Raw genomic sequence first — 127,317 nt, 5'->3', positions numbered from 1 at the left:
TTGTAGCGTCTGTGACAGCATCAAATCAAATCAAATTGTATTAGTCACATGTGCCGAATACAACAGGTGTAGACTTTACCACGAAATGCTTACTTACGAGCCCATTCCCAACAATGCATAGTTAAAAACGAAGAACAATATATCCTACAGTATGTACGTGTAGGTAGGGGTAAAAGTGACTAGACAATCAGGATAGATAATAAACAGAGTAGCAGCAGCGTATGTAACGGGTATGAAAGTCTGTCTATGTGTTAGTGTGTGTGTGTGTGTGTGTGTGTGTGTGTGTGTGTGTGTAGTCAATATGTATGTGTTTTGTGAGAGTGAGCGTGTGTGTGTGTGTGTGTGTGTGTGTGTGTGTGTGTGTGTGTGTGTGTGTGTGTGTGTGTGTGTTGGAGTGTCGCTGTAGTATGTATGAGTGTGTGACTAGAGTCTAGTGAGTGTGCAGAGAGTCAGTGCAAAAATCATAATAAATAATAAAGGGGGTCAATGTAAATAGTCCGGGTAGCCATTTGAAGTGATGTTCATCAGGCGGATCCCTATTTTTGAACACAAGCATGGTACCAATAATTGCTTCTATTTCCCCAGATGTACAGTACTAGCCAAAAGTTTGGACTCACCTACTCATTCAAGGGTTTTTCTTTATTTTGACTATTTTCTGCATTGTAGAAAAATAGTGAAGACATCAGAACAATGAAATAAAACATATGGAATCATGTAGTAACCAAAAAAGTGTTAAACAAATCAAATTTTATATTTGAGATTATTCAAAGTAACCACCCTTTGCCTTGATGACAGCTTTGCACAATCTTGGCATTCTCTCAACCAGCTTCACATGGAATGCTTTTCCAACAGTCTTGAAGGAGTTCCCACATATACTGAGCACTTGTTGGATGCTTTTCCTTCACTCTGCGGTCCAGCCCTTCCCAAACCATCTCAATTGGGTTGAGCTCGTGTGATTGTGGAGGCCAGGTCAACGGATGAAGCACTCCATCACTCTCCTTCTTGGTCAAATAGCCCTTAGACAGCCTGGAGGTGTGTTGGGTCATTGTCCTGTTGAAAAACAAATGATAGTCCCACTAAGCGCAAACCAGATGGGAATTCTAAATAAATTGAAATCTAAATAAATCACTGACAGTATCAGCAGCAAAGCTCCTCCTCCATGCTTCACAGTGGGAACCACACATGCGGAGATCATCCATTCACTTACTCTGCGTCTCACAAAGACACAGCGGTTGGAACCAAAAATCTCAAATTTGGACTCATCAGACCAAAGGACAGATTTCCAACGGTCTAATGTCCATTGCTCATGTTTCTTGGCCCAAGCAAGTCTCTTCTTCTTATTGGTGTCCTTTAGTAGTGGTTTCTTTGCAGCAATTAGACCATGAAGGCCTGATTCACGCAGTCTCCTCTGAACAGTTGATGTTGAGATGTGTCTGTTACTTGAACTCTGTGAAGCATTTATTTGGGCTGCAATCTGAGGTGCAGTTAACTCTAATGAATTTATCCTCTGCAGCAGAGCTAACTCTGAGTCTTCCTTCCTTGTTGCGGTTCTCGTGAGAGCCAGTTTCATCATAGCGCTTGATGGTTTTTGCGACTGCACTTGAAGAAACACAACTGACTGGCTCAAACGCATTAAGAAGAAAATAAATTCCACAAATGAACTTTTAACAAGGCACACTTGTTAATTGAAAGGCATTCCAGGTGACTACCTCAATAAAAAAATATATCTAATGATTTAACCTTTATTTAACTAGGCAAGCCAGTTAAGAACAAATTGTTATTTACAATGACGGCCTATACTGGCCAAACCCAGACCCGATGCTGGGACAATTGTGCACCGTCCTATGGGACTCCCAATCATTGGCTGGTTGTGATACAGCCTGGAATCAAACCAGGATGTCTGTAGTGATGCCTCAAGCACTGAGATGCAGTGCCTTTTTAGATCGCTGCACCACTCGGGAGCCCAAGTGGTGCATGTTGACAGAATGCCAAGAGTGTGCAAAGCTGTCATCAAAGGGTGGCTACTTTGAAGAATCTCAAATATAAATATATTTTGATTTGTTTAACACTTGTTTGGTTACTACAGGATTCCATATGTGTAATTTCATAGTTTTGATGTCTTCACTATTATTGTACAATGTAGAAATTTGGTAAAAATAAAGAAAAACCTTCTAATGAGTAGGTGTGTTCAAACTTTTGACTGGTTACTGTATGTCCTCGAACCAATTACTTTCAAATCACACACAGACGAAGTTATAAGGATAATTTAGTTGCTAACCTACAGTACCTTGGTCGGGCCTTCATCTTGAGATACTCCATGAGAAGGGTATGCACTGAGCCACCCTGCAAAGTCCCTTCCTAGAGTAGCTCAAACTGCGCATGCAATGTTTCCAAAAACTCCTCCATGTAGTAAGATGACAGTTCCTGATCATCAAATGCGCCACTGAGCATTCTCATAGGAAACAATGGGGTGACGTCATCGATGGCTTCCTCCATATTTTTTACAGTCTATGGGTGGAAGCCCTCAATGGCACTGTCCATGCTAATACAGCCTTTTGGCCACAAGAGGCCTCTATCATTCTCTATAGCTATGTCCAAATAGTTTTAACATGGTTCTCTGCATACTAGGTTTGGTTTGCTCCTAGTCGAAGCTGGGCTAGGCGAAGTGAATGTCTGTACCTCACATGCTCTTGACCTTTGATTGAAAATAGTACTGTTTGTCCCTCTTTAGACGCTGTAGCCAGTATACTTCCTCAAAATAGTCTAAATTAATCTAAGATAACTATAGAAATCTGTAATACATTTGTATGTTTTTGCCAAAGGTGGTCTTAATAGCGCAATTTTACATCTAACTGAGATTGGTGCAGTATTTCTCAAGTGAAGAAATGTGCATGAAAACAAGCCGTCTCTCGTTGAATCAGAACAAACACTTCTTCTTCTCTTACTACTTCTTCTTCTTTTTGGTATTATGGCAAACAGATATTATAGGTGCATGCCACCACTTACTGTATTGGCTGTGTATCAGCCTACTATTCTGTATTATGAATTCATTACACTATGTGAAACAATTGCCCTATCATCTAACCCTGCACCCATTAAAACCTCACCACTATTCCACTACTTTGGCCCTATCTAATCCTACTCCAGGCCAGCAGCCTGGGAGGATGGGACACTATCGTTCAAAACATCTTGTAACTCTTCTGCAGTAAAATCTCGTACACCCAAGTACTTCTCTGCAGCTTCCAACACAACATCTATCCTCTGGGATTGACGTTCCATTCCTGCGGTACAATTGACAACCATTGCCATGAACACCAAAAAACAAACCTTATTCCTATCAATCTCTATTGGCCTAGGCCTACTCACAGGGATCCATTTAGGATCCCTCACCCTGGACCCATCTTCCTGTACTACTTTCCTTACTGCCTCAGCATACAACACCTTCTGCACTACTCTGATCCTTGAAACCTCAACCTACCTTTCTCTCACTGGACACCTCTGATCTCCAGCACCGATTGTACACATTCCTTAATCTCATGTCCTCCTACACACTTCTCACATCTAGGAATCTCCCTTCTACACACTGCTGCCACATGACCATTAGCTTGACACCTAAAACACCATAATCGATTTGGGACAAAAGCTCTCACGGGATAACTGACACATCCCAACATGAAATTATCTGGTAAAGACTCCGCCTCAAAACTCAGTAGTCCAGACAGTGTCTTCTCTGTTTCACCACGCTCTCCACCGGGTCTGCGTCGCACCAAATGGTTGGCGTCACAGAGACCTGGAATTCTGAACTTCAGTTGATCCTGCTCAACACTTAACGCCACTCCAGTTATCACTCCTTCTGGACGGCAGAAACGCAAAAAATCAACACGATTCCCCTTCGAGTGACTTTCACCGTCCCAACATACCCCAACCTCTTCTCCACCCAACCTGACACCACATATGGATCCCAGGAGGTTGGTGGCACATTAATTTGGGAGGCCAGGCTCATCGTAATGACTGGAGCAGAATAAATAGAATGAAATCAAATACAGTGAATTCGGAGAGTATTCAGACCCCTTCACCTTTTCCTCATTTTGTTACGTTACAGCCTTATTCTAATATTGATGAAATAGTATTTCCCCCTCCTCAATCTGCACGCAATACACCATAATGACAAAGCAAAAAAAGTTTTGGGGAATTTTTTGCAAAGTTATATAAAAAAATACTGAAATATCACATTTACGTAAGTATTCAGTCCCTTTACTCAGTACTTTGTTGAAGAACCATTGGAAGCGATTACAGCCTTGAGTCTTCTTGGGTATGACGCTACAAACTTGGCACACGTGTATTTGGTGAGTTTCACCCATTCTTCTCTGCAGATCCTCTCAAGCTCTGTCAAGTTGGATGGGGAGCATCGCTGCACAACTATTTTCAGGTCTCTCCAAAGATGTTCGATCGGGTTTTTATTAGCCAATCAGCTGCCTTTTTTTCTGGGACTTAGTGTAATAATTTTTATTTTTATTTTATTGCAACAATAATAACAACATTACAGGGACATTCACATTCCTGTGAATACAATGAAATAATAAAATACCGTAATACTCGACCAGGCAGGGCCTCAGGCACTCTCTAGTTTACATTCCAACTTGTTTTTCTCTCCTGCTAATTCTACCTCCTTAGAAGAAATGTATTCTCTTTCTGATGTTTATTGTGCGTGCAGCTAAATGTAAGTGCCAAAATCCTGATGTCTTGTTGTTTGGAGCTAAGTAGCGTCTGTTTTAAATATTAGCATTAACATTGTCATCTGGAATTCATGACTATTTAGCATGCTTATTAGCGATTAGCATTTTTTAGCATTTGTCTGTGGTGCTAGGCTATTTTCGTTTGTAGATCGTTCATGCTTATTATGTTTTATAATGTGTAGATATTTCTACATTGCTCTATTTTGTGTGAGTCTAGCATGTGTGTTTGGGTCCACATAGACTGTTAAGTTGTTGACATGCAAATAGGCATATTGTTTCTATACTGTGCTATAGCCTAAGTTCTCTTTTCTTTACAGAACCACAATTAGTATCAGAGAGAGTGGTGTTGTGTGTGGATCTTCATTAAACCCTTGAACTGGAACTACTGCTTCCTCGTGTTCTGAACAGACACCCTGTGGTTGTTGCTACCGGCCTAAAATCCAGCACCCAAGTTTTTTATCCCTTTTTATTGATCCTTCGAATTTATAAACTACCCATATTTTTCATGTTCCTTTGAGCTGGATTCAGTAACTGCCAGAGTCCAAGGATGCCAGTCTCCAGAGAAAATCCTCCACACATTGTGGTTCGTCCCCGCCGTCACACTCCCCCCCACTTCGTCTGGTTGACTATGAGGTAAGCTATGAGTCAAGACAGACACCACACGCAACAGAAGGACATTCAGAGACTTGTCCCGAAGCCACTCCTGCATTGTCTTGGCTGTGTGCTTAGGGTCGTTGTCCTGTTGGAATGTAAGATAAACCTTCAAATAAAATCAAACATTAAAGTGACTAGTGTTGCATTATTAAAGTGGCCAGTGATTCCAAGTATATGTATATAGGGCAGCAGCCTCTAAGGTGCAGGGTTGTGTAACTGGGTGGAGCCGGCTAGTGATGGCTATTTAACAGTCTGATGGTCTTGAGATAGAAGCTGTTTTTCAGTCTCTCGGTCCCAGCTTTGATGCACCTGTATTGACCTCGCCTTCTGGATGATAGCAGGGTGAACAGGCCGTTGCTCGAGTGGTTGATGTCCTTGATGACCTTTTTGGTCTTCCTGTTACATCGGGTGTTGTCGGTGTCCTGGAGGGCAGGTAGTTTTCCCCCGGTGATGCGTTGGGCAGACAGCACCACCCTCTGGAGAGCCCTGCGGTTACGTGCGGTGCAGATGCCGTACCAGGCGGTAATATAGCCCAACAGGATGCTCTCAATTAACCATCTGTAAAAGTTTGTGAGGGTTTTACGGGCCAAGCCAAATTTCTTTAGCCTCCTGAGGTTGAAGAGGTGCTGTTGCGCCTTCTTCACCACAAAATCTGTGTGGGTGGACCATTTTAGATTGTCAGTGATGTGTACGCCGAGTCTTGAAGCTTTCCACCTTCTCCACTGCAGTCCCGTCGATGTGGATAGGGGCGTGCTCCCTGTGCTGTTTCCTGAAGTCCACGATCAGCTCCTTTGTTTTGTTGACGTTGAGTGAGGTAATATATTTAGGGCACAACTCTCCCAGGGCCCTCACCTCCTCCCTGTAGGCTGTCTTGTCATTGTTGGTAATCAGGCCTACTACTGTTGTGTCGTCTGCAAACTTGATGATTGAGTTGGAGGCGTGCGTGGCCACGCAGTCATGGGTGAACAGGGAGTACAGGAGGGAGCTGAGCACGCACCCTTGTGGGGCCCGTGTGTTGAGGATCAGTGAAGTGGAGGTGTTGTTTCTTACGTTCACCACCTGGGGGCAGCCCGTCAGGAAGTCCAGGACCCAGTTGCAAAGGGTGGGGTTCAGACCCATGGCCATGAGCTTAATGATGAGCTTGGAAGGTACTATGGTGTTGAATGCTGAGCTATAGTCAATGAACAGCATTCTTACATAGGGATTCCTCTTGTCCAGGTGGGATAGGGCAGTGTGCAGTGTGATGGTGATCTGTGGATCTATTTGGACGGTAAGCAAATTGAAGTGGGTCTAGGATGTCAGGTAAGGTAGAGGTGATGATCCTTAACTAGCCTCTCAAAGCACTTCATGATGACAGAAGTGAGTGCTACGGGGAGATAGTAATTTAGTTCAGTTACCTTTGCTTTCTTGGGTACAGGAACAATGGTGTAAAATTTGAAGCAAGTGGGGACAGCAGACTGAGATAGGGAGAGATTGAATATGTCCGTAAACACTCCAGCCAGCTGGTTTGCACTTGCCATCTGGGCCGGCAGCCTTGTGAGGGTTAACGCGTTTAAATGTCTTACTCATGTCGGCCACGGCGAAGGAGAGCCCACAGTCCTTGGTAGCGGGCCATGTCGGTGGCACTGTGTTGTCCTCAAAGCGGGCAAAGAAGGTGTTTTGCTTGTCCGGAAAGCAAGACGTTGGTGTGCGCGACGTGGCTGGTTTTCTCTTTGTAGTCCGTGATTGTCTGTAGACCCTGCCACGTGTCTGAGCCGTTGAATTGTGACTCCACTTTGTCTCTGTACTGACGTTTTGCCTGTTTGATTTCCTTACGGAGGGAATAACTACACTGTTTGTATTCTGCCATATTCCCAGTCAGCTTGCCATGGTTAAATGCGGTGGTTCTCACTTTCAGTTTTGCACAAATGCTGCCATCTATACATGGTTTCTGGTTTGATTAGGATTTAATAGTCACAGTGGGAACAACATCCCCTATACACTTCCTGATGAACTCCATCACTGTGTCAGTGTGTACGTCGATGTTATTCTCAGAGGCTACCTGGAACAAATCCCAGGCCATGTGATCAAAACAATCTTGAAGCATGTATTCCGATTTGGTCAGACCAGCATTGAATGGACCTTAGCAAGGGAGGAGCAAAATGGAGTCGTGATCAGATTTGCCTAAGGGAGGGCAGGGGAGGGCCTTGTAGGTATTTTGAAAAGTTGAGTAGCAGTGGTCCAATGTTTTACCAACACGAGAACTACAGTCAATGTGTTGGTAGATCTTTGGCAGCACTTTCCTCAAATTTTCTTTGTTAAAATCCCCAGCTACAATATATAGTGGGGGAAAAAAGTATTTGATCCCCTGCTGATTTTGTACATTTGCCGACTGATAAAGAAAGGATCAGTCTATAATTTTAATGGTTGGTTTATTTGAACAGTGAGAGACAGAATAACATCAAAAATATCCAGAAAAACGCATGTCAAAAATGTTATAAATTGATTTGCATTTTAATGAGGGAAATAAGTATTTGACCCCCTCTCAATCTGAAAGATTGTATGCGGCCTCAGGATATGTAGTTTCCAGTTTTCATAAAGTCCGGTGTTGTTCTTTGAGGGCCATCATGGTATCGGCTTGAGGGGGAATATACACGGCTGTGACTAGAACCAAAGATAATTGTCTTGGGAGGTAATACGGTCGGCATTTGATTGTGAGGTTTTCTAGGTCAGGTGAACAAAGGACTTGAGTTTCTGTATGTTATCACAATCACACCAGGAGTAGTTAATCATGAAACATACATCCCCACCTTTCTTCTTCCCGGAGAGTTCTTTATTTGTGTCTGTGTGATGTACTGAGAACCCAGATGGCTTATGGACAGGGACAGTATATCCCAAGAGAGCCATGTTTCTGTGAAAGAGAGTATGTTAAAATCCCAGATGTCTTTCTGGAAGGAGATCCTCGCCCTGAGCTTGTCTACTTTATTTTCAAAGACTGAACATTAGCGAGTAATATGCTTGGAAGCGGTCGATGGTGTGCACACCTCCTGTATCGGACTAGAAGTCCACTCCGAATACCTCTTGTGCGCCGGTGGTGTTTTGGAGCAGACACTGGAATAAGTTAAATTACCTTGGGGGGTACGAACGAAAGTCGTATTCCTGGTCATAATGCTGGGGAGTTACTGCCGCTTTAATATCCAAAAGTTCTTTATGTATGTAATAACACCAAACATTTTATGAGCTAATAATGTAAGAAATAACACACAAAAAAAACTAAATGCTGCAAAGTTGCTTAAGAGATAGAAGCAGAGCTGCCATATCTGTTGGCGCCAAACACACAGACCTTCGCCCCAGTCTGAGGTCCTGAGTGCTCTGGAGTAGGTTTTCATCAAGAATCTCTCTGAACTTTGCTTCGTTCATCTTTCCCTTGAACCTGACTAGACTCTCAGTCCCTGCCACTTAAAAACATCCCCACAGCATGATGCTGCCACCACCATGCTTCATCGTAGGGATGGTATTGGCCAGGTGATGAGCGGTGCTTGGTTTCCTCCAGACATGACGCTTAGCATTCAGGCCAAAGAGTTCAATCTTGGTTTCATCAGAGAATCAGAGAATCTTGTTTCTCATGGTCTGAGAGTCCTTTAGGTGACTTATGGCAAACTCCAAGCGGGCCGTCATGTGCCTTTTACTGAGGAGTGGCTTCTGTCTGTTTGGTGGAGTGCTGCAGAGATGGTCGTCTTTCTGGAAGGTTCTTCCATCTCCACAAAGGAACTCTGGAGCTCTGTCAGAGTGACCATCTGATTGCTCAGTTTGGCCGGGTGGACAGCTCTAGGAATAGTCTTGGTGGCTCCAAACATCTTCGATTTAAGAATGATGCGGTGTTCTTGGGGACCTTCAATGCTACAGCCATTTTTTGGTACCCTTCCCCAGATCTGTGCCTTGACACAATCCTGTCTCAGGGCTAAACGGACAATTCCTATGACCTCATGTCTTGGTTGTTGCTCTGACCGGTGTGTGTCTTTCCAAATCATAGAATTTTCCACAGCTGGACTCCAATCAAGTTGTAGAAACATCTCAAAGATGATCAATGGAAACAGGATGCACCTAAGCTCAATTTCGTGTCTCATAGCAAAGGGTCTGAATACTTATGCAAATAAAGTATTTCTGATTTTTATTTTTCATAAATTTGCAAACATTTCTAAGAACCTGTTTTCGCTTTGTCATTATGGGGTATTGTGTGTAGACTGATTAGGAAAATGTTTAATTTTGTCCATTTTCGAATAAGGCTGTAATGTAACAATGTGGAAAAAGTGAAGGGGTCTGAATACATTCCGAATGCACTGTTCATCAAACACATGGTTTCCAGATGTTTGACGCCGTTCCATGTGCTCCGTTCAGGCCCTTATTACGAGCCGCTCTCCTCTGCAGCCTCCTGTGATATGGATCTGCCAGAAGGTATCTCATTCCCACAGGGCCAGAATCATCTTTGTCATCATCAGGATGAGGCTCAAACTCAGTGGTCTTCACTGCATCTGCCACCACAGTTAATTCATCCACACTCTCGTCACATTCAATTTCCTCCTGTAGATCTTCCAAAAGTTCTGTGTGATCCACCACTCCATATTGACCTTTTTTTCCTGTCCGCCATTTTACCCCCACCTCATGGCCACAGCAGCAAACGAAGAAACACTTAATTGAAGAATTTCTACTGTTGACCAATCACCGACGAAGGGGCATAGACTTCGGCTTGCCTCAGGAAAAAATGATGTGTGCCCAAACAGCCAATAAAACGCTTGCAAAAGACCCAATAAACAACCTCACAAAATGTTGTCATAATATATGAACAAACTGTTTCGGATGGGAAGCATGTGGACACCTTTATTTATTAGAATTTTACAGGATGAAATCTCTTGATATGCACCATGTTGTTTTCAAGTGTCCAAATTAAAAAAACGAACAAAGCAAACAAACAATACTTTTGTTTTGTAACAAGAATATAATGGCAACTTCTGTCTATTAATAATAACAATGTAATAATAGGCACAGGCATAGTCTGGATGCCAGTCTGTTTAGAGACTGTTAACCCCTAAATAAAGACCGGCACCCAGACTAACGCAGGCAAGGCGAAGTAGAGAAGTTGAGAAGGAAGAACACGGCATAAGGAATAATAGCGCTATCTGACGGCAAAAGGGCTATAATGCAAGGTGTGGTAAAGATACACTACATGATGAAAAGTATGTGGACAACTGCTTGTCGAACATCTCATTTCAAAATCATGGGCATTAATATGGAGTTTGTCCCCCCTTTACTGCTATAACAGCCTCCACTCTTCTGGGAAGGCTTTCCACTGGATGCTGGAACATTGCTGCAGTAACTTGCTTCCATTCAGCCACAAAAGCATTTGTGAGGTCGGGCACTGACGTTGGGCGATTAGGCCTGGCTTCCAATTCATCCCAAAGGTGTTCGATGGGGTTGAGGTCAGGGTTCTGTGCAGGCAAGTCAAGTTCTTCCACACCGATCTTGACAAACCATTTCTGTATGGACCTCGCTTTGTGCACGGGGGAATTGTCATGCTGAAACAGGAAAGAGCCTTCCCCAAACTTGTATTTTTCCAAAACAGTTGGAAGCACAGAATCGTCTAGAATGTCATTGTATGCTGTAGGGTTAAGATTTCCCTTCACTGGAACTAAGGTGCCTACCCAAACCATGAAAAACAGCACCAGACCATTATTCCTCCTCCACCAAACTTTACAGTTAGCACTATGCATTTGGGCAGGTAGCGTTCTCTTGGCATCCGCCAAACCCAGATTAGTCCATCGGACTGCCAGATGGTGAAGCGTGATTCACCACTCCAGAGAACGTGTTTCCACTGCTCCAGAGTCCAATGGCGTTGAGCTTTACACCACTCCAGCCGTCGCTTGGTATTGCGCATGGTGATCTTAGACTTGTGTGCAGCTGCTTGGCCATGGAAACCCATTTCATGAAGCTCCCGACGAAAAGCTATTGTGCTGACATTGCTTCCAGAGGCAGTTTGGAACTCTGTAGTGAGTCGAGGACAATTTTTACGCGCTATGTGCTTCAGCGCTTGGAGGTTCCGTTCTGTGAGCTTGTGTGGCCTACCACTTCGCGGCTGAGCCATTGTTGCTCCTAGATGTTTCCACTTCACAATAACAGCACATACAGTTGACGGGGGCAGCTCTAGCAGGGAAGAAATTTGATGAACTGACTTGTTGGAAAGGTGGCATCCTATGACGATGCCATATTGAATGTCACTGAGCTCTTCATTAAGGGCATTCTACTGCAAATATTTGTCTATGGATATTGCATGGCTGTGTGTTCGATTTTATACACCTGTCAGCAACCGGTGTGGCTGAAATAGCCGAATCCACTCATTTGAAGGGGTGTCCACATACTTTTGTATATATAGCGTATGTCAAAATGATACTACAAAATTATAATTTCATAAATAATTATATTCTAATATGATTTGGGTAACTTTCAACTCTCTGTTTGAATGTGTTGAACAAAGAACAGAAAAGACACACCCATGAAAGTGGTTCTCTATGTGCAGCTTGTTTTTATTGAGCAAAATATCCAGCTACCATACAATATCTCATAAAAAGGGGAAGAGCTGTCAGTAGAGCAGTCGTGGCACTTTGTTTTTACATAAAAGATAAAGAAAACACAAAAAATCTCCTGCTGCCTACTTCCCCATCCCCCTAGGCACTACACACAGATTAGCGTTTTCTTTTTGGTAGGCTACACAATAGAATTGTACAGCTCACTAATAAACAATTTGTTTTGTAAAATGATACAGAACTCTGTAACTGACAAGTTAGAGCTTACATGGGATTTTACTCTTATTCTGGTTATACAACTACAATGATTTATTTTGTATATTATTTACAGCATGTGTCCAATACTAAAGAAAAAGTCATTATACATAAAGCAATGACTTATGGTGTGTACGCACACGCGCACGCACGCACGCACGCACACACACACACACACACACACACACACACACACACACACACACACACACACACAACATTACACTGTATTGTTCAAACAAGACAAGGATACAAATCTGTAAATTCCAAAATGTCTTGCCTTAGCCGATTGACAGACTACGAATCCCCTTCTGTAGAGTCGCCCTCTAAAATCGATAGGTTCAAGTGGAGTTGTATGCGAAATTTGCTAATATAAAAGTATATATTCAAATTTGCTGATATCATTGTCCTACACTCTTCGAAAAAAAGGATTCCGAAAGGATTCTTTGGCTTTCCCCATAAGATAAATGTTTTTGGTTCCAAGTATAACCCTTTTTGGTTGCAGGTAGAACCCTTTTGGGAGTACAGAACCCTCTGTGGAAATGGTTTTACATGGAACCAAAAAGGGTTATACCTGGAACCAAAAAGATTTATCTTCAAAGGGTTCTCCTATGGGGACAGCTGAAGAACAGTTTAAGGTTCTAGATAGCACCTTTTTTTCCTAAGTGTACTTAGTAACTGTGAAGCTTAGTCTTCGGTGTATATGATAGATAATACCGTAATAACAAGACGTTTTAATGCCCAATAATTCATTTGAAAAGGATACCCTGTGAACACCCCCTTGTATAATATGTCAGAGCCGGCAAGCCAACTTCATCCCCATCAACTGGCATCAACTGCGTCACCATCATCTGGCATCACCATCATCAAACCATCATCTCATTTTAGGAGCCTGAGATCGCTGATCTGTTGAGGGAGTCCTGCTCTATGGCTATGACAATGTCTCCTATCCTTTGATTTGTTATGTGTTAGCTATATGTGTAAGCCAACTATGCCTGTTATGTCATGTGTTATATGTGTAAGCCAAGTATGCCTAGTATGTTTATGTTTCTACATTTTTGAACCATTTATTTAAGAGGACCATAATGGAAATACATCTTAAAACATGTTTTGTGTCATGCTTGATGATTTTAAATGCATTATCCACATTTGTGGTTGTATATTGTTTTACATGGTCAAATAAAATCTATCTATCTATGTATGTATGTACAGTTGAAGTCGGAAGTTTACATACACCTTAGCCAAATACATTAAACTCCGTTTTTTCACAATTCCTGACATCTAATCCTAGTAAAAATTCCCTGTCTTAGGTCAGTTACGATCAACACTTTATTTAAAGAATTTGAAATGTCAGAATAATAATAGAGAGAATGATTTATTTTATATTTTATTTCTTTCATCACATTCCCAGTGGGTCAGAAGTTTACATACACTCAATTAGTATTTGGTAGCATTGCCTTTAAATTGTTTAACTTGGGTCAAATGTTTCAGGTAGCCTTCCACAAGCTTCCCACAATAAGTTGGGTGAATTGTGGCCCATTCCTCCTGACAGAGCTGGTGTAACTGAGTCAGGTTTGTAGGCCTCCTTGCTCGCACACACTTTTTCCGTTCTGCTCACAAATTTTCTATAGGATTGAGGTCAGGGCTTTGTGATGGCCACTCCAATACCTTGACTTTGTTATCCTTAAGCCTTTTTTCCACAACTTTACAATTATGCTTGGGGTCATTGTCTATTTGGAAGACCCATTTGCGACCAAGCTTTAACTTCCTGACTGATGCCTTTAGATGTTGCTTCAATATATCCACATCATTTTCCTCCCTCATGATGCCATCTGTTTTGTGAAGTGCACCAGTCCCTCCTGCAGCAAAGCACCCCCACAACATGATGCTGCCATTGGCAGCTTCACGGTTGGGATGGTGTTCTTCGGCTTGGAAGCCTCCCTCTTTTTCCTCCAAACATAACAATGGTCATTATGGTCAAACAGTTCTATTTTTGTTTCATCAGACCAGAGGACATTTCTCCAAAAACTATGATCTTTGTTCCCATCTGCAGTTGCAAACAGTAGTCTGGCTTTTTTATGGCGGTTTTGGAGGAGTGGCTTCTTCCTTGCTGAGCGGCCTTTCAGGTTATGTCGATATAGGACTCGTTTTACTGTGAATATAGATACTTTTGTACCGGTTTCCTCCAGCATCTTCACAAGGTCCTTTGCTGTTTTTCTGGGATTGATTTGCACTTTTCGCACCAAAATACGTTCATCTCTAGGAGACAGAATGCGTCTCCTTCCTGAGCGGTATGACGGCTGCATGGTCCCATGGTGTTTATAATTGCGTACTATTGTTTGTACAGATGAATGTGGTACCTTCAGGGGTTTGGAAATTGCTCCCAAGGATGAACCAGACTTGTGGAGGTCTACAATTATTTTTCTGAGGTCTTGGCTGATTTCTTTTGATTTTCCCATGATGTCAAGCAAAGAGGCACTGAGTTTGAAGGTAGGCCTTGAAATACATCCACAGGTACACCTCCAATTGACTCAAATGATGTCAATTAGCCTATCAGAAGCTTCTAAAGCCATGACATCATTTTCTGGAATTTTCCAAGCTGTTTAAAGGCAGTCAACTTAGTGTATGTAAACTTCTGACCCACTGGAATTGTGATACAATGAATTAAGTGAAATAATCTGTCTGTAAACAATTGTTGGAAAAATGACTTGTGTCATGCACAAAGTAGATGTCCTAACCGACTTGCCAAAACTATAGTTAACAAGAAATTTGGGGAGTGGTTTAAAAACTAGTTTTAATGACTCCAACCTAAGTGTATGTAAACTTCCGACTTCAACTGTATGTATGTATGTATCGGTGTTGTCGGAGGGCTTAGAGTTGGGAGTCAGCTCCCCCCAGGCTGTTCATCTCGTCAGGTGCATACTTCTCCCCTGCCTCTCCGGCATCATGGCGGAAGCCAGCGGCGATCTCGTCAAACGATCGTCCCTTGGTTTCGGGCACCATGAAGTAGGTGAAGACGAAGAAGCCCAGCAGCAGCACGGTGAAGATGATGAAGACGTAGGGGCCACACAGTTGCTACAGAGAATACAGAAAAGTTACATCATTTTCACTATTTTCAAATTGAAAGTACTATTATAGAACTATATAATATATATAATATCAATGAACATTAATTCATATAATACGAAAATGAGCAATTAATGCAATAGTAATTGTTTCTGTCTCCTTACCTCAACGTATTGGAAGGTCATGCCCACTATAAAGTTAGCTGACCAGTTGGAGAATCCAGCCACGGCAAAGGCAGAGGGCCGAGGACCTTGGCTGAAGAGCTCAGCCACAATGAACCATGGGATGGGGCCTGGGCCAATCTCAAAGAAGGCCACGAAGCTGAAGATGGCCACGATGCTAACGTAAGACATCCAAGGCAGCTGGTCCTGAGGCAAGACACATCAGTAGAGGAGCCTGGTTGAAGTAGCCGTGTACATAAAATATAATATAAGCATATCCATGATGTTTTTTTATCTTCTTTTAGTGCACCATTATACATACCAGCAGTGCCATGGCAACTGTCATCAGGACCGCTGAGAATGCCATCCCCAGTAACCCAGTGAGGTGAAGGGATCTTCGCCCTGCACGCTCTACAACGAATAGCTATATAAAGAAAGCGAGGAAGAGGAGAAGAAAGGTGGGGGTTGGGGAGTTGCTACATTTCAAAGACACATTAGTCTGTTTCATTTTCCACCCATACTAGAAAAAAACAACATTTAAAATATATTTTTTATATATTTTTTGGGGATAAATATGAAATATATATATTTTTTTAACATATATTAAGAAATGTATTTAAAATTGATATATAAACGTATGTAAAATGTATATCACAATATACACTGAGTGAACAAAACATTAAGAACACCTTCCTAATATTGAGTTCAGTTGCACCCCCTTTTGCCCTCAGAACAGCCTCAATTCGTCGGGCAATGGACTCTACAAGGTGTCGAAAGGATTCCACAGGGATGCTGGCCCATGTTGACTCCAATGCTTTCCACAGTTGTGTAAAGTTGGCTGGATGTCCTTTGGTTGGTGGACCATTCTTGATACACACGGGAAACTGTTGAGCGTGAAAAATCCAGCAGCATCGCCTGGCACCTACTACCATTCCCCGTTCAAAAGCACTTAAATGTTTTGTCTTGCCCATTCACCCTCTGAGTGGCACACATACATAATCCATGTCTCAATTGTCCCAAGGCTTAAAAATCCTTCTTTAAACGGTTTCCTCCCCTTCATCTACACTGATTGAAGCAGATTTAACAAGTGACATAAATAAGGGATCATAGCTTTCACCTGGATTCCACAACTCAATATTAGGAAAGTGTCCTTAATGTTTTGTACACTCAGTGTATGTTAAATGCATTGGAAAATGTATTTAATGTATTTTAAAGTACATTCATAAATACATGAAATAATGTTTCCACATGTATTTATTGATAAATTTAGTAAATATATTCTAAAATGTATTTGGAAATGTCTTTTCAATTATAGTATGCGCCCAACGAGCTCAAACCAAGGCCACGCCTCCAAGAAGCCACGCCTCCAGATCGTCTAATAGGCTGCCGCAGCTACAATATGCTTGCTCAAAATGTATTTTTATTGTACTTGACACATCAAAAGCATACTAAAAGCATTAAAATGCATTTACATTTAAAATTATGTAATGATTTTTTCATTATTTAATGAAGCTAAAGAGAGGCACTTACTAAAGTCTTTTACATTTTTAAAATGTTCATCTTGAGACGGGAAAACATGTTTTTTTATGAAGTTGAACATGCACTCTTTATGACAATGTTAAAATGATATCAACGCCAACATTTTGTGTAAAAAGAGTCATTAAAGAATCCTCTGAAGGGCCAAACTATGTCATAGGCCGAATTAGGAACCACTTTAGCCACCCTGTAGACTCGATATCTTAGCCATGCATTTCTGGAATTGTCAGGCATTACATGCATTTGAGCAAAGGTGGAAATGTATGTACATGTATTTGAAATACATTTTGTGAAATTAAATATATTGAAATGTATTTGTTTTTCTTCGTATGGGTGTTTATGGATGTTGTACAGTGTTTTTCTGACTTACAGACACAACAGTGAAGGCTGTATTGACTACTCCAGCCCCAATGGTAGCATAGACTGGCTGAGAAACACCCGCCTTCTCAAAGATCCTGGTGGAGTAGTAGAAAACCTGCACAAAATTGTCATAATTTAGTGGGTCTGGTAGTTTGAAGTGTGTGTTTGTGTGTGTGTTTGTGTGTGTGCACATGTGTGTGCATGAGTTCGCATGTATGTGCATGCATGCATGTGTATTCACAAGTCAGTGTGTGTCTCCCAGAGTGTCCTACACTCACAGCGTTGATGCCAGACAGCTGCTGGGAGAGCTGGAGCATGATGGCGATGAAGATGGGCTGGCGGTAGAGTGGCGAGCGGAACAGCTCCAGGATGGTCACCTTCTTCTCCCTCATCATCTGTCTGGCCTCCTCCTTCATCTCCTGCATGTCGGCGCCCACCTCCTCAGTGCCTCGCAGCTTCTCCAGCACTGCATGCAAATCCACAACACACTCAGGACTCCATTCAGCTGGTACCAAGATGCATGACTAGTGGCCGACCCTCGTCCTGGAGAGCTACTGGATGTGCAGGTGTTTGTTCCAGCCCGACTTGAACACCCCAGACTCTACTAATAAGCTGCTTGTCGGGACCTTGATTAGTTGAATGGTGTGTTAGAGCAAGGCTGGAACAAAGCCTACACACCTAGGAGCTCTCCTGCTCTCCAGGGGAATAGGTCCTCAGCCGGGAGGGTTCCATGTTTGAGGGAGTGAAGGTGTAGCAGTAGTTGGTCAGAGGCTTACCTTCCCTGGCCTTGAGCTCCTCGTTGCAGTTGATGAGGAGGAAGCGAGGGCTCTCGGGGCAGAAGGGCAGCAGGATACACTGCAACACGGCCGGAATGAAAGTGAGGCCCAGCAGAAAGGGCCACATAGTGGAGTTCCCCATGATCGACTCCATCCCAAACACCTGTAAGTAACAATATGTTCGTACACTGTAACACTGTTAATGAAAGTTAAACTACCATGGAAATATACTGTGGTGAGGTTACTTGGGTAATGTATGTTGGTGGAAAGAATATATTTGTCCAGATGACTGTGCTGTATCACTAGCATTGAAAAAGATAACAAAAAGATCACACCTGAGGGCAGCAAATATTACTTGAACATTTATCTTCTCGTCATTGCTATATTTGTCCAGTTGTCCTGGGCCACATTTGGATTGTCATCTCTAGTAATCGCTGAAACACGGATCAGGTGAAACTGAAAGTCACCCGATGGACAGTGCCTACCTGTGCCATGAGGATTCCAATGACGATGCCCAGCTGGTGCAGAGTGCCCAGCGCCCCACGGAGCGAAGTGGGCGCGATCTCCCCCACGTACATGGGCACGAAGCCAGTGGACAGGCCGGAGTAAAGTCCCACGATGAAGCGGCCGATGATCAGCATCTCCCACGACGCTGCCAGCTTGGAGAAGCCCATGAACCCGGCGGCGATGAACGCTAACACATTGGCGATGAGCATCGAGTTCCTCCTGCAAATCATTCACAGAGAGGTCAGTTTAAAAATATGGCTGGCTTCGTCACTTCCTAAAGGCACAACAATGCTATACTGTTGTTGAGGTGCACAAGACAGCACAACAAACCGAAATTACCCATGATTACCACACCCTTTTAACGTAAAGACCAGTCTAAAATATAACACTAACAGAGCAGATTTACCTGCCCAGGCGATTGACAAAGAGGCCCACGGAGAAGGAGCCAAAGATGCCTCCGACAGAGAAGATGGCCACGGAGATGGACCACAGGGTGGTCAGGGATGTGGCAGGGATGGGCTCAGAGTACCTGTTGTTCCACGTGTCATTCAAAAAGCCTTCAATGATCTAAGGTACAATACAACATATCACAACATGAAGAACATACATTAACTATATTCATCATTGAAGGTTGCTGGAGACATTAAAGCTGCAATCAGCAGCAAACAATAACAAAACATCCTCCTCGGTAAAAAGCTGAGGGATGGGCCTCCCAAGTGGGTTTGACCCATCAGGCGGCACACAATTGGCCCAGCGTCATCCGGGTTAGGGGAGGGCTTGGCCGGCCAAATGTCCTTGTCCCATCGCGCTCTAGCGACTCCTTGTGGTGGGCTGGGTGCCTGCAAGCTGATCTCAATCGCCAGTTGTACAGTGTTTCCTGCGACACATTGGTGCGGCTGGTTTCCGGGTTAAGCGAGCAGTGTGACAAGAAGCAGTGTGGCTTGGCAGGGTTCGGGAGTTGCATTGATGGGACAAGACTGTAACTATCAATTGGATATCACGAAAAAGGGGTAAAAGTAAAATCAAAAGTAACAGTCAGTATCTGGTGTGGCCACCAGCTGCATTAAATACTGCAGTGCATCTCCTCGTGGACTGCACCAGATTTGCCAGTTCTTGCTGTGAGATGTTACCCCACTCTTCCACCAAGGCACCTGCAAGATCCCGGACCTTTCTGGGGGGAATGGCCCTAGCCCTCACCCTCCGATCCAACAGGTCCCAGACGTGCTCAACGGGATTGAGATCTGGGCTCTTCGCTGGCTATGGCAGAACACTGACATTCCTGTCTTGCAGGAAATCACGCACAAAACGAGCAGTATGGCTGGTGGCATTGTTATGCTGGAGGGTCATGTCAGGATGAGCTTGCAGGAAGGGTACCACATGAGGGAGGAGGATGTCTTCCCTGTAACGCACAGTGTTGAGATTGCCTGCAATGACAACAAGCTCAGACCGATGATGCTGTAACACACCGCCCCAGACCATGACGGACCCTCCACCTCCAAATCGATCCCGCTCCAGAGTACAGGCCTCGGTGTAACGCTCATTCCTTCGATGATAAACGCGAATCCGATCATCACCCCTGGTGAGACAAAACTGCAAATCGTCAGTGAAGAGCACTTTTTGCCAGTCCTGTCTGGTCCAGCGACGGTGGGTTTGTGCCCATAGGTGACATTGTTGCCGGTGATGTCTGGTGAGGACCTGCCTTACAACAGGCCTACAAGCCCTCAGTCCAGCCTCTCAGCCTATTGCGGACAGTCTGAGCACTGATGATGGAGGGATTGTGCGTTCCTGGTGTAACTCGGGCCGTTGTTGTTGCCATCCTGTACCTGTCCCGCAGGTGTGATGTTTGGATGTACCGATCCTGTGCAGGTGTTGTTACACGTGGTTTGCCACTGCAAGGATGATCAGCTGTCCGTCCTGTCTCCCTGTAGCGCTGTGTTAGGCATCTCACAGTACGGACATTGCAATTTATTGCCCTGGCCACATCTGCAGTCCTCATGCCTCCTTGCAGCATGCCTAAGGCATCTTCACACAGATGAGCAGGGACCCTGGGTCCTGAAAAAGGGACCTTTCTTTTTTTGCTGAGTTTATTATGTTGTTATATTCTATTTTGTTATGAAGAATACTATCATTGTGATCTTGCGGAAATGGATTCAGCTTTGATCTAACTTTATTAAACGAGCAACATTCGCCAGAGTAGTCTGTTCTCTACGAGTAGTGCAGAGACTGTGTGTAAAGTAGAGAATCCGCACATGCGCAGACCTTTCAGGACCTTTAGTGTCGGGAAGAGGGGTCCATAAAAGTCGGATCCACAGCCACTTCGTATTCGGCCGTATTCTAAAAAACAGGTAAATAAAAACATTCTTACAGAAGACCAGCAGAGGGGGGCAGAGATACACGATGCAAGATCGTTCATTACAGGACTTTATGTTGACAAACATAACTCAGAGTGTCATTGATACAGGTATGAGTAAGGCAGAGTTTATTGCCCTCCAAAGAATATGCCCTGGGTCTCTGACTATGGAAAACATATTTTTCCTATGGCACGTAATTTTTTTTTACCTGACAATTACTTATACTTATACCCCACAACATTTTTATCTGGTGATAGTAGTTTTCGGTTGAAGTGTACTTTGAAGGAGATGTGAGGTAAATTTGCCATAAAGAATATGTGAAGAAGAGAGTAGTCAGAGTGAATGATCTCTTTGTTATTGTTAGTTGCACAACTCCTATAGCCACCTTAATCCTGCAAACGTGACAATGATCCTCGTTACCTCTGCCACGTGTAATGGACACACCGCAAGTGGAATGATCGCAATGGTAAACCTTTCTCAAAATTCCCAGTTGGAGACTTCCTGGAATAAGATTGAAATCCGGGAATCCTCCAACAGGGATCTCAGGAAAACCTGGTAAATTTGGGAACGTTAATGGAATTATGCAACCGTAATTCACTGCAATAGATGGTGACTTTCCACCGCAGACTGTGGAGGTGACTACAAGCCTTGCATAACAAAGTATCAAAGATACTGGATCCCCTAGCAGCTACCTCCAGTAGCAGCTACCTCACTGTCCTGCACACCTTTAGACTGATGTAATCTTAATCTACAAAGCTATTTAAAGTGCTCATGTGCTCAGGTATCCCGAAAAGGCTCCAGGATTGGCCTTAAACCTCCCAAATCACTCACACACACACACACACACAGACACACACACACACACACACACACACACACACACACACACACACACACACAAATATAAGTACACACGCACACACAGTAACACACATTTTTATTTACAGAGCAGGCTTCAGTAATACCTCAAGTAACTTTCTCAAGAAACTGCTGGAGTAAAGTACATACAGTACCAGAGTATCTCCAGTATATCTGCCAGACTGTCACGTACAGATGTCAGATGTTAATATGATCACTCTTTCGTAGCAAAATTTGTTCCTGCCAGCTGGAAATTCGAAGATGCCTTGTGATTTAGATACGTTCACTGAAAACCTGCAGTTCTCTTTCTCTCCATGTAAGGGCAGTCGAGTCATTCGGACCAGTGCCAGCTATCAAAATCATCCTTCCTCTCTTGCCACCTCAAACAGTAAAGCACCAGACAGAATATTAATACATTTCCTACTGCTACTGTAGGTCTATAGGTCTTATTACTGAAACATTAAAATGTACAAAAATGTATCTGAAATGCCTCCATACACATCAACAACTGTTGTTTCATAAAGCTTAATAACTCAAGATAGATATTGGTCTCCACTACAACATACAAGTGTAAAGTGTATCCGAAATGCAGCTGTATAGTAGGCTACACCTAAACTATTGCCTACTGAAGCCTATCAAAACTAATTGCACACATAGGCCTATAATATCAGATGTAGAGACAAGATGAAATGGAGAATAGTGAGGTAGCCTACGGAATGGAGCACAATGGCGTCCAGCCGATGATTTTTTTTGATCTAGTGTATATATTATTGAAAAAAATATCAATTGCCTCAGTAGATTTGCCGTGGTAAACGAGGAAATACTTTATTTCAATTGTACAGAATGCTTGTCAAATAGATAAACAGCCCTTAGACTGTTCAAAAAGGACTAAGTTCAGACTTTTGAGTTATTGTGCCAGAAGAGAGTGGGCTGGAATCAAATCCATAGTGATACGCTATGGCTTACATGTATGTGTGTGCTGAAGGCAGCGGCCTTAAGACTTTGGTTCCAAGCAGGACTAAGGTAACACTGACACCATCTTTTAGGTAGAGGTAATGTGGTGACCAATAATGATTGCAATTGAGATTAGATGTGTGGGTGAATTTAGTGAGTATTGATGGTTTAGTTGGCGATAATCTAGTGCCATCGATGGTTGCAATAGGCCCCTTGTTGTGTGATTATATTCCAATACATTCTGCAGGCTAGCCAAGAAAGTGAAGGTAGCCTGCCTAAATGATTACCGCCTCGTAGCACTCACGTCGGTAGCCATGAAGTGCTTTGAATGGCTGGTCATGGCTCACATCAACACCGCCATGCCAGAAACCCTAGACCCACTCCAATTCGCATACCGCCCCAACAGATCCACAGATGACGCAATCTCAATCGCACTCCACACTGCCCTTTCACACCTGGACAAAAGGAACACCTATGTGAGAATGCTGTTCATTGACTAAAGCTCAGCGTTCAACACCATAATACCCACAAAGCTCATCACTAAGCTAAGGAACCTGGGACTAAACACCTCCCTCTGCAACTGGATCCTGGACTTCCTGACGGGACACCCCCAGGTGGTAAGGGTAGGCAACACATCTGCCACGCCTATCCTCAACACTGGGACTCCTCAGGGGTGCGTGCTTAGTCCCCTCCTGTACTCCCTGTTCACCCACAACTGCGTGGCCAAGCACGACTCCAACACCATCATTAAGTTTGCTGACGACACAACAGTGGTAGGCCTGATCACTGACAACGATGAGACAGCCTATAGGGAGGAGGTCAGATCATTGGCAGTGTGGTGCTAGCACAACAACCTCTCCCTCAATGTGAGCAAGACAAAGGAGCTGATCGTGGACTATAGGAAAAGGAGGGCCAAACAGGCCCCCATTAACATCGACGGGGCTGAAGTGGAGCGGGTCGAGAGTTTCAAGTTCCTTGGTGTCCACATCATCAACAAACTATCATGGTCCAAGCAACACCTTTTCACCCTCAGGAGACTGAAAAGATTTGGCATGGGTCGCCAGCACCATCGAGAGCATCCTGACCGGTTGCATCACTGCAATTTTATTTGTTTGTATTTCCCTGGCTGAGTTGATGAGCTGATTTGGTCATCAGTTGATTGACAGATGTAGGCCTACTGTAAAACAATAAACTTTCCTCCCGTGTGGATGCTTGCCCATGTTTTATAGTTAGGCTTTGTATAATGGGGGGGCGGTGTTGCAATCTACTGCAGAGATAGCCTGCAGAGTTCTGTCCTGCTATCCAGGTCTGTACCCAAACAATTTGAACTTCTACTTTTAAAAATCCACCTCTCCAAAAACAAGTCTCTCACCGTTGCCGCCTGCTATAGACCCCCCTCGGCCCCTAGTTGTGCTCTGGACACCATATGTGAACTGATTGCCCCCCATCTATCTTCAGAGCTCGTGCTACTAGGTGACCTAAACTGGGACATGCTTAACACCCCAGCCATCCTACAATCCAAGCTTGATGCCCTTAATCTCACACAAATTATTAATGAACCCACCAGGTACAACCCCAAAGCCGCAAACACTGGCACCCTCATAGATATCATCCTAACCAACGTGCCCTCTAAATACACCTCTGCTGTTTTCAACCAAGATCTCAGCGATCACTGCCTCATTGCCTGCACCCGTAATGGGTCAGCGGTCAAACGACCTCCACTCATCACTGTCAAACGCTCCCTGAAACATTTCAACGAGCAAGCCTTTCTAATCGACCTGGCCCTGGTATCCTGGAAGGATATTGACCTCATCCCGTCAGTAGAGGATGCCTGGTTATTTTTTTTAAATGCCTTCCTCTCCATCTTAAATAAGCATGCCCCTTTCAAGAAATTTAGAACCAGGAACAGATATAGCCCTTGGTTTCTCCCCAGACCTGACTGCCCTGAACCAACACAAAAATATCCTGTGGCGTTCTGCATTAGCATCGAACTGCCCCCGCGATATGCAACTTTTTAGGGAAGTTAGAAACCAATACACACAGGCAGTTAGAAACGCCAAGGCTAGCTTTTTCAAACAGAAATTCGCTTCGTGCAACTCCAACTCTAAAAAGTTCTGGGACATTGTAAAGTCCATGGAGAATAAGAACACCTCCTCCCAACTGCCCACTGCACTGAGGATAGGAAACTCTGTCACCACCGATAAGCCCACTATAATTGAGAATTTCAATAAGCATTTTTCTACGGCTGGCCATGCTTTCCACCTAACTACCCCTACTGCATTCAACAGCACTGCACCCCCCACAGCTACTCGCCCAAGCCTCCCTCATTTCTCCTTCTCCCAAATCCATTCAGCTGATGTTCTGAAAGAGCTGCAAAATCTGGACCCCTACAAATCAGCTGGGCTTGACAATCTGGACCCTTTCTTTCTAAAATTATCTGCCGAAATTATTGCAACCCCTATTACTAGCCTGTTCAACCTCTCTTTCGTGTCGTCTGAGATTCCCATAGATTGGAAAGCAGCTGCTGTCATCCCCCTCTTCAAAGGAGGTGACACTCTTGACCCAAATTGCTACAGACCTATATCCATCCTACCCTGCCTTTCTAAGGTCTTCGAAAGCCAAGTCAACAAACAGATTACAGACCATTTCGAATCCCACCGCACCCTCTCCGCTATGCAATCTGGTTTCAGAGCTGGTCATGGGTGCACCTCAGCCACGCTCAAGGTCCTAAACGACATCGTAACCGCCATCGATAAGAAACATTACTGTGCTGCCGTATTCATTGACCTGGCCAAAGCTTTTGACTCTGTTAATCACCACATCCTCATCGGCAGACTCAGTAGCCTTGGTTTCTCAAACGATTGCGTCGCCTGGTTCACCAACTACTTCTCTGACAGAGTTCAGTGTGTCAAATCGAAGGGCCTACTGTCTGGACCTCTGGCAGTCTCTATGGGGGTACCACAGGGTTCAATTCTTGGGCCAACTCTTTTCTCTGTATACATAAATGATGTCGCTCTTGCTGCTGGTGAATCTCTGATCCACCTCTACGCAGACGACACCATTCTGTACACTTCTGGCCCTTCTTTGGACACTGTGTTAACAACCCTCCAGACGAGCTTCAATGCCATTCAACTCTCCTTCCGTGGTCTCCAACTGCTCCTAAACACAAGTAAAACTAAATGCATGCTCTTCAACCGATCGCTGCCTGCACCTGCCCGCCTGTCCAGCATCACTTCTCTGGACGGTTCTAACTTAGAATTTGTGGACAACTACAAATACCTAGGTGTCTGGTTAGACTGTAAACTCTCCTTCCAGACTCACATCAATCATCTCCAATCCAAAGTGAAATCTCGAATTGGCTTCCTATTTCGCAACAAAGCATCCTTCACTCATGCTGCCAAACATACCCTCGTAAAACTGACCATCCTACCAATCCTCGACTTCGGCGATGTCATTTACAAAATAGCTTCCAATACCCTACTCAACAAGCTGGATGCAGTCTATCACAGTGCCATCCGTTTTGTCACCAAAGCCCCATATACTACCCACCACTGCGACCTGTACGCTCTCGTTGGCTGGCCTTCGCTTCATAATCGTCGCCAAACACATTGGCTCCAGGTCATCTACAAGACTCTGCTAGGTAAAGTCCCCCCTTATCTCCGCTCACTGGTCACCATAGCAGCACCCACCTGTAGCACGCGCTCCAGCAGGTATATCTCTCTGGTCACCCCTAAAGCCAACTCCTCCTTTGGTCGTCTCTCCTTCCAGTTCTCTGCTGCCAATGACTGGAACGAACTACAAAAATCTCTGAAACTGGAAACACTTATCTCCCTCACTAGCTTTAAGCACCAGCTGTCAGAGCAGCTCACAGATCACTGCACCTGTACATAGCCCATCTATAATTTAGCCCAAACTACTACCTCTTCCCCTACTGTATTTATTTATTTAATTTATTTTGCTCCTTTGCACCATATTATTTATATTTTATCTTTGAACTTTCTTCAAACTAGAAATCTACCATTCCAGTGTTTTTCTTGCTATACTTTATTTACTTTGCCACCATGGCATTTTTTTGCCTTTACCTCCCTTATCTCACATCATTTGCTCACATTGTATATAGTCTTATTTTTTTATTTTTTATTTTACTGCATCATTGATTGTATGTTGTTTTACTCCATGTGTAACTCTGTGTTTTTGTATGTTGTCGAACTGCTTTGCTTTATCTTGGCCAGGTCGCAATTGTAAATGAGAACTTGTTCTCAACTTGCCTACCTGGTTAAATAAAGGTGAAATAAATAAAATAAAAAATAATTTGTCAATATAGTTATGGTCTTTGGTGTGGATGCCCTTACAGCAGGTGAGATTTCCATTGCTAAGCTATAATGTGCCGGCTACAGCAGCATAGGCCTACTGTACTTTCAGTTTGATGCCGGCATTTGAAGTCATCCTTGTTGTGGACTGAAAGCCTGTATTGTGGGCTTTAATATTTCATTTTGTAAAGCTGTCAAGATGTTTATGGATTTGAGCCTATCCAAAGACAATTTTGTTGAGCTGAGACTTTTCTTTGACGTGTAAATTATCGGACAGTTCGTTTTACTTCTTGAAAACTTTGAAATAAATACAGTTACCTTGTGGGCCTAAAATAGGCTGTAAGCTATCTAAACCCTTACAAAAAAAGATTGCAGTTTTGAAACTGCAGTAAAAGTGCAGTAACTGCTGTGGTATTTGGACGCAGTAATTGTATTGAATCAAACTTTCATGTATTCAAGGCTTAAAAGTCCTCTGAAGTTTTTAATTTCCACCTCAAAATATCCAGCCTGAATCTCAGCATATAGGGTTTATTTTCTATTTCTTTGTTTGTTTTCTCTTTAAATGGTGGAATCAGTTAGCATAGTATATATTGTTGCTTGCTAGGTCTGTACATGTTGTATGAATCAATTTAGCCTACCTTGTACAATTTATAGTCATGTTTTAGGTTGGACGTGCGCTCACCAATCTAATTGTTATTTGTCCAATTATTTATTATTTATTAAATATATATTTTTTAAGGAGTGGAGCAGTCCCACTCCTTTCTGATTTTTTTTCTTTTATTGAAGAGATAGAACAATGTTGGATACATGGGGAAGGGTGAGTCAAAGGGAAGTGGACCGGAGTTGAACCCATGCTGACTCTGGCACATGTGCGATGGGATCAGCGGTTCTAACCGCTGGACCACATAGGCACTAAGGCCACCGATTAGTTATTCTGCCTATTGCTTGTCTTGAACATACAGTATAATAAAACAATAAAAAAAGGATTTTCCCTACCGAAATATACATTTACTTCCTAGAAATATGTGGATTTATTATAATCCAAATAAGAATTCACACGAGGTGCCCTGTAGCCTGCATGTAGCCTACATTGGCTACTTGAACTGGAGCCCAGTGGACCTGCAGTCTAAGGGATCCAAAAGGGTTCTTCAGCTGTCCCCATAGGAGAACCCCTTTTGCTTCCAGGTAGAACTATTTTTGGTTCCAGGTAGAACTCTTACAGGGTCCATATAGAACCCTTCTTGGAAATGGTTTACATGGAACCCAAAAGGGTTCTACCTGGAACCAAAAAAGGTTCTTCAAAGGGTTCTCCAATAGGGACAGCCGAAGAACCGTTTTAGGTTATTTTTTCTAAGAGAGTAGGTACGGCATTGCATTGTATACAAACACAGCTTTCCCCTGGTGAGGATTCTAAATATTTCTTCAGACATTGAAATCCTCCTCCTGCAGGATTATTTTCCCCCTGCTACAAAACAGGTCAAACTAAAAATCCAACATCTGTAGAAGGATTGCGTCTCATCTTATCTCACCAGGGAGTCTCACCACGTCAATCAAAGATCCTACATGTATTTTATGTATCACCTTTGATTGACCTGGTGGGGCTCTTGATGGAGAGATGAGATGCAAACCTTGACAAACAAATCAAATCTGATTGTATTTGACATATGCACAGGATACAATAATAGTAACAATAACACAATAACTAAGTCAAAAAGAGCACAAATACAATTACAAAAAAAAGGTAAGAAAGTAAGAAAGATATACTGAAAAATACAGAGATGTCCTATGTCTGTAATGCAAGAATATACTGTGAAGGTTATTTACATGTAATAAAGTGATAAGTGACTTGGCTGAGCAGCGAGAAATATAGTAAAAGCAGATATGTAGCAAAACAGTCTGGGACTGAATCGTAGGGTCATAGGCACAACATAAACGATCCTGAACCATCAAATCATTGATCCTGATCATCTTAAAGCCAATACTGCATGTAACGTGGGCCATTAACTAACAGGTAACAAATGTTAAGAAGCACTTTATATATAGTCACGTTTGCCATCTAACTCATATCATAGACAGAGGTACGTATTGTTGCTAGACTATTAATGGCTTGGAAAATGGACTTTGGACATGGGCGTACGGCACCTTGGGTAGGACATCTATGAGCGCCATGCATCTCTTAAGAACATCTTAACCTGCAGAGCTAGTAAGGGGTGTCCAGAATGAATAGGAAGAATACTGTCTTTACATTCACTGGGTTTGGACAGGCTTTAAGGGGCACAAACATAGAAACTAAGAGTATGTGTCCAAAATTGCACCTTATTCTCTATACAGGGCCTCTATGGCACTGGGCAAAAGTAGTGCACTATTTAGGGATTAGGGTGCCATTTGAAACTGGCCCTTTCTCACTCACCTTTTGGGGAGCGTTGATGACCCCTGTGTTGTAGCCAAACTGCAGCGAGCCAATCACAGCTGTTCCCACTGCCATCATCAGCTGGAGCGTCACCCCCTGTGGGCACAAAAATACAATTTTAATTAAAGTCTCTTCAGTTTTACAAAGAAATGCTCAAAGTGCTCAATCACATGCGTTATTGCATTATCCTACGAGCATTTTTATTTTTTATTTTAATATATACATATATATCTTTGAGGAAAGGTATATTCAGACTAATCTGATTTTATATGAGAAGTCTTGGACTTGGACAAAAGACAGATGAATTGGGACTAAGACTTAATAAATGTGCATGAGATATTGAGACCTCACTTGGACTCTTCAGTGTTACTGACACTGGTGGTCCATTCAGTATAATCCCCTTAAGGAATGAGGAACATCAGAACCTGGGCCCGGTGTTACTGACACTGGTGGTCCATTCAGTATAATCCCCTTAAGGAATGAGGAACATCAGAACCTGGGCCCGGTGTTACTGACACTGGTGGTCCATTCAGTATAATCCCCTTAAGGAATGAGGAACATCAGAACCTGGGCCCGGTGTTACTGACACTGGTGGTCCATTCAGTATAATCCCCTTAAGGAATGAGGAACATCAGAACCTGGGCCTGGCTTCACAAGAGGGCAAAAATGAGGCTTAGACCCCTCAGTTGAAACTTGTGCCACCTCAGTTTTAGTTTTATGTCCCTATATAAAAATAGCTAAAAAGTTGAGTGACAGGTTGGCACGAAATCTGTATCTGTATCTATGTGTGTGTGGGTTTGTGTGTAAGGGTGCTATGGAAAGCCACAGGAGGAAAAAAAACGCATGCTTATTTGTGGTAGACTATGTGAAAAATGTGATACTCCTCCACCTGTAATTTTTTATTTCGATTTATAAGGACAGGGTCAAGTTACAGTTGAAGCTCCTTCACTGAACTCTGCCTCACACCCCACCACTATAGAGTTTAGTTAGCTTCTTAGCTCGCTGTAAAAGGCGTTAGTGTTATTAGCCTATTTAGCTCTAACCAGCTAATCTGCCAATGCAACGATGGATATCAGAAATTAAACCATCGAGGCCGCCGCCAAGCCCAGCAGTGATGATGCTGCCGAGCTCCAGCTAACTACGCGTGAAGAGCCCCCCTTCCCCCCTTTCACAAGTGCTGCCAGGGTAATGGCTCCAAAGCCCCCTCCACTGCCGTCCGTTCCTGACGATCTTGGTACAGAGGAGCCAGCCCAGGGCGCTGTCCATGGTGCTGATAAAGCGTAACAAAGTTTTCACACCAACCTTTCACTTCTTGGTCAAAAGCACTCAATGGTCTCAACATTTGAACTTTTATGTTTATTGTTGTATAGCGTGATATAAGCAGAATTTAATATAATTCTAATGCAAGAACTCAAATTACGCCCCTGGGTATATCTACATATCTTTATGTTTCATCATAGAAATAGATAGAATAGTTTGTTAACTGTTAATGTAACTAGCCTAAATATAGATTGTCTCTTGCCATTATCGATCTGATATTTTGTTTATAAGCCTTTAGTAGGCCTTTGTTCTGTTCGCATTCATTCGTTTGCATTCACATGTCGGTATTCTAAGCCATGTCTCTGTTTTGAAATGTATTATTGTCGTATTATTAATGTTTAAAAAAAATAAAAAATAAGTTGCAGCCACACTGACGTCCATAAAAGTGACCCTCTTATTCACATCGACAGGAATCTCTCAGTCAATTCACCTTCTAGAATCTGCATCTTCAATCTATTAAGTCAAAAGAGAGAGGCACTGAGAGTAGCTTTATTCCTACTAGCTACAAATCTTCTTAGTGAAATTCCTTTTAGACCTTATACAGCATGTACTACATCATAAATCACTTATTTTAAAATCGGGTATCAACAACAACATATGTCCTGCTCAAACAATAACACACTCTCCATCTTAGCTGTCCAGGCTTGAGCTTTTTGCGTCAGTGGCCTTTTAATAGTTTAGTAATCTGGCTCCTATCTTGTGAATGACAGTGCTCCTGTGTGGAGGTTATATCCAGGGAAGTGGAGTCAGCCAGCAGTGCAGCTTTGCAGGGATCAGCTGCTGCTGTGGCATGCTCACTCCTCCTTCTACACCGCTGTCATGGACACCTATCGGATACCCTTTAGCTTCTCGCCCGCCCTGCGAGGGAAGACTGTCCCCTGTGAAGGAGAGGCCGGGTGTAAAAACGGCCAGCTCATCTCCTATTCAAGACCCCAACTCTCTTTTTAGTTTTCTTATTGCAATCATCATTATTTATTAGCCAATCAGCAACCTTTATTCCCGGGACTTAGCGAAGGACCCCACCATGCAGGGCCGTCAATCAGTCACTAGTTTTCCATCCTGATAAAAAATGTAACCAAGGCACATTTTTCATGGTTGTGAAAAACCCTCTGAACCCTCTCTCTGGTCCTGGGATAAAGATGCACAAACTTTAGAGATAAACTTTCCAGCCCAGCAGAGGCTACCATCATGGACAATTCTGCCTCTGGACTCTGTGTTTAGTGCATCTTTGACCACGTAAGTGTACTTGCAAACAGTTAGGGTTCAGTGTATGTTTATTTCATCTGTATACTTGTAATAGGACTACTACTTTGTAACCAACTGCTTATACATGATTTATTTCATGCTAGTTTGCTGTTTCTACATGCCTGAGTACCAGCCAACTGCATAGCATGTTAATCTGTCCCCTTTGGCATTGTTCTGGGTACAGTACCCAGGCCATTAGGAGTTGTGTGACCTAAGATGGCTCCACCTAGTCCTTCTTGTTACACAACCAGTATGGCCGACTGCTGACGTCATCATGTCCGATCACCTCCTGCTGTAGTCCTAACCACGACCAACATGGCCGCCGTTCACATGTTAGCATCCCAGCTCCATATCCCACTAACTACTAGCTGCTAATCTGCGAACTAGCCTTGTGTGCTAGCCCACTGCCAACATATAGCAATTGCATTAGGTATTGTATATAGCCAAATACATTTAAACTCAGTTTTTCACAATTCCTGACATTTAATCAGAGTAAAAATTCCCTGTCTTAGATCAGTTAGGATCACCACTTTATTTCAAGAATGTGAAATGTCAGAATAATAGTAGAGAGAATGATTTATTTTAGCTTTTATTTCATTCATCACATTCCCAGTGGGTCAAAAGTTTACAAACACTCAATTAGTATTTGGTAGCATTGCCTTTAAATTGTTTAACTTGGGTCAAATGTTTCGGGTAGCCTTCCACAAGCTTCCTACAATAAGTTGGGTTCATTTTGGCCCATTCCTCCTGACAGAGCTGGTGTAACTGAGTCAGGTTTGTAGGCCTCCTTGCTCACACACGCTTTTTCAGTCCTAACACACACATTTTCTATAGGATTGAGGTCAGGGCTTTGTGATGGCCACTCCAATTCCTTGACTTTGTTGTCCTTAAGCCATTTTGCCACAAATGTGGAAGTATGCTTGGGGTCATTGTACATTTGGAAGACCTATTTGCGACCAAGCTTTAACTTCCTGACTGATGTCTTGAGATGTTGCTTCAATATATCCACATAATTTTCCTCCCTCATGATGCCATCTATTTTGTGAAGTGCACCAGTCCCTCCTGCAGCAAAGCACCCCACAACATGATGCTGCCACCCCGGTGCTTCACGGTTGGGATGGTGTTCTTCGGCTTGCAAGCCTCCCCCATTTACCTCCAAACATAACAATGGCCATTATGGCCAAAAAGTTATATTTTTGTTTCATCAGACCAGGGGACATTTCTCCAAAAAGTACGATATTTGTCCCCATGTGTAGTTGCAAACCGTAGTCTGGCTTTTTATGGTGGTTTTGGAGCAGTGGCTTCTTCCTTGCTGAGCGACCTTTCAGGTTATGTCGATATAGGACTTGTTTTACTGTGGATATAGATACTTTTATACCTGTTTCCTCCAGCATATTCACAAGATCCTTTGCTGTTCTGGGATTGATTTGCACTTCTCGCACCAAAGTTCGTTAATCTCAAGGAGACAGAACGCATCTCCTCCCTGAGCGGTATGACGGCTGCGTGGTTGATTTCTTTTGATTTTCCCATGATGTCAAGCAAAGAGGCACTGAGTTTGAAGGTAGGCCTTGAAATACATCCACAGGTACACCTCCAATTGACTCAAATGATGTCAATTAGCCCATCAGAAGCTCCTAAAGCCATGACATCCTTTTCTGGAATTTTCCAAGCTGTTTAAAGGCACAGTCAACTTAGTGTATGCACACTTCTGACCCACTGTAATTGTGATACAGTGAATTATAAGTGAAATAATCTGTCTGTAAACAATTGTTGGAAAAATGACATGTGTCATGCACAAAGTAGATGTCCTAACCAACTTGCCAAAACTATAGTTTGCTAACAAGAAATTTGTGGAGTGGTTGAAAAACGAGTTTTAATGACTCCAACATAAGTGTATGTAAACTTCCGACTTCAACTGTACCGTTCTATTGTGTGCTATATTAGCTCATTGCTACTAGCATCCATGTATGTTATAGTGTGCCATTGTCTACTGCTAGCCTACTAACCTATCCAATACTTGAACCACTGTATAACAGTGGTGGGATCAAGTCACTATTATTTCGAGTCACAAGCAAGTCACAAGTCACAATGTCAGAGTCTCAGGTCGAATCTGAAGTAGAACGGGTCATGCATTCTAAGAGCAAGTCACGTCAAGACAAGTAACACGTTTTAAAAACATGCAACGCCTGTTCAACTACAAATCTTTGTCTATTTGAGGCTACCAGACAGCCCGTTTCATTAATTAGTCTGCAACACAGTTTGATTTGCCCATGTAATTGTACAATAGGGACCGTGTAGCAGTCATAAGGGCATGAAATCAGCGTAAATCAGCAGAAGTCAAGGCAGGTTGACATGCTCAGAGTGTAGATTTATTTACAGGTCGGTGATCCAATGCTGAAAGAACCATACCATACAAAATATACAAGTAGATTTACCAAATATACACGGGCAATAGCCCAAAAGTTAAATAAAGGTTAAATACAAAAATGTTAAAATAAAAATAGCCTCATTAACCTGTCCTATCTGAAGGACACAGGTAGAGGGCAAGACTGTACAGCCTCCCCTTGAGAAACCAAATCGAATCTATCTAACAGGAGTTCAAATAGGTAGGCCTACATAATACAAGCACTCGGTCCCCAGGACCATTCAATTACACAATTGGCAATTACAACCAATAAACTGGTTCTATAATGTAAAAGGCAATTTCCACATCCATTGGTACATTCGTCTTAGTCGGACTTAATTATTATTAATGATATTTCAACACCATACATAGATGGAACAATCATTTTCTCTTATTCAACGTTCTGACGCCAAAGCGCGGAGCGCAGGCCACGTAGCCTATTTCTATGCGCACTGAGGTACGCGCGCTCCTATTACTCACAACAAAAATGACAGACATAGGACACAGACACACAGAACTCCGACATAACCCGGAAAATATGAACAAAGGAAACCACACATTGAATTAAATAAACAGAACTTCTACCTCATGAGTCTTGCGAACGTCCATGTGCATTATAAACATGAGTCTTGCGAACGTCCATGTGCACTATAAACATCGCGCCCACCCAGAGCACTGCAACAAATGGTTTGCTAAATGGAAATGTATCGTAGGCCTATCAAACATGAAACAGAAATGTCTACGTAGGCCTATCAATCATGGAACAGAAATGTATATATGTGTTGCAATAAACGGTACGGGGGTGGAATGATGAAACGCTAGAAATTATTGTAATATCAGATGGAATATAGATTTACCACATACGGCCTATGCATTTAACAGCAAACATTTCAACAAGATAAAAAGCACTCCCCCTCCACCGGCGGGAGTTTGGAGAGTGCAAGTGAAGAGCCGTGCCTATGGTGTGTCTTCGCCACAGTAATAATTCATTTTACAACAAATTCAAAATGCATGCTTCATAAGTAAATTATCAATTTCAAGCAATTGCTACCTACCAAAAGACCAGTAGGCCTATGCTAATAATTGTTGCCCCATTGCTGGTGAGTTTGCGAAGTAAACAATTAATATTCTTGATCACCAAACAATTTTTGGAGCTGCATATTTATTTATTAATGCTAATCCTGTCTTCCTACAATTTGACGTTTGCGCTGCACCCAACCCTATAGCTGTACAGCAAATCAGTAATCTGTTCGCTAGCTCGCCTGACCTGTGTTGTTTGACAGTTTACTGGTCTAATCAGAGTGCGGAGTGTGCGTATCACTAGCCAAGCTGTTGCAGTTTTTTTTTTCAAGGGCAATGCTGCAGCTACTGTCTCTGGCTGCATCCAGTAATCCACGTAGACTGTGCCACCAAATAAGTGACAAAACATTACCAAACCTGGCCAGATCATTTCAAGTAATCAGTCTAAAATCAAGTCCCGAGACTTGAGGCTCCAAGTCCAAGTCAAGTCTCAAATTATTTTATTGTCCAGTCTCAAATCATCAAATTTGTGACTTGAGTCAGGCTCAAATAGAAGTCATGTGACTCGAGTCCACAATTTTGCTGTATACTGTTTCCATTTAATGCTATTTGTGCCCTGTTACTGCTAACACTATTGTAGCTTTGTAGCCTATCACTGTATAGCCATTATCATATACCCTATATTGCTATTAATGCTCTATATTTTACATCATTGCCATTCCCTTTGTATAGCCTTACATTGCTATTACTCTGATGTAATATATATTCCTTGTTTCTTCTGTTCTACAGAAACCACAACAACACTATCACTATCACTTCTGCTAGTTTCCTCCTCTTCTCGTTTGCTGTGTGTGTGTGTGCCTGTCTGTTTTAATAAAGTGTGAGTTATATCCTTGTCTCTTGCTGGTCTTTATCAGTCCTCTTACCAGGACTTTGGGACAGTTGCCCCTATACTCGAAACTGACACCTCTATCGCAGTCTACCATCAGTTGGTTGCGCTTTTTTTCAATGGTCCTTTGAACCGGATCCAGTCACTGCTACAGCCCAAGGATGCCAGTCACCAGAGAAGATCCTCCACAAGTTGTAGTCCGTCCCCGCCATCAAACTCGCCCCCCACATCATCTAATTGACTATGAGGTAAGCTTCGAGTCAAGTCACACACAACACACAAAAACACACCACTCCAATGAGGGAGAGCAAGCAAAGGCCGCTGTGGGAGGAATTATTTCCTCTCACAGCCAGACAAGCACGAGATGCACGAGATAAACAAAGCACCCGCTCTTCTTCCAGAACACTCTGGAAGTGTTGGAAGAGGCTTTGCTAATTTCAGACTCCTACAGCAACAGCAGGTACCCATACAACAACATCATGGAGTCCCTCACAGAACTGTATGGCCAGCTCCACCAGCTTGCCCTACAACGTATCGCAGGGTTATTGGACGGCCCCAACATCAACTTGGTTGACCTGCTGGATAAGTTATATAAGCTAGGGAGCAATGCACAGACGGAACTGAGGTGTGGCTCACACTCTTAGCTAAGTTGCCACACGACTTAAGAGCCAGCTTCAAGAGACATGTGGACCCCATTAAGACACCCATTTTAACCCTCCTTTACCTGACAGAGTGGCTTGAGTACGAACTGAGAGTGCACGAAGATGGCACGCAGTTCATCACACGCCGAGATCAGCGTAAAGACAAGTCTTTCCCCAAGACCACCACCATCCTCCATGGAGGTGAGCAGAGAAAAGACAAAGCCAAAGCCAAAGCCTCTTTACAGAACCAGTCATCAGAGGAATGGTCACGGTAGAAGCCAAAGAAGTACTGCCCGTTCTGCAACACCATATACAACACTACATGAATCAGTACACCAAGTTCCAGCTCCTTTCCAAAGAACAGAAAGAATCCTGAATCAAGACAAATCAGAGATGTTGGAAGTGTGGACACGAACACCAAGCAGCACAGTGTACTCTCAAAGCTAAGTGCAAGAAGTGCAATAAGAAGCATCTTGAGATTCTCCACGAGGTCAACACTAGCACAACCGCTATCAAGAATGCTACAAAGACCACGAGCACAAAGTTGCTCCCCTCCTCAAGAAACCAACACTAGACTCATCTGACATCAAAAACTATAGACCTGGGAACTTCCGGTGGCCTTTTGGCAGAGATGCACGTGTAGTTCTGAGTACCAAATACAAAGTCTGAAATCCGTCATAAATTCCTGACAACTGGCCTCTGAACCTTCAAAATGCTTAATAACATGGACCTACGCAACTGACGACACTCAACTAAGGCACAGGGAAGCCTAAAAGCGTCCCAAACAAAGAGAGACAACGACCCAAAAGATTTTCTTCAGGAGAATCTACCAAAATGAATACCATTGCTACAAGGGAGGAATGTTGAAATTCAACGGGCACACCGGATCTACAGTGGCAATAATAACCATGGCCGTCCCCGCACCCTCATATTCTGCCTGTTAAGATATGAGGACCGAGTAGATATTCTGCGGGGAACCAGACCCCTCGAGAACCCACCGAGACACAGGAGATCCAATCTGGCATTCTATCAAGACTACAGCAACGAATCCACACTGAAGAGGAAATCCTTCGACCACGTCAAACGACAGATGACAGCAAGAGGACTGCGCCCGTTCCTGATATACCCAGCCATCCTGAAGATCAGGAAAAATTTAACACTCCAAGAATTCCATACTGTGGAGGAAGCAGAGGCATGCCTTGCAGCTGAGGACAACTACAAGAGAAGGAGCCCAGTCATCGCCCCCCATTCCTCCAGATTCTCTCCACTGCAGACGGAAGAAACAGACAACTACGGCCCACCTCCTTCCTTGAATACCCCATCGCATGAAGGCCCATCTAACTAGTAAGATGGACACAACTAACTAACATCACCCATGTTTATTTGTTATTCAGCGACATAATGTAGTTCATTTGATATGGTGGATTTGTTAACTTGGCGGTTAGCATTCTGGTTAAATGACTAATAGGCAGCTGGCTGGCACGTGGCTAGCTAGTTGAGTTGGCTGGCTGGTTAGGTTAGCTGGCTGGCTGGATAAGTATTTGGGTCAGGCTGAAAACGTTAGCTGGCTAAAATATTTAGCCGTCAGTAAAGCAGTCCTGGCATAGGGTAAACATTATGGTGATTAACATACAGAGTGCTCAGCTTGGTATGTACGTGTTTTGTGAAAAGTAACGTTGCCACCTATTCATGTTATGTTGGATAAAAACAAGAGGCTGACATAATGGGACTGTACTTGGGACGTGCGTCGCTGTTTGGGAGCCTCCTGATGTTATCGAATTTGAGTTCCTACCAGCCAAAGAGAGCGGTTGAAGCTATAGACTTCCTCTTTTGCGGGTGTTTTTTATTTAATTTGTGGTGTATTTTGTCATACACTTATCCATACATTCTATATGACAAAGGTTTTAAATGAAACGTGAGCTCATCGTAATGTTGTTAAATTCCCATGGTTTGAATTTCGCTATCAAGCATATCAAATGATTAGAATATATAAGATGCAAAAAGGTTGATATCGCCCTAATACAAGAAACCCACCTAAAACACAAGATGTCTATAGATTCCAAAACAGATACTATAAATGTGTTGTTCACTCCTCAGCCACTAACAAAAGAAAGGTGTTAATACTATTTGATAGAAAACTGCGTGTTCAGGTTGATGGTTCTGATAATGATGATGCAGGACGTTTTGGATTTGTAACTACGGTTATAAATCACACTAAGATGTGTTTCGCCTCAATCTACTGTCCAAACATAACTGATTCTAATTTCCTTAGTTCTATCTCGAAAATACTATTAGATCTTTCAGAATACCAACTTGTTGTGGGAGGAGATTTTAATCAAGTATGTAATTCTCAGTTAGATAGGTCTCATGATTCATTGCACTCTCAAATTGATCATTTCTGACCACGGAGCTGTCCTGTATAGTATCTCACTTGATAGCTCCAAACAGAAAGGTGCCAGAAGATCGCGCTTTACCACAACATTGCTGCAGAATAAAGCTTTTTTGACACAACTTTCAGCAAAGTTTAAAGAATTGTTATTGTTTAATACAGATACAGCCACATCCCCCTCAGTCACTTTGGGAGGTGACAAAATGTTTTATGAGGGGAAACTGTACCCTGTTTGCCTCACATCTTAATTCAACTCACAGAAAAAAAGTAGTAGACCTGGAAAAACAGATCGCTATTGTTGAAAATGAGCAGAAACAAAACTTTACAGAGCAAAAGGGGAAGATTTTAACAGCATTAAAACACGAGTATAACACTTTACTACAATCTAAAGCAGAATTTATAATGCATCGCACAAGAGTAACACTATTCTGAAGGAGAGAAAGCTAGTAGACTTTTGGCGGCAAGGCTTAAGCTAAATGAGGCCTTTTCTTGTATCGATACAATTCAAACACCATCTGGTAAGATATCACATGACCCGGGAGAAATGAATGATACGTTCAGGCAGTTTTATTCTCAATTATATACGACAGAGGTGGACCCTGATCATAGTAAGATGACACACTTCTTATCATCATTGGGCCTTCCCAAACTCGACAGAGCGCAATCTGGATTCCTTGACTCCCCACTTACTCTTGAAGAACTCAGAAGTGCATTAACATCTATGGTTTCCCTCCTGAGTTGTTTCTTGAAATATGGGATATTGTTGGGCCCTAATTCTTGGTTCTATCAATCATGCATTAAAACACAGAGAATTCCATAGACCAAAACACCTCACTGATTATAGTTTTGTTAAAAAATGGAAAATCTCCCCTGGACTGTAATAGTTATAGGCCCTTAAGCCTTATTACAACAGAGCTCAAGCTGTTTGCAAAGGTACTTGCCATCAGATTGGAACTGCTTGTAGGAAATCTAATCAGCGATGATCAAACTGGGTTTATAAAGGGTTGTTTTGCCTCAGACAATATTAGACATCTATTCCATATCATAAATGAGTCCGAAAACGACCCAGTCCCTGCTGCACTTTTTAGTCTGGATGCAGAAAAAGCCTTTGATAGGCAAGAATGGAACTATTTATGGTGTGTTTTGGAGGCCTTTGGTTTTGGTAAAGGATTTATCTCCATGGTAAAAACGTTGTATTCTGTATCCCAAGCAGTTGTGCAGACGGGAAATATTCTATCCAAGACTTTCTGTTCACAACGTTCCACAAAACAAGGATGTCCATTATCACCAATGCTCTTTGCACTGTCTTTGGATCCCCTTACTCAAGCAATTAGATTGGACCCACTTATTTCACTCATCAATATTAAAGGTACTCAGCATAAAGTGTCACTCGATGCCGATGACACCTTATTGTATTTCTCAGGCATTTCAATTTCCCTTCCACAGATTCTGAAATTCTTTACTATTTTCAGTTCATTCTCTGGATATAAAATAAACTGGGAAAAATCTATACTGGTGCCCCTTAATAGCCCTGCGAAATTGCTTACTTTGCCTGCTGCATCTCCAGTGCAGTGGCATGAGGCAGACTTTATTTATTTGGGCATATGCATACCCACCAAATTTTCCCAAGTTTGCAGGAGGAACTATGTCATACTAAAAGAGGAGATCACTTCTGATTTGCAGAGATGGTCCTCTCTTAAAATGTCATTACAAGGACGGATTGCTTTAGTAAAAATGCATGTACTCGGTTGAGTGAATCCTATTTTCTCTGTGCTGCCTATACCTCCTCCGCCAAAATACTTTGAGGAATTAAAGTCAATGACCTCAAAGTATATTTGGAATGATAAAAAGCCACGCATCCGATATGATACTCTTACACGTTTAAAGGGAACAGGAGGTCTGTCTCTTCCAGATTACAAATTATGTTACTGGTCTTTCCAAATGAAATCCTTGAGAGTATGGTCCGATAGTTATATTGCAGCTTCTTGGAGAGGCATAGAGGAAGCACTTGTTGCACCACATAGACTTAGAGATCAATTTTTTCCGATATCAAGATAACAACAGCATTCAAAAAATCTCCAACTCACTACAAGTATGGTACTATGCTGATAGGCAACACTAAGAAGTTCTGTGAATCTTCTCCTATATGGCATAACCATAACTTGCTGACAAACAATAAGCCTTTTGTGTACCCATTGTGGGCAGATAAGGGTGTACCTTACGAGACATGTATAATGATAAGGGGCTAATACCTTTCCAGGACCTCAAACAAATGTATTCAATTCCAGGCTTTTCATGGTTCCTTTACCTACAGTTAAGATCTTTGTTAAAAGCTTATGGTGTACCATGGGATGCCCCGTTAACATCCCACATAATGCTTACATGGATAGACCCTTCATTAACATCTAAAATAGTCTCTGCCACTTATGATTGCCTGCTGTCTGTTAAATGCACTACATTGGGTGTCACTCTAGTATGGAAGCGCGAAATGCAGGGACTTGGGGCACAACCTGAACTGGGATACCTTTTTGTGAAAATGTATTTGTTACCTCTAAAAACCCAGCACACCAGCTTATACATCATAAGCTTATACATAGAAGATATGCAGCCCCATTTAGACTTTTTGAGATGAAGCTGATTCCTACTCCAATATGTGATAGATGCCGTATGAATGCTGTTGGAACACTAATGCACATGTTTTGGGAATGTCCTGTGGTGTCCCAGTTCTAGTCACATGTTTCAGATTTCGTTACAAAAATTATGGGTTTCCCTGTGAACAAAGATTCACCTTTATTTTTGTTGAATGATGACTCCATTTGTATTGCAACTGGTTCAGAAAATAATAATTTATGCAGGGTTAACAGCAGCAAAAAAGGTTATCCTTAGTGCTTGGATTACCCCTACAACCCTCTCACCTCAAACATGGTTATCATATTTTAGTATTGAGCAATCAGTGGCAGTGATAAACAAAGCTGGGGCAAATGCATGGGATGCATAACTCTATCAGAAATCAACAACTCTTGAGCAAGCAAAATAACTACATGTTAAGGGAATGGGGGGGATTTTATTTTCTGAGAATAATATAGAATATTTTGTATTGTAAACTCTACTAGCTTTCTGTAAATGTCATTGTGCACTCAAATAATTGACTCCTGAAAGTATGTAGATAGTTATATTGTATGTTAGTGTCGTCAGGTCGGCTAGTATTTTGTAACGTGATCCTGCCTTGTGCGTTGTATATTGTGAAATAATAAAAAATGTTGATCACAAAAAAAATCTAAAATAACTATAGACTTGTATCCCTTCTTTCTTTCCAAAACACATGCTGTCTCTGATCAACTTTCTCATTACCTCTCTCAGAACGATCTTCTTGACCCTAACCAGTCAGGCTTCAAGATGGGTTACTCAACAGAGACTGCTCTTCTCTGTATCACGGAGGCTCTCCGCACTGCCAAAGCTGACTCTCTCTCCTCTGTTCTCATCCTCCTAGATCTATCCGCTGCCTTTGACACAGTGAACTATCAGATCCTCCTCTCCACCCTCTCAGGGCAAGGCGTCTCAGGCTATGCACACTCTTAGATTGCATCCTACCTGGCAGGCCGCTCCTACCAGGTGACGTAGAGAGGATCTTTGTCTGCTCCACGTACTCTCACAACTGGTGTCCCCCAAGGCTCGGTTCTAGGCCCTCTCCTCTTATCTCTATACACCAAGTCACTCGGCTCCATCGTATCCTCCCTCACATGGTCTCTCCTATCATTGCTTGCGGATAACACTTAACTACTTTTCTCCTTCCCCCCTTCTGACACCCAGGTGGAGACACTCATCTCTGCGTGCCTGGCTGATATCTCAACTTGGATGTTGGCCCACCACCTCAAGCTCAACCTCGACAAGACAAAACTGCTCTTCCTCCCGGGGAAGGCCTGCCCACTGAAAAACCTCTCCATCACGGTTGACAACTCCACAGTGTCACCCTCCCAGACTACAAAGAACCTTGGACAACACCCTGTTGTTCTCTGCAAACATCAAAGGAGTGACCCGCTCCTGCAGGTTCATTCTCTACAACATCTGTAGAGTACGACCCTACCTCACACAGGAAGCGGCTCAGGTAGGATCCTGCCCAGTCAGGTAGGATCCTGCCCAGTCTGAGAGCTCTCCCTACTAGAGGCAGGTAGCCAGTCCCTCCAGCAACCGTCTGGTGACACTGGCCACTGAGTATGACAACGACACTGGACTGATCAGTGTTGGAGGTCGCCTTCGGATGCCTGATCAGCTGGTTCCTGACATCCTTCACCCAGTGGTCCTGGATCCAGCTCATCCAGTCACGTTGCTATCAAGAAATATGATGAGCAGCTGCGGCACCCGGGCCTAGAGAGGGTGTTTGGCGAGTTCTGGATTCTGTTGGGGAGGACAGCTATCCGCCGCTTCCTGCTTGATTGCACCGAATGCAGGAAGTGGCGACTCCAGCCAGATGTGCCTAAGATGGCTGACTTACCTCCAGCCCAACTGTGGTTCCATCAGCCCTCATTCTATTTTACAGGTGTGGACCTTTTAGGGCCGTATCTTATCAAGATTGGCCAAATAAACGAAAAGAGATGGGGAATCACCTTTTAGTGCATGACCACCCGGGCTGTACACATGTATCTGCTGACAAACATGGATATAATTTGTTCCTGATGAGGTTGAGATGCTTCATCGCTCACAGGCGAAAGTCCTTTCTGATCTTGTCTGACTGAGGAACGAATTTCAAGGTATGAGAGTGAGAGCTACAGGAGGCCTTCACGGCTCTCCACCCACAGCTCCAGGAAGAGTTGGCCAGTCAAAAGATTTTCTTTGCTTTCAACCCGCCTAGTGCAACGCACTTTGGAGGATGCTTGGAAAGGGAGATCAGATCCATCAAGACTGTTCTGCAATCCACTCTCGGCACACAGACCGTCTCCAAAGAGGCGCTGAGGGCTATCCTAATTGATATAGAAGGGATCTTGAACTCTAAGCCCTTGGGGTATGTGTCCTCGGACATCGCAGATCTGTATCCAATCACTCCTAACTCTGTTCTCATGGTGGCGGCCAGACTCGTCACTACCACAGGTGGCCTACCTAGAGTCTGAACTGCTCAGTCGCAAAAGGCAGGGACTCAGCCAGGTTCTAGATGACCATATCTGGCATTGCTTCACAAGCACGCCAAAAGTGGCACAAGGATAAGGAGGACCTTGCAGTTGGGACCGTTGTGATGATCATGGAAGATCAGTCTCCTAGAGCACTCTAGCAAGTTGTAAATGTTAAGTCAGTTATCCTTGGAGCAGACGGGAAAGTGAGGATAGCAGAGATCCAAGTCAAGGATAGAACTTACGTCAGGCCTGTTGCTCGGCTCATCCAGCTGCCCTTCCTCAAGAAGCTACCGACCCTTAGCTGGCCTGTCAGCTGAAGCAAATCTGGGGGCGTCTGTAAAAATGGCCATCTTATCTCCTATTCAAGACCCCAACTTTCTTTTAGTTTTCTTATTGGAATAAGGTCACACCAATCATACTTATTTACTAGCCATTCAGCAGCCTTTATTCCCAGGATTTAGCGTAGGACCCCATCAGGCAGGGCAGTCAGTCAGTAGTTTTCTATCCTGACGACCAATCGTTTTTCCCTCCAGCTCATTCTATCTCCTGAGGAAAAATACGTTTTAGTTTCTGATGTTGATTGTGCGTGCAGCTAAATAACCACAATTAGTATCAGAGAGAGTGGTGTTGTATGTGTGTGTGTGGATCTTCATTATAACCATTGAACTGGAAATACGGCTTCCTCTGGAAGGACAACCTGTGGTGGTTGCCTAAAAATCCTGCACCTACATTGCATTCTTATTCTATTATTGGTCCTTCAAATTTCATAACCAAGCCATATTTTTCACCGGGGAATCTGAAGGGGAGATGAAAGTGTGTGTGGGGGTGAGGTGAGTTTGTGGGTGTGTATTGAATAGTTTGATGGCTTTGATAACACTTTGAAGATGCTGCTACTAAATGTATTTTCTTTTGTACCCCATAGTTAGATTTTTCAGGAAAAAAGTAATGCAAGGGAGACAATGGTGTGGCAATAAAGAGCGCTGAAAAGCTTCATCAGAAAGTTAACCCATGAGTAAGGGCATTACCCAAATGTAAACAACATTAAATGAGAGAGAGAAAGCCAGTGTTTGGGGTCATTGAGTGCATTCTTTAACCACCCACAGAACAGGATGTTAACCAAATACACACACAAACACACACAGACACACACACACAACAGATAGACCAAGGCAACCTCTGTTTAAAACACACAATTCAGAGACCGTGAATGTGTGCCTCCTGGCAGCCTCCTTTGCGGCACATAATTATAAGGATGCTGAAAATTGCCTCAATATGTGTTAGAATAATAACATGTGTTATTGCCATATGGGGACAGGGTTCCACAAGTAATTCATTAATCTGATGTTTATACCATATAAGGCATACAACTAAGTAGGATGATAATTTCTCAGAGTGAGCAGTAAAAAAATAAAACATGGTTTTAAATGTTATCAGGCAGGGAGACATGTACATGTGTACATCTACATGAACCCTTGACATAGGATGTCAACACAAACACCGACACACACACACACATAAATCGATCATGTTTTGACACTTGGTCTAACTCAAATAAAGTACTGTATGTTTCACAAAATAAACAATCCATCACAGACATTCTCTGCTCCAGGTATCAGAACCCAGTCTAGACTGATATAAAAGTTTGAGGCTTTGTTCCCTCAGACAAATTGAACCATCCTATCCTACCCAGCCATACTCAACAACACTAGATATTGCCAAAGTTTAACATCGCAAACATCCTTTGTGTCAGGTAGTTTCAGGGCAGTATTCCATATAGGCCTACTGTGCAAAAATGTTGCAACAAAGCATCTGATATTGCATGACCTATTACTAATATGAAAATGGCAATTTAATCCCAGCTGGACTGTCAAACTCATGTAGACAAAACCAACAGCACAGGTTACCAAGACTATCCGTTGGCCATCAGCATACCTTGGCTAATAGCATACCTTGGCTAATGTAACTAGTTTTTAGATCTAACTTTCTCATTACCTTGCCTCCACCTTCCATATTTGATCAGTGAAGTAGATCGATGGTTGAAAGCAGATCTGTCGGAACAACTCGCAGCTTCTCCTTGTAGGAGCCTATTGGACAGGACCTTGTATCTTCAGAGGCAATTAAAATCCACAGGGTTTACTACACCGTCGTAAGCCTTTTTCAATATTGATATCAAAGTAAAAAAAAAAAATATTTAAAATACACAATTCCTTAATAGAGTTTCATTATGCCGTCTTTCCTTATCTCTTGTATGTTGCGTTTGTAGACGGTTATAGGCTCTCATTGACTTGCTGCTAGTGGACATAAGCCGGTTAATATAATTCAAGCAGCTTGCATTGTGATTGGCTGTCGCCAGCTTCCAAGCGAGCGCTTCGGAACTTGAGGTTGTGGGAGAGCCTGTTTGTAACGTATGGCTCTGATTGGCTGTGGATAGCTCGGCAGATGACGTAGCCCATAACAAACTTCAGTACTACAAGAAAGTTGTATGTGATGGAGAGAGACATTTTTACACTTCAGTCCATATTTATCTCGCATGTTTTACTTTGAAAAAGTAATCAGATTATCTAAGGCAAGATAACTTGTTAATAGATTAGCATTTCAAGAAGCAATTAAAGACTGTAGCTTATCACTGAAACATTTTTTATTGTTAGGCTATTTTAAAGGTATAGCGTTCACTATTTGCAGACACGCTATAAAATGATAACAAACACAAAGACAAGATGATAAAATGTAGGCTCTCTCTGAAAGGGACAGAGTGGCATGTGCTCAGGTGGAAGTGCATAGTAGTGTTGATGTAGGAAGATGGCCAAGGTTGAGTTCCTTGTGGATTAGATTAATTAAAAGTTCAAGCACTGAGGTTATTTATAAATGAGGCCATATTGTGGGGTGAGTAATCTTCTTAGTTATCCTTCATTTTGTGATAAAAGCACCAAATTTGGTACAGATTATATCAAAACTCAAAAGATGTAGATAACGGTCCAAAGCAGGTATGGCCCTGTGGCAGACATCTTCCAAAATGGCCACTGGCACTCTTATTTGTATTAATAATATTAATTCAATACTCTACATACTCCTACAGTAATTGTTTAGGTATTTTCTAAATGTCAGATTGTTTTGATAAGATGTCACTATGGTCAGACTGGAACCCTGGAGAACCATGTTTACATGGGAAAGCAGTAGGGGTGGCACAGATTTTTGCAGCATGTGTTAGGTGAAGTGCATCTATGTTTAAACAACTATGTTTAAGCAACAGGTTCAATGTCTTGATCAAATACCATCAGAACCAGTGATGTAGCTGTAAAAAAAGGAAAAAAAAGTGGGTAAACGGTGGTCGCTTTCCTTGTGAATAAAGTAATGCTCCCTAAATTCTCAATGCATACAAAATAAAAAAAGGTGTGTAAACAGTGTTTATGTGCATTTACCCTCCCATATACCACTAGAATGGCGCTGCATTGGATAGCAGCCGTTTTACAGGCTCCAGACCAATTCTGCTATTTTGTGTTTTTCTGCACTGATCTGAATAATTTTTGTACATGATGTTTCCTCCATCATTTTCTATGACTGAAAAGAGCCTCTGGACATCAGAACAGCGATAACTAACCTCGATTTGGATGAATATTTCTACTTCAACAAGTCAGAGGCGCAGGACATACTGCTCACCCCGGACCAGGGCCTAATCCCTGAGACACTGAAAAGAAAAAGGTGGCGTAAGAGAGGCCAAGGTGCGGGCACCCTGACGAGTACATAAACCACCTCAACCCTCAAGTTCTACTGCCCGCACGTACAATCACAGGAGAACAAACTGAATGAGCTCGGTTAGAGACTATCCTATCAACGGGACTTGAAGAACTGTAATATCCTATGTTTCAGGGAGTCGAGACTGAACAAGGACATTGATAATATAAATCTAGCTGGTTTTTCTATGCATCGGCAGGACAGAATGGCAGCGTTGGGTAAGCTCAAGGGAGGAGGGGTGTGTTTTTTGTTAACAACAGCTGGTGCCCAATCTCTAATATTAAGGAACTCTCGAAGTTCTGGGTATGCGCAATGCCGTCAGGGGTACGCCAAATAAAAATGTGATTCACATTTTCTTCACATTTTCAAACAGCACATTTAGATTTTCCAACAGGGCTATACATTTGGGTGAGGTTTTTTCTCGCCTGAGTAGCCTCATTTCACTGCCAAAAATAAAATTAAACCATCTAGTGTTCAGCGAAATAACACCACAATGTCAAATACAGGTAGCCTAGTCAAATAATTAACGTTTTGGACACTACAGGGAAAATGGTTAACTTTGTTAAAGCAAGGCCCCTGAACTCTGGTGTATTTTCTGCATTATGCAATGATATGGGCAGCGATCATGTAACGCTTTTACAACATACAGAAGTGCGCTGGTTATCAAGGGGCAAAGTATTGACAAGTTTTTTTAAATTGAGACATGAGCTTAAAGTTTTCTTCACTGACCATCATTTTCACTTGTCTGACCGCTTGCATGATGACGAGTTTCTCACATGACTGGCTTATCTGGGGGATGTTTTGTCTTGCCTGAGTGATCTGAATCAAGGGTTATAGGGACTCTCCACAACTATATACAATGTGCGGGACAAAATGACAGCAATGATAAAGAATTTGGAGCTCTTTTCTGTCTGGGTTTATAAGGACAACACACAGGTTTTTCCATCATTGTATGATTTTTTGTGTGCAAATGAACTCAAGCTTACGGACAATGTAAAAATGTAATATAGCGAAGCACTTGAGTGAGCTGGGTGTGCAATAACGCAGGTACTTTCCTGAAACGGATGACACAAACAACTGGATTTGTTATCCCTTTCATGCCCTGCCTCCAGTCCACTTACCGATATCTGAACAAGAGAGCCTCATTGAAATTGCAACAAGCGGTTCTGTGAAAATTGAATTTAATCTTAGGGCTAGGCCACTTTTTTCTCCATTTCCGCCTGAATGACGTGCCCAAAGTAAACTGCCTGTTGCTCATGCCCTGAATCCAGAATATGCATGTAATTGGTACCATTGGAAATAAAACACTTTGAAATTTGTAGAAATGTTAAAATAATGTAGGAGAATATAACACAATAGATATGGTAGGAGAAAATCCAAAGAAAAACCAACCAGACATTTTTTTTGAGAGAGACCGTCCTCTTAGAAAGGCAAGTAAAAGGGGATATTGAAAATTAGCTCCCTGGATGCAATTCCTATGGCTTCCACAGGGGGTCAGCAGTCTACGTTCAAGGTTTCAGGCTTGTAACTTCAAAAACGAATAAGAAATATCCGTTTTAGTACAGGGACACAGTCTTGGAAATTCGTGTTTGCGTGCGCCATGAAGACAGTACGCACCTGCTAAAATCAGTTTCCTATTGAACATACTTCTTTCCATAAGAAATATTATAGTTTGATTACATTTTAGGGTATCTGAGGAGTAAATAGAAATATATTTTGACTTGTTGAAACAAAGTTTAGGGATAGACTTTCGGATTCCTTTCTCTCCATGTTGAACGAGTGGATTACTCAAATCGATGGCGCCAACTAAACAGACTTTTTGGGATATAAAGAAGGATTTTATCTAACAAACGACACTACATGCTATAGCTGGGACCCTTTGGATGACAAATCAGAGGAAGATTTTCAAAAAGTAAGCGAATATTTAATCGTTATTTGTGAATGTAGGAAACCTGTGTCAGTGGAAAAATATTTTGATTTGGGGCGCCGTCCTCAAACCATCGTATGGCATGTTTTCGCTGTAATAGCTACTGTAAATCGGACAGTGCAGTTAGATTAACAAGAATTTAAGCTTTCAGCCGATATAAGACACTTATATGTACCGGGACGCCTATCCCTCAGAAGCCACTCCCAGATTTCTGGATAGGGCTGTGCTCAGAGTTTCTTGCCTTGGCAAATCGCACTGTTAAAACATTGATGCCCTTTGCAACCACTTACCTATGTGAGAGTCGATTCTCGGCCCTCGCCAGCATGAAAACTAAATACAGGCACAGACTGTGTGTGGAAAATGATTTAAGACTGAGACTCTCTCCAATACAACCCAACATTGTAGAGTTATGTGCATCCTTTCAAGCACACCCTTCTCATTAACCTGTGGTGGGTTGTTCACAATTTTTGATGAATAAATAAGGTTTTATATGTAAGATGGCTAAATAAAGAGCAAAAGTATTGATTATTATTATATTATTATTTGTACCCTGGTCCTATAAGAGCTCTTTGTCACTTCCAACGAGCCGGGTTGTGACAAAAACTCACACTCATTCTTATGTTTAATAAATGTATCGTATAGTGTGTGTGTGGCAGGTTTACAATGTTGGCAAAAAACAACATTTGAGAGTGCGCTGACCCTGGGGCTAGTTGGGGAATGCAGCTGAAGGTTGAATGTTTGAAGGGGTACAGGACTATAAAAAGTTTGGGAGCCACTGCTCTAGACCATACTATTCACCAAGAGCGTTTTCATATATATTTTTCATAGCTGTCTATCTACCACCACAAACCGATGCTGTCACAAAACCTGCACTCAGCTGGCTGTATAGGGACATAAACAAACAATAAAATGCTGATCCAGAGGCGGCGCTCCTAGTGGCCAGTGATTTGAATGCAGGAAAACTGAAATTCTTCCTGCCTCATTTCTACCAGCATGTCAGGTGTGCAACTAGAGGCAAAACAAATCTAGATAACCTTTAGTCCACACACAGACACACATAGAAAGCTATCCCTTGCCCTCCTTTGGCAAATCTGACCATAACGCTATCCTCCTGATTTATGTTTACTAGCAAAAACTCAAACAGGAATTACCCGTCACGAGCTCATTACGTAGTCCGATGAAGCTGATGCTAAGCTACAGGACTGTTTCGCTAGCACAGACTGGAATATGTTCCGGGATTCATCTCATGACATTGAGGAGTTAACCACATCAGTCAGCGGCTTCATCGCAAAAACCTGTAACATATGCAGATGCCACTGTTATGTATGCTATTGCCCTCACGACTGACCAGGCTATGTTGGAGCTGCAAAGTCCTTATTGATTTAAAATTGGTATTTAATGCGGAAAAACTAAATGTATGCTGCTTTCTAATTCTCTTAGAAATATTTCAGATGGCTTACAGTACACATTTACACATTAAATGGTTCTTTTGTCGAGCAGGTTTGCACCTATAAATATCTGGGCTTTTGGATTGACAATCCTTTTACATTTAAAAAACATATGGATGAGCTTGTTAAGAAGTGTAGAACTAGATCATGCCTCTCTAAACAGCAGGGAGCAGATTGTACAGTCAACTTTTCTGCCAGTTCTTGACCATGGGGACACCATTTATCGGAATGCAGCAGCCACTATTCTTAAACCTTTGGATGTCGTCTACCATAGCGCCCTTCGCTTTATCACAGGTGACAGTTTTAATACGCATCACTACATCCTGTATCAAAAGGTTGGCTGATCTTCATCAAAGTCCCATAGATCATTTCATTGCTCCTTTTTGTTTACAAAGCTTTACTACACAAACTTCCTTACCTACCTCACTTCACTGTTAAAATAAAAAAATATGAGACACCAAACCCGTTCACAAGGATGCTTAAATCTCAAGGTTTCACTGGTACGTACCGATCTAGGTAAATCCGCCTTCAGTTTTAGTGCCCACTATTTTTTGAAAAACATACAAAATTCCCTACATGTTGACTCTCTGGTGCCTCTAGGGCAGTTTAGGACATACGTGTTCAGTTAATTTAATGAGAATTGCAACTGTTTGGATTTAACGTAAATAATTGTATTTATCGTAACCAAAAAAGTGTTAAACAAATAAAAATATATATTATATTTGGGATTCTTCAAAGTAGCCACCCTTGTAGAAAATAGTACAAATTAAGAAAAACACTTGAATGAGTAGGTGTGTCGAAACTTTTACCTGCTACTGTATGTGAAAATGCTGTTCATTGACTACAGCTCAGCGTTCAACACCATAGTTCTCATCACTAAGCTAAGGACCCTGGGACTGAACATCTGGATCCTGGGCGGGCCGCCCCCAGGTGGTGAGTGTAGGTTACAACACATCCACCACGCTGACCCTCTGGGGTGCGTGCTTAGTCGTGAAGAGGGCATGACAACACATCTTCCCCCTCAGGAGGCTGAAAATATTTGACATGGGCCCTCAGATCCTCAAAAAGTTATACAGCTGCACCATTAAGAGCATCTTTACTGGCTGCATTACTGCTTAGTATGGCAGCTACCTGGCATCCAGCCGCAAGGCGTTACAGAGGATAGTGTGTACAGCCCAGTACATCACTGTGGCCGAGCTCCCTGCCATCCAGGACCTCTTTACCAGGCGATGTCAAAAATGGTCAAAGTCTCCAGCCACCCTAGTCATAGTCTTTTCTCTCTGTGATCGCACAGCATGCGATACCAATGCACCTGGAACCAACAGGACCCTGAACAGCTTCTACCCCCAAGCCATAAGACTGCTAAATAGTTAAATAGTTAACCAAATTGCTACCCGGAAAATCTGCATTGACCCTTTTTGCAATAACCTTTTAGGTTCATCACATACGCTGCTCCTACTGTTTATTATCTGTCACTTTGTTCCTAGTTATATGTACATATCTACCTCAATTACTTCGTACCCCTGCACATCGACTCGGTATTGGTACCCTGTGTACATAGCCAAGTTATCGATATTCATTATGTATTTATTATTACTTTTAGTATTACGTGTTTTACTTTTCTATTATTTCTCTATTTTCTTTCTCTTTTCATTGTCAGGAAGGACCTGTAAATAAGCATTCCCTGTTAGTCTACACCTGTGGTTTACGAAGCATGTGACAAATAAAATTAGATTTTGATCAGAACATCCTCTGCCTTGTTTTGGGCCAGCATTATAAAGGTTGAATTAAATAAATAAATAAACATACGCTGGAAAGAGAAGTTTGGCATGAACCTTGGTGTTGGAGTAAACAGCACATGACTGACAGGAACAAATCCTTAGCCAATGACTTGACCAAGTTCTTGTCAGTCCTGAGTTGTTAACTACTGCATCATGGTAATGCCAAGCTGCTCTTTTTTTTAAGGTTTTTAAGTTTTTTTTAAAGGTTTTTATTCAACCTTTACTTTGTAAGATGGGTACCACAGCCTCCAGGTGCCAGATCTGTGATGGCCTGATATCTAAATCTTTTCAGGACACATAAATCTGCAAAAGTTGGTGCTTTTATCACAAAATGAATAATCTTTATGGGAACGTCAGTTTAGCTGCCCCACTAATACAATATTTGCATTGGAAATAGATTTAGAATTGAACCTGTTGAAAATCAGGAGGAGAAATTGGACGTCACATGAACAATAAATGTTTCATATGGACTCACATTCTGGCTGAGTAGGCTATGGCATCATGCTACTGTTAGTGGCCACACTGGCCTGGTAATGACAAGGAAGAAGTTATGTCCACTTTTAAAACATTTAGTCATGTAAATGCCGGAAAATGTAGGACAATGGCCATTGCTTATAGTAGAAGAATAGAGGCCAATTCCATAAATGGTTATGAGAGACACTTAATAATACTCAGCTGGAGGGAAGCTTTGCAAGTGGAGGGAAGGGATGCTTAGCAGATCTAGTTTACAGCTCAAAACCACCTAATGAAACAATAACTACAGGACAAAAATGTCAATATGTTTGGTCTAATAAGAAATGGGTCTGAAGCGCAGTACTTTCCCACGGAATGTTGTGTGAAATGCTAAGGGTTAATGTGTTGCTGATATCATTGGATGTATTTTAGCCAACCTTTGTTCATTATGCATGAGATGCAAGAAAAGACCACGTGCAAAGACTTCTGCTCTAAATTGGGATTAAATCAACACTCTTTGAAAGTGAACATAAACAATAACGTTAAAAGAAAGAATGGGTGGAGTTTTGGTGGGGTTAGTATTGTTAAAAATATATCAAAAGAGAATACTTGAATACAAGCCATTGTGAACACATTGTGACAAAGGCCATGCAACATGATAAAAAAAACGTTTTAAATAAAGAGAAAACAGTACAGTTTAATACAAAGTTAACTACTACAGTAAATGATGAATGAGAATCAGGGGTCAGAATAGACAGTTAAGGAATAATAAGGAATCCCATCCTTCCACCTTCCAGGCTGGTTGTGATTTGATGGGTTTCTGCTTTGGCTGTGTTGTAACCAGTTTGCACAAATGTTTACCTCGCGATCATTTGTGAAGATGTAGATAACCCTCGCATGCAAGACAAGGGATTGTCTTCTGTCATGATAATAGGCCTAAGGGATTTCCAAGGGTCCCCTTAGTTAGTTAGCCAACTATTGACTGTTTACGTGTTAGTTGGTGAACTACTACTGCACCTTGGGCAGAACAATCCTGCATAGAGGATAAGCTATACAATGTCTAGATGAGTCCTTTTGTCCTGTAAACAAATTCACCCAAAGAACGTTTGATTATTTTATGACAAGTATTGAGTCATTTAATTTCAGGTCATGTCAGTCACTACAGGCCGAAATGCTAGAACGGAAACAGGATAGTGACAAGCACATTGGGTATTTGCAATCCAATACTTGCATGGTGTCATCTACCACTGAAAGGACTTCCACCACACAGAGGCTTCAATTATTTGGTGAGTCCATATGTTTTTACTAAGTTGTGTGCTAGCCAAACAACCTGCAAACAGCAGAATAAGACAGGCCAGCCAACTGATGTTTACAAGAAAGAACAAGGTCTGCACCGTCATAGTAATGACATTATTTATTTGTTACACGATTATTCGATCATTTGTTCTGTCTCTCTGTATGTCTGTCCCTCTCACCTGTCACGGAAGTGTTGCATTGTTTCTCTCATGCGAGTACAGGTGAGAGAGTGCTTATCTGGACAGTTCCTAGCACTTACTGTAATCCCCTTGAGTACAGTTTCTATTTTAAGGAAGCGCTTCTCAATGGTTTGATACCAGCACTTCTGACACCTGGATGATGCTGTGGCTGAATGTAACATTCAGGTCTTAGGACCAGATTTACTAAGCGTTTGCACACAAAGTTACAACCTATAATTTTCAGAACAGAATCATTTCTAAAGCTAAACATACTATTGGTTTCATTTCAACTCAATCCTAACCTAAAATAACCTTTGTTTCCTTTTATTCCCTCTGAAATACAACTGCAAACTTTTCACCATGCAAATATTTAGAATATCTTGCATGTGAGACCAAATGAAAGTTTGAGATGCACACCTTTGTCTTGCAGGTGTATTGGTGATGAGGGCTGAGGGCTGTGGCTGAGGGCTGGGTGTGAACTGGCCCATGGCCACCTTGACTTCCCTTGAGAGAGGATGAGCTCAGGTAAAAACATGACACCTAATCCAGGTGGTCATGTGACCTCCCCCAGTGCTGCTGTCTCATGGGAATACTCCCTGTCTCCAGGGTGACTCACCCTCACATGACGGGAACCTGATCCCCTCCCCAGCTGCTTGCTCTGACTGAGGCCCACCTGTTCTTGCTGCCTAATCCAGAAACCTGCCTCCATCCTGCCTCCAACCTCCAATCCCAGCCAAACCCAGGAGACAGACATCCAAACTGGCCAATCCAGAGAACAGAGGAAAGACACAAGGTATAAGTGCTTTGAGAGACACTATGCACAATGAATAAATCATGAAAGTAGGCAAATACATGCAAGGCCATCGGTAGAACAGCCAAGAATGTGGTATAAGTGGCATGGCAGAGAACAAAATGATATTTCTCCTCAAAACAACTAGTTCACTCTGTTAAGCCAGTGCCAAGCAAACGTGTTGTAGTAGAAATGTAGACGTTTTACTGTGTAGCCTAGCATGCCGTCATTCCCCCCAACCTCCTTTCTCTGTCATGTACCTGCTGTACTGTATAGTTGAATGGGGTCTGCCAGTTTACTGAGTTCCAACAGAAAGATCAAGGCCTGATCCGGTGGTGGACGGGGGCAAAAGAGTATGACCAGTGTACCCAAAGCAAGTACGCCCACATTCACCCCCTCACCGCTCTTGTCCCAGTCATCAAGGGCCATTTTGCAATTGAGGTTGACACTGTCCAAAGGCTCATTGGCACAGCATGAAAGCGGAGTGTCAAATTGAAACCATCACCCCAACAAAGATGGTGATATCACATCAGTGCACAGCGCCTGCAGTTTCATGCCACTGTTCTGTTGCGGAATATTTATTCCCTTTTCCCAATTAGGGAAATTTTGCCTCTCTTTTTTCTGTGACTGGGGAAAATAGGAGAACAGGCTGTCATCAAAATTTGACCAGTCATTCAGTTCAATGATGAGTCATAGCCAGGGGTGAAAGTAAGGTGGTACGGTCCGGTATGGCATCCAGGCAAAATAAATAGTGGGTGTATGCCATTCTGGTAAAATGTGAGCCTCTCACAATAATTAAAACAAAATGCCTAGAAAACTATAGGCAATTACACCATTATTTAACAGTACTGCATGTCAGCTGTATGGAAATGAGCGATCTGACTTGAAAATGGGCATATAGGCCTACTCTCCAAATTGTGTTGTGGCCAACAGGAGTGCTTTTTGAAGTGATTGTTTGACAATCAGATGAAAACATGACTGGTTGTGTTTATGCCACATTAAAATGTAATAGATGATAAAAGTTATATGACAAGCCTTTATTATGCCTACTATGCCCATGGAGATCACTGAATTAATAGGGATTCTATATGCAATTTAATGATTAGACCCGTAACATTTTTAGTAGTAGGTCTCGTACCAGTAAGAAATGTAATCTATGTTCACCCATTGTCATAGCTAGGGTCCCTGGGTCAAGCTGGTAAATGCGCTGACTAATCTAATGAATGGGTGAATTAACTTAATGAGCATGGGAATTTAAATGAAGGACACCAGTAACTGGAATTCCAAATGTGACAGAGACAGTAAAATAACTTGTTTTAGCTTTGAGATATATCTCAACAGTTGTTGACCATTTTCTGGGAACTAAAATCCCATCCAGGAGAGTTAAAGTTCTGAACAAGGCTTATACATTTTCTTCAAATGATTCCTACAGTAGATGAAAAGATCCAAAAAGTTAGTCCAAGCCCCTAAAAAACAACAACAGGAGGTTGCTCAAAGGAGGATGTGAAAAGAAAGGCGGAGAGTTTACCATATCAGCCATTGCTTCCAGATAGCCACTCTCACTTTTGGCCATGTGAAGATGTTTCCATATCTCTTTGAAGTCAGTGTGTTTGAGGAATGTAGATGAAAATAGATGTTTAAAAAAGCATTGTCTTTACACAGAAAGTTATACTTTCTTCCAATGTGAGAAAACCATGCTCTGTAGCCTACACCGTTTGGCCTGTATGAGTTTGAATGCCTGCCCTTCGGTTTATGCAATGCTCCAGCAACCTTCCATAGATTTACAGAGCTGTTTGGGCAACCTGGTAGCAGGGCCCTCTTGGCAGTACTGTATGCTGCTGCCATCTTGTGGAGAATAACACCCATAACCGGACCGAATACTGACCCAACACAACGCCATAGAATGAAACAGAAACTTAATTGCCATTGTAGGGAATTTGTCTTGCACATACATAAAATAGCACTGTCAATTTACAGTCAAAGCTGTTCAAACACTGTTGGAAAATGAAAACCCACTATGGTGAAATCACAGCAATTCAATTTGGCTGTATGTCAGTGATGTACTTAAATAATTGAACATTCACTTTCCCTATATATTCTGTCCAGTATAATTTCAGATGATCAGAAACTCCAAAACGTGTTGTGCTTAAATAAGCGTCATACAGAGAAAGTAATACATTATTTTATACAACAATAATTAGGTTTGGCTGTATCAGGTTAGGATAAGGGCCTTAATGTATTTAGGGAACAGAGCAACATCAAGAGCAACATGGCCAGTGAGTGGTACACAGCATGTAGTAGTGTATAATTCCAGAGTTGACTGTAGGTCACTGTTCACACAGAGACACTCCCTTCTTGTTCGTCTGTTGTTTTTTTCTAGATTATCAAGCAAAAAGCTTCCAACCAGTCAATCAGCATCTCCCCATTACTGTGACGCCACATCAAATATTTCCATCTACTGCTCCAAGCTTTATCACATGATGTGAGATCAACACAAGGCTATAGATAACACACTATTTGTTCAATGTTCCTAAATATTAAGAGTTGGTGAAATGGAATTGCAGAAAAAATGTCTAAATGGTAGAATAAACATGGGAGAAGCTTGCAAAGTAAATAGTCAAATACAAACAAATTTATCTCACTCAAAACACTGTAATGACATTGACTTCAAAACATCCAAGGCTACACAAACATGCATGATATTGTATATTTAGCAGATTCGGTTAAGGACAATATAACCCCCAGTCAAGTACATCTCAGTGGTACTGATGGACTCTACTTGCGATTAGATTACATATCGCTCAGCATTGTCCCAGGCTATCAGCCATGTCTTTTATGCAGTAGTAGGATATAACGTTTGTATATAGATGGAGAATATAATCCTCTGTATAGCTAGGTCCCAGCCAGGTCATAACTAGCCTGCTATAACTGGATCACGCAGTATGCACATGCTTAATTTCAGTCATCAACTCCATGTACGTGCAGTACCATACTGTAATCAGATTACACCACAATCACGCCATCTACCGCACTATGGCGTATGATATCAACCGAGACAGCTGTATCTATGTGGCCATGGATATTTCGCCCCATCTTCTTCGTATTGCTAAAAAAACTCAAAATGACATAAACATTGTAAACACTTTTACACAATACAATATCACTCCTCCAAGATATGTCTGAACAATGTAAAACTACCCCATCAATCAAAGTCTAGCTCATCTACATGATGTAATATCATTCCCTTTAAGAATACTTACAAATAAAAACACTTTCTACCAGAAAACTATGATATGAAAAAGCTGTAAGAGGTTAAATGAAGCCCTGGGCCTGGCCCTTACCTGTTCTTGGCTTGGACCCCTTACCAGACTGGTGGCCTCTGTGGGGCCAGGGATAGGGGTCTTGACCCCCTCGGTGGTGGACATGGTCTTCTGGTCCTATGGTCCTGGTTGTGGAGGGAAGCTGAGGGCGGAAGCTGAGGAGCTGTGGTTGTGGTACAGCAGCAGGGAGAAATAGAGTCAGAGGCGGCTGTCTAATCCTGGCTGGATTCCACAGTGTGTGTGTGTGTGTGTGTGTGTGTGTGTGTGTGTGTGTGTGTGTGTGTGTGTGTGTGTGTGTGTGTGTGTGTCAGAGCTCCCATTCATCCCAATCGGCCTCTGTCGTCACATACAAACAGCCCATTGGACATTACTGTTCGAACTGAACATACACTAAACAAATTACATGGAATGTAGCAGCTTTTTTAGAAACATAATAAACAGTTAAATGCCATTTGTTAATGGCCATCTCAATTCTCTTTAAAGTGTGCTATTGTTTTGTTATTAGTGATTAAATATTGATTCCACAAAATATTTTTGTTTGAAAAGTCAGGCAGCTAGTATGATTGTGCACAACTGCTTCAATCTGATCATAGTAACTATTCACTTTACTGTTCCTTTTTCCTTCCACATGTGATGAGCTGATAAAAAACTATCCTGCCATCAAATAAAAGCATGGCAAACTTATTAGCTTCTTAACACCCCCCCCCCCCAGGTAGAATACAGCAGCCTCACTTCCCTCAGTCCCCCAGCCGTTTCCTGACCTGCCTAATTACCCTATTGCTGTCTGCACCTGTGTGTCTAACACAATTACGCGTACAATCACTTTGTAGCCTTCGATGTCCTCCGATTGAATTACATTTCAGAACCTTTTATTACCCAAGGCCGAGAACAAATCATTCATATTTTAGTTGTTTCAAAATGAGCACTCGAGTGATTAGCACTCTGTTTTCAATCATAGATTACTTTTCATTGCACCATAAATGGACCATAAACGCAAGGCCGTCAAGCTTTAGAAGTTCTATATAGTCCCCTATAATGACTCTCTCTCTCTCTCTCTCTCTCACACACGCACAAGACACACACACACACACACATTGTAATGCACTTGCATGTTACTCTATGAACGCACAGCAATATCAGACCCACTCACACACACCATAACCAAACTCCAATTTTATGGGAGATGCAGTAACATCACAAGTAAGGGTTAAATCTCTCTGTGCTACCATGGAGACAATGACAGGCATTCTGTACTACAGCCGTGTCATCGCCATTCTACAAGACAACAAGGGAGGAGGGCCAGGGGGAAGGGGGAAGCCCACGGGGTAATAGATGCTAACCATTGGTTCATTTGAATCACATGACTGCTTTTGGAATTCTAATTCATACAGGATTTTTTCCCACCTCCAGCTCCTCCTCTACCCTTGGTCTATTCTGAGGCTGGCAGAGCAAGACCCAGATATGGTGTAGTATAACAGGAAAGAAACAAGAAACCTGTACAGCATGGAGGGAGGCCTGTGTTGAAGGTACGGAAGCGTGGCTTTGTGTCTTTTTGAAAGTAATTTTTTATGCCTTGCTGCTGCTGTAACTATTACTCTGGCTCTGTTGTGTGCTTGTTGTTGGAGCATGTGTGCATGATTTACTGTTTGCACATGTGTATGTGTGCATGTGTGTGAATTGGTACATGTGGATTCTCTGCAAGTGTTGTTGGTGTAAGTGTGCGTGCTTGTGTGTGTGTGTGTGTGTGTGTGTGTGTGTGTGTGTGTGTGTGTGTGTGTGTGTGTGTGTGTGTGTGTGTGTGTGTTTGTGTGCCTCTCAAGGAACATGCCGTCTGCAGTCTCTTCAGCACTCTATTCAGACACTTAAGTCTGACCTGGACAGTATTGGAACAGTTCTGTAAAGATTTTAGACTTTTATTTACATTTGTCAAGTGTATCAGGGACTGACTTGATTCAAATCATGGCATTCTTGTCGAATGGGCTCTCTATTCATGGGTCCAAAGTAGACAGACTGTCAAGTTGGTTGAGGATCAACACATGCCATTTCTGTTAGGACTGTCTTATGACAGCTTAAAGCATCTCCTTTTACTATCATGTCAAACTCACATGCCACTCCCCCAACACATACACACGGAGTAATGTAAAAAAAAAAAAAAAAAAGGCATGCTTTCGGAACCATTTGATGTTTGCATTGAAAGACCAGTGAGTGAAGGCCTGTAGACGTTGAGTACAGACAGACTACATTTACCCAGATTGAAATTGTAGACCTATAACCTGTATGAACACTGATCATAAAAGATCTGTGGGAGAGCTTCTGACAGCCGAGGCAGCAGTTACTCAGTGTAACTCAGTGTGTCGTTAGGAAGTGAGTGTCGACAGGTTGGAGTGCCTCGGCTCTGATGAGGTATGGCCCTGTCCCCTCTCCCCCTCTGGGCAAGGCAGCTGGCCTGGAGGGTCTGGAGGTCTGGGAGCAGATGAAAGTGACTCCTTCTCACATCCAGGTGTTATTCCTTCTGGTCCCGCTGGTCCCTATTCTCTCTCTCTCTCTCTCTCTCTCTCTCTCTCTCTCTCTCTCTCTCTCTCTCTCTCTCTCTCTCTCTCTCTCTCTCTCTCTCTCTCTCTCAATTCAATTCAAAGGGCTTTATTAGCATGGGAAACATATGTTCACATTGCAAGAGAAATAGATGATAAACAAAAGTGAAATAAACAATAAAAAATAAACAGGTAACATTACACTCACAAAAGTTCCAAAGGAATAGAGACATTTCAAATGTCATATTATGGCTATATACAGTGTTGTAACGATGTAGAAAAGGGAAAAGAAATAAACATAAATATGGGTTGTATTTATAATGGTGTTTGGTCTACACTGGTTGCCGTTTTCTTGTGGCAACAGGTCACACATATTGCTGCTGTGATTGCACACTGTGGCATTTCATCCAATCAATATGGGAGTTGAACAAAATTGCATTCGTTTTCGAATTCTTTGTGTGTCTGTGTAATCTGAGGGAAATAATATGGTCATACATTTGGCAGGAGGTTAGGATGTGCAGCTCGGTTTGGGCAGTGTGCACATAGCCTGTCTTCTCTTGAGAGCCAGGTCTGCCTACGGCGACCTTTCTCAATAGCAGTGCTATGCTCACTGAGTCTGTACATAGTCAAAGCTATCCTTAATTTTGGGTCAGTCACAGTTGTCAGGTATTCTGCAACTGTGTACTCTCTGTTTAGGGCCAAATAGCATTCTAGTTTGCTCCTTTTTGTTAATTATTTTCAATGTGTCAAGTAATTCTATTTTTGTTTTCTCATGATTTGGTTGGATCTAAATGTGTTGTTGTCCTGGGGCTCTGTGGGGTCTGTTTGTGTTTTCTCTCTATATCTCCCCTTACAAAAAAAAACCACACGTGATTTTCGGACACGTGTGAAGTTTCACATGTTAATTTTGAGCTTCAGAGGCAAACCGGCAGTGGGATGCAGGGTGCTATGTTGCTGGAATGAATGCCAAAACTTGCAACTGGAAAAAAAGGCAGTGAAAGCAAAGGCCAGGGTAATATAACCAAAGAGAGGGAAAATTGCAGGAAAGAGGGAGGCGTTTTATTTCATTGAAATTGTTACCTTACAATATTTTGTTTTGCTATCAATACTTTAGGGTTTATGTTTTGCTTTCAATATCATATTTTATGTTTGCAATAGTACACATTTTTTTCTCGACTTCAGAAGTTTTGCTTGATATTAACGGCACAAAAGTAACTCACTCACTAGAGGATTGCACCAGATAATAACACTATGACTCAATTAAAGGTGTTTAAAGCAGCAATCCTTAACTGAACTGCCAAAAGTACAGTAAAAAGCTGAGGGATGGGGCTGGAGAAATGCAACCTTTCTCAAATCCATAGACTACGCTATGGATGCAAGGACTGACCATCCATGATATCCAAATGATAGTTTTACCATGTTTTTAGGCTGTACAGTGGATATTTACATTTACTTTGCTTATAAACATTGGAGTAAAACAAGCTTATATTTTGGGTTTTGATGAGGTATGACAGCTGAATTAAGCTCATGAGTCATTTATTTGTTATATTCTTCAAGAATCAATGGGTACATATCATTCATTTATAAGTCCAAAAATGGACGCAGCAAGTAAGGATTGCCCCTTTAACAGGCAGTGACCTTCATACAGCACAACGATGTCACCATTTGAATGTGATCTATTAACCTGGCCCCAAAAATGTATTCTGTCCACTGTTCCGAGAATGTCCCGCATTTCGGCTTTTTCAATGTGGTCAACCTAATTCCACCAGTGGAAACATTGCTACTGCAATATGTTACCACCATCGTTTCACATGTGAGGAGAATAACATTATTTCAACCCTACATGTGAACTTGCCATAACTTTCAATTCCATAACTGAAAGTGAGATTTTCACATCTGGAGTTTTCTTACATGTGAAACTGCAAATTAGATTTCCACTTTCACATCTAAAAGTGCAAGTTCACATGTGAAAAACAATCACGTGTTAAAATCTAAGTTGCAGTTTCATATGTGAAAAACGTTCACGTGAAAATTTCATGTGAAACTGCATATTCGATTTTCAAATTTCATATGTGAAACTGAAATTCACATGTGAGGTGAAAACATGTTATTCTCACATGTGAAAAGGTGGTGTTAACATGTGAATTGAACATGTGCACATGTGAAAATTTGTTTTTTGTCATGTCAAATTTAAGCTCAACATGTGAGAACAGCTAATTCACTTATGAAACTGCAAATTTGGCGTGCTATTTTGTAAGGGTCATTATCAGAGGAGGCTGATGGCAGACTCATTGTGATTGCTGGAATGGAATAAATGGAACGGTATCAAACACATCAAACATATGGAACCAAAATGAGCCCGTCTCCTATAACTCCTCCCACCAGCCTCCTCTGGTCTCTATGTTTTCTCTCTCTCTTTCTCTCTCCCTCTCATTCACTCCCTCCCTCCATGTGTTCCCAGTAAAGCTCCCTAGTTTCCAAACTTGGGAGCAGGCACACGCACATCTGATTGAAGTTAGTCTCTCATCTGTCCTGCATCTCTTTGGACTGTAGGCAAGCAGAAACACACACACCTGCAGGAGGCATGGTGCACATAAACTCCGTTTATTTGTATGAACATAACAAGATTCAACAACTGAGACATAAACTGAACAAGTTCCACAGACATGTGACTAACAGAAATTGAATAATTTGTCCCTGAACAAAGGGGGGGTGAAAATCAAAAGAAACAGTCAGTATCTGGTGTGGCCACCAGCTGCATTAAGTACTGCAGTGCATCTCCTCCTCATGGACTGCACCAGATTTGCCAGTTCTTGCTGTGAGATGTTACCCCCCTCTTCCACCAAGGCACCTGCAAGATCCCAGACATTTCTGGGGGAAATGGCCCTAGCCCTCATTCTCCGATCCAACAGGTCCCAGACGTGCTCAATGGGATTGAGACCTGGGCTCTTCGCTGACCATGGAAGAACACTGACATTCCTGTCTTGCAGGAAATCACGCACAGAACGAGCAGTATGGCTGATGGCATTTTCATGCTAGAGGGTCATGTCAGGATGAGCCTGCAGGAAGGGTACCACATGAGGGAGGAGGATGTCTTCCCTGTAACGCACAGCATTGAGATTGCCTACAATGACAACAAGCTCAGTCCGATGATGCTGTGACACACCGCCCCAGATCATGACGGACCCTGCACCTCCAAATCGATCCCGCTCCAGAGTACAAGCCTCAGTGTAACGCTCATTCCTTCAATGGTAAACGCAAATTCACCCCTGGTGAGACAAAACCACGACTTGTCAATGAAGAGTACTTTTTGCCTGTCCTGTCTGGTCCAGCAATGGTGGGTTTGTGCCCATAGGCGACGTTGTTGCCGGTGATGTCTGGTGAGGACCTGCCTTACAACAGGCCTACAAGCCCTCAGTCCAGCCTCTCTCAGTTTATTGCGAACAGTCTGACCACTGATGGAGGGATTGTGCGTTCCTGGTGTAACTCGGGCAGTTGTTGTTTCCATCCTGTACCTGTCCTGCAGGTGTGATGTTCGGATGTACCGATCCTGTGCAGGTGTTGTTACACGTGGTCTGCCACTGCGAGGACGAACAGCTGTCCGTCCTGTCTCCCTGTAGTGCTGTGTTAGTCATCTCACAGTACGGACATTGCAATTTATTGCCCTGGCCACATCTGCAGTCCTTATGCCTCCTTGCAGCATGCCTAAGGCACGTTTACGCAGATGAGCAGGGACCCTGGGCATCTTTCTTTTGGTGTTTTTCAGAGCCAGTAGAAAGGCCTCTTTAGTGTCCTAAATGTCCATAACGGTAACCTTAATTGCCTACCGTCTGTAGGCTGTTAGTGTCTTAATGACTGTTCCACAGGTGCATGTTCATTAATTGTTTATGGTTCATTGAACAAGCATGGGAAACAGTGTTTAAACCCTTTACAATGAAGATCTGTGAAGTTATTTGGATTTTTATGAATTATCTTTGAAAGACAGGGTCCTGAAAAAGGAATGTTTCTTTTTTTGCTGAGTTTATGTTATAGCATGTGGCGGTTTTGGGCAGCAATGTGGATTTGAGTGCATCCATCTGAATTCCTCTCATTTTCCCCTCAACAGCACACAAACACTACCTCTTCCTTACCTTGAGTAGCAGCACATTTTTATGCAAATGAGCCTAGGAAAATCGATGCAATCAATATTATTTTGCACATTTCAATTTTGCTCTTGTACATTTGCTACATCCAGGTGCAGTAGTTCCAACTTTTATCCTTAATTTTTTTGCTTTCTGATCACAACAGTTGAATACCTTTGTCTAAATGAATCCTTTATATTAATACATGTGTTGTGACTGAATGTTTATGAGCTATGACCCTCAGAAAGTGGAGGGAGGAGCACTTCAGATGAGAATGACTATCACCATCACTCACAGTCTTCCTCCTTCACATTAGCCACAGCACGAGGTGCTGCATTCGCATCCTCAACACCATCACTAAGCCGCTCTCTCTCTACATTGCTCTACAATCAATGAAACCATGACAACACAGGCTGTATATCACTCTGCCTTGTCTCACACAAAAGGCCCTCCTCTGGCAGACAAAGCAGGCAGGTTTATTGGGGGGGTCTTAAGGAAATGAGGGCCAATAATCTCCCCCTGCCTGCCTGCCCAGTGGTCCTGGCCACTAAGAGAGAGTTTTTTCCCCTCACACAACACATCCACTGATAGAATTCAGAATCTCTTTATAAGGGCTACCCTAAACAAGGGTTGTAAGGTTTACTCCCCAAAAATACATATACCAGCAGTAGTGTTCAGTTCAGATTGAAGTCACAGGTATGGTGTTTATAAATTGGAAATACTCTGGTTCCCCCTAAAAAGGAGTTGTCCCCCGCCCACCATTTTGGAGGTTGAAATGTAATCAATTTCTTCTGATGTCATCATTGTCATAATTTTCACCACTTACAGTATATAAATGAGAGAAGTGCTGGTGTCGGTAGTGGGCCAAGCTTCGGATGTACATTGACTGACTGCAGAGTACAGCGTAGTTTGGGTATTTCCACTGTAGCCAGACAGAAGGCAGTCACTGTATGGTATAAGCTACCCTGGGGAGGGCACATCATAAAGCCAGTCAAAGCTCTTGCTGGGGGCAGTGAGGTAAGAGTTAGCTTTGTCCGTAGTTTACAAGCCCTCCCCCTCAGCCCACACCACACACCACACCACATGGGCATCATGATTCATGGTTTCCTTTTTAACAATACACTTATTACAGTTCATCAAGACGTACTTGACTTTATTACACGTGGGGTACCACAGGGATCCATTGTTGGCCCATCAAGTGAGGGCCAGCACCCCAGAATTGTGTTTGTGTGTGATAAGATACCACATTTGAAATGTAGGCTGTATGAATGATGTTTGCCTGTGCTGTGTGTCTGTTATTGCTGGGAGGAGCAGACCACACCTTTTGACACTCCACCATGCTGAGATAGAGACAGGAGCTGAGGTGTCAGCCAGTGGTGGAAAAGTACCTAATTGTCATACTTGAGTAAAATTAAGATACCTTAATAGAAAATGAATCAAATAAAAGTGAACGTTACCCAGTAAAATACTAGTTGAGTATTAAATATACTAAATATACTAAGTATCAAAAGGAAATATAACTGCTAAAATATACTTAATTATCAAAAGAAAAAGTACAAATAATTTCAAATTCCTTATATTAAGTAAACCAGAAAGCCATGGGCACACTCCAACGCTCAGACATCATTTACATCATTTAGTGAGTCCGCCAGATCAGAGGCAGTAGGGATGACCAGGGATGTTCTCTTGATAATTGTGTGAATTGGATCATTTTCCTGTCCTGCTAAGCATTCAAAATGTAGAGTACTTTTGGATGCCAGGGGAAATGTATGCAGTAAAGAGTTACTTATTTTGTTAAGGAATGTAGTGAAGTCAATGTTGTCAAAAATATAAATAATAAAGTAAAGTACACATACCCTCCCCAAAAAACGACTTAACTAGTACATTAAAGTATAGTATTTTTACCTAAGTTATTTACACCACTGGTGTCAGCAATGGCACCCTTCACCTGCTCACTCATTCTCTCTCTCTTTCTGGTGTGAGGGGAAACAGAACGCCATGTTGCATTGTCATTGGGAGACGTCTGCATTAATGGAGGGTCCATTAGACGTACTCTACGTTTATTTCACTAATTCATGTCCATGGATTCAATGGGTGGACCAGTGTGTTTGTAGGTGCCGTACGTCATGCACAAAATTGGATGGAATAGGTTTGCTTTGTCTGAGTGTGTGTGTGTGTGTGTGTGTGTGTGTGTGTGTGTGTGTGTGTGTGTGTGTGTGTGTGTGTGTGTGTGTGTGTGTGTGTGTGTGTGTGTGTGTGTGACACGCCATGGCATGTGGATGTCTTTGTCACACTCCCATTTGTCAGCCGTATGGTGTAGAAACTGCAGTTGGTGTAGAGATGTTGGTGTAGCTGTTCTTCCACCAGAAGTTCAGAATTGAACTGGAACTTTATGAGGCTTACTCCCTAACTCCCCTCACCCTCTAGCTTCAATTAACCCTCTGCCAGCCCCCTCCCTGCCAAACCCCCCCCTGGAAGCTCCAGTGAGAGAGGAGGAGGAGGGTGGTGTTCTTTGAAGTGTGTTTCCATAATGGAAGCACCAGGAGTCCCAGGGTTAAGTTCCAGTAGGCCGAAGTACCGCCGCAACGCGTTATATTTTACAGTGAAGGCTGCAGCAGAAGCTCTTTTGTCCGCGAATGCGTCGGGAACAACGGTTGGCTAGTGGCTCCTGGGGAAACTCGTGAAGGCTCTTATATCTCTTGGTTCACTTACTGTATGCCCAGGCAGATGATTGTATATAAATTCGTTCTTATGAGCAGAATATTGTATAAAATATATATTTTTAAATGAGCTGCATTCATTGCCTTTATTTAATTAATAAAATAGGGTTGTACGAATAACTTGAAAAATGTAATCCATAAGCCTACTAATACATTAATTCATTAATTAAAACGTGCACATATAAAGAAAAGTTACTTCAACCTTGTAATAATACATTTTCTTTCAATTTGTTCCATTGAATATAATTATCAATATAATAAAACTAGGCCTAGGCAAGACAGGCTCCTTCCTCAGCGCCACCATCTTTTCCATTGTCTTTAGCAGGGGCTGTGCAGATTCATTCATTTTCAGCACAGTTTTTTGGTATTAATTTTCAGCACATCATGATGAGTTTTTTAGGATAGGCAAATAATTACAGGTTATGCACCGCTGTTTGTCGGCAGCACAGTAAATCTTTCCATTGATTGGAGGAATATTAGGCTATAGAGATTGGCACCAATAGCTGTTACGGAGTCTAGTTGAAAGGTAATCGACTAGGTGGGCTGTTCTTCGGACCCCGTATGTAGGGTTCTTGTACAATGCTTCAACAAGGCTATTAAACTTGACATTTGTGTCTGTCTTTATTCTTTTATCCAATATATCATACTGAAACATGGTATCAGAAGTGTCTTGAAAACCACGTTTGTTATTTTTGTAGCTATGTACAGTATATAGTGGCTTGCGAAAGTATTCACCCCCTTGGCATTTTTCCTAGTTTGTTGCCTTACAACCTGGAATTAACATTGCCTTTTGGGGGGGTTGTATCATTTGATTTACACAACATGCCTACCACTTTGAAGATGCAAAATATTTTTTCTTGTGAAACAAACAAGAAATAAGACAAAAAAAAACAGAAAACTTGATTGTGCATAACTATTCACCCTCCCCAAAGTCAATACTTTGTAGAGCCAACTTTTGCAGAAATTACAGCTGCAAGTCTCTTGGGGTATGTCTCTATAAGCTTGGCACATCTAGCCACTGGGATTTTTTCCCATTCTTCAAGGCAAACTGCTCCAGTTCCTTCAAGTTGGATGGGTTCTGCTGGTGTACAGCAGTATTGAAGTCATACCACAGATTCTCAATTGGATTGGGATCTGGGCTTTGACTATGCCATTCCAAGACATTTAAATGTTTCCCCTTAAACCACTCAAGTGTTGCTTTAGCAGTATGCTTAGGGTCATTGTCCTGCTGGAAGGTGAACCCGCATCCCAGTCTCAAATCTCTGGAAGACTGAAACAGGTTTCCCTCAAGAATTTTCCTGTATTTAGCGCCATCCATCATTCCTTCAATTCTGACCAGTTTCCCAGTCCCTGCCGATGAAAAACATCTCCACCGCATGATGCTGCAACCACCATGCTTCGCTCTGGGGATAGTGTTCTCGGGGTGATAAGAGGTGTTGTGTTTGCACCAGTCATAGCATTTTCCTTGATGGACAAAAAGCAAAATTTTAGTCTCATCTGACCAGAGTACATTCTTCCATATATTTGGGGAGTCTCCCACATGCCTTTTGGCGAACACCAAACGTGTTAGCTTATTTTTTTCTTTAAGCAATGGCTTTTTTCTGGCCACTCTTCCATAAAGCCCAGCTCTGTGGTCCTATGGAAAGATATAATCTCCGCTGTGGAGCTTTGCAGCTCCTTCAGGGTTATCTTTGGTCTCTTTGTTGCCTCTCTGATTAATGACCTCCTTGCCTGGTCCGTGAGTTTTGGTGGGTGACACTCTCTTTTGGGAGGTTTGTTGTGGTGCCATATTCTTTCCATTTTTTAATAACGGATTTAATGGTGCTCCGTGGGATGTTTAAAGTTTCTGATATTTTTTTATAACCCAACCCTGATCTGTACTTCTCCACAACTTTGTCCCTGACCTGTTTGGAGAGCTCCTTGGTCTTCATATTGTCGCTTGCTTAGTGGTGACGCTTGCTTAGTGGTGTACCAGACTCGGGGGCCTTTCAGAACAGGTTTATATATACTGAGATCATGTGACACTTAGATTGCACACAGGTGGACTTTATTTAACTAATTATGTGACTTCTGAAGGTAATTGGTTGCTCCAGATCTTATTTAGGGGCTTCATAGCAAAGGGGGGGAATACATATGCACGCACCACTTTTCCATTTTTTATTTAAAAAATTGAAACAAGTTATTTTTTTCATTTCACTTCACCAATTTGGACTATTTTGTGTATGTCCATTACATGAAATTCAAATAAAAATCTATTTAAATTACAGGTTGTAATGCAACAAAATAGGAAAAACGCCAAGGGGGATGAATAATTTTGCAAGGCACTGTAGGTGCAGTTACATTCCATATGTGAACAGACTGCTAACTTTAGTCACACCACTGATCACCTCGTTGTTAGCTGGCTAGCTAGCATCACTACCTACCTCGATGGCTGAAGGCAAAGAGATCTCCTATTCCATCGCTATGGCAGCAAACATTCCGCCACCAAATTCCATGGTTCTCACAGGGGACTGGATTACTAATTGGGACAACTTCAGGGACGGATTCGAGGACTATGCGCTTGCGACCAGTATACGTGAGAAACCCAACGAGGTCCACGCGGCAACTCTGAGGAGCTTAATGGGCAGTGAATGCAGGCATATCTACCGGCACAATCTCACCCTCACAGCACGACAACAGAGTGATGCATAGGCCATACTGGATTCATTGGAGAATTATTTCGAACCCGCCAAGAACGTCATTTCCGAACGGTTCGTTTTTGAAAGCTGCAAACAGGAAGAGGGGGACGCAGTACACAACTTTGTAAGCCATTTCAGGGAAAGATCCGCTACTTGTGAATATGGGGGATTGAAAGATTAACTGATTTGTGACAAAATAGTACTGGGAATTGCAAATGAGGACACGCGCCACCGTCTACTAAGAGAGAGAGGCTTAACATTAGTAACTGCCATTGAAATGTGCCGCACTGCCGAAGTAACTGACATGAAAATGAGAGCAATGGAAATCGAAACCCCACCTACTGACGCTGATACTGTTCACGCTGTTGCCAGGCAGACATTCAGACAAAACCAATCGAGGCAGAATAATTCACCACAAATGGTGAACACAGACAGCCCCATAGCATGCAAATACTGTGGAAATGTACACGCACAAGGCATAGAGCACTGCCCTGTCTACGGAAAACCATGCAGAGTTTGTGGAACTAATAATCACTTTGCAAAAGTGTGTCTCAAAAGCGAAAGAAGGGTGAGGGAGGGCAAAATTCACTGTGTTAATGATGTCACTCAGTGTTCAGAACAGTGAAAGTGACATTTCCATGCATGAATCCATTGGTGCTGTACACTCAAGAACAAGAAATTGTTTGTGACTGTCAAGGTGTTGGGTGCGTACTGGTAGCGAAGTCAGGTGCAGGAGAGCAGAGAGTTGTGAACAGGCGCACACTTTATTGAGGCAGGAGAAAACAGCAGATGGACGCAACTGCATCAAAACCTCCAGCCACAATAGCAAAAGTGCAGAGCGCAAAACACAGTCACAAAAGCTAATGATATCAAAATAAACATACTACGTGCAATAACACGGATCATAAACACCAGCCTGGCGCGTAACCTCAAACACGTAACACGAAACAATTTCACACAAAGACATGGGGGGAACAGAGGAATAAATACATGCAGTGTGATTGGGAATGTAAACCAGGTGTGCAGGGAACAAGATAAAACAAATGGAACAATGAAAAATGGAGCGACGATGGCTAGAAAGCCGGTGACGTTGACCGCCGAACGCCGCCTGAACAAGGAGAGGAGCCGACTTCGGCGGAAGTCGTGACAGTGACACTACGATTACACAACAAGCTGCAACAATGTCAACTGGTTTCCGGTGCTATGTGCAACGTAATGAGTTACAAAGACAAAATCAATCTGGCACCTGACACACATCTCTTGCCCAGCAATACTAGCCTAAAGCTGTATTCAGGAGAGCTAATGGGCTCTATGGGCATCTTTGAAACCGAATGTGTTATTTGGGGACACAAACACAAGCTGGAGTTTGAGATCGTGAAAACCAGTCAACATCCTCTCCTCTCAGGCTCTACATGCGAGCGCCTGGGACTGATGCAATTCACCGTACCAAATTATCTGCACATCGTGGTGCATGTCCAGCATGGACCCCTGATATCAGCAGATATGACAATGTATTCAATGGGCCCATTGAATCAGTACCTGGGGAGGTACACTTTGAATTGGATGAGAGCATCACTCCAGTCCAGTGTGCTCCTCGCAATGAGCACATTGCAATGAAAGTGGCTGTGAAAGCCCTGCTGGACAAGTATGAGGCCAATGGCCACATGACATCTGTGACTGAATCAACTGACAATATGGTCTTAGTGAAAAAGCCAGAGAAGCTGAGGGTCTGTATCGACCCAAAGCATCTGAACCAAGCACTGAAGCGCTCCCACTACATCATGCCGACACTGGAGGATGTCCTCTACAAGTTTTCCAAGGCTAGGATTTTCACCACAAGATGCATTTCTTCAATGCAAGCTGGACGAAGAAAGCAGCTTCATGACTACCTGGACACTCTGAGGTCATAATAGCTGGCTCAAGCTCTGATTTGGTGTGTCAGTGGTGACTGAGGTATACCAACGCAAGCAGCACGAGTTACTGGCTGGGCTCAAGGGCATTGAACCCATTGCTGAGGATGTCCTGATCGTAGGCTGTGGTGACACAGAGAAAGAAGCAGAACACGACCATGATTTGAAGCTCCTGGCACTGATGGAGCGCTGCTGATCAGTTAAGCTGCGCCTTGGCCTGAAGATGCGTCAGTTCAAGGTGAAAGACGTCAACTTCCATGGCCACATTCTGAAGCCGGACCCAGACAAAGTCAGAGTGATCCTCGATATGCCAAACCCGTCTGACGCAAAAGGAGTGCAGCGTCTCATCGGCTTTGCAAACTATCTTGCAAAGTTCATGCCACGCCTATCAGCAGTCTGTGAGCCTCTGCACCGGTTTCTGGTCAAAGACACACCATAGCACTGGCTACCCAAACACTAGGCCTCAGTGCAGGAGATGAAATCTCTGACTTCATCCATGCCAGTGGATGTTGCGCTACTACGACGTCACGAAGATTGTCACAATCCAGAGCGACTCCAGCCAAAGTGGACTTGGATGCTGCCTTATGCAGGAAGGCCAGCCCATTGCGTTTGCCTCGAGAGCGCTCACCCCCAAAACCCCCAAAACTATGCACAAATTGAGAAAGAGTGCCTCAGCATTGTCTTCTCTTGCCAGCGCTTACATCACTACTTATATGGTCGAGAGCTGGTCACCGCTGATACTGACCACAAACCACTTATTGCCATATTCAGTAAACCTCTCCTCAACGTGCCCAAGAGGCTTCAAAGCATGCTCCTAACTCTGCAAAACTACAGCCTGAAGGTTGTCTACAAGCCAGGACCAGATATGTACATCAGTGACACACTGAGCAGGGCAACAGCACAATGCACAGGCAGAGGCACTGCCTATCAGCGGCATGCCATCTGTTCGCTACAGCAGGAACAACAAGATGTTCAACAGATCAATCAGGCAGACTACTTAAATGTCACAGATCACCGCCTAGCCCAGATCATGCAACACACAGACAAGGACGAACACCTACAGTCACTGAAGTCCACGGTTCTCACAGGTTGGTTGTACCTGAAAGAGGACACCTTTCACAGTGAGAGAATACTAGATCTTTCGAGATGACATCAGCGTGCAAAATGGCATCTTGTTCAGAGGTCAGAAGGTCATTATTCCCAAATCACTACGTCCAGAGATCCTTACTCGCATAGACTCCAGCCACGTTGAAGGTGACACATGCTACCGCCAGGCATGTGAAACATTATACTGGCCAAACATGCAAGCAGAAATAAAATACTTTATCAGCAGCTGTACTACATGCAACGAGTACGCTCATGAATAGCAAAAGGAAACCATGATGTCGTACGAATTGCCCAAAAGGGCCTGGCAAATCGTCAGCATGGACTTATTCTGCCACAGACAAAAGGACTATCTTCTCATTGTTGAACACTACTCTGACTTTTGGGAAATTGAACTGCTCCCTTATTTGTCTGCAGAGACGGTCATAAAGCGCTGCAAGGTGCAGTTTGCAATGCAAGGCCAGGTCATCACGGACAATGACCCACAATTCAATGCACAGTTCAAGCGTTTCACCTCAGAATGGAAGTTTGACCACGTGACCTCCTCTCCAAGACCCAAAGGCAAATGGCAAAGCAGAGTCAGCTTTCAAGATTGCAAAAAACCTGTTACACAGGGCCTTGTGTGACAGCAACAACCCCTGGAAAGCCATCTTACAGTGGAGGAACACACCCACCGAAAACATGGACAGCAGCCCAGCGCAACGCCTTCTGTCCAGACGTCTGAGGACTACCATCCCCGTTGCTAACAAGCTACTTGAGCTCTGCGTCATGGCCACAGAACTGCGCCACAACAGCACCACAGAAAGCAGCTCGCTAAGTGTTTCTACGACCGGACTTGTCGAGACCTACCAGAGCTGGAGGTGGGGAAAACAATAAGGATGAAACCGCTGCCGGGAGACCACACAGGACTTTGGAGGCTGGGCTCGTGCCTACAGAGAGTTGCACCATCTTCTTACCTGGTGGATGTTGGTGGCTCCCTCTATCGTCGCAATCGGGTGGATTGGTGCATAGCAGAGCAGACAACAGACCAGAATACGTCATACACTCACCTCGATGAGCTGTATCACAGTCCAGGCCAAAGGGCAAGGGGTGCAGAATTGAGACATGAGCCAACTGAAGGTGAGGCTTCTACCCCACCAAGCTATCCAGCTCGTGGCCCTCGTACCCCTGTAAAAGCCCATACTTACTCACGGCTGGGTCGGCTGTGTAAGCCACCGGACAGGCTTACTCTGTAAGAAAGGGACTGTGTTAACTTGTCCTCTGTTTGTATATTTTTTAAGATGACAACTGAAGTAAAAAGAAAATGTAATGCTTTTTCAATTGTTATGACTTGACTGTTAAGAATTTAATGTTGTGCCATTATGTTTGCACTTTCTATTGAAAAGGAGGATGTTATGGAGTCTAGTTGATAGGTAATCGACTAGCTGGGCTGTTCCCCGGACCCCGTATGTAGGGACTTGTACAATTCTTCGACAAGGCTATTGATCTTGACTTTTGTGTCTGTCGTTATTATTTTATCCAACATATCATACTGAAACCATAGCCTATTTAAAGTCTGTATCAACAGGCTACCAGTTGCATTTGTTCGATATGAAAAGGAGACGGAAATATGATTGACCTGCACTGCACGTAGGAAAGTGTCCAGACGACTGTGAACTGATTGACCAGTAGGCTAGGCATGAATGTTCTGAAAATCAATCATCTGAAAACAAAACCCATCGAGAGAGAGCAATGTGGTTTAAGGCCTGTGATTCATTTTGATTGGGTTTCTCCAAGTGACTCAATAACGAGCAAATTTGTCTGTAACTCGAGTCGTTTCCCTATCACCTCTCAGAGTGGCCTGCCAGATTGGGGCTAAGGAGTCATGGCTGAGGGGGGAGAGAGTGACCATGTTATCAACACTCTGCTTGTGTTTTATGTGTTTTATGAGACACATGTCCACTAGCTCTGAGTGCAATATTACACCAGAATTGCAACTTATTTTTAAATTAAAGATAAATCTCTCCACTCCCCCACCTCTCTCTCTCTCTCACTCTTTCTCTCGCTCTCTCTCTATCAGTTAGAGGAGTATACGACTAAGCAGTCACCGTGGATTGTGGGAAGTGGAGGCGGAGGGCGACATGCAGAATGAGGCCCAGGGCCCGGCAGCCGCCAGCATCAGTACGACTCCCAGTGTCACCACCAGCCTGGTCACTACTAGCAGCACTGGGAGGCCAACCCTGCCCCACATCTCTGTCTACGCTGGGACCCCAGGTAGACAGACTGCTCAGGTACAGTAGCAGCAATGTTTGTATACGGTATCTCAAAAGTGTGTCCAGTGTGGTGGCATGGGGTTAGTTGAACCCTTCGGTTGTTGCTGTTGCTGTTGATGTTGGTGTTGCTAATGCTGTTGTTTTCACCATTGCAACATAATCCACTTATGAATTTGGATGTTTTGTTGCATCACAACAACAACAATATAGTGCAATAAAGTGACTTTTCACACATGTAAAGCAGCATATGTCTTCAGAAAGCAATACTGTTGTAATAGGAGTTGGAGTTTGTAAGGTGTTATGAAATGGATTTGAAATGGATTTGATCTCCAACCCTGCTCAGTAGTGCAGAACAAGCAGAATTTGCCAGATCTTTACCGCCATCTAGTGGCCAGTTTAAGACTAATGCTATCGGTTGTGAGTCCAGGTTGAGTGTTCAGAGATTGTCTCACTGATGATACTTACATTGAATTATTTTCATACCAGAATATGGTATGTGTTTTTCCTCCAGAAACACATACTTGTCACTGCTCATCGGACACGTCAATGCAAGTGGTGATGTACCGGCATTCAAAGTATATATAAATGTGTATGTGACCAATAACATTTGATTTGATTTGAATGTGCATAAAGGTATCAGCATTAATGATGTTTCAAATACCACCCACAGCAGTCCCACCAGTTAGAGACAAAAGTGCCTACCTGATTGAAGACTCTGTGATCCTGACTATCATATTGAGCACTGAGAATCTAGGTCACAGGTCATTGGTCAACCTCTCTCTCTCTCTCTCTCTCTCTCTCTCTCTCTCTCTCTCTCTCTCTCTCTCTCTCTCTCTCATCTGCTGTGCAACTCCACATAGACTCTCAGTCAACCTGAGATGCAATGATGTCACTGGTTAATGAGGGCTCCCCATGATATGTGGGAGGGGCCAGTTAGGCTGAGGGAGAGCAGCTATTGGCTCCCAAAGGCAGAACTTCTCTCTTGTGTGGCTAGCCCGGTGCTTGGCTGGTGATTCCAGGTTGGGGAGGATTCTGTCTGAGGATCTCACAGCCCTATAGGTGGAACTTCTATTGCAAGTGATGCAAAGTCGGTTCTAAAGAAAAAGAGAGGGTCTCATCTTATCTAACTCTATGAAGAGAAAGGGGCAATCCCCTGCTATTTGATCAAGGTTTGTTTCAGAGTTTACTGAAGTATTTTTTTTTAAAGATCTCGAAAGTGTGGTACGTAATGAGTTTCATCTGATTACAGCATATCTCATTGATGCTTGTTTTAATTAATCATAAAGAAACAAGTAATTGATAGTTCATTACAATGTAATTACCATTCTACTGTGTACAATCTTAGAAAATGCCAAGTCTGTACCGTAGTATAAAGTGCTACCATGAAGATGGCAAGTTTGCATGTTTTTTCAGTTGCATGGTCTTGGTCTGGTGTAAACAGGGTCCCGGCCAGTGAGGAGTGTGGAGGCAGGCAGGCAGTGATGGAGTAGGGCTGGTCCTCTGGAGGTCAGGGGGGCCTAGGAGGGGGTCTGCTGGGGAATGTGGCTTGGCTGTCAGGCCTCTCTGACAGATGAGGTCTGGGTGACGGGGGAGGGGGGGTGCTGAGTACTGCTGTCAGACACTGGCCCTCTGTCCTCCAGACTTTCTGGGGCCACCATGGAACCACAGAAATGGATGGGTGCCTTTAGGGGGGGAATTTGGGCAATATGCTTTCTGAGGTGTATATATATATGCCTCTCTCTCGCTCTCTCTCCTCTCCATCTTTCATCTCTCCCTCTCTCTCTCTGTGCAGGTGATCCAACAGGCTCTGGTGATCCCTTATCTCTAATATCTATCTCTGTGTGTGTGTGTCTCTCTCTCTCTCTCACATTACTATCTATCTATCTATCTATCTATCTATCTATCTATCTATCTATCTATCTATCTATCTATCTATCTATCTATCTATCTATCTATCTATCTATCTATCTATCTATCTATCTATCTATCTATCTATCTATCTCTCACTCTCTCACTCTCTCACTCTCTCACTCTCTCACCTTTCCATCTTTCATCTCTCTCTCCCTCTCTCTGTGAAGGTGATCCAACAGGCGCTCCACAGACAACCCAGCACGGCAGCCCAGTACCTGCAGCAGATGTATGCAGCCCAGCAGCAGCACCTCATGCTTCAGACAGCAGCCCTCCAACAGCAGCAGCAGCAGCAGCAGCAGCAGCAGCAGCAGCAGCAGCTGAGCAACGCTCAGCTCCAGAGGCTAGCCGGTGTGCAACAGGTCCATGTAAGTGGTGTGTGAGTGGTGTGTGAGTGATGTGTTTGTGTGTCTATTGGAGCATTGATTGTTTGTGGCCACAGGGGACAAGGAAATTCCAGATTGCACTTTTTTATAGTCACCAATATGTTTGTCCCATGCAGCAATAAAAGCCTAAACTCTGATGTTGCAAACAGCATGGTAACTGAGCCATATGAACCATATGATGAAGATGACAATTCAAAGTGTTACTGATAGAACTATCCTGGTTAAATGAAATGAAATACAGCATATTGACTGATATACTGTGTAACTGAGATGTGGTCAATCTCACCAAAGCAGATCTTGATCGTCTCGACCCAGCTTTCTGCTAAGGTTGGCCTTGTAATACACACTGCTGTCCTGGTGCCCAAAGACTGCCTCTTTATCATAGACATACATTAACCATGTCTCCAAAGTCATGCACACTGGTGATTTCTCTTCTATAGGATGCTGTGTGTGTCAGTGTGTTCATCGACCTTTGACCTGGACCAGGGATTCACAACCTAGGGGGGGACCTTCCTTGATTTGAGTGGCGAAAGAAACTGTTTCTTCTTTTTTACAGTTTGCGATTCTTTATACCGATCTAAACGACGCATAAACCTGTGCTTTCGGCTGTAAAATGTCAGAGGAAGAACCGACTCTGATGCACATGGGAATATCTTTGGTTTGTCTCTATGACATTCAGATGCTGAGGCACGACCTTCTAAAGTAGAGGAGTCAAATAAATTGGACTTTGCTTGGGAGGTAATCTTATACAATATGTGACTCTGTCGCTAACAATTGATTGAATCACATTCGGTAAAAGAGAATATGTATTATTAAATTGAGGGTTCATATAAATTATCATAATAAAACATATCTGGTAACAGAATAACATTTGGGGAAATCGGGTCTAGACTATTTTCCTTATGCATTATTATTATTACTATTATTAAATAGCCTACCTAAAATATGTCATGCATCTTGTTAAACTATGTAGAAGTGCAGGAAATTAACTTAAAAAAAAAAAATCATAGGTCCCACAAACTAAACAAACTCAAGCTGGTGTTGTATTTAATATAGGCTATCTCAATAAACAATAATATAAAATTGTGACATTTTTCAAATGTGAAAAAAGGTTGGGAACCCCTGACCTGGACCATATGATCCCTGGACATACAGGACATAGGTTGATAAGTATTGATCTCAACTCAACTGATTTCTTTACGTCCATCTTTCAAATCCTCCTGGACAGCCATGGATTACACATGCATAATCTGATTTGCTCTCTTTAGTATCGTGTCGTTCAGTGCTCCACGAGATAGACGAGACATTGAAAAGTGATGGTTCTCACGTGGGCCACACATTCTGGATGGGTGTGTTCATTGCAAGTTGGATCAAAAGCAACAGTATTATTAAAAATGCATATTCATTACCTTAATAATAGGCCATTGAACCAAACAAACCCATTCAAAAACAAATGGTGTTACAGTTACATGTCTTTTTTTTGCATTTATTGTTTTAATCAACATTTCAAAACAAGGCATGGGTTCTATTGACTAGCTAGCTGATAGACTGTCGAAAAGACTTCCACACTCTGCCTTCCTTCCCTCCATGTTTACCTGCGATGGGAGCTGCTTCCTGTGGGCTAATGTGTGGATTGATGGAGAGCCCTCTGTGCCTCTCTCTGTCTCTCTCTCTCTCTGAGAATGCCCCCAGGCTTCCTGAGCTCTGACAGTGATGAATGTCTGTGTACCCGGGAGACTGCAAGGCATATACCAGTGCCAAGGGAACCACAGCACACGACATACCTCATATACAGTGAGGTCCAAAAGTATTTGGACAGTGACATTTTGTGTTGTTGTTTTGGCTCTGTGCTCCAGCACTTTGGATTTGAAATGAGACAATGACTATGAGGTTAAACTGCAGACTATCATATATTTGTATATATTCATCCATTTCGGGTGAATCGTTTTGAAATGACAGTGATTACATCAAGCTTGTGTCTACAAACTTGTTGGATACATTTGCAGTTTGTTTTGATTGTTTTAGATAATTTTGTGCCCAATAGAAATGAATAGTAAATAATGTATTTTGTCATTTTGGAGTCACTGTTAATGTAAATAAGAATATATGTTTCTAAACACTTCTAAATTAATATGGATGCTACCATGATTACGGGTGAATGGAGTCCATGTCCTGACTTATGTTTCAGTCTCTCTATCCTGGGGTTCAGGGTATCCACTTTTGTTTAGAAGTCTGTGAGAAATTACAGTGCCATAGACATGGACCTCAATAGCGTGACGTTGAATTGACGTTGAATTGAGTGTGTATCTCAGTAGGAATGGTTAATAGTTAAAGGTCAATTAAAAAAAATAATCTTAATATCAAATCATTTCTGGGTAACCTCACCTTACTGTGATTATTTTTTATTATTATTTTCAATTTTCAACTGAACACTATCTTTCTTATTGGTCTGTTAACTATGTCACCAGGCAGGCTAAAACTCCATCCCACCAAAACTATTCAAACAGCTCTTCCACTAAAAGGGCATTATCCTCATTTTCACAATTTCACAGTATTATTCCAACCTCATAGTGTGGAAATACGGTGAGGGAAAAAAGTATTTGATCCCCTGCTGATTTTGTACGTTTGCTCACTGACAAAGAAAGGATCAGTATATCATTTTAATGGTAGGTTTATTTGAACAGTGAGAGACAGAATAACAACAAAAATATCCAGAAAAACATGTCAAAAATGTTATAAATTGATTTACATTTTATTGAGGGAAATAAGTATTTGACCCCCTCTCAATCAGAAAGATTTCTGGCTCCTAGGTGTCTTTTATACAGGTAACGAGCTGAGATTAGGAGCACACTCTTAAAGGGAGTGCTCCTAACCACAGCTTGTTACCTGTAAAAAAGACACCTGTCCACAGACGCAATCAATCAATCAGATTCCAAACTCTCCACCATGGCCAAGACCAAAGAGCTCTCCAAGGATGTCAGGGACAAGATTGTAGACCTACACAAGGCTGGAATGGGCTACAAGACCATGGCCAAGCAGCTTGGTGAGAAGGTGACAACAGTTGGTGCGATTATTCGCAAATGGAAGAAACACAAAAGAACTGTCAATATCCCTCGGCCTGGGGCTCCATGCAAGATCTCACCTCGTGGAGTTGCAATGAGCATGAGAACGGTGAGGAATCAGCCCAGAACTACACGGGAGGATCTTGTCAATGATCTCAAGGAAGCTGGGACCATAGTCACCAAGAAAACAATTGGTAACACACTACGCCGTGAAGGACTGAAATCCTGCAGCGCCCGCAAGGTCCCCCTGCTCAAGAATACATATACAGGCCCATCTGAAGTTTGCCAATGAACATCTGAATGACTCAGAGGACAACTGGGGAAAGTGTTGTGGTCAGATGAGACCAAAATGGAGCTCTTTGACATCAACTCAACTCGCTGTGTTTGGAGGAGGAGGAATGCTGCCTATGACCACAAGAACACCATCTCCACCGTCAAACATGGAGGTGGAAACATTATGCTTTGGGGGTGTTTTTCTGCTAAGGGGACAGGACAACTTCACCGCATGAAAGGGACGATGGACGGGGCCATGTACCGTCAAATCTTGGGTGAGAACCTCCTTCCCTCAGCCAGGGCATTGAAAATGGGTCGTGGATGGGTATTCCAGCATGACAATGACCCAAAACACATGGCCAAGGCAACAAAGGAGTGGCTCAAGAAGAAGCACATTAAGGTCCTGGAGTGGCCTAGCCCCAACCACTAGGCTACCTGCAAGTTGGCACAAATTATTGATTGTTAGTTTTGATATTGGTACCTTTCTTCATTTCCTTCATTTCCCAGGCTACCATAGTGACAGGAAGACAGAGCTCCAACCAGAATTGGACCTCCTCTCACCAGACATGTACCACACAGACCACTGTGAGTGGAACTGTTTTAATAAAGCTGTCTGTCTGTAGCTAGTCCACTGATTTTAATGACTGTCCCTGTTTCTGTCTGCTTGTGTCCTTGTGACCTAGATTATTTTTGGGTGTGCTACATGTCCATGTCAGCATGCCTGTTCCTGCATCTTTGTATCGTTTGCGCCTTTATGACTTGATTATATCTAGGGCATGAGGGCAACCTTACAGAACTTTCGTAAAATAAACATGTTAACAGATATGATTGGAATTGTGTTAGTTCTTCTACAAGTTATGGTCATTACAGTACACCCCTCTCCCAGGTAAACCCGGCCACACCTCCAGCAGCGGCCCAGATAATCAACAGAGTCCAGAGTGTTAGCTCCACTCCCTCCTGTATCCCCCAGCAGGCTGTGCTCCTAGGCAACGCCTCCAGCCTCGTCCTCACCGCCAGCCAAGCTCAGATGTATCTGCGGGCTCAGATGGTAAGAGAATGGCACGCACGCACACATTTGTCATACCTATTTCACCGCTGATTGAATGGTCTATAGTCATCTCCTCTCCACACAACTAGATGGGCCTCTTCATCTGAATAGTAAAGGAACGTTTTGCTCAATCTACTCAAATCTAATTGTATTGATCGCATACACGTTTAGCTGATGTTATTGAAGGTGTAGCGAAATGCTTTTGTTCCTAGCAGTAATATCTAACAATACACAACGATACACTTTGGTAAACCGTGGGGTGTTGGGTTGAGCGCACAGAGATGGACACAGAGACAGGGAGGTTCTAGTCAGAAAACACAACTTTACTAGGAAACTAAATAAACGTAACAACAAAATAACTTAAGGTCGGCTCGGTCCTTCTTCTCATTTAGGCTCCGTGCCTCCGGGAGCTTCATTCCCCTCTGTAGGCTCACTCCTGGCCTCTCACTTTTTCTCTCCCACGGTGTGCCCTGGTGCTCCATTTATGTGGCCTTTATGGCTGGTTGGCACTTTCCCCTAATTACACCGAATTGGTGCCATCAGCGTTGGGGTGCCCAGCCTGGGTACTCCCAACAGAGGGGGCCAATGTCCCAGCACGTACCTCCCCGCTATCACCAACCCCCAGGGTAGACCTGCCGGGATACCAGAACACACAAATATAAAAGTAAAATAATGGAATTAAGAAATATATAAATATTAGGACGAGCAATGTTGGAGTCCGGAGTATAAATAAATATATATATTATTTGTATTTATTAATGATTAAATACAGCCTTATTCTAAAATGGATTAAATCATTTCCTAATCAATCTACAAACAATGCCCCATAATGACAAAGAAAATACAGTTTTTTATTTTTATTTTTGTAAATGTATTACAAATAAAAAAACGAGATATGACATTTACATAAGTATTCAGAACCTTTACTCAGTACTTTGTTGAAGCACGTATGGCATCGATTACAACCTTGAGTATTCTTGGGTATGATGCTATAAGCTTGTCACACTTGTATTTGGGGAGTTGCTCCCATTCTTCTCTGCAGATCCTCTCAAGATCTGTCAGGTTGGATGGGGAGCGTCACTACACAGCGATTTTCAGGTCTCTCCAGAGATGTTCGATCAGGCTTAAGTCCGGGCTCCAGCTGGGCCACTCGAGGACATTCAGAGACTTGCCCCGAAGCCACTCCTGCGTTGTCTTGGCTGTGTGCTTAGAGTCGTTGTCCTATTGGAAGGTAAACCTTCGCCCCAGTCTGAGGTCTTGAGCATTCTGGAGCAGGTTTTCATCAAGATTTCTATGTACTTTGCTCCGTTCATCTCCCCCTCAATCCTGACTAGTCTCCCAGTCCCTGCCACTGAAAAACATCCCCACAGCATGATGCCGCCACTACCATGCTTCAGTGTAGGGATGGTGCAGGTTTACTCCAGACGTGAGGCTTGGCATTTAGGCCAAAGAGCAACTTGGTTTTTATCAGACCAAAGAATCTTGTTTCTCATGGTCTGTGAGTCCTTTAGGTGCCTTTTGGCAAACTCCAAGGGCAGTCTCCCTGACCAAGGCCCTTCTCCTTCGATGGCTGTAACGTAACAAAATGTGGAAAAAGTCAAGGGGTATGAATACATTCCGAATGCACTGTATAGACATTATGGACAATACGTGGATAGAATATACAGTTGAAGTCGGAAGTTTACATACACCTTAGCCAAATACATTTAAACTCAGCTTTTCACAATTCCTGACAATTAATCCTAGCAAAAATTCCCTGTCTCAGGTCAGTTAGGATCACCACTTTATTTTAAGAACGTGAAATTTCAGAATAATAGTAGAGAGAATTATTTATTTCAGCTTTTTTTTCTTTCATCACATTCCCAGTGGGTCAGAAGTTTACATACACTAAATTAGTATTTGGTAGCATTGCTTTAAAATTGTTTAACTTGGGTCAAATGTTTCGAGTAGCCTTCCACAACCTTCCCACAATAAATTGGGTGAATTTTGGCCCATTCCTCCTGACAGAGCTGGTGTTACTCAGTTAGGTTTGTAGGCCTCCTTGCTCGCACAAGCTTTTTCAGTTCTGCCCACAAATTGTCTAAAGGATTGAGGTCAGGGCTTTGTGATGGCCACTCCAATACCTTGACTTTGTAAGCTTTAAGCCATTTTGCCACAACTTTGGAAGTATGCTTGGGGTCATTGTCCATTTGGAAGACCCATTTGCAACCAAGCTATAACTTCCTGACTGACGTCTTGAGATGTTGCTTCAATATATCCACATAATTTTCTTTCCTCATGATGCCATCTATTTTGTGAAGTGCACCAGTCCCTCCTGCAGCAAAGCACCCCCCACAACATGATGATGCCACCCCTGTGCTTCACGGTTGGGATGGTGTTCTTAGGCTTGCAAGCCTCCCCCTTTTTCCTACAAACATAATGATGGTCATTATGGCCAAACAGTTTCATCAGACCAGAGGACATTTCTCCAAAAACGATCTTTGTCCCCATGTGCAGTTGCAAACCGTAGTCTGGCTTTTTTATGGTGGTTTTGGACTAGTGGCTTGTTCCTGCTGAGCGGCCTTTCAGGTTATGTCGATATAGGACTCGTTTTACTGTGGATATAGATACTTTTGTACCTTATTCCTCCAGCATCTTCACAAGGTCCTTTGCTGTTGTTCTGTGATTGATTTGCACTTTTTACACCAGAGTACGTTAATCTCTAGGAGACAGAACGTGTCTCCTTCCTAAGCGGTATGACGGCTGCGTGGTCCCATGGTTTTTATACTTGCGGATGAACCAGACTTGTGGAGGTCTACATTTCTTTTCTGAGGTCTTGGCTGATTTCTTTAGATTTTTCCATGATGTCAAGCAAAGAGGCACTGAGTTTGAAGGTAGGCCTTGAAATACATCCACATGTACACTTCCAATTCACTCAAATGATGTCAATTAGCCTATCGGAAGCTTCTAAAGCCATGACATCATTTTCTGGAATTTTCCAAGCTGTTTAAAGGCACAGTCAACTTAGTGTATGTAAACTTCTGACCCACTGGAGTTGTGATACAGTGAATTATAAGTGAAATAATCTGTCTGTAAACAATTGTTGGAAAAATTACTTGTGTCATGCACAAAGTAGATGTCCTAACTGACTTGCCAAAATGATAGTTTGTTAACAAGAAATTTGTGGAGTGGTTGAAAAATGTGTTTTAATGACTCCAACCTAAGTGTATGGTAGTCTGGCTGTATGTAAACTTCCGACTTCAACTGTATAGTATATCTGAAGAATACGTAGGAAAAAATAGAATATGTACAGCAATAGTTGAATAGGATGGACTTGACTAGAATAGAGTACTCTATGTTTTCCATATGATTTAATATGATGATTTCCTTCATGTGGCCAGGGTATAGATATGTGCCACAGCAGAGGGTAATTTAGGAAAACAAGACTCAAAACTTGAGTTTCAGTTATGTTTTTACTGGCAGATATACTGAAGTTCCTCGTATGATTTTTTGGACAGGAGCCATAATGGATAGTAATGTTTTTGTTGTTGTTGACAACTCTTTCCTCTCTGAAACCATCAAGCATCCTTGAGTTGCAATCCATCTTAGATCAGAATAACACAGTGCAAGGCTGCACATGGCAGCCCTTGTTCAAAATCAAATTGCTACCAGGGAAGAAAATGCCTTAGCCATGTAATTCATGGATGGCAAGATTCAGCTGAAAGAGCTTTGTTACTGTTATTTTTTGGGCTCAATAGCTCAGTGGGATAACACCAACTTTATCTGAGGGCTTAGCTGGTCCTGATTTGGAGCAGTCTTAGTGCCAATATTTTTTGTTGTTCTCCCAGCTCATCTTCACCCCAACTGCAGCTGTTGCCACTGTCCAATCAGCAGCCTCATCCCAGTCTGCCACCAACCAACAGTCTGCTAGTGCACAGGTAACATTCACCACACACAACCCCAATGAGCACACACTTGGATACAATTTTTTACTTTTAACTAGGCAAGTCAGTTAAGAACAAATTCTTATTTACAATGACGGCCTACACCGGCCAAACCCGGTGATGGTGGGCCAATTGTGCACAGCCCAATGGGACTCCCAATCACATCCGGTTGTGATACAACGTGGAATTGAACCAGGGTGTCTGTAGTGACTCCTCTAGCACTGAGATGCAGTGTCTTAAGTACAGCCCTATGGGACTCCCAATCACAGCCGGTTGTGATACAGCCTGGAATTGAACAAGGGTGTCTGTAGTGACACCTCTAACACTGAGATGCAGTGTCTTAGACCGCTGCGCCACTCGGGAGTCCTACTATGGGAGAATCCCAATTGGTTTTTCTCGCCTCCTCTCCTCCGTCTTCAAGGAGAGGAAACGTGGAAACAAATGAGCTTGTATGAATTGAGCATGTCTTTCTCCAATCACAGGTCATCAGGCAAATTATGTTTACAGGGGCAGAATCCCAAAATAAATATGTAAAGTGATAATAACAGATTTAGCTAGTTGTGCAAGACATTTTATAGATAAAAGGATGAGTAAAATATTGTTTTTAAATGTGTGCATGTGTTTCTCCTCTGAGAAAACAAGAGCTGATTCAAAGGGGGCGTGGCGCATTTCAAAACGCTTCTGCGATAAGGAGCCGAGAGGATACACCTGTGCTTCCTCGGTGGGAGAAGGCTATCGAGGAGGGGACGACACTCCTTTTTATTTTTTTAACCTTTATTTAACTAGGCAAGTCAGTTAAGAACACATTTTTATTTGCAGTGGTGTAGTTCTATTTTCTTTTAGTTGAGGAAGTGCCATTTTTGAATTTGTCAATCAAAGTTTGTAGCCTACTGACAGATGTAGCCTATTGAATATCATTGTAGAATAGACCTATGCATAAAATGCTTCATCCATTTGCAACGTCTGCCTATGCCCACACATTGTCTCAAGAATATTTGCTATTTTTAATATGCCAAACACTGTTAGGTGTACCTAATATCCAAATAGGCCATCATCTCTGTCAATCTTGAATGATAATTCTATACGTTTTACCGGTGAAATGTCCAAACTGCATACCAATAATTTGATCTCAATCAGTTTCATGGGAATATGCCTTTAGATCTTCTGACTGTTTCGTGAGCGAAGAAGCCCTTTCCTGCAGTCAAATGACCAAATCGCCCTCTAGTGGCCCTCTAGTGGCCTCTAGTGTTATTAATATTTTTCATAATTGTATAATTAATTAACACATTTTTTTTTACCACCAAAAATACAATATTTCTATGTCAAGTGATTTGGTTATATTTCAGTCTTCTGTGATGTACAGTACCAGTCAAAAGTTTGGACACACCTACTCATTCAAGGGTTTTTCTTTATTTTTACTATTTTCTACATTGTAGACTAATAATGAAGACATCAAAACTATGAAAAAACACATATGGAATCATGTAGTAACCAAAAAAGTGTTATATTTGAGATTTTTTTTAAATAGCCACCATTTGCCTTGATGACAGCTTTGCACACTCTTGGCATTCTCTCAACCAGCTTCATGAGGTAGTCCCCTGGAATGCATTTCAATTAACAGGTGTGCCTTGTTAAAAGATAATTTGTGGAATTTCTTTCCTTCTTAGTGTGTTTGAGCCAATCAGTTGTGTTGTGACAAGGTAGGGTTGGTATACAGAAGATAGCCCTATTTGGTAAAAGACAAGTCCATATTATGGCAAGAACAGCTCAAATAATCAAAGAGAAACGACAGTCCATCATTACTTTAAGACATGAAGGTCAGTCAATGCGGAACATTTCAAGAACTTTGAAAGTTTCTTCAAGCGCAGTCGCAAAAACCATCAAGCGCTATGATATAAACTGGCTCTCATGAAGACCACCACAGGAAAAGAAGACCCAGAGTTACCTCTGCTGCAGAGGATAAGTTCATTAGAGTTACCAGCCTCAGATATCGTCAATTAACTGCACCTCAGATTGCAGCCCAAATAAATGCTTCACAGAGTTCAAGTAGCAGACACATCTGATTATCAACTGTTCAGAGGGGACTGTGTGAATCAATCCTTCATGTTCGAATTGCTGCAAAGAAACCACTTTTAAAGGACACCAATAAGAAGAAGAGACTTGCTTGGGCCAAGAAACACAAGCACAACAAACACATTAGACCAGTGGAAATCTGTCCTTTGGTCTGATGAGTCCAAATTTGAGATGTTTGGTTCCAACCGCCGTGTCTTTGTGAGATGCAGAGTAGGTGAACGGATGATCTCCGCATGTGTGGTTCCCACTGGGAAGCATGGAGGAGGATATGTGATGGTGTGGGGGTGCTTTGCTGCTGATATTGTCAGTGATTTATTTAGAATTCAATTTATTTAGAATTACCATCTAGTTTGCACTTAGTGGGAGTATCATTTGTTTTTCAACAGGACAATGACCCAAAACACACCTCCAGGCTGTGTAAGGGCTATTTGACCAAGAAGGAGAGTGATGGAGTGCTGCATTAAATGACCTGGCCTCCGAAATCATCCAACCTCAACCCAATAGAGATGGTTTGGGATGAGCTGGACCTCAGAGTGAAGGAAAGCAGCCAACAAGTAATCAGCATATGTGGGCACTCCTTCAAGACTGTTGGAAAAGCATTCCTCATGAAGCTGGTTGAGAGAATGCCAAGCGTGTGCAAAGCTGTCATCAAGGCAAAGGGTGGCTACTTTGAAGAATCTAAAATATCAAATATATTTTGATTTGTTTTGCACTTTTTTGGTTACTACATGATTCCATATGTGTTATTTCATAGTTTTGATGTCTCCACTATTATTCTACAATGTTGAAAATAGTACAAATAAAGAAGAACCCTTGAATGAGAATGTGTGTCCAAACTTTTGTTTGGTACTGTATATAAAGTATAATATTGGGATGCAAACTCAAAACTGAATACATTTCAACTCTGTATCTGACATGGTATAGATGTCTTCTTTTTTTAATCGCATAACCATGTGTGTGAAGTGTATACTTTTGTTTCAAAGTAGATTTGTTTGACTACCAAGAAACACTCTGTGTGACAATGATTTAGCCCACTATAGTAAAATGATAACTGTAGTCATGTGTGCAGAGGCCCATCGGTCAGAGGCTTGACCACTTTGAGCGGGCAAAATCCAATGTAGAACAGCCACAGACAGGTCTTGCTAAAATGGCTGTCTTCAAAACAGTTTGTTATGGATTTGGCGCTTACTGTCCAAGTGATTAGCTTACATAAACGTACCACCTCTATTGCATATGTAGACAAACTGATCCACCGCATGAACCTTTCATCACACCAACGAGATATAGGATCCAAATTCACTGCGTGTCTGCCTTGATGTTCATAAAGCTCCACGCACCCCTTCTTGCGCAGTGGAATCCAGAATTATATGTGACCAGTTGGTTACGGTGCTGCCCTTTCTGCACCACGATTCGAAGGGCGCTCCCATCAATTAAAATAACCCTCATCAAGATCTGTTGCCTACGCCTAATAGTCCTATTACAAATAGAAGATTATCACCTCTCACAGTGGTGCTCGTTTAATGACGTTAAATAGAAGCTGAATCAACATCTCGCAAGATCACATAATGATTCCTTTTTATTTTACATGACAGAACAGAATATAATAGCATATACTGTAGCATAGTATGTCTATAATATGATACACCAAAAACACCTGCTCAGTCATTTCTTATCTGAAGCTGAATAGTAAAAAAAAAAAAACGTGGAATTCCAAGTTGGATGACCGTTCAAAAGATTTTCTAGTCTGAGCTGTGTTTTTTCATGAGTTGTCTTGAGCTCAAGTCATACGTCGGAGCTTTCAGTGTTGCGAGTTCCGTTGTTTTGAACGCGGCATTATTCATCATTGGTGCCACAACCAGAGTGAGAAGACAGGGAAGAAACATTTACCTACAGGTGTAGAATCTTCTTAATTTGATCACTTTTTTGTTGCTGAGAATTTTCCTGCAATGCAGGAAATGCAAACTTGTTGTGTATTTGAGTTTTAAAAAGGCTTCTAAAGTTTGTCATTTCCACTTAGAAATTTCAGACTTGATTTGCCCTAACAAAAAATGTACCATCCCCTACCAAAATGCCATTAATTATAATCCACATAATAATTCACATTTCCTGTTGCTGCAGGTTTATTTTCCTGCTGTAGCAAACTGGCTGAAATTAAGATCCTACATCTGTATCTATAGGCTGCTATAGCCTACTGATTTATTTTGTTTGTCATTCTATCGTTTTCATGGTATTTTAGTGGTGATTAAATATCATTTATTTAGAATTTATCAGAATTAATTTTCCATAAGTATTTTACCAGCTCTGACTGACTTGAAAAAAGTGAGGGAGTGCAGCTCCCCCACACTACGGCAGCACTACTTCCTGCTCCTTTGTTTGCCTACTAACGAATTGGCACTCTCCTCGAACACTCATTGGTTTCCGGGTCACGGAGGGCGGAGGAGTTTAGGAGAGAACAGACTTTTGTCCAATTGGAATTTTTCCCATGATGACGTTTTAAATCTCCTTTTCCCCGCAGGTGCAGAACCTTGCCATCTGTAGTCAGCAGGGGGCCCCCTCCTCCTCTCAGCTCCAGGGCCTTCATCTCAAACCGATGTCTGGAGGGGCCCAAGTCTCCCTGGCTGGCCAGCTCAGGGGTCCAACCCAGGGGCCACAGGGAACACAACTGGGGTCCCTGAAGGCCCCATCAAAGGGGGGGCAGAAAGGTGAGGGCCACTTTGTATCCGTGAGCCGCAGTGTGATGGCCGTCAGCAGTCACCCCCTCATCAGCCCAGGTAGACCACACTCAAAGCGCCCTGTTCAAGGTTAGCATAACAAAGAAGCATAGGTTTAATAGTAATTGTTATATAAGCCTGAATGTGGGTGGAGTATGATGACACCAACACTGTTTCATAAACATGATAACAGTAGGGCATGTAGCCGCAGCCAGGGCGGGCAGCTGTTGATTTTCTACTTTTGCTATAGATAAATCAAATTTCACACACAGTTAGAGCAAGTCTAAAGAGGTGTTTTTACCACACAATTTTGTCAAAAGACACTTCCATAACCTTGTCTCCACTATAGGTCCTTTTGAGTTCTATTTCCATACCATATCACCAGGCCGGCACAGGGCTGTCTGTCAGACCTATCCAAGAGAAGGCTGTACTGTAAATGCAGGCCAACCCTTCATTAGACTGCCAGCCCTATTCACGTGGACCCACTTTCAGAGGAAATGTATTATTATTACAGGACGTAAAGGGGAAATGGCCTAAGATCAGACAGCAAGCCTCAGCCAGAACCCAGTGACAGCTCAAATATGGCAGAGAAGGTTTCTAAAAGTATCTTATTGGCAAGACGACTGGCAGCTTCAAAACACAGCAGCAATACACTCAGCTTAGTTCTAATATGAAGAGTTCCTTGACCAGTGGTGGAAAAAAGTACCAAATTGTCATACTTGAGTAAAAGTAAAGATACCTTAATAGAAAATGAGTCAAGTAAAAGTGAAAGTCACCCAGTAAAATACTAAAATACTTGAGTAAAAGTCTAAAAGTAAATGTATTCGCTAAAATATACTTAAGTATCAAAAGTAAAAGTACGAATAATTTAAAATTCCTTAAATTAAGCAAACTAGACAGCACAATTTGATTTATTATGTTTTTATTTATGGATAGCCAGGGGCACACTCAAACACTCAGAAATCATTTACAAACAATGCATTTGTGTTTTGTGAGTCCGCCAGATCAGAGGCATTAGGGATGACCAGGGATGTTCTCTTGATAAGTGTGTGAATTGGACCGTTTTCTGTCCTGCTAAGCATTTAAAATGTAACGAGTACTTTTGGCTGTCAGGGAAAATGTATGGAGTAAAAAGTACATTATTTTCTTTAGGAATGAAGTGAAGTAAAAGTAAAATTTGAAGTTCGGACACTGTTATAAGCTGAACTGTTGCACGAGGAGGAGAGACTTTTTCCCCATGAGGATCTCATTAGTAGTTGGGATAAAAGGGATATCCCAAACACCATCTTATACAGTCACCTCCTTCCTGCAGCACTGGAGCTTTAAGCAACCCTAAGCCGAACCAGACGGTTTCCCTAGTGTTGCTAAAGGTGAGGAGGGCAAGGCTGCAGTGGAGGATACGGCTGAAGGCTTGACCCATAGGTCTGAGCTACTCCTAATGAGCTACTTCCAGATGGGGGCTGGCTGGGGGGGACGCCCCTCAGCGCTGCACATCTTCCCCTCTGTCACCATGTGCGCACAGGAAACCCTTCCCCCCATCTCAGCGTCCAAAATCAATAGATCAGAGGCAGAAACGTCTGTTTCCGATTAAAATGCATGCCACAAGGGGTTGCGCTACTGTTTTATAAAAATATTGTTGGTGGCATTTATTTTTGATTTAGTTATCCTTATGGAAAAACCAAATGAATTTCACATGTGAACGCATGTGAAGTGACCCAAAAACATATGATTTCACATGATGATTTCACATTTTCCACTTGTGAAATCATGTGATTTTCCTGTAAGGGTTGCGTCTGTTGGGTTATTTTGACAGGCTCAATTGGTTCATGTTCGGAACATTGTGTGCTGGATTAAATTATTTATTGATATGTGTAAAACCAAAAGTAGACTGCGGTCTGGACCCAAAGTTGCAATATTCAATTGGACACAAAGCAGTCTCCCCGCAGCTAGCCAGTTTGAAGCTTTTCGACTTGGCAGAGTAACACATTTAAGTGGTGTGTGAATATTGGAGAGAAGGCTGGCACACCGCTTTAAAAGGAGTTGTCACATAACTAGTGGCTGTAGAATAGTTTCCACAGAATAATCCCCAAACCACAGCAGAGTAAGTTGTCAAAAAGGCCTTCGTTTGCACCAGTTTGGGGCCTGACTGAGGTACTTATTAATGGTGAGGCAGGCATTCTATGAGTGGACCACAGCAGAGGAAACCAAGAAGGCTAATGATCACGAGACGTGCTGCCCCTCCAGAAATTGTTGCTCTTCACATACAGTAGAGGCATCTACTGCACACATTCAATCAAAAGTGATTGGGCTTCATGCATGGAGGACTACAGCTGTTTCACCACTAGGTCCCATTGGGTTGAGAATGTCATGTGTAGAATGAGACACAGGTGACTGGATACATTAACCTGAAGGCAGACTCTGTGGTAGCACGATACAAACGGACTGAAGGGGATGTCAAAGGTATTAGCTTTACAGTGATGGTTGGCATACAGTACATGATTTAGGGGACAAATCCATTAAAGAAACTTAGGACTATTTAGTTACAGGTTCATTTTAGTTTACCATGGTTTTCTGTTAAAGGCCCAGTGCAGTCAAAAATGTGATTTCCAGTGTTTTAAATTTCCACGCTATGATGTTGGAATAATACTGTAAAATTGTGAAAATGACTAATGCCCTTTTAGTGTAAGAGCTGTTTTGGTGGGAGTTCTGGCCTTCCATGGTGACACCACCATGTGGTAAATTAGTTAATAGACCAATAAGAAAGAGAGTTCCAAACCTCTCTGCCAATAACAGCACATTTACAGTTTTTCCCTCCTCATTCAGACCACTCCCAGACAGTCCTAGCTAAATTCTTGCTTGAGAAATTGTCGTTTGCTAAGAAGCTATTTTTGTTTATTTTTGACAATTTGTATTGAAAACAATCACAGTGAGATACTTAATTGTTACCCAGAAATGATTTGATATTGAGATAAAAACACCTGCATTGGACCTTTAAGAGACTACTCATGAAATCCTAATTTCACTAATACAATATTTATTTGTATAGCGCTTTTTATGATACTCAAAGACATTCAAAGTCACTAGCCATAACATGGCTTTGATGGTGTTTTGATTTGGGTTTCGCTCTCCTATAAGTGAACGTCCATAGTAACCACAGACCTTTACAAACTGCAGCGCTTGCAAGACTCTGATGTGGAACGGCGGCAATGTTTTTGAAAACGGGAAGCTGTCTTTAAGTGTCCTGTTACTCGTACGCCTACGACTACATCAATGGCTCTTTCCCCCAGATGTTTATCTTCTCTAGTTCCACAGACCATGGTCATGTGTTTGGCCTCAGGGAACCTATTGTTTGGCGTATAAACACATTTTATGAGAGTGAGGATTAATCCAGGCTTGACTGACTGAAGCCAAAGATGAACATGCCCTGGGGTGTCTGTTTGTTTGGGAAGTTATTGCTGTGGTAACCAATGTAAGATATTTCTGAGGCTTACTCATTTAGGGCCAAATCCTAACTTGAAATGTACACAACTAAGAATTACGTACAAGGGTAGCTACATTTTATTGTTTGTTTTGTGAATGAAACCTGATATTTCTTAGTTTAAAGACTAATGTTGAGTTATGTGTTGTTTTTACAGCGTATGCACAAATCCAGACGCACCAGTTTCTGCAGCAGCAAAAACAGCAGCAGTTTGTGTTCCAGCAACAGCGACACCAGACCCAGCAGCTTTCTCTGAGGGGCCAGGCCCCAGTGCTACATACAGCCTCCATCCACAGTCACTCTCAGGCCCAGATGCTACAGGCCCTGGCTATCCAGCCCCAGCCCAAGGAGGGCCCTGTCCCTGTACTGCCCAAACCATTTATTTCTGCCAATGTTCCTAGCCAGCAGGCCACCATCTTCCACTCCACTGTCAGTCCCCAGATTCTTACCCACAACGGGCCAACCCCTGTGGTCACCCAGATGCAGGCTGCTCCACTGCCCAACACCAAGCTAGTGCAGATGGCTGCAGTCGACCTCCAGATCCAGCCAACAGCTCTTACACCAGCCTCTCAGCTGGTTCAGGATAGTGCTGGCAAGGAGCTGCCCACGTCTGAGGTAGTCACGGAGAACAGCTCCACTCCCCTCCTACAGCAGCCAACAGCCCCTCCTATTCTTGAGGTCATCACTATTGAGCAATGCCCATCGGATCCCAGCAACCCCACCACACCCACTGGAGGTAGATATTATATTTTATATGTCACAGGTTGCATCTCTAAGTCATTGGACTTATGGATAACCAGAAGCCCTGACTGACTGTTCAATTTGATACAGTAATGTGACATCCCACCCATCCACTCACTGACTCACTCACTCTCTCACTCGATGACTCACTCACTGACTCACTCACTCTCCTACTCGATGACTCACTCACTGACTCACTCACTCTCCTACTCGATGACTCACTCACTCACTCACTCACTCACTCACTCACTCACTCACTCACTCACTCACTCACTCACTCACTCACTCACTCACTCACTAACCCACAACCCACCAACAACCTATTCACTCACTCACTCACGTCCATCTGTATGCTCAGGCACAATGGCCATCCCCAGTCTAGCGCTCCCCTCAAGCAGAATACTAAATCTGTCATGCCCCAGAGTCCATTGTCCAACCTTGCCACTTGGGGGAACGTGACAGCTTTAGCCATAATTACGGGAAAGGGTTGGGCTTTGTCACTCCCGTGGGATAGGGGGGAGAAAGTTTTCAGGCTTCCGCCTTACCAATATATTTCTCAAATATTGAGGGAATTCGATTATCTGGACCAAGTTAACCCGGTGGGAAGAGTTTGCACCAGGTGAAAATAATTTGTATACAAGTCGGCTCAAAACAAAAGTGACATTTGTGTTTTCAAATGCAAAAGTGATATTTTGATTAAAAGAATCTGCCATCCCAATGAAAAATTCGATTTGAGAAAGGCGCTCCTTTCACTTTTGCCTGTTCATGTCACAGGCCATATACCGTGCACCGGAAAGCAGTGTGAGGGGAAAATAGAGTCCACCAATCCAACCAATCAGAGAGGGAGTCCTTTTGAGCTACTCGTCGCCATTGAATCACATTCCAAGTTGCGCTGGCCAATGGTGGGAGTGCTTTATTTCCTAAAGGCTCGTCATGTCTGACAGGTGTATCTGAGTGAGGCACATCCACTCAGACATTCAAACATGAATAATATACTTTCAAGAGGCCAGGATGCTATTACTCTGCAGATACTGAAGTGGCCACCACTGCTACTTGGCTCCTCTGAATCACAGCAGTACACCATGTGATCATGGCACAATCCTCCTCTAAGTGTTACTGTTAGGTGGCCATAATTACAACCTTGATCTAGCAAGTCCAGTGATGCCTAAAACCTTGGTCCACCCTCAAGCCTAGGCCAGCATGTCTGCTTGTGGACATCTTGTGACAGACAGCTGAATTAAATAATATGTATATTATGTATAAATATACATATTATTATGTAGAAAACGTGCTATGTATATGTCATGACATATAATTCATTAACACAGTCTTTACTCTACGTGGTAGTTTTTGACATAATGACAAGTCATGAAAGCGTTGGAGGTCCTATACCTCTAGACCCATAGCTCAAAAGTTGAGAAAATCCACCTCTCAACATTTCCCATTCCAAACGTTTGTCACTAAATCTATGAAAATATGTTATTTTTACATACAGGCTTTCAGTTCTGTCTTGCCAATATAGTTCTCAAATATTGAGGGGATTCGATTATGTGGACCGGGTTTCCCAGGTGGGAAGAATTTGCACCGGGTGAAAGTGATTGCGTTCTCTTTGGAACCGAGCTGCCTCCGGGCAGTGAGCCAGGTTCCCCGCTCTGGTCTACGGGCAAGTCGGCTCAAAACAAAAGTGACACTTGTGTTTTCAAATGTAAAATTGATATTTTGATAACATCTATCTCTCATCCCAATGAAAACTAGTTAAATACACTAATTAGAACTTATATTATATGGACAATTACTGTTCGAATAGAGAAGGGCGCTCCTCCCACTTTTGCTTTTTGACGTCACGGGCCATATACCGGTGCATCGCGGTTCATTTTAATCAAACTCCACCAATGTGGTAGATTGTACTGGAAGCAGTGGGAGGGGAAAATATAGTTAGCCAATCCAACCAATCAGAGAGGGAGTCGTTTTGAGCAACTCGTCACCATTGGATCACATTGCAAGTTGCGTGGGCCAATGGTGGGGGCGCTTTATTTTCTATTCAGTTCACGCATACAAAGGCTACTTGCTTGTGTACTTTTGCAGGGATAATAGTGCCGAACAAACTGAAGAAAGCATACGAAAAAGTGTGGATGTGATTGCATTGCTTGTGTAGTTTCTACTTATGTAACGGGTGCGTATTTCCACGGAATATTTGTGAATTGTTTGAGCACATGATTTGTTTGCTCCATGTTGCCTTGGCGGACGGGATATGAAAGGAAGGGTTGCTTGGAGCAGTGGAACAAAGGGGTGTGCCACGGAGTACTGTCTTTGGGTGTGCTTTCGCTCCGATGTTGACCATTGTCGGGGCGTTTGAATCAGAGCGTCTATATTTGTCATTTATTATGGTGTGTTTCTCAATTTAAGTTAATGTTCAAACGTGGGCAAATGTAGTTTTAATGATGTCGACGAAACCTTTGCACTTTTATACCGCAATCTATTAGAAACAATACGCATGTGGGACAATAAGCACCTTGCGCAATGATCACGAATGATTAGTTGATACAGTACATTCTTTGTATTAAATACACCTACTAATCTTAATTGTTTTATTGACGAAAGTAGTTTTTTTGTAGATGTAGAATGATGCGGGGAGGAAAATAAACAAAACAATTTCGAAAGTGTTCCAGATTTTCTACTAGAATCATTAATTCTTCACTGCGTAAAACATGTCCATATTTATCATTATTGTTACATGATTGGTCATTCTCTATTATTATCACCTCAGCACTGACTCCTGCATGCCAGTTTAACATTTTACACAAATATTTCCTTTTTATTTACTCACAAATATGCCATTATTATGCCAGCAGGTAAGGGAGATGCTGAGTGGCTGAATGCGCAACCAGGTGCAGGCTCACTTCCAGTCATGACCTCAGGGAATGGGAACAATGCGCCCATGGTGACAGGCAGTACCCCACAGAATGGCGAGAGCAAACTGCCTCAAGCCATAGTGAAACCCCAGATCCTCACCCACTTTATTGAAGGATTTGTGATCCAGGAGGGAGCAGAGCCTTTCCCTGTGAGTAGGATTCTGAAGAAGCTTTCCACCCACTGGGCACATGGCTCTTCAGAAGCAGAGGCATACACACAGGTGGACTGGGACCAGAAAACGGCCCTGGCATTTCTAACACACTCTTCCTCTTGGTCCCCACACCGGCCCATTCATTCTTTTTTTTTGAGGCCCCCATTACTAGCCGAATAAGGATCATTTTGCGCAAAAAAAAGAAGTTAGACAGGCCCACTGGGCAAATAATTTACCAGCCTAATCCGCCCCTGCACGCCTGTTTTGGAGTCAACTGAACCATAAGGACACATAGTTATCCATGTACATGACCAGTAGTGCACTTCCCTCTAGTGGACTAAATTAGACTAAACCATTCATATCATTATGCACTGTACAGCATTTTACTACCGGTGTAAGCAGCATGAATGACGTGAATTGTCTCTGTCCTTTCAGGTGGAACGTCCGTTGTCGTTGCTGATCGAGAACCTGAAGAAACACAAACAGCAGACTCACTCTGACTCAGAGAAGACAACTACCTCCTCCAACAGCACCACTGACTCTGAGATGGAGGACCTATCACAGCAAGGTAAAGGACCAGCCAGAAGACATCTTGCTTGGCCCACTCAATGGCCTTTTCTCAATTAGATTTGCTCAACTCCTGCGTCCTCTCTCCTCCGTCTTGCCCCCTTTTCAAAAAGGTCAAAGGTAATCGAGGAGAGGCGGCCGAGGAGAGTGAACGTGGACGAAAATGCGCTTATACGAAATGAGAAGCTTCTCCACTTGCAAATTACGTTTACAAGGGGGAATCCCAAAATAAGTGTAAAGTGATAAAACGAATTAGGTTAGTTGTGCAAGACATTTTATAGATAAAAGGACAAGAAACAGATTGTTTTTAAATGTGTATTGTCGGAGGAGAAAAGCATGCACAACAGCTGATTCAAAGAGGGTGTGGCAGATATCAAAACTATTCTGCTGTAGGATACACGTGCTTCCTCGCCAAAAGGAGGCTATCGAGGAGTGGAGGACTGTCTTTCATTTGCCTCCTAATGAATTGACACACTCCTCGACCACTTATCTGTATCCAGTCACAGAGGAGAGAGGACGGAGGATGGACTTTTGCCCAAATGAGAAAAGGCCTATTAACCCAGAACTACAAGCTTATCATTGTGGCATTGGCTACCTGGCTTCACGTCCCACTTCTGCTTGAATCTCAGCACAAATGTTTGTACATATTGGCACTTGGATTTGCTCTTCTTGATCCGTACTGTAGGACTGTCTTTAGGGTTTTCTTTCAGTCTCACATCAACTCTCTGATCATCAGAAAGTCAACCAACCACTTGCCTCCGTAGACATGAAGCCACGCTCATTACTTGTCATGCCAACCCGCATTGTGTTAATACCCACTGTATTTTTACCACTGCTTCTCTGGTTCCCATGTGTTGACGTGAAACTGTTGTTGCTGTGCAGAGCTGAAGCAGCAAGAGGAGCCCACCCTGACGTGTGAGCTGTGTGGCAGAGTGGACTTTGCCTACAACTTCAAGAGATCCAAGAGGTTCTGCTCCACAGTATGTGCCAAACGGTAAGGCCTGGGTAGACAAGATGCTGGGACTGAGATCTGGGTCGTACTCATAAGGAAACGTACTGCAAAAGGGAGGGACTATCTGAACTTTTATTTTCCATTGAAAAACATTTAGCAAAGGTGTGGTCTAATGAATATAACCCAGGCATCCTGAATGACTTTTTCGCCAGCAGTTGTTGCTGCAGTAATTACAGCAGTAGTACACAAGTGCAGGAATAACAAATAAATGAATGGCTTATTCTTTACTTGAGCTTTTCATTTGTTACTCAGATGTTTAGAAATGAATTGACAATTAAACAAATGGCTTGCTCAGCCTTAAACACTTAATTACCCAAGCTACTTGTTGATACATTGCCCATTTATTTTTTTCCCCCCATAAAATGTTTGTGCAGGTACAATGTGGGGTGTACAAAGCGAATGGGCCTCTTTCCAAATCGACAAACCACGATGGAGAAACTGAAGAAGCAGAGAACATCCGTTGGGAACCACCAGAACTCAAGCTCCGAGACCAAAAAACAGGTGAAATGGCACTGTTCACAAAATATCAAGAATCAAAGCACTATATGACTTCATAAACATATTTCCATTGAGACCCTCTTTCTGGCTAGAATGGCAATAATCCCATATCACTTCAAAGCTATATCCTTCCTTTGTGTTTTCAGACTCCCACTACTGGGCAACAACCTGGGGGTGGATCGGTGACATCCAGCCACCCCTCTCACCCTGGTCACAGGGAGTTCAGCCAGTGTTTAGACATGTCCAGCTACGAGGGTCCCCCTTCACCCCCACTGTCTGCTGCCAGCTCTAGTGCTCCCAGGTCCCAGGCGGGCAGAGGGGCTGAGCACACGGAGGGCTGTGGACAAGAGCTGCCCCTCTTCCAGCCCAGCGACCCGGCCAAGTGGAACGTGGAGGAGGTCTACGAGTTCATCTGCTCCCTGCCAGGTGGGCACTGCGACATTTTCCATTTACTCCAACGGTTGCTAAATGGCAGAGTAGCAGCCCAATACAACAGTGGTCACCCTGGAGAAATGCAGGGTGTTTAGGCTTTTCTTTTAGCCCAGTAGTAACACACCTACTTCAGTCAACAAACTTAGTCGTTTGATTAGTTGAAATACAAATGAAATCAAACTAAAACTAAAACATAGATATCGGTTCCAGGAACATAATTGGTGACCTGACCCCTGTCATAAATCAAGCAGCAAGCAAGAGGGATTTTTAGAAAAGACTTGCCTACAACCTGGTGGTTATGTGTAATGTTATTTTTTTAGTATATATATTTTTTAGAAAGCTAGCTGATGAGTGGCTGTTTTGTTCCCAGGTTGCTTGGAGATAGCCAAGGAGTTCCGCTCGCAGGAGATCGACGGCCAGTCTTTGCTGCTGCTGAAAGAGGACCACCTCATGGGCACCATGAATATCAAACTGGGGCCTGCGCTCAAGCTCTTTGCCGAGATCAGTATGCTGAGAGACTCGTAACCCCTCCTCTCTGGAGCCACTCCACACTGCCGGAAAGTGTCCAGAACACCGTATTTATACGGTACTCTGACCAGGCTCAAGCCTACCGCTGTGGCAGGTTGGTCCCATGGTGGTGGAGGATGGACGAAGGGTGTCTCTCTGTTTCATAGAAGCTGATGGTCCGTAGCATATTGGCAACGCTATCTGAGTTTAGAGCTTTGTCTCTTTGGACTCTCCTATGCAATGCAGGAACCGTTAGCTACTGAATGAGTTGTACTGTGGATGTTGTACTGTGCACAAGTAACTTACCCAGCTAGACTCAAATGGACATGGTGGTACTTAAGTTCATAAACGCCGTTATTAGTAGTTAGAGATTCCTGGTACTTCTGTATACTTTTTAGCCAGTAGTTCTGAAAGTAGCGCTCACGAGCCAAAAGTGGTCCCTGAAAATTACGTACTACATATGTGCAGATATGTGCACCACGTCATTGCTCTCGCTCTGCTGTGTGCGTCTTGCTAGCTGTCACTCAAATAGTGAGGGGCTGAAGCACATTGGTTGGAACTCGAATTGTTAGGGGGCTGGCCCATGTCGGGGAAAATGTATGGAAAATGGCGCCGCACAGCTTCTAGTAAACAGCCTCTTTCAAACTAAGATTTTGTGGCTAATTGAGGTTAAGTAATTCTGCTCATAGATTATGCAAGCATGAACTACACATGTCACATGCACCAAATACAACAGGTGTGGACTTTACAGTGAAATGCTTACTTATGAGCCCATTCCCAACAATGCAGAGTTAAAATACGAGGCAAATATTTGCTAAATTAAAAGGAAATGCACATCCAGCCTGAAGTGGGAGGTTTAAAAATATATGAACTCAGCAAAAAAAGAAACGTCTTCTCACTGTCAACTGCATTTATTTTCAACAAACTTAACGTGTAAATATTTGTATGAACATAAGATTCAACAACTGAGACAAACTGAACAAGTTCTACAGATGTGACTAACAATGGAATAATGTGTCCCTGAACAAAGGGGGGGAATGAAAAGTAACAGTCAGTATCTGGTGTGGCCACCAGCTGCATTAAGTACTGCAGTGCATCTCCTCATGGACTGCACCAGATTTGCCAGTTCTTGCTGTGAGATGTTACGCCACTCTTCCACCAAGGCACCTGCAAGTTCCCGGACATTTCTGGGGGGAATGGCCCTAGCCCTCACCCTCTGATCCAACAGGTCCCAGACGTGCTCAATGGGATTGAGATCCGGGCTCTTCGCTGGCCATGACAGAACAGACATTCCTGTCTTGCAGGAAATCACGCACAGAATGAGCAGTATGGCTGGTGACATTGTCATGCTAGAGGGTAATGTCAGGATGAGCCTGCAGGAAGGGTACCACATGAGGGAGGAGGACCCTGTAACGCACGGCATTGAGATTGCCTGCAATCCGATGATGATGTGACACACCAGACCATGACGGACCCTCCACCTCCAAATCGATCCCGCTCCAGAGTACAGGCCTCGGTTTAATGCTCATTCCTTCGATGATGAATACGAATCCGACCATCACCCCTGGTGAGACAAAACCGCGGCTCGCCACTGCGAAGATGATCAGCTGTCCGTCCTGTCTCCCTGTAGCACCGTCTTAGGCGTCTCACAGTATAGACATTGCATTTTATTGCCCTGGCCACATCTGTAGTCCTCATGCCTCCTTGCAGCATGCCTAAGGCACTTTCACGCAGATGAGCAGGGGCCCTGGGCATCTTTCTTTTGGTGTTTTTGAGTCCGTAGAAAGGCCTAAGTTTCATAACTGTGACCTTAATTGCCTACCGTCTGTAGGCTGTTAGTGTCTTAACAACCGTTCCACAGGTGCATGTTCATTAATTGTTTATGGTTCATTGAACAAGCATGGGAAACAGTGTTTAAACTTCACAGATCTTCATTGTAAAGGGTTTTCTGGATTTTTACGAATTATCTTTGAAAGACAGGGTCCTGAAAAAGGGACGTTTCTTTTTTTGGTGAGTTTATATACTTAAGTCGCCAAAGTTGTGGAGCTTTCTGTAAGTCAGTTTAAAAAAAATGGAGGTAGTTGCATCTGGATTACTTCTCCATTGATAATATACTGAGTTTACAAAACATAACACCTGCTCTTTCCATGACCTAGACTGGTGAATCTAGGTGAAAGCTATGCCCTGACAAATTGAGGCTGTTCTGAGGACAAAAGGAGGGGGCTGCAACTCAATATTAGGAAAGTGTTCTTAATGTTTTCTACACTCAGTGTATATTTGATTCTTGACTGGAAGTTGGCGTTTTGGGTATTTTGGTCTTGGCGGGAAAGTGGTTGAAAACCTGCCTAGGACTATTGAGTTGTTAGGTTATTAACACCATCCATTGCACAGGACAGTACACAATGTTACAGTTCACGCCTTGAATTGGTGGGTTGTGATACTTACTTCAGTATTTTTGTATATAAATTCAACAAAATAACCTAAAATCATTGCATCCTTTTTTATCTCTTGCCTTTTGTGTTAAGAAAACAGGTGTTTAAGGATTCTAAATTTGAATAATTTTGTTTGCTTTCTTAATTTATTGCCCTGTGTCAATGTTCTTTCTACTTCCGTGAAGGCCATTTTCAAAGGGACAAGCCTTAACCATATGTAGTTGTCTGTCAAACTGGCCACCAGGTAGGGTCCCTGGCCTCCAGAAGTCTGGGGTAGTGGAATTCAATTACTCTTACAAACTCTAGTGCGAAACTAAGAAAAATAAACTGTCATTCCAAGTTTGTATTATTTTGTGTGATATACTACTAGGGTTAATTGGAACGGAATATGGAGGGACGTTCAGGTTTCCCCCACCTATTTTGGGTGAAAAACTTGACATTTGGAATAGATTTTAGTGATCTAAATGAATACATTTTTGGGAACACCACCATTTCCAAATCCATTTTGTGCTCAGTATCATATTGAAGGGATAGTTTACACAATAAAATGCAGATTTTAATAGATAATCACTCAGTTTTTTTTTTTTTCGTCACTGCAACATGTCCTGCAGGCCTTTTATAGACTTTGAAACCTGCTGTAACCCTCAAACCAAAGTGTCATCGGCATCATGTTTGTATCTGATGTTTAGGATTAGAAACTCACTTTTCATTCTTCAAGTTCTAAACTTGTTTAGTATTTGTATTTATGGAACTAGTTTTCGTATACATTTTGTACTCCAAAAATAAAACCTTAATGGTATGTGTGTACACTTTTCTGCAGTGATAAAAGACCATAGTATCTACATCAAAGTCCAGTTGGAAAATATTTTACTTAGTGAATACATTTAATTGATATACATTGAGTGGAGTCTCCTATACAAATAATCAGTCAATAACAGGGCAGTGAGAGAATAATTAATTAGAACTATTCAATTGGCTGATACAGAAATGTCTTTCACATATGCTTCTCTAGTGTATAGACTGAGATGCCATGACCACTGTAACAGTATGAGTATAAAGCTTATTAGAATCTGACATGGTGAGAAACCAGCAATTGACAAATATTAATCTTGGTTCAAACATATTTTGCTTGAAACTGACAAGATAAATGAGATGTCTTGTAGAAAGGTTGGCAGGTGTCCCTTTCAACAGCCAGTACATGTAGCTCTCACAGGCATGAGGATGGGCAGCCACACCTGCTGTTCACAACCAGTACAATTACCACAGATAATCTTCCCTTAAGTATTTACGATACCGACACATGCAAATACTGTACATTTAGAAGCGTGTGCATGTACACACGCACACACGGTATTTATAGTTTTTCACAATATTACAGAAAGAATCCACTAATAAGCCAATGGACTTTCAACACTATTATCCATATTTGAAAATAAATGGTAAAATACCAATGTTTTTCAGGCAATCAATCATCGGGTCACTTCTTCCTTTTCAAAATTACAGTTTGGAAGCTCAGTTGCTAATTAGTTAGTTTGGTTTCCCAAACCCGGTCCTCACCTGGACTCCGGATGCAGTTTTACTCATGAGTGCCCCCTACTGGAAAATGTTAAGGAGTGCAGCTTTAACTCACCTAACCTTGCGAAGGATACCCCAGCATCCTTGCTTTGGAACAAAGAAATGAATTCTTCAGGGAGAGAAAGGTGTGCACACACAGCCACTGTGCTGGTCTTGCTTAAACGTCCCTTCACTGTCCATCAAAGTTTTCTCACTGATTCCAGAGAGAATAGGACATCTCCTTCCTAGGGAGAGAATAGAAAACAAAAATGGATCATTACAGCAGCTAGGCACAATGGGTATAAGTGTGTCCAGCTCACTCTCTAAGAGTGATATTAGAAAAAATACAACAAAAACATACGCACTGATTTACAAAGTTAGATAAACCTATGGGGTGGATGCACCAGGAATCAAATCTCATTCAAGTACATATTCATAAAAGCTCAGTTTTTCCCCAAAGTGCTGATTGATACTTACCTTGACAAGAACAGCATTAGACATCTGGCAAAAAGCCACGAGGAGCAGGACAATAGAGAGCAGTCTTCATCTTTTCTGTTTCTCTGTGATACAGTATGTCCTGTTTCTGGGTTTCTCTTGATATAAAAAAAAAATTGCAATTTGTTGACTGCACTCCATCCAGGCTCAAAAAGGATATGATTGGTAATAATTACAGCATGTTATCTCTAGTTAATAAATAGCAGGTTATTAGGTCTATATGGTGCCATAAATAACCTGGTACTGTTCCTACTGTCAGAAAACAGTAAGAGAAGCCAAGAGAGGAATCAGACATGTTTTATTGGGTTAATGAACCCAAGGATATTTTTCTTGTCTCTATGTGATACATCATTTACTGTACGCTGTGTTGATAAATAAAGTGTCCATTTCAGAAAGATTAACGGGGGCTCTGTTCAATCTGTATCGCTCAAGTGTTACAGATTGCGTGATAGACATTTAAAGGTCCTTTTCCATTGAGCTGACATATGCAGCGTTTACCGTGAATGCAGTTTTTACTAACGTGGGAACATTGCCTTTAAATTTCAATCACGCTGTAACGCTGAAATTACGCAATACGGATTGAATAGAGCCTTAACTTTCTGTTCCTGTTTAGTCACTATCGAAAATTGAGACTTAGGTGGACACTATTCCACAATTTCTTACAAATAATAAATTGTGTTTTAAACTTTGACATTTTTAAATCGGTTCCCTTAGTAAACCACCAACTCAATAGGGTTTTGTTCTTTTTACAGTGATTCAGTCATAAACGTCCCTTTTTCAGGACCCTGTCTTTCAAAGATCATTCGTAGAAATCCAAATAACTTCACAGATCTTCATTGAAAGGGTTTAAACACTGTTTCCCATGCTTGTTCAATGACCCATAAACAATTAATGAACATGCACCTGTGGAACGGTCGTTAAGACACTAACAGCTTACAGACGGTAGGCAATTAAGGTCACAGTTATGAAACTTAGGACACTAAAGAGGCATAAGGGGTAGGCAAGAGAATGGTCGTGGACAGAGAAAAAGGTCAAAACCAGATCAGAGTCCAGGAGGTACAGAGTAGCAGACAGGCTTGTGGTCAAGGCAGGCAGAATGGTCAGACAGGTGGGTACAAAGTCCAAAAACAGGCAAGGGTCAAAACCAGGAGGACTAGGAAAAAGGAGAATGCAAAAAGCAGGAGAACAAGAAAACTGCTGGTTGACTTGGAAACATACAAGACGAACTGGCACAGAGAGACAGGAAACACAGGGATAAATACACTGGGGAAAACAAGCGACACCTGGAGGGGGTGGAGACAATAACGAAGACAGGTGAAGCTGATCAAGGTGTGACAATTGTGTCTGTGAACCAGGGGTATCACTCAATTCAAGCCATTTCGATCTACGGTGTCCACAGATCGATTTGTAAGCGAAGATGTTGGTTGGAACAGGTACCAGAACCACGGAGGTCCCCTAAACAGGGGACATTACATCTAACTAAATAGGTCTCTAAACCACAAGTCGGTGTCCTTCCTTTTGCTTTATTACCTAAAATGGACCAAAAATTTGATATTTATCTTTCCAACTGCGTTTTCTGAGAAATGTCAGAAATCAATACCCCTTGCTTGACAAATTACAGTGTTATCATGAGTCAACATTTGCACAGCACAAGTGGCTGGTGGCACCTTAATTGGGGAGGATAGACTCATAGTAAAGGCTGGAACAGAATAAAACTCATCACTGTATCCTATATCAACATGTGGGTTGGGCCTCTCTATCTGTGAGGCGAGAGCAACATGCTCTCTTGTTTATTTATAAAGCGCTTCTTTTAAAACTACCTCCATATATATCATCATTAATTTCCACTAGATATACAAATTTTAAAACCAGATCACAGATGTGGATTAAATTAGAGACTCCTGCGGTCTCCACAGAGTTGGGTAGGACTGCCTTTAGTTCCTTTGCGCCTTATTTATGGAACAAACTGCAGATCCAACTTAAGTTAGACACTCTGGTGTCCCTTGCCCATTTTAAAAATGTTATGGAGGATCAATATGATGTCTGTGATTGTTTCTGTTGAATTGTGTCTTTGTTTTGTATGTTTGAAATGTTCTTGTCTGTATGCCTAAAACTGTACATGTCAACATGTTTACACAGGGCACAGCCGTAAAAGAGATCCAGGTCTCAGTCTGTTTTCCCTGTTAAAATAAAGATTTAAAATTGTATTGAACAAATCAAACATGTTTTCCATGTGGTTGATTCCATTCCATTCCAGCCATTATTATGAGCTGTCCTCTCGTCAGCAGCCTCACATTCAGAGTATGGTATCAAGCACTTCTTCAATTTATACAGTTTATACACTTTAATCTCCCTCAACCCATTTAGCATTAACATTAATATTAATATTAGTATTGTGTTGATTAGTGTCTTTCTACTGTATTGTATGCACTGAAAATCCCCACTGTGATGGAAATCTAAAGTGAACCACAGTCTAAGGACAAACAAAGTATCTTTGAGTTTTGTTTCACTACAATGTAGTGAAAAAATATACAGTACCAGTCAAACCCAACACCTCTAAATCAGAGAGGTGCGGGAGGCTGTCATAATTGTCATCCATGTCTTCGGCGCCCGGGGAACAGTGGGTTAACTCCCTTGCACAGGGGCAGAACAACAGATTTTTACCTTGTCAGCTCCGGGATTCGATCCAGCAAACTTTCAATTACTGTCCCAACACTCTAAACACTAGGCTACATGCCCCACTCCATCACTCTCCTTCTTGGTCAAATAGCCCTTACACAGCCTGGAGGTGTGTTTTAGGTCATTGTCCTGTTGAAAAACAAATTATAATCCCACTAAGCGCGAACCAACTGGGATGGTGTATCGCTGCAGAATGCTGTGGTAGCCATGCTGGTAAAGTGTGCCTTGAATTCTAAATAAATCACTGACAATGGCACCAGCAAAGCACCCACACCATCACACCTCCTACTCCATGCTTCACGGTGGGAACCATACATGCGAAGATCATCCATTCACCTACTCTACGTCTCACCCCGGTTGGAACCAAAAATCTAAAATTTGGACTCATCAGACCAAAGGACAGATTTCCACTGGTCTAATGTCCATTGCTCATGTTTCTTGGCCCAAGTAAGTCTCTTCTTATTATTAGTGTCCTATAGTAGTGGTTTCTTTGCAGCAATTTGACCATGAATGCCTGATTCACACAGTCTCCTCTGAACAGTTGATGTTGAGATGTGTCTGTTACTTGAACTCTGTGAAGCATTTATTTGGGCTGCAATCTGAGGTGCAGTTAATTGCAGAATTCTGAGGCTGGTAACTCTAATGAACTTATTCTCTGCAGCAGAGGTAACTCTGGGTCTTCCTTTCCTGTAGAGGTCCTCATGAGAGTCAGTTTCATCATAGCGCTTGATGATTTTTTTCGACTGCATTTGAAGAATCTTTCAAAGTTCTTGAAATGTTCCGCATTGACTGACCTTCATGTCTTAAAGTAATGATGACTGTCATTTCTCTTTGATTATTTGAGCTGTTCTTGCCATAATATGGACTTGTCTTTTACCAAATAGGGCTATCTTCTGTATTCCACCCCTACCTGGTCACAACACAACTGATTGGCTCAAACACATTAAGAAGGAAAGAAATTCCACAAATTAACTTTTAACAAGGCACACCTGTTAATTGAAAGGCATTCCAGGGGTGGTTGAGAGAATGCCTTTCTCTGCATGAAGCTGGTTGAGAGAATGCCAAGCGTGTGCAAAGCTTGTTCAAAGCGTGTGCAAAGTTTTTGTCTTCACTATTATTCTACAATGTAGAAAATAGTAAAAATAAAGAAAAATCCTTGAATGAGTAGGTGTGTCCAAACTTTTGACTGGTACTGTGTATGCATACTTATATAAATATAAACTCAGCAAAAAAAGAAACATCCCTTTTTCAGGACCCTGTCTTTCAAAGATAATTTGTAGAAATCTAAATAACTTCACAGATTTTCATTGTAAAGGGTTTAAACACTGTTTCCCATGCTTGTTCAATGAACCATAAACAATTAATGAACATGCACCTGTGGAACGGTCGTTAAGACACTAACAACTTAGAGACGGTAGGCAATTAAGGTCACAGTTATGAAAACTTAGGACACTAAAGAGGCCTTTCTACTGACTCTGAAAAACACCAAAAGAAAGATGCCCAGTGTCTCTGCACATCTGCGTGAACGTGCGTTAGGCATGCTGCAAGGAGGCATGCGGACTGCAGATGTGGCCAGGGCAATAAATTGCAATGTCCGTACTGTGAGACGCCTAAGACAGTGCTATAGGGAGACAGGATGGACAGCTGATCGTCTTCGCAGTGGCAGGCCACGTGTAACAACACCTGCACAGGATCAGTACATCCGAACATCACACATGCAGGACAGGTACAGGATGGCAACAACAACTGCCCGAGTTACACCAGGAACGCACAATCCCTCCATCAGTGCTCAGATTGTCCGCAATAGGCTGAGAGAGGCTCGACTGAGGGCTTGTTGTCAGGCAGGTCCTCACCAGACATCACCGGCAACAACGTTGCCTATGGGCACAAACCCACCGTCGCTGGACAAAAAAGTGCTCTGCACTGACGAGTCGTGGTTTTGTCTCACCAGGGGTGATGGTCGGATTCGCGTTTATCGTCGAAGAAATGAGCGTTATACCGAGGCCTTTACTCTGGAGCGGGATCGATTTGGAGGTGGAGGGTCCGTCATGGTCTGGGGCGGTGTGTCACAGCATCGTCGGACTGAGTTTGTTGTCATTGCAGGCAATCTCAACGCTGTGCGTTACAGGAAAGACATCCTCCTCCCTCATGTGGTACCCTTCCTGCAGGCTCATCCTGACGTGACCCTCCAGCATGACAATGCCACCAGCCATACTACTCGTTCTGTGCGTGATTTCCTGCAAGACAGGAATGTCAGTGTTCTGCCTTGGCCAGCAAAGAGCCCAGATCTCAATCCCATTGAGCCCGTCTGGGACCTGTTGGATCGGAGGGTGAGAGCTAGGGCCATACCCCCCAGAATTGTCCGGGAACTTGCAGGTGCCTTGGTGGAAGAGAGTGGTATCATCTCACAGCAAGAACTGGCAAATCTGATGCAGTCCATGAGGAGGAGACGCACTGCAGTGCTTAATGCAGCTGGTGGCCACACCAGATACTGACTGTCACTTTTGATTTTGACCCCCCCTTTGTTCAGGGACACATTGTTCAATTTCTGTCACATGTCTGTGGAACTTGTTCAGTTTATGTCTCAGTTGTTGAATCTTATGTTCATACAAATATTTACACATTTTTGTTGCTGAGTTTATTTGTGTTGACAGCATATGGACTCTACTAAATTTTGTATAATTGCATTGTATGATGCAAAACACAGCATCATATGAATGCAGTACTATTGTATTTTGAAAGTTACATATCTTGAAAACTTGATTACTGACATGCAAAACAGTTTGGGACTATATCAACAATGGACTAATGAAACAAATCCCAAAATGTTTTTGGGTGGAGTTTTCCTTCAGGCCAGGGAGCTCTGCACTTGCCCTCTAACCTGTGGAGACAAAACATTTAGACAACAGGATTTTCTTTCCCAAGATCATTTGAGGCACTTAAATTAATTAAAAGTGAGAAAAGTGGACATTAGCTTACAGAATTTTCACTAGTCATATTTTGTTGTGAGACAATTATCTATCATAGTGATGGCAGCTTCTTTCATTGAAGTAACAAGATAAGTTTATCAGAATAAATGTGTCACCGCAGTATAACAACAAACAATTTAACGCACCCATTTAATTGAACCTTCATGTAACCTTAATGATGGATCATTCAATAAGAATAACTTCATGCATGAGACAGCATGATATTTGCATGGAAGACAATTGACATTAAAGATAAGATAATTACAAAACGACTACTTTACAGAACACAATAACAAGGCCCTCTGACATTCACTGTAGGAAAAACAACAATTTACTCATTTATGTGACGTTATACACATAAAAAGCATTTGAAAGGGTAGAAAATTTTTAATTCCAAAGTCTCTGCACACTGTTCAGGCTCTGAAATGATCCACTTAAAATCCAGAATTCCATCTGTAATTCCATACAATAAAAACAGTTCAGGGTTTAACTGTTGAAGATTGGCCGTTGAGCTATCCGGAGCACTTTGTAAGTGTTGAGCCCAGGAGAGTCGAATCCAGGCGACACGCCCTTCTTGTTGAAATAATAGAAGTTAAAGAGTTGCCTGTCCTGGGTCTCCAGCGACACTGACATGCTGTTGACCTTCAGCTTGCAGGGGTACTCCCCCTCGAACACCACCCTGAACACCCTCTCCTGCAGGAAGTCCAGCCTGATAGTCCTGTACTTGGCCAGCATCATGGTGTCCACCTGGGGCCCAAACTGCTGCATGACCAGCACCCCGCCCAAACTTGCCTTTATCTCATAGAAGGTCATGTTCTGGTAGGTGAAGAGGCCCACATAGGGCGTGGGGTCGGGCGGCGGCGAGAGCTTGCGCTGTGCATTCCTGAAAGCGCTCTCCATGGCTGGGATGAGGTGGCTGTAGGCCTGGGTGACCAGATCCCCGTCCATTATTGGCGGCCTCACTCCGGCCATCAGCACCACCAGGCCCAGCTTCAGTTGGGGAACCAGGGAGAAGGTGGTGGCGTAGCCGTCCAGGTCTCCGTCCTTACGAACCACCTCGTAGCCCAGCTGCTCGTTGACCTCCCAGGGCGTGCCGGTGTAGTTGGCAAAGTAGCCCTGGTGGCAGCGAAACAGAGGGGTCAGCAGGGTCTTCAGGGTGTCATGTTGGAGGAGGGGCCGGCTGTAGGCCCCCAGAAGCACCATGGCCAGTTTGGCCATGTCGGCTGCCGTGGAGTACATCTGGCCAGCGGGCCGATACCAGCCCAGGTCGTAGAGGGGTGCCGATTGGCCGCTGCTGTACACGCCCACCGCCATCTGGCTCTGAATGGCTGGGGTTATATCAAAGCCTGTGTCCTCCATGCCCAGCTGCTCCAGGATGTTGTCAGACACCCAGCTCTCGTAGTCGGATTTCGCAAAGTTCTCGGCCAAGACATTAGCCAGTAAAGAGAAGGCCACGTTGCTGTAGTGACATCTAGGGGAGCGAGAGGAAGTATTGGTGATTTTTACATTTAAGTCATTTTACAGACACGCTTATCCAGAGTGACTTACAGGAGCAATTAGGGTTAAGTGCCTTGCACAAGGACACGTCAACAGATTTTCCCCCTAGTCGGCTTCGGGATTCAAACCAGCAACCTTTCGGCTATTGGCCCAACGCTCTTAACCGCTAGGGTACCTGCAACCCCATGTCACAGTCACATTAAATCACCACCACCCTTTACCAAAATTGACTGGATAAGCTCTTAACAGGAACGGGAATGAGGTGCATCTTACTTGGTGCCTGGGTCTGCCACTAGGACATCATCCTGTAGTAGATCTATAGCAGCCTCTGTGTCTCCACCCCAGAGTAGATTTGTTGCCCGAAGCCGCCTGGGTAACCCTGAAGACGAAACAAATTCTGGAGTCAAAAGAATGTCAAACGTTCTGGAGTTAAAGAAATGTACAAGGGAACTTCCTTTATCACGTAGTGCTTTCCTCAGGTTTAATCCAGTGAGAGTAGAGTACAGTACATTACATTACAGCACAGTCAGAGGGATCTGGTCAGGAGAAAAGGCTAATAGGCCAGGAGCTTATTACCTCCATCTTTAGGGACAAGTCTCGATCTAAGTATAGCCTCTCTCTCCATTCAAGTAAGGGCCAGGGTAAGCTAAGGTTAATGTACAGTCATGAAGAGGAAGTGTGCCTTTACCAGAGAGCTGACCGGCCATCCTGCGCAGGGTGACAGAGGGGGAGCGTGGCTGGGTATCTCTGTCAGAACCAGCCTTGACATCCACAATTTCCCGCCGCTTCCCCAGCGGGTTCTTGATGGTGAAGTTTGCTGCATACTTCTCCAAAGGGTCATCCAAGGAGGCCACCTTCCCCTCCTCCCATAGCTTGTACAGCATCAGTGTCGGGAAGATCTTCGAGAGACTAGCGATTCTGTTGGGAAAACAATTGTCGAGTGTTATTACTTCTGCAATCATTCACATTTGTGGCAAATCCCCCAATATTCTCATTGTCAACCTGACCCAGTCTCTAGAAATAGATACAAATCTGTCACAGAAATCATGCAAATCTCATCTAACATGCTTCTAACAAATGTTTTAACAACAGAGGAGAGCAGAGCTCACCTGTACACTGTGTATTCGTTGGGTGGAGGCGAGGATGGATCACTCCCATTCCTTCTGCCAAAGTTTCCGTTCCACAACACAGAGTTATTGAAGATAACGATGGCAGACAGAGCTGGTAGTGTAGTGTCATGAATACTTAACCTTAGGACAACATCTATCTGTATGGGAAAAAATGGCATCTTGTGAAGAAAAATGTGCATGTCGTGCATTCTGCCTCAAAAACAACACAGGGCAAATCTGTCATGTTTGAGAAAGTAAAGTAAAGTCAATGCCAAATAGGCAGCTATACATGTCTGTATATCTAGTCTAGTGCTTGTCGAATTCACGTTTTGTTATCAATCAAATTCCATTCATGATCTCATGATTGAAATGTTATTGTTGACCTTTTCTAATGCTTCCTTAAGTGCAGGGATGGGATGTTCCAGGAGTACTGGCTCAGGGAAACGAGGGCACATCTTTTCCTCCTTCACCTCAATGTTCACAACATTGTCTGTGAACAGAAAGAAAATGGATGTAACAAGTGCAGGTGGTGAATCACACTTCACGTGGTACCAAACTGGGCCATTAAGCCAGTTCACGTCTATCAACGCCAATCATTTTCAGTTGCAACAGAAAAAGACTGTATAAAAAGACTGTTTGAGTGATGGAAGTTCACCAATTCTCTTTGGCAACATGGTCTCATTATGTTAAAATTGTGACATTTAACCATTGTGGTTGTTTTATGTCACCTTATCTCACATATTAGTTATGTAATTTACTATCTGATGTGAGGATTTGTCTGTGTTACAAATGGTAGACAATGCTCATTCTGTTGCCAGTTTATGTTTCTGTCATTCTGTACCAGGCTATGTACAGCAGGGTCGTGCACAGACCTTTCACGGGGCAGGTGCTCAAAATGAAAAAAGGCCACCCACCTGAACCTATGGCGACAGCCGAAGAACCCCTTAAGGTTCAAGATAGCAACTTTTTTTCTAAGAGTGTAGTGAATTCTAAGCACAGATTCAACCATAAAGACCAGGGAGGTTTTTCAATGCCTCAAAAAGAAGGGCAACGATTGGTAGATGTGTAAAAATAAAAAAAGCAGACACTGAATATACCTTTGAGCATGGTGAAGTTGTTAATTAGGCTTTGGATGGTATATAAATACACCCAGTCACTACAAAGACACAGGTGTCCTTCCTAACTCAGTTGCCGGAGAGGAAGGAAACTGCTCAGGGATTTTACCATGAGGCCAATGGTGATTTTAAAACAGTTACAGAGTTTAATGGCTGTGATAGGGAAAAAAAGAAGGAAGCCTGTACAGAATACAAATATTCCAAAACATGCATCCTGTTTGCAACAAGACACTAATACTGCAAAAAAATGTGGCAAATGTTTTACTTTTTGTCCTAAAGACAAAGCGTTATGTTAGGGGAAAATCCAATACAACACATTACTGAGTACCACTCTTTATATTTTCAAGCATGGTGGTGGCTGCATCATGTTATGGGTATGCTTGTCAATGGTCAATGTTTTTTTTGTGGGATACAAATAAACAGAATACAGCTATAAGCACAGGCAAAATTCTAGAGGAAATTTCTATTTCCATCAGACACTGGGAGACAAATTCACCTTTCAGCAGGACAATAACCTAAAACACAAGGCCAAATCTACAGTGGAGATGCTTACCAATACAACATTGAATGTTCCTGAGAGGCCTAGTTTCAGTTTTGACACAAATCGGCTTGAAAATCTATGGCAAAACTTGCAAATAGCTGTCTAGCAATGATCAACAATCAACTTGACAGAGTTTAAGAATTGTATTGTACAATCCAAGTGTGCAAAGCACTTAGAGACTTACCCAAAAATACTATGTAACAGCTGTAATCACCACCAAAGGTGCTTCTACAAAGTATTGACTCAGGGGTGTGAATAATTATGTAAATGAGATACATTTCTAAAAACAAGATTTCACTTTGTCATTATGGGGTATTATGTGTAACACCACAAAATGTGGAATAAGTCAAGGGGTATGAATACTTTCTGAAGACACTGTATGGTGGTTAGCTAGCGTGTAGACTATCTGTGTTGCTGTTGCTCTGCTGCCCTGACACAGTGCAACTCCCGACTGAAGAAGGGTTGGAGGTCAGAGGGTCGCAGATGCAGCTGCTCCTCTCTATGTCTTTCTGCCTCGCTCTGCTGCGAATAGGCTGTCAGCCAACCAGACCAAACATCGATAATGATGTAAATCAAGTGTTATCAAGTGTTCATCAAATCTTATGCTGCAGGGGGTGCTGGGGGTGGTGGTATAATTAGAATACAAATAATAACCATACTACCACCCAAAAGTACACTTGGTGAGTGAGAGGGCAAAGGGGCAGGTGCTCATGGCACAGGTAGACCCCTATCTGTGCACATGCCTGATGTACAGTATGTGTCCTATACAGGAACACCCACTTTCGTACCACTTGGTAGTCTTCCTCCCTCCCGCCCCCGGGGTTAAAGCCTGCATTAAAGGGCCCGGTAATCCAGCAGCTTTGTGTAATCCCCAGCAGCCCCTGCAAACGAGCAATTAAGCCAAAGAGGATAAGGAAGCCACATGTACAAAAGTGTTTCCATGTTAAAACCCACATCTAAGTATTTTTGTCTGCTTGGGCGAAATGGCTACATCTCAACAGTCCCCCATTAGAACACACTCACAATTCAAGAATGGCTCTTGAATCAGTGGATGTGGAACCACACATGGGATGGGAAATTCTCTTTTGACTCTTACCTATTTTTAATTTTGGCATCCTGTACTGCCAAATAAAGCATCCCGTCATGACCAAGGATATCAGCAAAAAGACCACCATGCCTAACTTGGTCCATTTCACCTTCATCTTGCTGGTCTGGTGGTCTTGCCCAAGGTTGGACAGGCTGGAAATTACATGAAAGTTAGTTGCACCTCTTACTGTGTTTATTAATGGGATCCTAACTTTCCTCAATCAAATACATTTCCTAATGAAGTATTCATTGGCATGTGAGGATAAATTGATTAGTGGATAAAAAAAACGTCTGATTAACACAACAGTAGATAATGTCTTTCCAAAAGAAAACATGCCATGAAACAGAAGCTTGTTGCATCAAGCCTATAGTAGCCTATAGCAATACAAGCCAGAACACTGTCAATCCCAAGTGCTAATGCAATAATATGTACTTTCATAGATAGAATCCTGTTGACTGTATAGATACAGTGCAGCGGACTTACCACTCAGTATGCTCACTTTTCCAGCTGAGAGCAGTTCCACAGGACCCAAACTTCTCACATCACTGATGTTTCATCTTCAGTAGGATGCTAGCAAAACCCCACCGTCCAACCTCTCCAGTTACTTCAGTACTCTTTCACCGAGACATACAGTACATGTACAGTAACCAATGGCTCCCAATCATTCACTTGCTACCTGCTACTACCTACCCACACTTAATCCTAGTCGGTGATCCCTGAATGGGTGATTCAATTCCCTGTCCGCAAACTAGGGGCCGTGACGTCATAATCTCCAGAGATTCTGCTGTAAAGCCATGCTGGAGAAGGCCTAGGAGAGGAGGGAACCCTTAAACTCTCATCCTCAGCAATATAATCAGTTCAAGCCGAACGGGGGGAGGGCGAATTGATTCACCTCACAAATCACACTCTATACCAGGGTTCCCCTAGCAAATAAAACTAGCGGGTGATTTTATTTGCAACCTCAAGTTTTCTTTTAGAAAGAAATATTTTTTATTATAATATAATTTTCCTTGTTTCAGCTCAGCATCATAAACAAATTGGCCCGTTGGTGGTTTTATTTGCAGCCTCAAGTTTTCTTTTAAATATGTATATTTTAATTATTAAATCATTTTCCTTGTTCCAGGTCAACATCATAAACAAATTGTACATACAGTACCAGTCAAAAGTTTGGACACACCTACACAATCAAGGGTTTTTCTTTATTTTTTTTACTATTTTCTACATTGTGGAATAATAGTGAAGACATCAAAACTATGAAATAACACATATAGAATCATGTAGTAACCAAAAAAAGTGTTAAACATATATTTATATTTGAGATTCTTCAAAGTAGCCACCCTTTGCCTTGATGACAGCTTTGCACACTCTTGGCATTCTCTCAACCAGCTTCATGAGGAATGCTTTCCCAACAGTCTCAAACGAGTTCCCACATATGCTGAGCAATTGTTGGCTGCTTTTCCTTCACTCTGACATCCAACTCATCACAAACCATCTCAATTGGGTTGAGGTCAGATGATTGAGAAGGCCAGGTCATCTGATGCAGCACTCCATCACTCTCCTTTGTCAAGTAGTCCTTACACAGCCTGGAGGTGTGTTTTAGGTCATTGTCCTGTTGAAAAACAAATGATAGTCCCACTAAGAGCTGGCATATCGCTGCAGAACGCTGTGGTAGCCATGCTGGTTAAGTGTGCCTTGAATTCTAAATATATCCCTGACAGTGTCACCAGAAAAGCACCCCCACACCATCACACCTCCTCCTCCATGCTTCACGGTGGGAACCACACATACGGAGATCATCTGTTCACCTACTCTGTGTCTCACAAAGACATGGTGGTTGGAATCAAAAATCAAAAATTCCATCGGTCTAATGTCCATTGCTCGTGTTTCTTGGCCCAAGCAAGTCTCTTCTTCTTATTGGTGTCCTTTAGTAGTGGTTTCTTTGCAGCAATCCAACCATGAAGGCCTGATTCACACAGTCTCCTCTGAACAGTTGATGTTGAGATGTGTCTGTAACTTGAACTCTGTGAAGTATTTATTTGGGCTGCAATTTCTGAGGCTGGTAACTCTATCCTCTGCAACAGAGGTAAGTCTAGGTCTGCCTTTCCTGTGGCGGTCCTCATGAGAGCCAGTTTCATCACAGCGCTTGAAGGTTTTTGCGACTGCACTTGAAGAAACTTTTAACGTTTTTAAAATTTTCCGCATTGACTGACCTTCATGTCTTAAAGTAGTGATGGTCTGTCGTTTCGCTTTGCTTATTTGAGCTGTTCTTGCCATAATATGGACTTGGCCTTTTACCAAATAGGGCTATATTCTGTATACCAACACTACCTTGTTACAACACAACTGATTGGCTCAAATGCATTAAGAAGGAAAGAAATTCCACAAATTAACTTTTAACAAGGCAAATCTGTTAATTGAAATGCATTCCAGGTGACTACCTCATGAAACTGGTTGAGAGAATGCCAAGCGTGTGCAAATCTGTCATCAAGGCAAAGGTGGCTACTTTGAAGAATCTCAAATATAAAATATATTTTGATTTGTTTAACACTTTTCTGGTTACTACATGATTCCATGTGTGTTATTTCATAGTTTTGATGTCTTCACTATTATTCTACAAAGTAGAAAATAGTAAAAATCAAGAAAAGCCCTTGAATGGTGTGTCCAAACTTTTGAATGGTTCTGTATGTACATATATTTGAATTCCTGTCACGGCTGTCTGTAAGAGGGAACCAAGGTGCAGCAGAGGATGTGTTCATCATTAGAATTTTAATTCAAAAAACAAGAGAACAATACAAAATGAACAAAAACGACAGCAAACAGTCCTGTTAGGAAAATACTCAAAACAGAAACAATTACCCACAAAACCCAAAGGAAAAACATGCTCCTTATGTGTGACTCCCAATCAGCAGCAACGAGCTTCAGCTGTGCCTGATTGGGAGCCACACACATGGCCCAAAACAAAGAAATACCAAAACATAGAAAAAGGAACATAGAACGCCCACCCAATGTAACACCCTGGCCTAACCAAAATAAAGAACAAAAAACCCCTCTCTATGGCCAGGGCGTTACAATTCCAAAATGAAACAAGCTGACATTAAACATAACATAACCAACAAATACCTAAACAATACAAAAAAATTCAAAAACAATAAGAATTATACATTCCCTTTCAGTTCTCTGTTCTAATTTTTCATGACTTAAATTTTCATTAATTTATTTTCCTTACATACCATTAATAACTTGACTGTTGCAAAATGTGTGGCTGTAGTGTGTAAAATACCCCTAACAGAGTATAGAGGCCTATACAACAAGATATTTATTTTCTACAACAAAGCGACCAGGGTCCACTTGACCTATAAATTCATAAAATGTTTATATTGACACTTCTTAGGGTATCTGCAAGATTTGGGGGAAGAGATAGCAAAAAGGGGTCCCATATTGTATCGAAATCTCCTACCTTGTTCCTAAATATAGAACTTATGTTCTCCAGTACCAATACTTTAAAGATCTCACAATACCACTGATGTATTGTTGGTGGCTGGTCTTTTATCCAGTTAAGGAGAATGCATTTGCTGGCCACAAAGAGTCATTTTTAAGAAGATTGAGCTGTGCTAAGGTACGTGAGGGCCTCTTCCCAACTACACCCAGTACAAATAGTCATGTGAACATGCCCCCAGCTCCGTTTTGACATTTTCCCAGAAGTCCAAAACAGATTGCCATGAGGGCCTTTTTCCTTCTTACACTTCAACACATACCAGAGAATTCTGCTTTTATTTTATTACATACAGTACCGGTCAAAAGTTTGGGCACACCGGTCATGCCTGCTCCCTGCTCCCCCTCCCTGGTGCTCGAGGGCGCCAGGCTGCCCATCATTACACACATCTGTCACCATCATTACGCGCATCAGGTGTTGAGGATAAATCCATGCCGTCCCTAGGAGGGGTGCGTCACTTGAGTTGGTTGAGTCACTGACGTGGTCTTCCTGTCTGGGTTGGCGCCCCCCCTTGGTTGTGCCGTGGCGGAGATCTTTGTGGGCTATACTCGGCCTTGTCTCAAGATGGTAAGTTGGTGGTTGAAGATATCCCTCTAGTGGTGTGGGGGCTGTGCTTTGGCAAAGTGGGTGGGGTTATATCCTGCCTGTTTGGCCCTGTCCAGGGGTATCATCGGATGGGGCCACAGTGTCTCCTGACCCCTCCTGTCTCAGCCTACAGTATTTATGCTGCAGTAGTTTATGTGTCGGGGGGCTAGGGTCAGTCTGTTATATCTGGAGTATTTCACCTGTCTTATCCGGTGTCCTGTGTGAATTTAAGTATGCTCTCTCTAATTCTTTCTTTCTTTCTTTCTTTCTTTCTTTCTTTCTTTCTTTCTTTCTTTCTTTCTTTCTTTCTTTATTTCTTTCTTTCTTTCTTTCTCTCTCTCGGAGGACCTGAGCCCTAGGACCATGCCTCAGGACTACCTGGCATGATGACTCCTTGCTGTCCCCAGTCCACCTGGCCGTCCTGCTGCTCCAGTTTCAACTGTTCTGCCTGCGGCTATGGAACACTGACCTGTTCACCGGACGTGCTACCTGTCCCAGACTTGCTGTTTTCAACTCTCTAGAGACAGCAGGAGCAGTAGAGACACTCTCAATGATTGGCTATGAAAAGCCAACTGACATTTACTCTTGAGTTGCTGACTTGTTGCACCCTCGACAACTACTGTGATTATTATTATGTGACCATGCTGGTCATTTATGAACATTTGAACATCTTGGCCATGTTCTGTTATAATCTCCACCCGGCACAGCCAGAAGAGGACTGGCCACCCCTCATAGCCTGATTCCTCTCTAGGTTTCTTCCTAGGTTTTGGCCTTTCTAGGGAGTTTTTCCTAGCCACCGTGCTTCTACACCTGCATTACTTGCTGTTTGGGGTTTTAGGCTGTGTTTCTGTACAGCACTTTGAGATATCAGCTGATGTAAGAAGGGCTATAGAAATACATTTGATTTGATTTGATTTGACATTTGATTTGATTTGCCCCGTACGGGAGGGCAGCTCCCGCTCAGCCCAGTCCAAGCTCTTCTCTGTCCTGGCTGCCCAATGGTGGAACCAGCTTCCCCCTGAAGCTAGGAAAGCAGAGTCCCTGCCCATCTTCCGAAAACATGTCACGAGCGTCGTATTGATTGGACCAAAATGCAGCGGGAGTCTGTATACTCATCTTCTTTTTTATTGGCAGAAAGAAGGAAAACCAAAACAAAACACACGTATACAAAAACAACGACGACAAACAGTCCTGTAAGGCATACACGAAACAACTACCCACAAATCCCATAGAAAAAACACCCCTACTAAATAGGACCTTCAATTAGAGGCAACGAGGAACAGCTGCCTCCAATTGAAAGTCAAAACAATAAACTAGACATAGAAATAGAAAAACTAGAAAATAGAACACAACCCAAAAACCCCGACAACACAAAACAAACACACCCCTGCCACGTCCTGACCAAACTATACTGCTCGAAAAAATAAAGGGAACACTTAAACAACACATCCTAGATCCGAATGAAAGAAATAATCTTATTAAATACTTTTTGCTTTACATAGTTGAATGTGCTGACAACAAAATCGCACAAAAATAATCAATGGAAATCCAATTTATCAACCCATGGAGGTCTGGATTTGGAGTCACACTCAAAATTAAAGTGGAAAACCACACTACAGGCTGATCCAACCTCAGGATGGTCTCCTGAGGGATCTCCTCCCAGACCTGGACTAAAGCATCCACCAACTCCTGGACAGTCTGTGGTGCAACGTGGCGTTGGTGGATGGAGCGAGACATGATGTCCCAGATGTGCTCAATTGGATTCAGGTCTGGGGAACGGGCGGGCCAGTCCATAGCATCAATGCCTTCCTCTTGCAGGAACTGCTGACACACTCCAGCCACATGAGGTCTAGCATTGTCTTGCATTAGGAGGAACACAGGGCCAACCGCACCAGCAAATGGTCTCAGAAGGGGTCTGAGGATCTCATCTCGGTACCTAATGGCAGTCAGGCTACCTCTGGCGAGCACATGGAGGGCTGTGCGGCCCCCCAAAGAAATGCCACCCCACACCATGACTGACCCACCGCCGAACCGGTCATGCTGGAGGATGTTGCAGGCAGCAGAACGTTCTCCATGGCGTCTCCAGACTCTGTCACGTCTGTCACATGTGCTCAGTGTGAACCTGCTTTTATCTGTGAAGAGCACATGGCGCCAGTGGCAAATTTGCCTATCTTGGTGTTCTCTGGCAAATGCCAAACGTCCTGCACGGTGTTGGGCTGTAAGCACAACCCCCACCTGTGGACGTCGGGCCCTCATACCACCCTCATGGAGTCTGTTTCTGACCGTTTGAGCAGACACATGCACATTTGTGGCCTGCTGGAGGTCATTTTGCAGGGCTCTGGCAGTGCTCTTCCTGCTCCTCCTTGCACAAAGGCGGAGGTAGCGGTCCTGCTGCTGGGTGGTTGCCCTCCTACGGCCTCCTCCACGTCTCCTGATGTACTGGCCTGTCTCCTGGTAGCGCCTCCATGCTCTGGACACTATGCTGACAGACACAGCAAACCTTCTTGCCATAGCTCGCATTGATGTGCCATCCTGGATGAGCTGCACTACCTGAGCCACTTGTGTGGGTTGTAGACTCCGTCTCATGCTACCACTAGAGTGAAAGCACCGCCAGCATTCAAAAGTGACCAAAACATCAGCCAGGAAGCATAGGACCTGAGAAGTGGTCTGTGGTCCCCACCTGCAGAACCACTCCTTTATTGGGGGTGTCTTGCTAATTGCCTATAATTTCCACCTGTTGTCTATTCCATTTGCACAACAGCATGTGACATTTATTGTCAATCAGTGTTGCTTCCTAAGTGGACAGTTTGATTTCACAGAAGTGTGATTGACTTGGAGTTACATTGTGTTGTTTAAGTGTTCCCTTTATTTTTCTGAGCAGTGTACAATAACAAATAACCTTTTTTTACTGGTCAGGACGTGACAAAACATCTGAAACCCCACCTCTTCAAAGAGTATCTTAAAGAGTATCTTAACCCCCCCCCCCCCCCTCAAAAAGCCTTTTGTGAACTTGACTCTTTTCACCCTTACTAGCTCTGACTTTGCTGATGTACTTACTATGACTGTGATATGTAGTTGTCCCAAATAGCTATTTTTAGATGAATGCACTAACTGTAAATTGCTCTGGGTAAGAGTGTCTGCTAAATGACTCAAATGTAAATGTAAAAAATTGTGCTTACGGCATTGAGGATGAGCAATATTACACCAGCCAGGGCCAAATTATAGTTCACCACTGCCTTAGTCTCTTGTGACAGCCCTAGTAGCTGAGAGTTGGTTCTAGGTGCTGAGATTACCACAACCTGTATGTTGCTTCCGATTCTGCTTCTGCCAAATAGACAAGGATTACATGGGTATGACATATGTTTTATGCACTCAGTTACATATATCTCAGCTTTCTTTACCTTCTCATAGTCAAGTGGAAAATGTGTGTGTGTCTGCAAATACTAGTTTCACTCTAACTCAAGTGTAACTTTCATTAGGAACTGATTATGATTTATCCTCAAGATGAAGGTATAAAGCCTAGCAATGGACCACTATAATTTTCAGTAATCTTCCACCATCAAACACTACAGATTCAAACAAACTATACACACTAGACCAAACACATCAAACGTCAAACTTAAATTGGTTCAAGTCATTGCAGTAGAAATGAATGATATTTACTGATGAGATTTATTGATGATGGCATTTACACAATTTACTCCGTTTTTAGCCATGGCATTTCATATGCTGTCTTCAGAAGGTTCATGAAAGCAATAGATATCATAAGATAAGAACATATGTATGAGGAAAAGTTTGAGTTTTATAAGAACAGGTAGTACAGATATCGAATCTTAATTGAATCACCATGTTGTTGCATGAAATTTCCTACACAGGAGGAAATCGAGAACTTGGGACTATACGGTTCTATCTGAATTTTTGTCGAAATTAACTTATTAACATAGTCCTGTTCTGTTCAATGTTCTCTACCTATATAGTACTCTAAATAGCCCAATTCATGTTGTGAAGTTGAAAAGAATACAAGATAAAAATTGCTGACTCCTTTCAAACCAATGAGGGTTCAGGACTTTAAAGGCAATTATCTCAGAATCATATTTTTGCAGATAGAACCTTATAATCCCAAACTCTCGAAATGCAAACGTGTTGTGTATTCAAGGTTTAAAAAGGCTTCTTAAGTTTTTTATTTTGCACTAACAAAAAATGTATCAACCCCTACAAAAAATGTTAATTCATTATATGTGCTGCAGGATCATTTTCCTGCTGTGAGAAACTGGTCAAATTAAGATCCTATATCTGTAGCAGGCAGATGGGTAGGAAGCTGCACACTGAAGATGGCGAAAGCTGCAACGTCTGTGTATGTTAGCAACCTGATGCAGTAGAAAAATGAAGAAGTAAGCTTGACGTCTTTTTTAGTGGGGACCAATCTCAAATATTTTACTTATCTGAATTCCGGGGTTTTACGCACTACATTTTCTTGGGGAGAGCGCAATGGTCTTCTTTTGATGGGTAGGGAGCTCAAATACCTAAGGGAGACAGATACAGTAGCTGCACACTTAATTAAGTTATGATGCATGATATAACAGTACTGACATACAGTATGAGCTGTGACTGTGATATGGACGTGGGAAGTCAGCTCCACCATATGCCCTCATACACTTCATCAGAAATGATAAACGTCTGCCCATATCATAATTATCCTCTGTTGCATGAAGTCTCACCTTATGACTATGACCCAAAAGCCATTCAAGAGTTATGTGGCTTTCGGGTCATTCCCGTAATGCTTTCCAATCAGACCACAAGAGGGCAGAAGATACTGTTGCTTTAGCCAGCCGTGGCACACTCATCACATAATACAGGATTAGGATTTGATAACAGCAACCATGATAACAAAACTAAGCACCACTAAGGTTTGATCGGATTTCTCCAGGATCCAAGTAAAGCCAACAACAATGTTAGCATTACAATTTGAAGTAGTGAATGCACTGATATATAATTTTTTTTATTGATTGTGTTTAAAAAAACACATTTTCCTCTATTAGTTTACACAAAGTAGGTTCTAGATATACCATGAGAGCTCTTACAGAATCCAAACAAATGTACGCTTTTAGAAGAGGCCTAAAGTTATGCTTAGAGTAACTAAGGCAATCATCTGAACTGTGTATGGTCTCCCATTGGTCCGTTTGAATGAAGGGTTTCTGTGCTGTGATTGGTTCCAGGTGTGAATATGGAGCATGAGGTGTGGTCCGCACAGACATTGCTGAAGCATGCATGCCAGAACTTACAACACCTGGATAGGTATTTTACGTATTAGCTAACCACTTCATATGTTATA

At 42.7% G+C, this 127,317-nt stretch overlaps 3 protein-coding genes and 1 long non-coding RNA gene across 12 annotated transcripts; 2 read left to right on the top strand and 2 right to left on the bottom strand.

Annotated features, from left to right (window-relative positions):
* Positions 1-14,873: 14,873 nt before the first annotated feature.
* On the bottom strand, positions 14,874-59,604 carry LOC106572233 (solute carrier family 2, facilitated glucose transporter member 1). Of its 2 annotated transcripts, none has more exons than XM_014146239.2 (10): positions 59,452-59,604; positions 29,492-29,587; positions 19,015-19,175; positions 18,587-18,827; positions 18,102-18,264; positions 17,604-17,791; positions 17,336-17,440; positions 15,752-15,853; positions 15,433-15,636; positions 14,874-15,277 (listed from the first exon to the last, which is right to left on the bottom strand). In XM_014146239.2, exons 1-10 carry the CDS (start codon positions 59,533-59,535, stop codon positions 15,074-15,076), a joined length of 1,548 nt encoding a protein of 515 aa, XP_014001714.1. In that variant the 5' UTR covers positions 59,536-59,604; the 3' UTR covers positions 14,874-15,073. The 2 variants fall into 2 exon arrangements, with proteins under 2 accessions (XP_014001714.1, XP_014001717.1); XM_014146242.2 differs by lacking the exon at positions 59,452-59,604 and adding an exon at positions 46,497-46,795 and having other exon boundaries at positions 14,876-15,277.
* LOC106572234 (uncharacterized) lies at positions 15,525-16,822 on the top strand. The gene is made up of 3 exons (XR_001321082.2): positions 15,525-15,612; positions 15,735-15,887; positions 16,745-16,822. It is a non-coding gene; the product is annotated as an uncharacterized lncRNA (long non-coding RNA).
* Positions 59,605-60,854: 1,250 nt separating the features above from the next.
* LOC106572235 (polyhomeotic-like protein 2) lies at positions 60,855-103,436 on the top strand. 8 transcript variants are annotated; one of them, XM_014146245.2, is made up of 14 exons: positions 60,855-60,956; positions 76,554-76,764; positions 78,825-79,022; positions 82,883-82,960; positions 83,262-83,423; positions 87,251-87,340; positions 91,935-92,220; positions 95,766-96,344; positions 99,202-99,410; positions 99,849-99,981; positions 100,863-100,974; positions 101,367-101,493; positions 101,637-101,916; positions 102,293-103,436. In XM_014146245.2, exons 2-14 carry the CDS (start codon positions 76,615-76,617, stop codon positions 102,445-102,447), a joined length of 2,559 nt encoding a protein of 852 aa, XP_014001720.2. In that variant the 5' UTR covers positions 60,855-60,956; positions 76,554-76,614; the 3' UTR covers positions 102,448-103,436. The 8 variants fall into 8 exon arrangements, with proteins under 8 accessions (XP_014001720.2, XP_014001719.2, XP_014001721.2 ...); XM_014146244.2 differs by having other exon boundaries at positions 99,199-99,410; XM_014146246.2 differs by having other exon boundaries at positions 91,935-92,190; positions 99,199-99,410; positions 102,293-103,435.
* An 8,768-nt stretch (positions 103,437-112,204) lies between these two features.
* LOC106572329 (putative beta-lactamase-like 1) lies at positions 112,205-118,609 on the bottom strand. The gene is made up of 7 exons (XM_014146364.2): positions 118,391-118,609; positions 117,917-118,059; positions 115,548-115,654; positions 115,165-115,322; positions 114,744-114,973; positions 114,329-114,434; positions 112,205-114,029 (listed from the first exon to the last, which is right to left on the bottom strand). Exons 2-7 carry the CDS (start codon positions 118,020-118,022, stop codon positions 113,045-113,047), a joined length of 1,692 nt encoding a protein of 563 aa, XP_014001839.2. The 5' UTR covers positions 118,023-118,059; positions 118,391-118,609; the 3' UTR covers positions 112,205-113,044.
* Between the last annotated feature and the right edge of the window lie 8,708 nt (positions 118,610-127,317).

The sequence above is a fragment of the Salmo salar genome, chromosome ssa15 (genome assembly GCF_905237065.1).
Source record: "Salmo salar chromosome ssa15, Ssal_v3.1, whole genome shotgun sequence".
Lineage (NCBI taxonomy): Eukaryota > Metazoa > Chordata > Actinopteri > Salmoniformes > Salmonidae > Salmo > Salmo salar.
This window is presented reverse-complemented; position numbering and strand designations above follow the sequence as displayed.

What these genes read in the sequence shown, in the direction of transcription:
- LOC106572233 (XM_014146239.2), bottom strand. Translation starts at nt 59,535, where the DNA reads ATGTCCACCACCGAGGGGGTCAAGACCCCTATCCCTGGCCCCACAGAG. An exon ending in TTTGTCAATCGCCTGGGCAG is followed by an intron (nt 18,828 to 19,014) that starts GTAAATCTGCTC and finishes AATGATTTGCAG; the next exon opens with GAGGAACTCGATGCTCATCG. An exon ending in TTGGAATCCTCATGGCACAG is followed by an intron (nt 18,265 to 18,586) that starts GTAGGCACTGTC and finishes TGTTACTTACAG; the next exon opens with GTGTTTGGGATGGAGTCGAT.
- LOC106572235 (XM_014146244.2), top strand. Translation starts at nt 76,615, where the DNA reads ATGCAGAATGAGGCCCAGGGCCCGGCAGCCGCCAGCATCAGTACGACT. An exon ending in CAGGTAGACAGACTGCTCAG is followed by an intron (nt 76,765 to 78,824) that starts GTACAGTAGCAG and finishes CTCTCTGTGAAG; the next exon opens with GTGATCCAACAGGCGCTCCA. An exon ending in AGGGAGCAGAGCCTTTCCCT is followed by an intron (nt 99,411 to 99,848) that starts GTGAGTAGGATT and finishes CTGTCCTTTCAG; the next exon opens with GTGGAACGTCCGTTGTCGTT.
- LOC106572329 (XM_014146364.2), bottom strand. Translation starts at nt 118,022, where the DNA reads ATGAAGGTGAAATGGACCAAGTTAGGCATGGTGGTCTTTTTGCTGATA. An exon ending in GATGCCAAAATTAAAAATAG is followed by an intron (nt 115,655 to 117,916) that starts GTAAGAGTCAAA and finishes TTCTGTTCACAG; the next exon opens with ACAATGTTGTGAACATTGAG. An exon ending in GATGGCCGGTCAGCTCTCTG is followed by an intron (nt 114,435 to 114,743) that starts GTAAAGGCACAC and finishes TTTCGTCTTCAG; the next exon opens with GGTTACCCAGGCGGCTTCGG.